This window comes from Mobula birostris, chromosome 29 (assembly GCF_030028105.1).
Source record: "Mobula birostris isolate sMobBir1 chromosome 29, sMobBir1.hap1, whole genome shotgun sequence".
Lineage (NCBI taxonomy): Eukaryota > Metazoa > Chordata > Chondrichthyes > Myliobatiformes > Myliobatidae > Mobula > Mobula birostris.
Window position 1 is genome coordinate 34,506,370 of NC_092398.1, and position 143,448 is coordinate 34,649,817.

At 48.5% G+C, this 143,448-nt stretch overlaps 2 protein-coding genes and 10 non-coding genes across 17 annotated transcripts; 5 read left to right on the plus strand and 7 right to left on the minus strand.

Annotated features, from left to right (window-relative positions):
- Window positions 1-21,929: 21,929 nt before the first annotated feature.
- On the minus strand, window positions 21,930-28,352 carry apex2 (APEX nuclease (apurinic/apyrimidinic endonuclease) 2). Of its 2 annotated transcripts, none has more exons than XM_072246533.1 (6): window positions 28,121-28,352; window positions 25,363-25,446; window positions 24,918-25,095; window positions 24,267-24,419; window positions 23,931-24,000; window positions 21,930-22,959 (listed from the first exon to the last, which is right to left on the minus strand). In XM_072246533.1, the coding sequence occupies exons 1-6, from the start codon at window positions 28,260-28,262 to the stop codon at window positions 22,075-22,077; spliced, it is 1,512 nt and encodes a 503-aa protein (XP_072102634.1). In that variant the 5' UTR covers window positions 28,263-28,352; the 3' UTR covers window positions 21,930-22,074. The 2 variants fall into 2 exon arrangements, with proteins under 2 accessions (XP_072102634.1, XP_072102635.1); XM_072246534.1 differs by having other exon boundaries at window positions 28,014-28,209.
- A 10,493-nt stretch (window positions 28,353-38,845) lies between these two features.
- On the minus strand, window positions 38,846-71,997 carry ccdc22 (coiled-coil domain containing 22). Of its 5 annotated transcripts, none has more exons than XM_072246294.1 (17): window positions 71,889-71,997; window positions 69,720-69,897; window positions 69,166-69,298; window positions 68,281-68,387; window positions 67,413-67,494; window positions 63,837-64,003; window positions 63,306-63,506; window positions 59,988-60,050; window positions 58,895-59,014; window positions 53,298-53,417; window positions 52,606-52,722; window positions 47,313-47,414; window positions 46,925-47,032; window positions 43,504-43,599; window positions 41,266-41,325; window positions 40,935-41,009; window positions 38,846-39,306 (listed from the first exon to the last, which is right to left on the minus strand). In XM_072246294.1, exons 1-17 carry the CDS (start codon window positions 71,936-71,938, stop codon window positions 39,193-39,195), a joined length of 1,893 nt encoding a protein of 630 aa, XP_072102395.1. In that variant the 5' UTR covers window positions 71,939-71,997; the 3' UTR covers window positions 38,846-39,192. The 5 variants fall into 5 exon arrangements, with proteins under 5 accessions (XP_072102395.1, XP_072102394.1, XP_072102398.1 ...); XM_072246293.1 differs by having other exon boundaries at window positions 68,281-68,390; XM_072246297.1 differs by lacking the exons at window positions 63,837-64,003; window positions 69,166-69,298.
- A 17,544-nt stretch (window positions 71,998-89,541) lies between these two features.
- trnag-gcc (transfer RNA glycine (anticodon GCC)) lies at window positions 89,542-89,612 on the plus strand. The gene has a single exon. It is a non-coding gene; the product is annotated as a tRNA-Gly (tRNA).
- Window positions 89,613-91,997: 2,385 nt separating this feature from the next.
- trnag-gcc (transfer RNA glycine (anticodon GCC)) lies at window positions 91,998-92,068 on the plus strand. Its single transcript has one exon. It is a non-coding gene; the product is annotated as a tRNA-Gly (tRNA).
- A 10,237-nt stretch (window positions 92,069-102,305) lies between these two features.
- Window positions 102,306-102,376, plus strand: trnag-gcc (transfer RNA glycine (anticodon GCC)). Its single transcript has one exon. It is a non-coding gene; the product is annotated as a tRNA-Gly (tRNA).
- A 3,854-nt stretch (window positions 102,377-106,230) lies between these two features.
- trnag-gcc (transfer RNA glycine (anticodon GCC)) lies at window positions 106,231-106,301 on the plus strand. The gene has a single exon. It is a non-coding gene; the product is annotated as a tRNA-Gly (tRNA).
- A 3,458-nt stretch (window positions 106,302-109,759) lies between these two features.
- Window positions 109,760-109,830, minus strand: trnag-gcc (transfer RNA glycine (anticodon GCC)). Its single transcript has one exon. It is a non-coding gene; the product is annotated as a tRNA-Gly (tRNA).
- Window positions 109,831-111,285: 1,455 nt separating this feature from the next.
- On the minus strand, window positions 111,286-111,356 carry trnag-gcc (transfer RNA glycine (anticodon GCC)). The gene has a single exon. It is a non-coding gene; the product is annotated as a tRNA-Gly (tRNA).
- Window positions 111,357-115,517: 4,161 nt separating this feature from the next.
- Window positions 115,518-115,588, minus strand: trnag-gcc (transfer RNA glycine (anticodon GCC)). Its single transcript has one exon. It is a non-coding gene; the product is annotated as a tRNA-Gly (tRNA).
- A 4,839-nt stretch (window positions 115,589-120,427) lies between these two features.
- trnag-gcc (transfer RNA glycine (anticodon GCC)) lies at window positions 120,428-120,498 on the minus strand. The gene has a single exon. It is a non-coding gene; the product is annotated as a tRNA-Gly (tRNA).
- A 9,027-nt stretch (window positions 120,499-129,525) lies between these two features.
- Window positions 129,526-129,596, minus strand: trnag-gcc (transfer RNA glycine (anticodon GCC)). The gene has a single exon. It is a non-coding gene; the product is annotated as a tRNA-Gly (tRNA).
- A 6,419-nt stretch (window positions 129,597-136,015) lies between these two features.
- On the plus strand, window positions 136,016-136,086 carry trnag-gcc (transfer RNA glycine (anticodon GCC)). Its single transcript has one exon. It is a non-coding gene; the product is annotated as a tRNA-Gly (tRNA).
- Window positions 136,087-143,448: the final 7,362 nt, after the last annotated feature.

The window sequence follows — 143,448 nt, forward strand, 5'->3', positions numbered from 1 at the left end:
CCCTCACAGCTCCACTTCCTCCGTGACTCCCTCCCTCCCTCTCCCACCCCCTCCCTCCCCTACCCCCTCTGTGACCTCTCCCTCCCCGTGCGTGACCCCCTCACAGCTCCACTTCCTCCCTGTGACTCCCTCCCTCCCTCTCCCACCCCCTCCCTCCCCTACCCCCTCTGTGACCTCTCCCTCCCCGTGCATGACCCCCTCACAGCTCCACATCCTCCCTGTGACTCCCTCCCTCCCTTTCCTACCCCCCTCCCTCCCCTACCCCCTCTGTGACCTCTCCCTCCCCGTGCGTGACTCCCTCCCTCCCTTTCCTACCCCCCTCCCTCCCCTACCCCCTCTGTGACCTCTCCCTCCCCGTGCGTGACTCCCTCACAGCTCCACATCCTCCCTGTGACTTCCTCCCTCCCCTACACTCGTCCCTGTCTCTGTGACCCCCTCCGTCCCCTACCCGCTCTGTGACCTCTCCCTCCCTGTGTGTGACTCCCTCACACCTCCACATCCTCCCTGTGACTCCCTCCCTCCCCTACCCCCTCTGTGACCTCTCCCTCCCTGTGCGTGACTCCCTCACAGCTCCACATCCTCCCTGTGACTCCCCACCTCCCTCTCCTACCCCCCTCCCTCCCCGTGCGTGACTCCCTCACAGCTCCACATCCTCCCTATGACCCCCTCCCTCCCCTACCCCTCTGCATCTGTGATCCCTCTCCCTCCTCTACACCTCTCTGTGACTTCTCCCTCCTCGTCTGTGACACCCTCCCTCCCCTACACTCCTCCCTGTCTCTATGACCCCCTCTGTCTCTGTTACCCATCCCTCCCCTACCTGCCCTCTCTGTGACCCCCTCCCTCCCCTACCCCCCTCTGTCTCTGTGGCCTGTCCCTTCCCTACCCTCTGCCTTCCCTACCCCCCTCTTTGTCTGTGATCCCCTCCCTCCCCGTGTCTCCATTCCCCTTCTTTATCTCTGTAACCTCCACCAATCTGTACGTAATTCCGGCCTCTGGGTGCTTACCCATTTGCCAGAGACAGGCATTCCTAACAGCTGGTGGTCGAGTGCATAGGAGGCTGGGAAGTGGCCACGAGACAGCTGCCGGCTGAGTCAGAGCCCAGTTTGGACCATGAGCTCGTTGTGATCTGACTGACAGAGAGGAGAGATGCCCACGTGCCCCCCTACAATCCCAACCCCCACCCTGCTTCCACAGGTCTCTCTGCTTGCTCTAAAACCAGATGACAGATTTCGAGCCTGTGGGTTGGGACACCTCCCCTGTTTCGCCTCTCACTCCTCTCCTCTCTCTCTGACCTTCCCTCTCCCCCTCCTATGTAGAGGTGCTGCCGTGCTGTCTTCGTAATCGCACTTACGTGCCGGACGGGTCCTCTGAAGTGATAACACTGAGGAAAGATTGAATAAGTTAGGACTTTATTCCTTGGGACGTAAAAGATTGAGGGGTGGTCTGATAGAGGTATACAAAATTATGAGGGGTGTAAAAATAGGGTATAAGCAAGCAGGTTTTTCCCACTGAGGTTGGCTGGGATTACAACTACAGGTCTTGAGCGGAAAGCCCTGCAGAAAGTCGTGGATTTGACGCAGTCCATCACGGGTAAAGCCCTCCCCACCACTGGGCGGGAAAGCAGCATCCATCAGCAGGGACGCACACCATCCAGGCCTCGCTGCTGCCGCCATCGGGAAGGTGATACAGGAGGCTCAGGACTCACAGCACCAGGTTCAGCAACAGTTACCCATCACTCAACTTCACTTGCCCCATCATTGAAATGCTCCCACAACCAATGGACTCACTTTCAAGGTCTCTTCAGCTTGTGTTCTTGGTACTTATTGCTTATTTATTGTTGTCTTTTGCACACTGGCCGGACGCCCAACTTGGTGCGGCCTTTCATCGATTCTGTTAGGGTTATTGGATTTACAAACGTTTGTACTAAGCATGCGCACAAGAAAACGAATCTCGGGGTTGTACATGGTGACATGTACATACTTCATAATAATTTATTTTGAACTTTGAAACCCTCTCAACTATCAAGGACGTGTGGCGCTTGAAGAAGACGGCATCCATCGTGAAGGACCCCCATCACCCAGGACGTGCCCTCGTCTCATTGCTACCATCAGGGAGGTGGTACAGGAACCTGAAGACACACACTCATCGTTTTAGAAATAACTTCTTCCCTTCTTCCATCAGAATTCTGAATGGTCCATGAAAACAACCTCACTTTCTTTGCACTACTTGTTTCTCTTTGTTATAACTTGCAGTGTACACTGCCATGAAACAGTAAACTTCACAACAATACCGTGATAGTAAACCTGATTCGCACCTCACAATCTACCTCACTGTGATCTTGCTCCACATTGTCTGCCCGCACTGCACCGTCTCCATAGCTGTAACTTTATTGCACCCCGTGACATTACCTCACCTTGTTCTAACCCACACAGTACGCAAGCCAAGCTTTTCACTGCATCTCAGTACCTGGGACAATAACAAACCCAATTTCAATACCTTCGGCCCAACTCATCCCATCCTGCTAGTCTTGCCTATCTTCATCTCACAGTCCCTCTCGAAGTGCCAGCCCTCATAACTGCATGTGACAGTAAGCTCTACTTGACTATTTATGCTGATACTTTCAAGAATCTTTGGACACACACCAAAATCCCCTCTATTCTCCTATATTTCCCCAGGACCAATCATGGCGATGCCTCAAAGTTCAAAGTAAATTTATTATCAAAGTATATTATGTCACCATAGAAACCCTGAGATTCATTTTCTTGTGGGCATACTCAATACATCGACAGAATAATAACAGAATCAATGAAAAACCACACTCTTGTGCAAAGGACAATAAACTGCGCAAATACAAAAATAAATAAATAGAAATAAATAAATAAACAAGCAAGCAAGCAATAAATATTGAGGACATGAGCTGAATAGCCCTTGAAAGTGAGTCCATTGGTTGTGGGAACATTTCAATGACGGAGCAAGTGAAGGTACCCCCCTTTGGTTCAACAGCCTGATGGTTGAAAGGGAGTATCTGTTCCTGAACCTGGTGGTGTAGGTCCTGAGGCTCCCGTAATAAATTTCTCAACACAAGCTGGTGATAATAAACCTGATTCTGACTCTGTACCTTCTTCCTGATGGCAGCACTGGGAAGAAAGCATGATGGGGTTCCCCAATGATGGATGCTGCCAAAGTACATCTCCTCAAACCTACCAAAACTGTTAGCATTTCACAAAGACAATCGCAATCAGCCTGTAGCCACAAACTGCTCCCCACTGTCAGCAATCCCACTAATGTCTATGTAGCCTGTGAACACAATGATCTACATTTGCCTCCATTTGGGTGGCATGGTAGCATATCAGCATTACAAGGCCAGTGACCAGGGTTCAATTCCCACCGTTGTCTGTAAGGAGATTGTATGTTCTCCCCTTGACACCTCATTAATAAGCAAATGCTTTGAGAGGCTGGTCAAGGACTACATCTGCAGCCACCCACACTGGACCCCTACAATTCGCCTACCGACACAACCCATTGACAGATGATGCAGTAGTCACAGCTCTACACACTGTCCTTACACATCTGGAGAAGAGAGATGCTTATGTGAGAATGCTGTTCTTGGACTACAATACAGCATTCAACATCATCATTTCCTCCAGGCTCGACAAGAAGATCAGAGACCTTGGCCTTCATCCTGCCTTGTGTAGCTGGACCCTGGATTTCCTGTCAGATCGCCAGCAGGTGGTAACAGTGGGCTCCCTCACCTCCACCCCTCTGACTCTCAATACAGGAGCCCCTCAGGGCTGTGTACTAAGTCCCCTCCTTTACTCCCTGTATACCCATGACTGTGTCGCCACCCACAGCTCTAATCTGCTAATTAAATTTGCTGACAATACTAGATTGATTGGCCTAATCTCAAATAATAATGAGGCAGCCTACAGAGAAGTCACCTCTCTGACACAGTGGTGTCAAGAGAACAATCTCTCCCTCAATGTCAGAAAAACAAAGGAGCTGGTTGTGCATTACAGGAGGAATGGAGACAGGCTAACCCCTATTGACATCAATGGACCTGGGGTTGAGGGGGGTAAACAGCTTTAAGTTCCTCGGCATACACATCACCCAAGATCTCACATGGTCTGTACATACTGGCTGTGTGGTGAGAAAGCACAATAGTGCCTCTTTCACCTCAGACGGTTGAAGAAGTTTGGTATGGGCCCCCAAATCCCAAGAACTTTCTATAGATGCACGATTGAGAGCATCCTGACTGGCTGCATCACTGCCTGGTATGGGAAATGTACCTCCCTTAATCACAGGACTCTGCAGAGTGATGCAGACAGCCCAGCACATCTGTAGATGTGAACTTCCCACTATTCAGGACATTTACAAAGACAGGTGAGAGAAAAGGGCCTGAAGGATCTTTGGGGACCCAAGTCACTAATGGTGTCGCAGTGGAACACCGCTAATCACCAAACTCCAGGCAGAGTACACCCCATCTACAACCACCCTCTGTCTTCTGTGGGAAATTCAATTCCAAATCCACCCAGACAAGATTCCCTGGATCTCATGAATCCCAAGTACTGTGTGTAATTCTGTTTGTCGTATTATAGGAAAAAGGTAGAGGCTTAGTGAGAGCATTGTTGAAGAGATTTACCAGGAGTGTACAGGCCATGAGGAGTGGTTCAACTAACTTGGACTGCTTTCTCTGGAACATCGGAGACCAAGGAGACCATCTGATATAAATATCTGACGTTATCAGAGGCTTAGACAATCAGTCTCCTCTCCCAGGATAGAAATAAATACAGCGGATTCCAGTTAATTGGGCCATCAGTAAATCAGGGTAGCTGCTCATTTGGGACAACTCTTAAAAGATCAAAAATTAATTGAGACACTCTGCTGCTTCATTAAGGCAGGAGACTGTTGCCGAACAGTTTCTAAGCAGGATCACACTTGCCTTAGACACTGCACTGTGCTTAGAGCGAATAGTTTTCAAATAGCGTCAGTTGCGTGTATTTGTGTTCAAAAAACACTGACAGTTGGCAAGAAATAAGCAGTTTTGCTCACTGCGGTTTCAAGCATTCAGGCTTAGAGATGTTCAAATGACTGTAAGTGAAAATGAAACCCTTTCAATACCAGCAAGTTAGGAAATGTGCAGGTATTGGCAATCATCTTGATCATTACAATGAAAATGAAGATTTGATAGTTTTCTCTTTTTGCTTGTTCTTTCTTTCTTCTCTTTTCTATAAGTGTATACTTCAGATAAATATTAAGTGGAGATTTGTGGCAAATATGACTATATGATATATACAATATCTGAAATACATCTTATGGAAATGCTTGTTTGATGAACTTCAATAAAAAATAAATTACAAAGAAAAGATTTCATTACTGGAGGATTGGAGGGAGGCAAATGTTATCTCCTTGTTCAAAAAAGATAGTAGGGATAGTCCGGGTAATTATAGACCAGTGAGCCTTACGTCTGTGATGGGAAAGCTGTTGGAAAAGATTCTTAGAGATAGGATCTATAGGCATTTAGAGAATCATGGTCTGATCAGGGACAGTCAGCATGGCTTTGTGAACTGCAGATTGTGTCTAACAAGCCTGATAGAGTTCTTTGAGGAGGTGACCAGGCATATAGATGAGGGTAGTGTTGTGGATGTGACCTATATAAATTTTAGTAAGGCATTTGACAAGGTTCCACATGGTAGGGTTATTCAGAAAGTCAGAAGGCATGGGATCCTGGGAAGTTTGGCCAGGTGGATTCAGAATTGGCTTGCCTGCAGAAAGCAGAGGGTCGTGGTGGAGGGAGTACATTCGGATTGGAGGGTTGTGACTAGTGGTGTCCCACAAGGATTGGTTCTGGGACCTCCGCTTTTCGTGATGTTTATTAACAACCTGGATGTGGGGGTAGAAGGGTGGGTTGGCAAGTTTGTAGACACAAAAGTTGGTGGTGTTGTGGATAGTGTAGAAGATTGTCAAAGATTGCAGAGACATTGATAGGATGCAGAAGTGGGCTGAGAAGTGGCAGATGGAGTTCAACCCGGAGCAGTGTGAGGTGGTACACTTTGGAAGGACAAACTCCAAGGCAGAGTACAAAATAAATGGCAGGATACTTGGTAGTGTGGAGGAGCACAGGGATCTGGGAGAACAGGTCCATAGATCTCCGAAAGTTGCCTCACAGGTAGATAGGATAGTTAAGAAAGCTTATGGGGTGTTAGCTTTCATAAGTCGAGGGATAGAGTTTAAGAGTCGCAGGGTAATGATGCAGCTCTATAAAACTCTGGTTAGGCCACACTTGGAGTACTGTGTCCAGTTCTGGTCACCTCACTATAGGAAGGATGTGGAAGCATTGGAAAGGGTACAGAGGAGATTTACCGGGATGCTGCCTGGTTTAGAAAGTATGCATTATGATCAGAGATTAAGGGAGCTAGGGCTTTACTCTTTGGAGAGAAGGAGGATGAGAGGAGACATGATAAAGGTATACAAGATATTAAGAGGAATAGATAGAGTGGATAGCCAGCGCCTCTTCCCCAGGGCACCACTGCTCAATACAAGAGGACGTGGCTTTAAGTTAAGGGGTGGGAAGTTCAAGGGGGATATTAGAGGAAGGTTTTTTACTCAGAGAGTGGTTGGTGCATGGAATGCACTGCCTGAGTCAGTGGTGGAGGCAGATACACCAGTGAAATTTAAGAGACTACTAGACAGGTATATGGAGGAATTTAAGGTGGGGGGTTATATAGGAGGCAGGGTTTAAGGGTCGGCACAACATTGTGGGCTGAAGGGCCTGTGCTGTACTATTCTATAAGATTTGAAGGGTGCAATGTTGAAAGCACTGTATGAAGGTAGTCCATTATCTGCAGTTAGATATCTGCACTAATTTTGTTCACTCACAGTCAATCAAGAGAACACGGCAGCATACACGGGATTAATTTCTGTCAATAACTACGAGGAACAAGTAGTTTCATAGTACTGTAGTAGCATTGGCAGTCATTAATTTCTTCTGCGTTTTATTTGAATACATAATGTGTTACTCAATAGTTTTTTTTAAATACCTTTTTAACTACTTCCAAGAAACCAGCAAATTGGGGCAGCCTCTTAAGTAGACCAAATGTACTGGTCCCGAGATATCCCAATTAACCAGAATCCACGGTATTAGACAGCAGATTTGAAGTGCGGGGGGAGGTGTGAGACAAGTATTGTTTTAGACAGAGAAAGTGCAGGTGTCTGAACTACACCGCCAGCCGACAGGCAGATATGGAAGCAGATACAATAGCTAAAGAGGCTGCCACAGAGCACGGAGAGATACAGACCACATATGCAGGCAGATTGGATCAGTTAGGATGGCATTATGGTTGAGGTAGACACAGTGGGTTGAAGACCATAACCCACAGGACATAATTAGGCTATGCTCCGCCAATCCATCACAGCTGATTTATTATCCCTCTCGACCCTATCCTCCAGCTTTCTCCCCATAACCTTTGACACACTTACCAACCAAGAATCTATCAATCTCCGCTTTAAGTATACTCAACAACTTGGCCTCCACAGCCGTCTGTGGCAGCGAATTTTACCGATTTACCACCCTCTGACTAAAAAAATTCCCCCTCACCTCTATTCTGAAGCTGAGTCCTCTGGTCCAAGACTTCTCCACTAAAGGAAACATCCTCTCTACATCCACTCTTATCTAGGTTTCAGATACGGTGCTGATCAGAATCAGGTGGAATATCACTGGCATATGTTGTGAAATTCGTTGTTTCGTAGCAATGGTACATTGCAATTTAAACAAGTAGTGCAACAAGAGAGGAAAAATAGGGAGGTAGTGTTCACTGTCCATTCAGAAATCAGATGGTGGACGGGAAGAATCTGGTCCTAACACATTGAGTGTAGTTCTTCTTGCGACGAGATGAGATCTTTCAATGAGATCCGCGCCCCCCCCCCCGCATCATTTTTTCTAAACTTCAGTGAATACAGGCCCAGAGCTATCAAACACTCCTCATATGTTAACTCTCTCATTCTCTTGAAAATTCTCTGAACATCTCCAACACCAGCACATCCTTTCTTAGATAAGGGGCCCAAAGCTGCTCACCATACTCCAACTGTGATCTGTGAGGCCTTATAAAGCCTCAGCATTACATCCTCACCTTTTTATTCAGATTCTCTTGAAACAAATGCTAACATTGCATTTGCCCTTCTTCACCACCAACTCAAGCTGGAAGTTAACCAGTGGGGAATCCTGCATGAAATTTCTCTGCACCTCTGATTTCCGAATTTTGCATTCCATTACCACTTCTTTTGCCCATTCTCCAAATCTGTCCGAGTCCTTCTGCAGACTCTGTTTCCTCAACACTACCTATCATCATATTGTCCGCAAACATGGCCACAAAGACATCCAAATTACTGACAGATTATGTGAAAGGATTCAGGCCCAACACCAACCCTTACAAACCACCACTTGTCACCGGCTGCCAACCAGAAGCTCCCTTTGCCTCCTGCCAGTCAGTCAATGCTCTAACCATGCCAGTATCTTTCCTGTAATACCACGGGTTCTTTACTTGTTTAGCAGTCTTGTGCTGCACCTTGTCAAAGGCCTTCTGAAAATCCAAATATACAACATCCACTGGCTGTCCTTTGTCTATTCTGCCTGTTATTTCCTCAAAGAACTCCAACATATTTATCTGGAAAGTTTTTCCTTAAGGAAACCATGTGGACTTTGCCTTATTTCATCATGTGCCTCCAAGTACCTCGAAACATCATCCTTAATGGACTCCAAACACTGAAGTCAAGCTAACTAGCCTGTAATTTCCTTTCTCACCTAGGCCCATTTCCTGTATTCTTCTGCGTTCTAACTACATGCCACATAGCACCTTGTCAAAAGCCTCACTCAAACCACATAGAACAGCACAACAGAGAACAGGCCATTCGGCCCACAATGTTGTGCCGAACCAGCTAAAAAGCAAATCAAAAACACTAAAACACTAATCTCTCCTATGTATACCATGTTGATATCCCTCCATCTTATTCACACCCTCTTACCTTCAATGCACACCCTCTGGCATTAGACATTTCAACTCTGGGAAAGAGTTACTCTGTGCCCACTCTACCTATGCCCCTCATAATCCTGTAAACCTCTGTCAGATTTCCTCTCAGTCTCTGCTGCTCCAGAGAAAATAACACAGGTTTATTCAGCCGCTCGTGACAGCATGCGCCCTCTAAACCAGGCACCATCCTGGTGAACTTCTTCTGCACCCTCTCCAAAGCCTCAACATTCTTCCTCTCGTGGGGCAACCAGAATTGCATGCAATACTCCAGATGTGGCCTAAGCAGAGGTTCATAAAGTTGCAACATAATGTTTGAAATCAATGCCTCAACTAATAAAAGCAAGTATTCCATAAGCCTCCTCAACCACCTTATTGACATGCGTAGCCACTTTCAAGGAGCTATGAGCTTGGATCCCAAAATTGCTCTGCTTAAAAACACTGTTAAGGATCTTGCCCATGCGTTTGCCCTATCATGGTGCAACACCTCACATTTATCCGGGATTAAACTCCATCCGCCATTTCTCCGCCCGTACCGGCAACTGATCTATATCGTGCTGAATATCTACAGCTCCGTGCTTGTCAATGCACGCTACTACCTCAAGTATTCAGTCAGACTGATCAAGCAGGAACTACCCTGGACAAAGACACACAGTGGATGCCTCCGAGTTCCAAGCAATCATTCATTCTCTACCTTAGAAATCTTTCCCTACCGCTGACATTCGGCTCACAGGTGTTCTGTCGTTGAGCCTACCAGAGTTCTCCTTGGGAACTAGTTGACTCGATCAGCATTTCTGATCTGGCTATTGTTCACGATTGCATTTAATAAAAAAAAGGTCTCTGGTTATCAGTCTGTGGCCTACTGGGGATCACACTTCCTGTCCCTCCTGAGATACTCAGTGTCTCCATCTTTATTTATGAAGAAAGAAAGAAAGTCCCTTCACTCAACCCTCCAAACTCAAGTCTATTTCTTCTGTGCATACCAGAGTACAGTATTTCAACTCCACACAACCAATGCCAATGATTCTTTTGCTCTTAACTTACTTACAGAAGCTCTTCAGATTTACCTCAATCCTGCTTACCGTGTTACATTGAGACCCTGCCTCACCTTTCTAAGCACCTCCCTATACCTCTGATACTCCACCCACCATCATTTACCCTGCCTGACCCCAATCTCCCTCATAGATAGAGCAGATGTCAGTGGGGGAGTCCAGGACCAGAGGACACCAGCCTCAGAATAAAGGGACGTCCATTGAGGAGAGAGATGAGAAGGAATTTCTTTAGCCAGAGAGTGGTGAATCTGTGGAACTCACTGTCACAGACAGCCGCGGGGGCCAAGTCAGTGGGTGTATTGAGATCTTGATTAGAAAAGGCATCAACAAGGCAGGAGAATTGGGTTGAGAGGGATAATAAATCAGCCGTGATGGCATGGTTGAGCAGACTCGAAGGGCCAATTGGCCTAATTCTGCTCCTATGTCTGATGGCCTTTTGTTCCTCTCTCTGTCATCAGTACACCCACCTCCTTTAGCAACCCTTTATCATCTTAACTCGCGCCTCGATACAGGGTCCTTGGACAGGTTACCACCTCCCCCACCACTATTCACCCCTAACAGGTCACAGCAGCAGCAACACTTGAAGTCTGCACCCCCCCCCCCCCCCGCCACACTTCATTAGTTGTGTCATTTGCGTCAACGGCCAACACATTTCACAGTATGCTTTGATGTACGATAATTAAATCCGAAACGGAATCTTCTCCCTTTCCCTTATTCCCCCCCCCATCCCTCCCTACCTTAGCTATCCTCTCCTTCATCCTCCTCCCCTGATGTTTCCCAACTGAACACACAGGAAAATCAAGGTTAAGTCCCGACACTGTCTGGGAAACCCGGCTTCAAAGAGGCTGAATGGCACCCGCCCCTAGAGTAACTGTTTCCACAGGGGCTGACGGCACACAATCAAATTTCTCCCTCCATTCCCTTGGATCCCCCCTCAACCCTTCCCTCTAGTCTCCTCTCCTCCCCTCCCACCTCTCTCTCTCTCAGCCATTATCTCCCTCATTCCCCCTTCCTCACCCCACTCCTTCAATCCCATTTCCTCATGCCTCCTTCCTTCCCCAGAGGGGCAGGTGTAGGGAAGAATGGGCTGGAACAGGCGAGCAGATGAGGGAGATGGTTGATTGGAAGTTGATCGTTTCCTGTTCAGTCATGGCATCAATGGATACGGTGAGAAGGCAGGTGTACAGGGTTGAGTGGAATCTGGGATCGGCCATGATGGAGCAAGCTCGATGGGCTGAATGACCTAATGCTGCTCCTATGTCTTATGGTCTTTAAGGTCCAGGCATGGCCAGGCTGCCCGGAAATCAGACGGTGGTGCTGGGTTCAAAAGGGAGGGGGAGGATGATGAGGCCGGGGGAGAGGGAGGGGCTGGATTCAGCCAAGCTGCCTAAGACCCAGGCAGGGGTGCCAGGTCCGAGAGAAAGGACGTGTCAGGGGTGGGAGAAAGGAGCTAGACTTGTCCAGGCCGTCCGAGTCCGAGAAGAGGAGGGGGAGGGGAGGCCACTCTATTTATAACAACAGTTGCTCATCGCCAGTGAGGCCTGTCTGACAGGTGGCTCCAGCCCACAGTGTAGACCCTTCCCAGGGGGTCAGGTCGCTGTACACCAGGACTCCCGGCTAGACTCAACTCCCCTCACCCAGACCCCGGAGCAGGGAGGTGGAGACAGTGTGTTCCCTCAATCCCCTCATTCACTCCCTGACCTCAATACCTACCCCTCTTTGCCACCCCCACTCCTCAATTGCCCTCAATCCCTCCCCAGCCTCATTACCCCCCTCAATCCCTCCCCAGCTCATAAGCTCATTTCCCCTCCCACCCTTACTCTTCAACCCCCTCCAGTCCAACCACATCACCTCCCCATCCCCTCTGTCCTGAATCCCCTCTCAATCCCTTCCCAAACTAATTTACCTCACCTTCCCACTCCCTCCTTAATGTCAATACATCATCCTCCTCATGCCCTCCCTCCTCAGTCTCCCTCCCCAAACCCATTACCTCCTACTTCCTCCACCCCTCAACTCCCAGTCCTCTTGCTCCCACTTCAACCTCATTACCCCTCACTCCCTCGCCTCCCCAAACTAATTTACCTCCTCCTGACCTCACTTATCTCTCTCTCACACCATCCCCATCTCATTACCTCTCCCCGACTGAAATACCTCATCTCCTCATCCCCTTCCTCCCTAGCTCCACCCATTTCCCCTCCTCCCTCGCTCTTCAATCCCCTTACTCCCCATCCCCTCCCTCCGCAAACTAATTTACCTCCTCCTCCCCTCCCCTCACTTCCTCCTTAATGTCAAGACATCCTCCTCCTCCTCACCTCCCCCACGACATCCCCACCTCACTACCTCCCCCCTCCCAACATGACCTCCTTCTCTTCCCCTCGCTCCCTCCTCAACCTCATTACCCCTCACTCCCGCTCCCTCCTCGATCTCCCCCTCCACTCCTCTCACCCGGCGACTCCGCTCTCCCGGCCTTTCCGCCGCCCCTTCTTGCGATTCTTCTTGCTCCGAGTGGTCTCGGCCGGGGTCGGGACCGGCACCGCCGCCGCCGCCTCCGCCCTCTCGCCGCCGGCGCTCATCCCGCGCGCGCCCCGTCTGCCGCGCGCCGCCGCGCTCCGCGTCTGGGGAGGGGGGGGGAGGGGTCTGCCGGCCGGTACCGCGCAGGCGCGCCCCTGAACCCGGGGAGTGGGGTGGCGGGGCCCCCCCCCTTCCACCCGAGGTGCTGGAGACCCAGCAGCGCGCAGGCGCGCCTCAGAGCCACGCCCCTTAAAGCGAGACCGACCCCCCTGCTCCTCTTGAGAGACGCTCAACCCGAAAACATCATCGTTAAGGTGGCGCCCGAGGGGCCGAAGGACCTCAACAAACCCACTCTCCCCCTAGAACGTCAAGACCGGGCGAGCAACCCGAATCCAAGTTGTAATCAAACAAATCCAACTTCTCCCCTCATGGAGGGAATCCAGGCCGTTCAGCCCTCTTGTCGGCTGCGACACAGGGATAGGATCAGGCCATTCTGCCCAAAGCGCAAATTACAAACAAATAATTCAGTGTATCTGTGGAAGAAGACGGACAGTTGGCTTTTTAGGTTAGACCCTGAATTGGGTCTGAGAGTGTCAAGGAGAGAATGTGTGCAGTATTTGGAGTATTGTGTGCAGTTTTGGTCACCAACTTACAGGAAGGATATTAATAAGGTTGAAAGAATGCAGAGGAGGTTTACAAGGATGTTGCCGGGACTTGAGAAACTGAATTACAGAGAAAGGTTGAATAGGAACTTTATTCCCTGGAGCGTAGAAGAATGAGGGGAGGTATATAAAATTATGATGGGTATAGATAGAGTGAATGCAAGCAGGCTTTTTCCACTGAAGCAAGGGGAGATAAAAACCAGAAGACTTGGGTTAAGGGTGAAGGGGGAAAAGTTTAAAGGGAACATTAGGAGGGGCTTCTTCACACAGAGAGTGGTGGGAGTGTGGAATGAGCTGCCAGATGAAGTGGTACATGTGGGCTCACTTGTAACATTTAAGAAAAACTTGGTCAGGTACATGGATGAGAGGTGTATGGAGGGATATGGTCCAGGTGCAGGTCAATGGGATGAGGCAGAAAAATTGTTTGGCACGCCAAGAAGGGCCAAAAGGCCTGTTTCTGTGCTGTAATGTTCTATGGTTCTGTGGAATGGCGTGGTTAAAGGCAACCCCCGTTACTATGGGAAACGAGGGAAGAGATTGCTGCATCTTTGGCCATAGTCTTTGCATCCTCACTGGCCACAGGAGTAGTACTAGAAGATTGGAGTTCCTGTTATTCCTGTGTTCAAAGGAGCAGGGATTACCTTGGCAATTGTAGACCAGTACTTCAGTGCTGGGCAAAATACTGGAGAGAATTTTTAGAGACAGCATTTGGAAAAGCATAGCCTGATTAGGCTGTGTTAGTATGGCTTTGTGAGGGGTAGGTCATGAATCTCGAGGACGTGACAAGGCACATTGATGAAGGTAGGGCAGTGGATCTGGTGTATAGGGATTTTAGTAAGGTGTTAGATAAGATTCCCCATGGTAGTCTGGTCAGGAGGCATGGGAAACTTGTCTGGGCGGATTCAGAATGGCCTTGCCCATAGAAGACCGAGACTGGTTGTAGATGGTTCGTATTCTGCCTGGAGGTTGGAGACCAGTGATGTCCTGCAGGGATCTCTTCTGGGATCCCTGCTCTTTGTCATTTGCATGTTCTTGGAGCATGTCCCACAGCGGTTTTGGTTTGCTTTAGAGTAACCATTACACCCCTTAACCATCAGACTCCTGAACCAAGGGGGATAACTTCACTCAACTCAACTCTGATCTGAGTCCACAATCTATGGACTCACTTTCAAGGATTCTACAAGTCATGTTCTCAAATTTATTTGGCACAATTTGTCTTCTTTTGCAGATTGTCTTTTTTAGTCGGTCTTTGTCAATGCATCGTTTTTAATAAATTCTATTGTATTTCTTTATTTTTCTGTAAATGCCTGCAAGAAAATGAATCTCAAGGAGTTATATGGGGTCCTGATAATTCTTTGACTTTGCCTCTGCCACCACATCACATTCCACAGAAGCACTCACCCATCATTCTGTATAAAAACAAACTACCTCTGACAGACCCCTAAATCACCTTAAACACATGACCTCTTCCACCCTGGGGGGAAAAGTCTCTGGCTGTCCACTTGATCTCCGCCTTTTGTACACGTCTATCGAGAGAAAAGCCCCAGCTCGCTCAACCTCTTCCCATTAGACATGCTCTCTAATCCAGGCAGCACCCTGGTAAATCTCTGCACCCTCTCTAAAGCTTCCACACCCTTCCTGTAATGAAGCAACCAGAACCGAACACAATCCTCCTGGTGTGGTCGAACCAGGGTTTTATAGAGCTGCAACATTCCCTCGTGGCCTCTGGAACTAAAATCGAAGAAAGGGTGCTCGATCTTTTAGTAAGAAACCAGCAAAACTGAACTTTGTTGTAACAGTGAAAAAAAACACTAATGAAACTAAAAGTAGCAATATAATGAAATAAGCAGTCCAACCTTATTCAAACACACTTAAGTGTAAATATATACATATAAATAATTCTAGCTGCCTCTGGTCTTAGAAACATAGAAAATAAGTGCAGGAGTAGGCCATTCGGCCCTTCGAGCCTGCACCGCCATTTATTATGATCATGGCTGATCATCCAACTCAGAACCCCGCCTCAGCCTTCCCTCCATACCCCCTGACCCCCGAAGCCACAAGGGCCATATCTAACTCCCTCTTAAATATAGCCAATGAACTGGCCTCAACTGCTTCCTGTGGCAGAGAATTCCACAGATTCACCACTTGCTGTGTGAAGAAGTTTTTCCTAGTCTCGGTCCTAAAAGGCTTCCCCTCTATCCTCAAACTGTGACCCCTCGTTCTGGACTTCCCCAACATCGGGAACAATCTTCCTGCATCTAGCCTGTCCAATCCCTTTAGGATCTTATAAGTTTCAATCAGATCCCCCCTCAATCTTCTAAATTCCAACAAGTACAAGCCCAGTTCATCCAGTCTTTCTTCATATGAAAGTCCTGCCATCCCAGGAATCAATCTGGTGAACCTTCTCTGTACTCCCTCTATGGCAAGGATATCTTTCCTCAGATTAGGGGACCAAAACTGCACACAATACTCCAGGTGTGGTCTCACCAAGGCCTTGTACAACTGCAGTAGTACCTCCCTGCTCCTGTACTCAAATCCTCTCACTATAAATGCCAGCATACCATTCGCCTTTTTCACCGCCTGCTGTACCTGCATGCCCACTTTCAATGACTGGTGTATAATAACACCCAGGTCTGGTTGCACCTCCCCTTTTCCTAATCGGCCACCATTCAGATAATAATCTGTTTTCCTATTTTTGCCACCAAAGTGGATAACTTCACATTTATCCACATTAAATTGCATCTGCCATGAATTTGCCCACTCACCCAACCTATCCAAGTCACCCTGCATCCTCTTAGCATCCTCCTCACAGCTAACACTGCCGCCCAGCTTCATATCATCCGCAAACTTGGAGATGCTGCATTTAATTCCCTCATCCAAGTCATTAATATATATTGTAAACAACTGGGGTCCCAGCACTGAGCCTTGCGGTACCCCACTAGTCACTGCCTGCCATTCTGAAAATCTTAACCCAGACTAAACTGAACTAAAGAGAAAGCACAAATAAGTAACTAAACTTCTTGGTTGGTGCAACTGTAACGAAAACCAATTTCCCTCGGGATCAATAAAGTATGGCTATGACTATGACTACCCTCTTCACCTCTACCAGGCCCCCAAACCGCATGTCAAATCACCCATAATAACTGCGCAACACAGACAGAACATAGACAGGAACACAACTGTTCCTGAACCTGCCATACCCAAGGCTCCTGTACCTTCTGCCCAAAGGCAGCAGTGAGAAGCGAGCAGGGCCTGGATGGTGGGGATCCCTGAAGATGGGTTCTGCTTTCCTGTGGCAGTGCTCCTTGTCGATGTGCTCACTGGAGGGGAGGGCTTTACCTGCGATGGCCTGGGCTGCAAACACCACTTTTTTTGCGGCCTTTTCCGTTCCTGGGCGTTGGGGTTTCCACACCAGGGTGCGATGCTCTCCACCGTGCACCCATGGAAGTTTGTCAGAGTTGCGTTCGGGACGTTTAAGTGATTGGAATTCGAATGAAAGGAAGTAGAGGGCCCCGTGCAATGCAAGGCTTCGGTTTATCCTGTAGTAGGTTAAAGGGTCGGCACAACATTGTGGGCCGAAGGGCCGTAACAGCTTACTCACCTCTACAGTGACCATGATCTACCCTCTTGGGCAGCCTGTCCACACCGAGGATGAGCTGCTATCCCTCCGGCTCTGGGTCCGACGCGGGGGGCCGCTGTGGCCAGTGGGGGATTGGTGGGGCAGCTTCTGAGATGGTGGTTTCAGCGTGCCCCGGGGTCCACAAACTCATGGCTCCGGACCCAACCCTGAACAATTCCCGCGCCGGAGACTCCCGGGAGTCGTGGAGGACGGCGCACATCCTCGGCGTTGGCCCCTTTGATCTGATTCCAGTAACTTCTCCCTGGGGCAAGGTTCAAACCTTGGTGTCCGTTCTGTACTGGCACGGCCGGCCTGGTGTAGGGAAGACCTCACCGCCGCGGGCATAACGCTGGGACCGGGCATTGCTTCACTTTGCCCGCAGATTCAGAGGGTATCTCTCACTCTGTTTGAGGTACCCGCTCTTGGTGGCCCCACTCTCTGAAGCATACAGGGGGGCAGGAACCATAAGACACAGGAGCAGAATTATGCCATTCGGCCCATTGAGTCTACTCTGTCATTCTATCAGGGCTGATTTGTTTTCCCTCTCAATCCCATTCTCCTGTCCATAACATTTGAGACCCTTACTAATCTATCAACCTGCATTTTAAATATGCCCAACGACTTGGCTTTCACAGCTGCCTGTGGGAATAAATATGACTGATTCACCACCCTCTGGCTAAAGAAACTCTTCATCTTCGTTCTAAGTGGACATCCCTCAATTCTGAGGCTGTGTCCTCTGGTCCTAGACACCTCCACCATAGGAAACATCCTCTCCACGTCCACTCTATTTGTGCCCCCTGGTCCTAGACTCCCCCACCATAGGAAACGTCCTCTCCACATCTACTCTGTGCCCTCCGGTCCTAAGCACCCCCACCATGTCCTCTGCTTAGGTCTTTCAGTCGGTCTCAATGAGTTTTTCCCCCTCGTTCTAAACTCCGGTGAGTTCAGGCCCAGAGTCAATCAAATGCTCCTCATCCCTGCAATTACTCCAAGCACTTCTGCAATCTTGGTTCTCTACAACGTTCTCCTCACGCAGGAGACAGAGGTGATCTTCAACACCCATCACTGCGCGGTGGACCCTGAGATGGCGGGTCTGTTGGAGAAGGGGTTGGGTGGTGTTCGGCATGGACAGGTTGTTTCAGGACCCTGGCATCTGCTGAAGCTGCCAGCAAGGTCTCGAGGGCTTTGGTGGACCATAGCTAAGAGCTTGGCCTCTGAGTGTGGGCACCAGAACTTAAGGACAGTGGGAGACAGAGCTGAAATCATCGGGTGGTGGAGAGAAACCAATGCATAGCCTCCAGTCAGATTTACAGTGTCCATCAGTTTCCTGTCCTGGCTTCGAGAGAAGGTCATGTTGGATTAGAGTGTAATTTTGTTATTTTTCTCACAGATTATTCTTTCTCATGAGGCCCCCCCCCCCATTGGTTAGGGTCAACCGTAGAAGTGTCTACGTGATACACAAGCCAGGGCTGTACAATACGGAGAGCAAGCTGTTGTCCATGTAACAAGCTCCCCCACTCCACCCAGGAACAACAGAGACCAACACAGTTTGGCAGTAGCAGCGTCACAAGAATTGTCAGTCAGCATTGAGCTCAGCGTAGGACTGCATTAGGGTTCCCAGCTCTGGATTTTTCCTCGGGGTTTACTCCCAAAGCCTCTCCCATGCGTGGGTATAGCCACAAGGCAGCGGAGGTTTGAGATCAGAATTTTCCTTCTCCTAGATGAGCTCCATCTTCCTGGAATGACTGGTTTTAAGGCACTTTTGCCTCTTTTCCTGTCTGTAGAAACTATGCACACAGTACTTTGATAGTAAATGTACTTTGAACTTCAAGGTTTGACGTGCAGTCAGAGATGCACACCATTGGAATAACGGTTATTTGAGCCACTCTGGCCCTTCTCCTCTGACTTCTCTCATTAACAAGGCACTTTTCCCCCCACAGAACTGCCAGTCATTGGATTTTTTTTTGATTCTCGCACCATTCTCTGTGAAGTTTAGAGAATGCCCTGCGTGAATTGTGTCGACACACATTCTGGCACCAATGTAGCTCGTCCACGATATTCCCAGCATTGTATCAAGATGGCACCAGCAACTAATAGTAACATCCTGCAGACAGTTCACAAAACTATTTCTCCTTTGAAATAAATATTTTTAAATCTTTCTTTTAAATATACTTCTACTAATCTGTGTGTGACTGGAGCCCCTGTATTGTACATATTGATAATGTGTTTTTGGGCTGATTGAGTGATTTGGCTCTTTGGGTGCCTCGGACGGAACTCAGTGTGGTTGACTACAGAGCATTCAACCTAATGGCGGAGCCCAAACTCACAATCGGCTCCTGATTAAGGGGTCAAGCAAGAATGAAATCAATGAGGGACTGGAAGGCGAGCATGTGTCCAGTACCGTCTCCCTCTCACACGCTGCTGCCGGGGTCTTGGGTCTTGGGCAAGGTTTGATCGGTGTGGTTTGTGGTTTGGACTCGTCTTTAGAGGTACCTGCAGTTCCTGCTATATGTGTTTCTGGTTTCTAGTTGCCCCTTTTTGTTGCTATTTTGATCGGGGTGGACTGGCTCTGCGGCCGGCAGCCAACGAATAACACAGCGCTAAATTGAATTGAACTGAACTGCACATCCCAGGCTGTTTTGAAGTCTTTGCGGTTTGATGTTTAATGTTCTGTGTGTTGTTCGCTCATTTTTTTGCCATTTGCATGATTTGTGGTCTTTTTGCGTATTGGGTGTTTGTTCTGAGGATGCCCGCGGGAAGATGAATCTCGGGGTTGCATCCTACTTTGACAATAAATGTGCTTTGAATCACTGAACGCAAACAATAGGAAAACAAGTCCCTTTCTTCCCTCCCACCCACTCAGACCGTCCTCCAAACCCGGGACAGGCTGCCTCAGGGCCTCCTGAACGTGTGACTGTTTATAGTGAATCTTCCAGAAATTGTAGTAGGGATGCTTCTGTATTTTTCTGGAAGCTTCTCAGTCTTTCTGCAACAGGTGTCACTTGAACCTAACTTAATTGCCACTGGAACGTTGTTTCTTTTTACTCACGGCTGGACCGCGGTTTCTTTGTCCCTTCTCTCTCCTGATCGTTCTTTGGACTGTGTCGATCATTGACGCAAACGACGTATTTCACTGTATGTTTCGATGTACGTGTGACAAAGACTTTAATCCATAAACGGCCGTTAATCATGAAGCTGTTTATCGCCTCACTCTTCACACGTACAGTACTGTGCAAAAGTCTTAGATATTATACATCTGTGCCCAAGATCTTTGCACGGTTCTGTATGTAGCGTGGGAGCCGTAGACCTTCGCTCAGTACTGTAGCTACAGTGTCTAGGACCTTAGCACTGTTCTCTAATTTTATGTACTGCTGCTGTGAAACACGTTTGATGACCTGTGTGAGTGATGATAAACCTGATTCTGATACGGGTCTCTGTTGTGGACTGAGAGTGGGAAAGGGGAATCATGGTTGGGGGAAGGGGAAGGAGGAGGGAAGCATCAGGGAGAGACATGCTATAACGATCAATAAACCAGTTGTTTGGAATCAAATGACCTTGCCTGGTGTCTCAGGGCTGGGTGTGTCTGCACCCCTCCCGCCCCGGCATTCCTTCCCGCACCCCTCCACCCTCGTCATTCCCAACGTCCTCGGCTCCCGCCAGATTCACAAACTTGCTCTCCGCTCCCCGTTGACAAATAGAGGGCAGCACAGTAGTGCAGTGGTTCACAGCGCCAGCGACCCGGATAATTCCCCAAGCCGTCTGTAAGGAGTTTCTACGCTCTCCCCGTGACCGCATGGGTTTCCTTGGGGTGCCATGATTTCCTCCCACAGTCCAAACATTTATAAGTTGATTGGTCGTTGTAAGTTGGCCAATGATAAGGCGAGGGTTAAATCGAGGGGCTGATTCCACACAGTATCTCAATAAGTAAATGAAGTGCAAGAGTTTTAGGTGCCCTGGATATATACGTGTGTGCACGTGCACAAGACTTTCGCACAGTACTGTACATTGAAACATACATCATTTGTGTCAGTGGACAACAAAGTCTGCGGACGTGCTGGGGCAGCCCACAAGTGTTGCCATAACTCCAGCACCAACGTAGCAGGCCCAGAACTCACTAACCCAAGCCTGAGCCCAGAACTCACTAACCCGAGCCCGAGCCCAGAACTTACTAACCCGAGCCCGAACCCAGAACTTACTAACCCGAGCCCAGAACTTACTAACCCGAGCCCAGAACTTACTAACTCGAGCCCAGAACTTACTAACCCAAGCCTGAGCCCAAAACTTACTAACCCGAGCCCGAGCCCAGAACTTACTAACCCAAGCCGAGAGCTTACTAACCCGAGCCCGAACCCAGAACTTACTAACCCGAGCCGAGAGCTTACTAACCCGAGCCTGAGCCCAGAACTTACTAACCCGAGCCCAGAACTTACTAACTCGAGCCCAGAACTTACTAACCCGAGCCTGAGCCCAGAACTTACTAACCCGAGCCCGAGCCCAGAACTTACTAACCCGAGCCCAGGACTTACGAACCCGAGCCCGAGCCCAGAACTTACTAACCCGAGCCCAGGACTCACTAACCCGAGCCCAGGACTCACTAACCCGAGCCCAGGACTCACTAACCCAAGCCCAGAACTTACTAACCCAAGCCTGAGCCCAGAACTTACTAACCCGAGCCGAGAGCTTACTAACTCGAGCCCAGAACTTACTAACCCGAGCCTGAGCCCAGAACTTACTAACCCGAGCCCGAGCCCAGAACTTACTAACCCGAGCCCAGGACTCACTAACCCGAGCCCAGAACTTACTAACCCAAGCCCAGAACTTACTAACCCGAGCCCGAACGCCCTCAGACCGTGGGGGGAAACGGGAGCGCTGGGAAGAAACACGCGGTCACACAAACTCCTTCCAGACTGCAGCGGGAAGTGAATCCAGATCAATAAGGGCGTTACGCTGACCGCTAAGTTACTGTGACGCCCTCCAGCTAACCCTTCAGTGGAAGGTCCTACAACACGTCTCAGTCACCCCTCTTCCATTCCATTCGAGTATTCACTCCCCTCAACTCCATCAGTGTTTGCTCCCACCGAGATTTATTTCAAACTTTTATACAAAATTTAAATAAACAAAAGTCAAGTACAAAATCTGTGCCTGTGTGTGTGGGGGGGTGTTCTGTCTCTGCGGAGGTCTCTCCTCCGTCCCAGACCGCCCCTGTCCACTCACCCGGTGGAGTCTGCCCAGCGGAAGAACCCGCAGCGGGAGGCGGGGTTGTGCACCGGTCCCGGGGGGCGGCGGCAGGAGTAGAAGCCCCTCCCGCGGTTGGGGCCAGCCTTCCTGACGGTGCGCAGGACGCAGGGCTCGCCGTGACCGGGGCAGGCTGGGGGCGGGGGCCGTCCCCTCAGCAGCCCCTTCCAGAAGACGGCGGGGGGCGGCGCAACTTCCTCTCCCTCCGAGGCCCCCGCAGTCGGGGGGCTCGGAGAACGGGAACCGGAGCCGGCACCCCCAGCATCTGCGGGCTTGAAGTAGGCCAGAAGGTTCCCATTCAGGGTGGGACGTCCACTGACCTTCCTCCCCCTCCTGCCACCCATCGCTGGCCTGGGCTTGGCCCCTACTCCTGCCCCTTGGCGAGACTTGGCCCCAACCCCCGGCCGAAACTCTGCCCCCTCTTCCCCAGAAGCCCGAGGGGAGGGTGGACCACGGTCGGGGCGGGAGAGGGCCACCAGGAAGCGGGAGAGGGTCTGCTGGACCCCGGCAAACTCTGGCAGGTTCTTGGTGCAGAGCGGGGGCAGGCGGGCGGTGGGCAGGCAGCGGGCCCTGAGCCATGCCCGTACGGGGCAGTGGTCCGAGCCCCGCACCTCCGTCAGCAGATCGCAGCCCCCCAACCAGCGCCGGGCCTGGGGGCCGCCAGCCAGGACGTAGTCAATGCGCGTGCCGTAGTTGGTCTCCCGGGCGCCCGTGCTGGTCTGCCAGCAGCTGTAGGCCTCCAGCCGGCCTGGGTTGAAGAGCCGGAAAGTGTCGACGAACAGCCCGCCTCCTGTCCCCTCCTCGTCCTGGCACACGAACCCATCCAACCACCTCCGCCCGGGCTGGGCTGCGAACTCGTCCTGCGGGAGGGAGGGAGAAAAGGACACAATGGGTTACAAATCTGGGATGGGGACACCGCGTGGATCGCCCCAGTGCACTAACCTCCGTATTAGAGCCAGGAGAAGGGGCCAGCGCGGGGACAAACCCTTTGCGTACGGCTGGGCAGGAAAACAGATCCGTGATGCAAATGTAGATCCATAATTCCTTTCAAGGCGGCAGCACGGGGAGATGAAGATCTGTAGACGTGTGGGGGAGAGGATACTGACTGGCTGCATCACAGCCTGGTACGGAAACACAGATGTCCTTGAATGGAAAGGCCTACAAAAAGTAGTGGATGCGGCCCATTTCGCCACGGGAAACAGAAATACATTCTGTAATGGGCACGTGGCCAAGTGGTTAAGGCATTCGACTAGCGACCTGAAGGTCGTGAGTTCGAGCCCCAGCCGAGGGAACGTGTTGTGTCCTTGAGCAAGGCACTTAATCACACATTGCTCTGTGTCGACACTGGTGCCAAGCTGAATGGGTCCTAATGCCCTTCTCTTGGACAACATCGGTGGTGTGGAGAGGGGAGACTTGCAGCATGGGCAACTGCTGGTCTTCCATACAACCTTGCCCAGGCCTGCGCCCTGGAGAGTGAAGTGAAGACTTTCCAGGCGCAGATCCATGGTCTCACAAGACTAACGGATGCCTTTATTAATGATCAATAAACTAATCGTTTGGAATCAAATGACCTTGCCTGGTGTTTAAGGGCTGGGTGTGTTTTTACTGTGCCAAACCACCCCGCCCCCCCCCCCCCCCAACCCGGGACTCTTTCTCTGCCATCTGTCCCTCATCCACCCGCGCTCCCCAGACTTTTGCACAGTTCTGTAGCTGGGAAGATGACGAGGGAAGGGAGCAGGGGTGGTGGTGGGGGGGGCGTCACGGCCGCAATTTGCTGCCTGTCCCCAGCCCCAGTGCAGTGTGCCCAGGACAGGAAGGCGTGTGTCCTTACCAGGTCTCCGGGCTGGCAGTGGTCAATGGGCCGATGAGATATGTTCAGGTCTCCAAGTACAAGCACTATCCTGCAGAAGGAAGGGAGGAGTGAGGCAGGAAACACATTGCCCCCCTCCACCTCGTCTCGAGCTCAGGTCTGCCCGGGCAGGGGAGTCAGGGACATGGTCACGGTCACCTCTGTCAGGGGGTCATGGTTCACAGTAGCGGCTACGGGTCACAGGTCGGTGGAGAGGTTCGAGGGTTAGGCCAGAAGAGGGTTGGGTCAGGGGTCAGCAGGAGTTGGACGAAGGGGTTAGGAGGTCAGACTTTATCTAGGGGGTCGGGGAAGCCTTACTCTCCGTCCCGAAGCAGGGCCTCAGCCCTGGCCTGCAGCAGTTGGCAGAAACGCAGTTTGAACTCGAGGCGCTGCTGGTTGTCGGGGTCGGCCCGGGGGACGTAAACGTTGATCACAGCCAGTGTCCTCTCCCCCTCCTCCTCCTCCGGCAGCCTGTGTGCGGGGTGGTGGGGGGGGGGAGTGGGAGAGAGGGAGATGGGGAGGGCAGAGGGGAGAGAGGATAGGGTAGGGGAGGGGGAGGGAGAGAGGAGAGGAGAAGGGGAGGAGAGGGGGAGGGGGAGGAGGGGCGAGGGGGAAGGAGAGGGGGAGAATGGGAGGGGGGTAAGGGGAGGGGAGGAGGGTAGGGGGAAGAGGGGAGGGATTGGGGATGGGGTAGGGAGGGAAGGGTGAGGAAGGGGAAGGGGGCAAGGGGAGGGTGAAGGGTAGGAGAGGGAGAGAGGGAGGGTGGGTGAGAGATTCTGTCAACCGATGCCCTTTCCCCAGCCACCGCTCCCATCTCACTATCTCCTCCTCATTGCACAGATCCTCTTCCTCCTGGTGACGCCCACGCTCCCTGCCGGCTCCTCACAGCCCACCAGTCCCTCCCTCCTCACCACCACCCCCCCCCGCCTCCCCCAGCAGTGACCCTCCCTCCCCCCGGCGCAGGGTTACCGTAGGCGGTGCTTCGTGATGAGGGCCCGGCCCTCGCTGTCCAGCTGACGGAGCTCCTGTTCAGAGAACTGGTCGGTCAGCCCCAGGGGGAGAGCGGCCCCAATCCCGGACAGCAGCCCCGAAAGACCCTCCTCTGCCGCAAACGGGGCGACGTCGTCCGTGCAGTAGGTGGCCACACCTGGACAGGGTTGGAACACATCACAGCACACCTGAGAATGCACCCTGGGGGCGGGGGAGAGAGGAGCAACAGCAAGGAAAGCCGGGGGGGGACAGGGTGCTGGGGGTAGAGATGAGGACGTGGAAAGGGGAGAGGGGGCAGGAAGTAGGGAAGTGTTAGGGAAGGGGAAGGAGAGAGGGGGAATGGAGAAAGGATAGGGAGGGGGTAGCGTTGAGCGATGGGAAGTAGGGGTGAAGTACACAGGGAGAATTCCTCTCTTTCTCTCACCTGAGTAGCCAGTGCGTGTGCGGCTGTGGCTGAAGTAGGAGTTAAAGCCCTCAAGGATGGCCACGTCCTCCTCCAGCAGGTCTCCTGGGCACAGGGGAGAGGCAGCCGTTAGTGGGCACACAGCTGCTGAGAGCGGGGTGGGGGTCGGGGCCGAACGGGAGCCCGGTGTGGTGGGAGAGACCCGGACAGCAGACATGACCGACGGGCGGTTCGCCCTCGAGCCGAGGAGCGGAAGTAGGGTGTTGGCGACCCAGCTCTCCCACAGACAGACAACACCGACGCAGACAGGGCGTGCCTTCGGACAGGAATGGGACCATCAGGTTAATGTCTTTGAGAGACAGCGAGGAATGGCCAGCTTCAGCCAGATCCTCCATCGAAGGGAAAGTTGTACAGTAACAGAAACAGGCTCCCTTCGGCCCGTCTCAACCATACTAAACAAGATGACCACCTTGTGTTTGGTCCATATCCTCTGAACCCTGGTAAATTGGTTTACGATTATCACAGTTTCAGTAAAAAACCTTGTTGTCAACACAGATTATTTCATTTCACAGTGCATGGAGGTACAGAACTGTGCACATATATGTAGCAAGGGTGCCTAAGACTTTTGCACAGTACTGTAGTAATTTTATGTATTGCACTGTACTGCTGCCACAATAAAAGCCACATTTCATGGCATATGTGAGTGATGACAAACTTGATTCTGATATGGGACTGAGAGCGGGAAGGGGCAGGAAGAGAGGAATCATGGTTGGGAAAAGGGGAAAGCAGAGGGAAGCACCAGAGAGACATTCCGTGATGATCAATAAACCAGTTGTTTGGAATCAAATGATCTTGCCGGGTGTTCCAGGACTGGGTGTGTCTGCACCTGTGCCACCCGCTAACCCAACACTCATTCTCTGCCACCTGTACCACACTTCTCCCACAGCACTCTACCCTCATCATTCCCAACACATACATACATGGAAACATTGACACATAGAAAACCTACAGCACAATACAGGCCCTTCGGCCCACACAGCTGTGTCCAACACGTCCTTACCTTAGAAATGACCTAGGGTTACCCATAGCCCTCTATTTTTCAGAGCTCTATGTACCCATCCAGGAGTCTCTTAAAAGACCCTATCGTATCCACCTCCACCACAGTCGCCGGCAGCCCATTCCACGCACTCACCACTCTCTGTGTAAAACAACTTATCCCTGACATCTCCTCTGTACCTACTTCCAAGCTCTTTAAAACTGTGCCTTCTTATGCTAGCCATTTGAGCCCTGGGAAAAAAGCCTTTGACTATCCACACGATCAATACCTCTCATCATCTTGTACCTCTCATCATCAGGTCACCTCTCATCCTCCGTCGCACCAGGGAGAAAAAGCCAAATTCACTCAAACTATTCTCATAAGGCATGCTCCCCAATCCAGGCAACATCCTTGTAAATCCCCTCTGCACTCTTTCTATGGTTTCCACATCCTTCCCGTAGTGAGGCGACCAGAACTGAGCACAGTCCTCCAAGCGGGGTCTGATCAGGGTCCTATATAGCTGCAACATTACCTCTCGGCTCTTAAACTGAATCCCACGGTTGATGAAGGCCAGTGCAACATATGCCTTCTTAACCACAGAGTCAACCTGCTCAGCAGCTTTGAGTGTCCTATGGACTCAAACCCCAAGCTCCCTCTGATCCTCCACACTGCCAAGAGTCTTACCATTAATACTATATTCTGCCATCATACTTGACCTACCAAAATGAACCACCTCACACCTCTCAGCCCTGTTTTGCATCCTATCAATGTCCCGTTGTAACCTCTGACAACCCGCCACACTACCCACAACACCCCCAACCTTTGTCTCATCAGCAGATTTAGTAACCCTTGGACTTCAGTGCTGTAGGACAAAGGTAAAACTACAACGGAATTCAGATTAAAGAGTTACAGTTAGACAGACAATAAGGTGCAAGGGCTACGGTGAAGGAGAGTCTGAGGTCGAGGGTCCATCTTATCAGCACTTGGGAACTGTTCAACAGTCGAAGGCGTACTGGACCCTGATGGACATGCTTCCCGGCTTTTGTATCTTCTGCCCGTTGGGGGGGGGGTCATTGATTATGCTAGCTGGTCAATTAGTCCAACTACCTCCCTCACCCTGCCCCTTCATCCCCTCTCTCCCTGCACCCCTCCTTCACTCACGGAACACACATCAAAGTTGCTGGTGAACGCAGCAGGCCAGGCAGCATCTCTAGGAAGAGGTACAGTCAACGTTTCGGGCCGAGACCCTTCATCAGGACTAACTGAAGGAAGAGTTAGTAAGAGATTTGAAAGTGGGAGGGGGAGGGGGAGATCCAAAATGATAGGAGAAGACAGGAGGGGGAGGGATGGAGCCAAGAGCTGGACAGGTGATAGGCAAAGGGGATACGAGTTGATCATGGGACAGGAGGCCTGGGGAGAAAGAAAAGGGGGCAGGGGAACCAGAGAATGGACAAGGGGTATAGTCAGAGGGGCAGAGGGAGAAAAAGGAGAGAGAGAGAAAGAATGTGTGTATAAAAATAAGTAACAGATGGGGTACGAGGAGGAGGTGGGGCATCAGCGGAAGTTAGAGAAGTCGATGTTCATGCCATCATGTTGGAGGCTACCCAGACGGAATATAAGGTGTTGTTCCTCCAACCTGAGTGTGGCTTCATCTTTACAGTAGAGGAGGCCGTGGATAGACATGTCAGAATGGGAATGGGATGTGTGGCCACCGGGAGATCCTGCGGACCATCTCTCACTCACGGCTCACTCGGGTCTCCTGCAGGCAGATAATGTGGGCGCCCAGACTCAGCAGCGTGGGCCGCAGTTGCTTCCCGCGGGCCCGGATCCCGTTCACGTTCCAGCTCACCAGCCGGAGGCCGGACTCCGGGCCCGCGGTCTCCATGTGGGAGGGCGGCGGGGACCAGCCTCCGAGGAGTCGGCGCCGGCGCCGCTGGCGGGCTTCAGCATCCGGACACAGCGCCGCTGGCGGGCTGGAGGATCCGGCCACAGCGCCACCATCCTCCTGGAGGAGTTGACCACAGCGCCACTCGCGGGCTGGAGGATCCGGCCACAGCGCCACTCGCGGGCTGGAGGATCTGGCCACAGCGCCGCTGGCGGGCTGGAGGATCCGGCCACAGCGCCGCTGGCGGGCTGGAGGATCCGGCCACAGCGCCACCATCCTCCTGGAGGAGTTGACCACAGCGCCACTCGCGGGCTGGAGGATCCGGCCACAGCGCCACTCGCGGGCTGGAGGATCTGGCCACAGCGCCACCAGTCGCCTGGAGCAGGGGCTCCCAACCCTTTTTTGCGCTGCGTACCGGTTTTTTATTGACAATATTCTTGCGGACCGGCCGACCCGGTGGCGGGGGGGGGGGGGGGGGGGGGAGGTGCCAACACACAAGAGTAACAGTAAATGCGCTGCGTTTATTCCGAAAAAGACTACAATGACCACTAAGCCTTGCGCGGGTACCTGTGTGTGTATGCGTGAAGTGCACATGCATGTACGTGCCGATTTTTTTGACAAATCGTTTTCAGCGATTCTGTTCAGTGAAACTACACTGTACATACATTATTTCTACTTTACATAGGCTGTGTATTTATCATATCATTCCTGCTTTTACTATATGTTAGTGTTATTTTAGGTTTTATGTGTTGTTTGGTATGATTTGGTAGGTTATTTTTCGGGTCTGCGAACGTTCAAAAATGTTCCCATATAAATTAATGGTAATCATAAGTCACTTATAAAGTCAATAGCATCATAATATTTTAAGTAACGTTTGGATATTAAACACACAGCACATATTTTCCCCGTATGAACATATAAAATCATTGCAACACACCAATTTCGCTGAATCAGTGGGAGCCCTGGGCTTGTTTCCCTGCAACGAGACGGTGCCATCGAGGGGTGATGGGAGACAGCGATACTCGAAGGGGGTTCCTTATGTCCAGTCTATTCCGCAATTTAGTTTTCGCTGCATTCATTGCAGAAAATCCTGCTTCGCAAAGGTATGATGTTGGAAATGGAAGCAACGTTTTCAGTGCTTTCGTGGCTATCTCAGGATATTTAGCCTTGACTTTGATCCAGAATGCCGGCAGAGATGTTATGTCAAACATACTTTTCAGCCCCCCATCATTTGCAAGCTCGAGGAGTTGATCTTCTTCCCGCGCTGACATGGATGATTCACCGGGAACATTCACAAATGGGTCACGGACCCATTCCTTTGCACGTCTTGGGTCATTTGTGGTTGGGAAGTAATGCTCGAATTCTGTCGACAGCGAAGTTAGGTGATCGCTCACCAGCTGTAAGAAAGACGGTGCAGCCTCAGTATCTCCCAAAATCCCAGCTAATGTTGGGAACATGTCAAATATACCCCTGTCCGCTCGCCATCCCCACAGTTCCAGTTTGGCTGTGAAAGCAGACACTTTATCTGCCAACTTGAAGACAGTTGTCATTCTCCCCTGAAGTGACAAATTGATTTCATTGAGCAGGTTGAAGACGTCACACAGATAAACGAGTTTTGCTATCCACTCCTCGTCACTGAAGTGTGCTGCCAGTGGTGACTTTTTTCCTGAAAGAAATCTCTGTAGCGGCTCTCTTAACTCAAAAACCCTGGCCAGGGGTCTCCCCCTTGATAGCCACCTGACTTCAGTGTGAAAGAGAAGGCGTTTGTGCTCTGCATCCATTTCCTCGCAAAGCTGCTCAAACAGACGTGAGTTCAGGGCTTTTGCTTTGACGTGATTGATAACTTCAACACCGTCACTCAATACGCTGTTAAGATCTGGTGACATTTTTCGGCTAGCCAGCATTTCCCTGTGTGTGACACAGTGTGTAGACTGGCATTCAGGAGCATCCTCTTTGACTCGGGTCATGAAACCAGACAGATGTCCAGTCATAGCTGCAGCCCCGTCTGTGCATATTCCAACACAGAATGACCAGTCCAGTTTGCCTGACATGTAGTCATTCAAAGACTTGAATAGTTCTGCCCCAGTTGTGTTAGTTGGCAGTGGCAGTGCACACAACATATCCTCCTGAACATCGTCTTGAAGTATATATCGCACATAAACCAGCAGCATTGCCTTATTGTCCACATCGGTAGACTTGTCGCCCTCGATAGCTTACCATGGTGAGTCGTTAAGCCGTTCCAACAGCTGTGCTTCGATGTCCTCCACTATGTCATCGATTCTCCTTGAAACTGTGGTAGCTGAAAGAGAAACCTGTGCCATCTTGTTAGCTGCAGCTTCTCCCAACAGTTCATGACACATGCCCTTGGCAGCAGGCAGAATTAATTCTTCACCAACGGTGAAAGGTTTCTTAACCTTAAGGCTAGCCACTAAGTACGACGCTCTCAGAGCAGCAGCATTTGTGGAGGTGGTGGCTCTCAGCACTTCCTTCTGTCCTGCTTGCTCAAGTTTTTTCCGCTCAAAAAACTCAGCGGGTTTGTCTTTAAGTGCAGGGTGCTTGGACTCAAGGTGCCGAAGCAGTTTTGAGGGCTTCATTGCCTCATTAGGCAGCTTGTCTCCACATATCACACACAGGGGGCTTGGAGTGTACGAGTCACCAGTCGCAATAAAGCCATATTTTATGTACGACTCTCGTATTTTCCGTTGAAGGAAGCTTTCTTTTTTTTTGCAGTCTCAGCCTCAGCTGTCTCTGCGTTATCATCATCGTTAGGCCTTTTATGTCCCCTACCACCTCTTCCAAAGAAACTCTCAAGCGACGTTTGTTTTTTACTCATACCTGCTGATGATCTCCGGCGTGGCCGTAATGACCACGCGTGCATTCAATCTCAACAATGGGCGTGACTGGGAATGAGGAAAGGTGCAGCTGATCCATATCGCTTCATACCGCCAAATCATATCATTTCCTCGCGGCCCGGCAGCACATGCTTTGCGGCCCGGTGGTTGGGGACCGCTGGCCTGGAGGATCCGGCCGCAGCGCCACCAGCCTCCTGGAGGATGCGGCCACAGGACCAGCCTCCTGGAGGAGTTGGAACCAGGAACAGCGACACCATCCGACTGGAAGACCCCAGTATAGCGCCACCAGCCTCTCGGAGGACCCGGGCACCGTTCCACCAGCCTCCTGTAGGAGTTGGACGCAGCACCGCTCACGGGCACAGCGACACCATCCTACTGGAAGACCCCGGCACAGCGCAACCAGCCTCCTGGAGAAGCTGGCAAAGCTCCACCACACGCCTGGAGGATCCGGACACAGCGCCACTCGCGGCTGAAGGACTCGGGCAAAGGTTCGCCAGCCTCCGGGAGGAGTTGGACACAGCGCCACCAGCCTCTTGGAGGATCCGGACAGTACCACTCTCGGGCTGGAAGATCCGATACAGCGCCAATCGGAGGCTGGAGGGCCCAGGCATAACACCACTCGCGGGCTGCATTACCTGGACACACCGCCACCAACCGGCTGGAGGACACAGCGCCGCAATGACGCCGCCGAGGGGAAAATACAGCCACAGCGCCACCCGCAGGTTCGAGGATCACGGCACAGCGCCAGTGGCAGGCTGGAGGACCCGGACGCTGGAATTCAGAAGAATGAGGTGGGATCTAATTGAGACCTTTCGAATGTTGAAAGGCTCAGACAGAGTAGATTTGAACATATTATTTCCTAAAACCAGAGGGCACAACCTCAGAATAGAGGGACGCCCTTTTAGAACCGGAATTTCTTCAGCCAGAGAGTAGTGAATCGGTGGAACCCAAGCCATTGGGTGCATTTAACACGGAGGTTGATAGGTGTAAGGAAAGAGTTAATTGTGACTCTTCCTTGGTACATGCCAGAATAAAATGGAAATCCGAAGAAGAAATGATGTCAGTCTGGAATGTTATAAAGAACTGGAGATGTTTTCCTCCTCACAGATCTATTATCCCCGTCTTCCAAAATTATCGTGACCTTCCTGAAGATCATAAGTGCTGGTACCGCTGAGAGACGGGAAAAGTGGCGAGGTGATAATTATATTGTGCTTTGGAAGAATCTTAAAGGGAATAAAAAGGGGCACTTTCTTGGTGCAAGTGGGGGAAGAGAGTTTTGTTCTAGGTTAGTTCGCGGCCGGTGATTGCTGCCGTGACGGGGAACCGCGCACTGCCCAGATACGGAACAGAACGGAGAGGGAGAGAGAGGGAGGATAAATACTTTATTGATCCCAAAGGAAATTACAGTGTCACAGCAGCATTACAAGTGCACAGATATACAAATATTAGAAGAGAAGTAAGAAAGAATTAAAAAAATAAGTTACTTCAAACAGTCTAACAGGAGGGGGTCATCACTTGCCCGGCTGTAGGTTGAATCATTATAGACCCTAACGGCCGAGGATAAGATCTTTGGAGCAGCGCAATTGTCCTCGTCTATTACTGAAAGTGCTCCTCTGTTCTGCGGCAGTGGCATGCAGAGTGAGGAAAAAGTGTCCAGAATTCCCAGGATTTTCCGTAGGGGAAAACAGACTGCGCGAGATTGTTGGATCTGAGCCGACCCCCGACAGAGCAGAGATCGGCTTCTTTACTGTCATTCCGGTTTCTGGGGACACTGGTTTCCCTCGTCTGCTCGTTCTGATAAAGTGTTTTATTATGGTTGTCTGTGTGTGAAGTGTTTCCTTTTGTTTGCGAATACAGATGATGAGAGGCATTGATCATGTGGATAGTCAGAGGCTTTTTCCCAGCTCTGAAATGGCTAACACGAGGGAGGCACAGTTTTAAGGTGCTTCGAAGTAGGTACAGAGGAGATGTCAGGGGTAAGTTTTTTACGCGGAGTGGTGAGTGCGTGGAATGGGCTGCCAGCGGCGGTGGTGGAGGCGGACTTGTATCTTTTACGAGACTCCTGGATAGGCACATGGAGCTTAGAGAAATCTGGGTAACTCTAGCTGAATGGTTACGGGGAGTAGGTTGAGAGGGGAAATGGCGGGGCAGACAACCGGCCAAATGGCCCGATCCTGCTTCTGGGTCTTACGATATGGCGAGCAAGCTGTTGCCCGTACAGGCTTCCCCCCTCCACGCACCTGATGGACCCCAGGACTAGTCCAGCTTATCACCAGCGGCCTCGCAGGGGTCGAGAGGCAGCATTGACCCGACGTCGGACCGCCTGAGGGGCTCCAGCTCCGGAATTTTCGCTCGGGGTTTACTCCCGAAGCCTTCCCCATGAGTGGGTATAGCCGCAGGGTTTGTGGTCAGAGTTTTCCTCCCAGCCGAGCTGCCAAACCACGGCTGACGAGCCGCATCTGCCCGAAGCCCTAATCACTGCCTCAGCAACACTGTGATAACACAGGACACTATATATATATATATATATACACACACACTCACACTCTTTAGCGTAAAGTGATCTTTCTTATAAAGATTGGGTTCAATTCGTTTTCCACGTGAACGCTGCTTCTCTGATGCTGTGTGCGGCTGCAAGTAAGTGATCGCATGAGATATCGGAGCAGAATTAGGCCATTTGGCCCATCAAGTCTGCTCTGCCATTTCATCATGACTGATCCATTTTCCCTCTCAGCCCCAATCTCCCGCCTTCTCACCGTATCACTTCATGCCCTGACCAATGAAGAATCTATCAACCTCTACCATAAATACACAAATTCGACAGATTCACCACTCTCTGGCTAAAGAAATTCCTCGGCTCCATTCGAAATGGACGCCCCTCCGTTCTGAGGCTGTACCCTCTGGTCTTAGACTGCCCCACCAAAGGAAACACCCTCTCCTCATCCACTCTATCGACGCCCTTCACCATTCGACAGGTTTCAATGAGGTCACCCCTCGTTCTTCTGGATTCTAGTGAATTCCAGAGCCATCAAACGCTCTTCACATGACAAGCCATTCAATCCTGGAATCATTTTCACTCACCTCCTTTGAACCCTCTCCAGTTTCAGCACATCCTTTCTACAACAAGGGGCCCAAAACTACTCACAATACTTCAAGAAGGGCTCACCAGAGCTTTAAAAAGTTTCAACATGACATTCTTGTTTCATATTCTAGTCCTCTTGAAGTGAATCCTAACATCACATTTGCCTTCCTGAAAATTAACCTTGGAGAATCCTGCACAAGGACTCCCAAGAACCTTTGCGTCTCATGTTTGTGTTTTCTCGCCATTTAGAAAACAGTCAACCCTTTCATTTCTACCAAAGTGCATGACCATACACTTGCCAAAACAGTATTCCACCTGCCATTTCTTTGCCTGTACTGTAACCTCTCTACTTCCTCAAAACCTGCCCTTCCATCTATCTTTGCATCGTCTACAAACTTTGCAACAAAGCCATCAAATCCATCATCCAAGTCATTAACATATAAAGTAAAAAGAATCGTCCCAACACAGACCCCTGTGGAACACCACTAGTCACCGGCAGCCAGCCAGACAAGGCTTGAACCTGTGCAGGTATGGACTTGTGCATTTGACAATAAACTGCACATGTGCTCTGTGTGCTGTCTACATCTCCGTGCTTGTCACGTTGTTCTACCATACCCAAACCTCACTCCGCGTGAACGGGACTGGCCCATCGCTCAGCTGACGGCAGTGAGAACAGTGATGGGGGCAGGAATCACCAGATTATTCTGCCCTGTTCACCACAGTCTCCAGGCAGTATTGTACAGTATCTACCCTGGGGAGACTCAATCCTAGGAAGTAAAAACGTCTCCTAGAAATATAATGATAGATCATTGTACAATATCTACCCTGGGAAGACAACCTGAGGAAATAGAAACTTCTCCTGGGAATATGACCATAGATCATTGTACAATACCCACCCTGGGGAGACAACTGTAGGAAATAGAAATGTCTCCTAGGAATGTGACCACAGACCATTGTACAATATCTACCCTGGGGAGACAACTCTAGGAAATAGAAACCACTCCTGGGAATAAATATCTACCCTGGAGAGACAACTGTGGGAACTCCTGGGAATTTGTCCATAGGTTATTGTGCAATATTTACCCTGGGGAGACAACTCGAAGTAGCAACCATTCCTGGAAATCAATATCTACCCTGGGGAGACAACTCTCGGAATTAGAGACCTCTCCTGGGAATGTGACCGTAGGCTATTGTACTATATCTACCCTGGGGAGACAAAACCCTAGGAAGTGAAACCACTCCTGGGAATATGACCACAGTTCATAATGCAACACCTACACTGGGGAGACAACTGTAGGAAGTAGAAACCACTCGTGGGAATAAATATCGACCCTGGGGAGACAAGTGTAGGAAGAAGAAACACTCCTGGGAATGTGATCACTGATCACTGCACAGTATCTACCCTGGGAACAGCAAACACCAGAGGGCATATGTACACAGTTAAGGGAGGGAAGTTTAGGGAAGACATCAGGGGTAAGTTTTTTTACACAGAGGGTTGTGGGTGCCTGGAATGACTTGCCAGGGATGGTGGTGGAGGCTAAAACATTAGGGATATTTAAGACAGGCACATGAATGAAAGAAAAATAGAGGGTTACAGGGTAGTGTGGGTTTAGTACTTTTTTTTAAGGAATATATGGGTTGGCACAACATCGAGGGCCGAAGGGCCTGTACTGTGCTGTAGTATTCTAGTGTCTAGTGGAGAGAGAACTGTAGGAAGTATAAAGCTCTCCTGGGAATATGACCTTTGACCAGTGTAGAATATCTACCCTGGGTAGACATAACCCTAGGAAGTAGAAACCACTCCTGGGAATAACAGTATAGACCATTGTACAATATCTATGATGGGGAGACAACTCCAGGAAGTGTAAACCTCTCCCGGGAATAAATTTCTATCCTGAGGAGACAACTAAAGGAGGTAGAAATCACCTCTGGGAATATGACCGTAGATCACTGTACAACACATACCCTGGGAAGGCAACTCTAGTTAGTAGGAAGCACTCCTGGGAACAACTATTTACTCTGGGGAGGCAACTCGTGGAAGCAGAAACCACTCCTGGGATAACAAGCGTAGATCATTATACTCAATAGATTTCAATGGGATTCTCCCTCATTCCTCTCAACTCCAGTGAGTACAGGCCCAGAGACATCAATATAATAGATATTGACCATAAACATGCCCATGTCTCAAAGGAGGAGGTGCAATCTCACAGAAACTGATAAATCTCGAGGGAACACGACAAGGTAGGTGACGAGATGATCCCAACAGGGAAGCATTGCAAAAGGGGGAGCGCAAACTCAAGACAATCTGCGGATGCTGGAAATCCATTTTGAAATCTCCAGAGCTCATTTTATTTTCCAGCCCTGATGAGGCCTCAGCCCGAACTGCTGCCTGATCTACTGAGTTTCCCTGGGATTTTGTGTGTGTTGTCACTGTTACAGTGGGAACGCCAGAGAGTGCAGTGTTGGAATCTGCAGCAACAATTGACTGAATGATCAGCATCTCGAACACCGAATGGTACAGGAACCGGCCCTGCTAAACTAATTAAATTATTGTGCCCAATTACACGAGTCCCGTCTCCATGTCCTTTCAGTTCTCCCACATCCCTGAGCCTCAAAAACACTGTTGGACCAGGGTGTAGAATTGTTATTTTCCTTCTAGTTTTAACTTTTGTATCCTTGTGTATCACTTTTACATAATCACCTTTGTGTGTGTTCCGGGTGACAGGGTGGAGATATGTCTCTACCAAAGGAGGTGTAAGGTGCTCCTTCCCTCCACTAACCTGCAGGTCACCCTGGGACAGGGTGTAGCACCTGCTTAGCCCCCGATCAGGGTCATGTGAAGCCATGGGGGCAGGTGGTGGATGGCCATATGAGCAGCCGGTGCAGATCACAAGTCCTGGTTATGCGACCACTGATGTCAGGCAGACAATCTCTAAGGAGTATTGATAATCGCTGGGGTTGCCCATCTTGTAAAGGCACTGCCCAGAAGGAATGGCAAAGCACTTGTGTAGAAACATTTGCCAAGAACAATCATTGTCATGAGACCTTGATTGCCCACGTCATACAACAAGATGATGTCATATGTTACTATCAAATGCAATTTCCTGTAACGGTAGGTTAGCTGATTCCATGTTTTTCTGAAGTGTCTTGGGTTTTCTGCAGTCACTTGAATCTTGATATTTTATAGGTTAGTCGTCATAATTGGTATGTTGCTTACCTTTTTACTTGGAGCCAGTGTTTTCTTTGTGCAAGAACCACGTTGTTGTAAGACCACAGCGGCTTTGTTTTCTGCTGTTCGTTTTTTGCTTGTTCTCCTAACACTTACTAAAGCATCAGTAAGCAACAAGCTTTATGCCTCTCTCTTGACTTCCGAACCTCTGAATCGCAGAAACACCAGAATCAACACAGTTGCTACCACCTCTGGCAGCACAATCTAGGCACCTATCACTCTGTGTTTAAAAAACACTTGCCCCTCATATCTCCTTTCAATTTACCCCCTCTGACCTTAAATGCACGCCCTCTAATATTAAATGCTTCAACCATGAGCAAGAGATAGTGCCTATTCTACTCTACTGGTGCCCCTCAACCGTATAAAGATCTTTCAGGTCTCCGCCACTCCAGAGAAAACAACCCAAGTTTGTCCAACATCTCCATATAGCTCAAACCCTCTAACGCAGGCAACGTTTATTGAGACACGACACGGAGTCGGCCCTTCGAACCACGCCGCCCAGCAATCATCCAATTTAATGAGCCTAATCACGGGATAATTTACAACGACCAGTTAACCTACTGTGGGAGCAAACCAGAGCACCCAGAGGAAGCCCACGGGTTCACAAAACACTTTACAGGCAGTGGTGGGAATTGAACCCGGGTCGCCTGCACTGTAAACTGCTGTGCTAACCAAGCATCCTGGTGATGCGTCTTCTGCGCCCTCTCCAAAGCCTCGACATCCTCACAGTGTCAGGGCAACCAGGACTGGAGGCAATCCTCCAGTTATAAACCTGCAACTTCACTTGAACTCGACCATGGAAGGCACGCCTTCGACATTACCCGTCAATCTGCGGAACCCCTCTCAGGAAGCTGCAGACGATGAGCAAAATCCCTCTGCTCCTCACACTGTTGAGGGTCGTGCCCCGACATCTGATCCTCCAAGGTGTAACACTTTGCATTCGGCCAGGTTAAACTCCACCCGCCATTTCCCCACCCAAATCTGCAACCGATCTATATCCCACTATATTCTTCGGCGATCTTCTACACCGCCCACTAAACCTCCAATCCACAAGTCCGTCAAGGGGAAAGGAGTTGTTTAAGTTCTGATGCAGGGCCGACCCTCCCTGACAGAATTCCCCCCACAGATTGTTTTAAAATGTGTCAAAGGCTAATATTACAACATGGCGGACAATGTCACCAGTAGAGGACAATGTCACCAGTGACCCGGGTTCGATTCCCACCGTTGTCTGTAAGTTTGTCCATCCGCTCAGCTTTCCTCTGGGTGCTCGAGTTTCCTCCCACATTCCAAAGACAGAGGGGTTCGGGTAACCCAGTTCTGGTCATTTACGTCAGCAAAACTTGAAGGCTGACCCCAGCACATCCCAGGACCACAATGGTTAACGCAACCAACAATTTTCACGGTGTGTTTCGATGTACGTAGGACAAATAAAGATAATCTCGCTCATCTTTCTTTATTACTCGGGTCAAGTCTGTCCCATGGTTGTTGGGAGGTGGCAGAGGGACCTGTGAAATCCTGGAAAGAACATTTTACAGAGTGAAGCCACCGCCCACAGCCTCCCCCCGCCAGATCAGAGAGCAGCAGAGAGGCGGACAGTTCAGGGCAGGTTATTCACATTGGTCCAGAGCACCTTCCTGACCCAGGGAGGCAGGACGACACCAGGAAAGCCTCAGGGGGTGCGGGTTTGTGCCGTCACTCTGGAGGGTGTGGGTGAGGAGGGGGGACCGGTCTGTGCAGGATCCCACGGAGGGGTGCTGGGTGGCAGCTTCAGGCTTGCTGCAGTTTGAGGGTCAGAGCAGTGTTATCCTGACGCACGGCCTTGTAATCAGCCAGGATCTTCTCCAAGCTGCCGAGCGCCATCTTCCCCGTCTCCGACTCGATCTGTGGGGGAGGCAGAGACTGGGATCAGTGTTGGGGAGGGGAGGGCACGCAGACTGCAACACGTGCACACACACACACACACACACACACACACACACACAGAGTGGCGTTTGATAGGGTGCCACATACGAAGCTGTTTAACAAGATAAAATCCTACAGTGCTGCAGGAAATATACTGGTGTGTATAGAGGAATGGCTGACTGGCAGGAGGCAGCAGGTGGGAATAAAAGGGGCCATTTCTGGTTGGCTGCCGGTGACTAGTGGTGTTCCTCAGGGGTCAGTATTGGAACCGCTACTTTTCACATTGTTTGTCAATGATTTGGATAATGGAATTGATGGCTCTGTGGCAAAGTTTGCAGATGATACGAAGATAGGTAGAGGGGTAGGCAGTGCTGAGGAAGCAATGTGTTTGCAGCAGGACTTCGACAAATTGGAAGAATGGGCAAAAAAGTGGAATACTGTGTTGGGAAATGTATGGTCATGCATTTTGGTAAAAGGAATAATAGTGCAGATTATTATCTAAATGAGGAGAAGTTCAAACAAAGACTTAGGAGTACTTGTGCACGACTCACAGAAGTTTAATTTACAGGTTGAGTCTGTGGTAAAGGAGGCAAATGCAATGTTGGCATTTATTTCAAGGGGAATTGATTGTATAAGCAAGGAAATAATGCTGACGCTTTATAAGACACTAGTCAGGCTGCACTTGGAGTACTGTCAACCGTTTTGGGCCCCTTAACTCAGAAAGAATGTGTTGTCATTGGAGAGAGTCCAGAGGATGATTCTGGTAATGAAGGGGTTAACATATGTGGTGCGTTTGGCAGCTTTGGGCCTGCACTCACTGGAATTTAGAATAATGCGTGGCAATCTCATTGAAACCTACTGAATATTCGGGTGATGTGGAGAGGATGTTTCCTTTGGTGGGGGTATCCAGAACTAGAGGGCACAGGTCTCCCTTTCAGAACAGAAGAAAGAGGAATTTTTTAGCCAGAGAGTAGTGAATCTGTGGGATGCTCTACCACCGACTGCGGTGGAGGCCAAGTCCGTGGGGATATTTAAGGCAGAAGTTGATGGTTTCCTCATGAATCAGGGCATCAAAGGATATGGTGAGAGGGCAGGTGTATGGGGTTGAGTGGGATCCAGGATCAGCCATGATGGAATGATGGCACAAGCTCAATGGGCTGAATGGCCTAATTCTGCTTGGGTCTATGGTCTTGTGGACATACGCACACTCACACACACAGTGACATGTACACTGTCACACACACACACACACAGAGTGACACGTACACTGTCTCACACACAGAGTGACATGTACACTGTCTCTCTCTCTCACACACACACAAAGTGACATGTACACTGTCTCTCTCTCACACACACACAGTGACATGTACACTATCTCTCACACACACACACACACACACACACACAGTGACATGTACACTATCTCTCACACACAGTGACATGTACACTGTCTCACACACACACACAGTGACATGTACACTGTCTCACACACACACAGTGACATGTACACTGTCTCTCTCACGCACAGTGACATGTATATACACACACACACACACAGTGACACAGTCCCGCTCTCCCCTCTCTCCCCGTGCCTCTCCTTCTCTCACCTGCTCCTCCAGGTCCCTCACTTCCCTCAGAATGGTTCCGCTCTCCTCGATGGTCCGGATCAGGTGGCTGCAGTTCTGGAGGGGACGGGATGGCAGTGGTTGGGTCAGACAGGGCCGTACACTACCTCCCCTGATCCCCAGAGCCCCCTCGGGCTCCCAGCTCCATCCCTGACCCGTCCCAGACTGGACCGCGCTCCCCGTACCCTACGCGGTTCTGGAAGGGGATGGTACAGCAGTTGTGGGCCAAATCAGGGCCAGAACTGCCCCCCCCCAAACAGCTGTCCCCTCCACCCCCTTCCCCCTGTCACGGACCGGAACGCGCTTCCTGTACCTCGTGCAGCGCTGCCAGGTACTTGTACGCCTTACGCACAACTTCATCCTTCTTGGCATCCTGGAGAGAGAGAGACGGCGTAAGTCAGCGGCCACAGTGCCTGTACCTAACATCTCATCACTCAAAATTAAACTCGATTCACAATCCTATAACTAGAGCTCAGTAATATAGATCTGGGGGACATGGTAACATAGTGGTTAGTGCGGTGCCATTACAGAACCAGTGACCCGGGTTCAATTCCCGCCATTGGAGTGTGTACGTGTGTGAGATTCCTCTGGGTGCTCCGGCCTCCTTCCACAGGCCAGACACTTACGGGTTAGTAGGTTTGCGAGTCGTGGGCAGTCCATTTTGGCGCCCCACATTCGAGAGCTGCCCCCAGCACGACCTTGGACTGATAACTACAACACATTTCATCGACTGTTTCGACGTACGCATGATAATCTTTTGAAACTCTGCAGTCAGCTGACGGAACGAGCTGCCAGAGGAAGAAGCTGAGGCAGGTACATGAACGACTTTTAGAAGTCAGTTTGAGGGGCACATCCTCCAAGCGGACCGCAACCTCGTCGCCGGGTCTGGAGGCTAGCGTGCTTCAGTGACCCAGACAGCTAAGATGGCCAGAGTCAGGGCCATTGGTAGGGTCACCCATGCCAAACTATAGGCCAGACTAAGAGTGGTCTGTCAGGTTCAGCAGTTCAGCTGAGGGCTAACAAACCCGACTGGTAAAACAAATCTGTTACAGACACAGCAATGAAGATTCCTTCTACATCTGAGTGGCCATGGACAGAGGAGGAGGACCTTCATTGCTGCCCCAAACGCCAGCGGCCATGCACATGAATATAGCCAAACCTCCAGAGCCAAGGTGCAAATCACAGTACCAACAGCACACCGTTACGAAAGCAGGAAACAAAAACATAGTTACAAATAAAAATATAGCCAGAGTCCCTGAGAAACCCTTGCCCTCTCACCGAGCCTCGCATTTTTCCTTTCCTCTGTGTGCCATGCTGATCTGCTGGCAGCTCTTCAGCCCAACTGATCAAGATTCCTGTTTATGCCAATCCCCATTTGCCCACATTTGGCCTGTAACCCTCTGAACACAGCAGAACAACACAGTGTGGCCCTTCTGCCCACAGTGCTGTGCCACGATCAATCTAACCCCTTTCTCCAACGTAGCTCATGGCCCCCTATTTTCCTATCATCTACGTGCTTATCTACATAAGAGTCGCTTAAATGCCTCTAATGTATCAGCATCTACCATCACCCCTGGCAGCACGTTCGACACAGCCACCACTCTGTAAAAAAAAAACCTACCTCGGAAATGTCCCTCATGTGTCTGCCCGTCACCCACCCTGGCACCACATTCCATGCACCTACCACTTTGTGTGAAGAACTCTGACATTCCCTACATAATCACCTTAAAATTATACCCCCCCCCCCCCAAATTAGCCATTTTCACCCCGGAATAAAATCTCTGGCTGTCCTATCATCTTGTACACCTCTATCAAGTCACCTCTCATCCCCCTTCGCTCCAAAGAGAGAAGCCCTAGCTCCCTCAACCTCTCCCTACAAGACGTGCTCTCTAATCCAGGCAGCACCCTACGAAACCTTTCCTATCCTACCCACGTCCAAGTACCATCCAAATGACTCTTAAAGGGGCAGCACATTAGCGTAGTGGTTAGCACAATGCTTTGCAGAGCCAGTGACCCAAGTTCAATTCCCACTGCCGTCTGTCAGGAGTTTGCACGTTGTCCTGTGACCGCGTGGGTTTCCGCCCACATTCCAGAGACGTATGGGTTTGCGGAAGTTGTGGGCATGCCACGCTAGCGCTGGAAGCGTGGTGACACTTGTGGGCTGCCCCCAGTACGTCCTTGGACTGTGTTGGCTGTTGGCACAAATGATGCATTTCACTGTAAGTTTCAGTGTACATCTGACAAATAAAACTAATCTTAAAATAATTTAATCTTTTACCACTTAAATCATCTGATCTTCTATTTTCCTTTCGAAGTGGATGCCCTGGCATTTACCAACATTGCATTTCACCCACCCATTCCCTTAACCTATCTATATCTCCCTGCAGAACCCACACATCCTTTTCCATTCAACTTAGCAAACTTCAATATGCTACACTCAGTCCCCTTACCCGGTGCTGGAGACGTGTAGTGCACACCACAGTGAGAGGTAGCTACTCCTCCCTCCCACTCTCACGCTACAGGAGGCACAGCACGATCCCACACTCCGTACCTTGAAGACCAGCTCATCCGTCACGGCAAAGGTGCGCTCCAGCTTTCCCGATAAACTGTTGACCTCCTTCTGCGAGTCCTTGGTGTCGGAGAGGATCTGGACAATGCACAGTTGGGAATCAGAACCAGGTTTATCATGTCGTGAAATCTGTTGCTTTGCGGAGCAGTACAGCGCAAAAAAAATAAGTTACAATAACAAGATAAAAAATAAGCAGTGCAAAAAGAGGGCAAAGCAGTGAGATGGTGTTCACGGACAGATCAGAAGAAGCCATTCCTAAAACACTGCTACCCTTGGGCAGGAGGTACAGGAGCCTCAGGTCCCACACCACCAGGTTCAGGAACAGTTGTTACCCCTCAACCATCAGGCTCCTGAACCGATGTGGATAACTTTACTCACCCCAACACTGAACTGATTCCACAACCTACAGACTCACCGTCAAAGACTCTACAACTCATGTTCTCAATGTTATTTATCTTTTATTAGTTGTGCTTTGCACACTCGTCCCTTGCAGGTCTTTGTTTACGTAGAGTTTTTCACGTCTGTAGAACCGGGGGTGTAGAGGGAATAAGCTCCCACTACCTATTAAATGCTCCCAATGGCGTGCGCCTCAAACAGCCTCTGACAACCAAGTCCAGCTCCCGGCCTTCACGTGTGGCTTAGTGACTCAGCCCAGCGGAACCATTTCAGGGGAGTCGGGGGCTACTGGCAGCTTAAGACCAGTCACTTCGTGCAGATGGGCCCGTCAGCATGGTTGGCAGCTCATCCATGTCAATGATCAGGATGATAACCTGGTTAACTGGATCAGCAAAACTTGCGGATGACACCAAGATTGGGGGTGTAGTGGACAGCGAGGAAGGTCATCGTGGCTTGCAACAGGATCTGGACTAGCTGGAAAACTGGCAGCTGGAATTTGATGCAGACAAGTGCGAGGTGTTGCATTTTGGGAGGACCAACCAGGTCCTGGTAGGTCTGACACAGTGAGGAACTGAGGAGTGTGGGAGGACAACAGGATCTGGGTATACAGGTCTATAAGCTGTAGACGGGGTCGTAAAGAAAGCTTTTGGCACATGGGCGTTCATAAATGCATCAACAAAATCAACAACAGAATCAACAAACTCATTCGTAAGGCCAGTGACGTTGTGGGGATGGAACTGGACTCTCTGACGGTGGTGTCTGAAAAGAGGATGCTGTCCAGGTTGCATGCCATCTTGGACAATGTCTCCCATCCACTACATAATGTACTGGGTGGGCACAGGAGTACATTCAGCCAGAGACTCATTCCACTGAGATGTAACACAGAGCGTCATAGGAAGTCATTCCTGCCCGTGGCCATCAAACTTTACAACTCCTCCCTTGGAGGGTCAGACACCCTGAGCCAATAGGCTGGTCCTGGACTTATTTCCTGGCATAATTTACATATTACTATTTAATTATTTATGGTGCAACTGTAACGAAAACCAATTTCCCCCGGGATCAATAAAGTATGACTATGACTATAAATCAGAGAACTGAGCACAGGAGATGGGATGTTATGTTGAATTTGTGTAAGACATTGGTGAGTCCTAATTTGTGCGCAGTTTTGGTCACCTACCTACAGGAAAGATGTAAATAAGACTGGAAGAGTGCAGAGAAAGTTTACAAGGATGTTGCTGGGTCTGCAGGACCTGAGTTATAAGGAAAGATTGAATAGGTTAGGACTTTATTCCTTAGAATGTAGGAGATTTGATAGAGGTATACAAAATTATGAGGGGTATAGAGATGGTAAATGCAAGCAGGCTTTTTCCACTGAGGTTGGGTGGGACTACAACCAGAGGTCATGGGTTAAGGGTGAAAGGTGAGACTTTTAAGGGGAGCGTGGGGGTAACCTCTTTACTCAGGGTTGTGAGTGTGGAACGAGTTGCCAGCACGTGCTAGATGTCAGCTCCATTTCGGCATTTAGAAGCTTGGATCGGTACATGGATGGCAGAGGTACGGAGGGAAATGGTCCCGGTGCAGGTCATTGGACGTAGGCAGATTAAGTGGTTTTGGCATGGTCTGGATGGGCCAAGGAAACTGCTTTGGTGTTGTACTTCTCCATGACTCTATGAAAACTCTGATCTAAGTTAGCAAATTTCACATCACATGCCAGTGATAATAAACCTGATTCTGACCTCAAACCTCAGCTGCCTCGAAGGCAGACCCAGTCGTGGAGAAGGCTTCAGGAGTAAACCCTGAGAGAAAATTCCGGAGATGGAGTCCTACGTTGAGTTCAACGCTGACTGGCAACTGCTGCTACACTGCTGGTACCAAGCAGTACCGGTCTCTGCCGTTTGCTTTCCGCTGCGAGGAGAGGGGGATCCTGCTACACGGGCAACAGCTAACTCTCCGTATCGTACAGCCCAGGCTTGCCTATCTAGGCAGATAGAACGCAACATCCATGGTTGACTCTGACCAACGGAAGCCTCGGTTTTTTCATAAATTCTGTTGGATTTCTTTACTCTTTTGTACCTCCTTCCTGAAGCAATAAGACATCATCATTATGTGTTGTGTCATGACATCATCATCATGGGTCATGTCATGTGACATCATCATTATGTGCCGTGTCATATTGCCATGGGTGATCACAGTCTTTCCATCGCTATGATTATTCTTAGCAAATTTTTCTACGGAAGGGTTTTGCCATTGCCTTCTTCTGGACTGTGTGACGCCAGTGTTACAAGACGGGTGACCCCAGCCGTTATCAATACTCTTCAGAGATTGTCCGCCTGACATCAGTGGTCGCGTAACCAGGACTTGTGATCTGCTGCAGCTGCTCAGACAACCATCCACCACCTGCTCCCATGGCTGATCAAGTGCTACACCATGCCCCAGGGTGACCTGCTGGCTAGCGGAGGGAAAGGGCGCCTTACACCTCCTTGGTAGAGACGTATCTCCGCCCCACCACTCGAATGAGAAAACAGCGTGTCCCAAATGGCAAGAATCCCTCACGTTGGATGCTGTTTTCCTGAGGAACTATTTAGAAGATACTCCCAACGGCTGGGAGTGTTGTCAGCTGTCAGACACGTCCCGAGGCAGGGCCACAACCCCTCATAAACTACGCCTGGTGGCAATGAAATGCTTAACCAGAGAGTGCTGGGCTCTCTGGTAGGTCAGGGAGGGAGGCTGATAGCCAAGGGAGAGCTTGGTCTGAGAGCGTGGGAGCGGCACCCAGAGGAACTGGGGTGGGGGGAGTGAAGCCCATCACCTCTTTGAACGGGAGAGGGGAACAGAGACACAGCGGGAAGTGCAGCCGAAGCCCCCATCGCCACTCTGAGGGCTGGAGGACAGCGTGAAGCGAGAGAGTCTAATGCTCAGAGGCTGCACCGGACGCAGTGGTGACTCCGAGCTGCCCTCCTCCTCCACAACTCCAGGCTGACCCCTCCCTCACACCCCGTGCCCCCACCTTGCAGATTTCCTCCTTCTGTTTCTTGATGTTGGTGACGATCTCCAGGATGCGCTGGGTGTAGGCAGAGCGGCCCACCTCCTTGGGCAGGGTCCCCAACTCCGTCACCTGGGGAGGGAAAACAGTCACTGGAGCCTCAGTACTTGCCTTTACTCCTCACCAGTGCCCCCACGCCCCACTGTCCCTCCCCCCACTCCCTGCTGGAGCCCCAAGACCAATCCTTCGTCCCACTCCTCCCTCCTAGCCGCCCCTCTCACAGTGGGGCACTTCTCCCCTTGCTGCCCCTCTCATGGCACCCCCTCCCTCCTCAGCATCCCTCGCCCCCCCCAAAGAGCTCCCTCCCCCACTGCCGCCCCTCGCCCCTCATTGCCCCTCCCACAGGTCTCACCAGTTGCCTGTACAACACCTCCTTCCTCTTGGCCTCCTCTGCTGAAGTCTTTATCTTCTCCCGGAGAGCCTTGATCTCCTCGAGCTTCCGCGTAGATTCGTGCTGTCCGGGAGGGAGGAGAGAGACAGGAGTGAGGAGGAGCGAGAACCCCCAGCCCCCTAACTCAGGAGATTTGTGGGGAGGTGTCACGGAGGGCCGAGGAGGGGGGTGTATTTGATGCAATCTACCTGCATTTTATCAAAGTCGTCGTGAGCTTATTCCCCATCGCCCCCCCAGCGTGTGGTCCACGTCCCAAATGCAGACACATCATATTCTCCAACTCCTGGTGTTCCACCCTCTGCCATCAAGCAGAAGATACAGAAGTCCGAAGGCTCATACAATCGGGCTCAAGGACAATTTCTAGCCCACTTCTACAGGACTATTGACCAGTCCCTATGATAAGATGGACCCTTGACCTCACAGTCTCCCTCACCGTGACCCTTGCAGCTTATTGTCTGCGTGCACTGCACTTTCACTGCAACTGCTACACTTCACTCTGCACTCTGCTGCTGCTCTCTCTTCTACCTCAATGCAGACAAGTTTTCAGCTGCACCCCAGTGACGACATGTGCCAACAACAATCCAATTTAAGTTCAAATTAAACTCTATTCTCAAACTACATACATGACACTGTATACAACCCTGAGATTCATTTTCTTCTGGGCATACCTAGCAAATCTACAGAATAATTACCATAACAGAATCAATCAGTACCATAAAGGGGTTCTGCAGGTGAAGTTGGCTGTCGTCCTGACAGTGACCTGGGACGTAGGCAGACACAGAGTGGAGAGCTCGGCTGATGGATGGAATTTAATCCCGAGACACACAGGAACAAAGATGGGGAGGTGCCCGAGCAGTGTAAAGGGTCGGGGGTGGAGGGTGGAAGGGGGCAGCACATGGGAAGCTTTGAGTACACAGCCACAGATCCTCAAATGCCGATGAAGAGTGATCGAGGCAGATGGAATACTTCCTCAGTACTCCAAAGCTGAGGGGAGATTGTGCCAGAACCTTACCCAAGCGGAGGCATTTGAAATGGCCTTAGCCATAGGTGAGTGCCAGAGGATTGGAGAATTCTTCCATTGTTCAAGAAAGGCTCTGAGAATAACCCAGGGAATTATAGGTTGGTGAGCCTGACATCAGTAGAGTAAGCTAATGCAAGGTATTCTGAGGGATTGGATCTATGAGTATTTATATAGACACGGACACGATGAGGGATTACCAACATGGCTTTGTGCTTGGTAGGTCCAATCTTACAGAGCTTTTCGATAAGTTACCAGGAAAGTCGATGGAGGCAAGGCAGTGGATGTTGTCTACATGGACTTTAGCGAGGCAATTGACAAGGTCCCACATGGGAGGTCGGTCAAGAGTTGCTTGGCACTAAAGTTTTGGTAGTAAATTGGATTACACATTGGCTTTGCAGAAGCCAGAGAGTGGTAGCAGATGGTTGCCTCTCTTACTGGAGGCCTGCGACTAGTGGTGTGTCACAGAGGTTGGTGGTGGTGACACCAAGACTGTAGGGGACAGCGAGGAAAACCAGAGCTGACGGCTGAAAAACGGCAAATTGAGTTTAATGGAGACAAGTGCGAGGTGGTGCACCTTTGGAGGACAAACCAGGATAGGTCTTACACAGTGAACGGTAGGGCACTGAGGAGTGTGGTAGAGCAAAGGGATCTGGAAATACAGGCCCATAGTTTCTTGGAAGACGCATCACAGGTAGATAGGGTCATAAAGAAAGCTTTTGGCACATTGGTGTTCATAAATCATTATGTTGAGTATAGGAGTTGGGATGTTTGTTGAAGTTGTATAAGACGTTGGTGAGGTCTAATTTGGAGTATTGTGTGCAGTTTTAGTCACCGACCTACAGGAAAGGTATCAATAAAGTTGAAAGAGCCCAGAGAAAATTTACAAGGATGTTGCTGGGACTGGAGGACTAGAGTTAGAAGGAATGGTTGAACAGATTCGGACTTTACTCCCTGGAACGTAGAAGATTGAGATGAGATTTGACTGAGGGGTACAAAATTATGAAGGTATAGATAGGGTAAATGCAAGCAGGCTTTTTCCACTGAGGTGGGTGGGACTAGAACTAGAGGTCATGGGTTCAGGGTGAAAGGTGAAATGTTTGAGGGGAACGTGAGGGGAAAATCCTTCACTCAGAGGGTGGTGAGAGTGTGGAAGTGACCAATGCAGGTTTGATTTCAACATTTAGGAAAGTTTTGGTCAAGTACATGGATGGGAGGGGTGGAGGTCGATGGGAGAAGACCACACTAGCACGGACTAGATGAGCTGAAGTGCTCAACCACTCTGGGAGGTACAGGTAGTCGGACTCTTTCACCCTAGATGAAGGGAATCAAAGCCAAGGGTGCAGAGGTTTAAGGAGGGAGGTGAGAGTCTTAGAGGATCTGAAGGGGGAAGCTTATTCAGAGGATATTTGGAACATGCCACCCGGGCTGATAATGTACACATCTACACATTTCATTTAAGATGCAGTTAAACCGACTCTTAAATAGGCAACACCTAGAAAGGAACTGTTAGAGACTTTTCTTTCAGCTCGTAGGGATGGTTTTAGGAATAGAGTATTGTTAGAGGTCAGATTAGGGATGAGGGACAGGGATTTGGGGAGTAAGAGGTCAGGTTAAGGTTTAGGGACAGGGACGTGGGGGAGTTAGAGGACAGATTAGGGTTTAGGGACAGGGATGTGGGGAGTAAAAGGTCAGATTAGGGTTTAGGGACAGGGATGTGGGGAGTTAGAGGACAGATTAGGGTTTAGGGACAGGGATTTAGGGAGTAAAAGGTCAGATTAGGCTTTAGGGACAGGGATTTAGGGAGTAAAGTCAAATTAGGCTTTAGGGACAGGGACGTGGGGGAGTTAGAGGTCAGATTAGGCTTTAGGGATGGGGACGTAGGGGAGTTAGAGGTCAGGCCTCTGCTCCATGTTCAAAAGGCCAGCAATGTGGCCATCCCCAGGTTGGCGGACGTCTTTGCGAACTGGAGGCACAAGGGCCGGTCAGCTGACACGACCGGAGTTCATCCTGCGAGATCCGGACACTGGCTAAGTCCGGGGGTCAATACCAAAGATGAAAGCCTGTAAATGGGAGGCTGTTGGCCAAAGCCTGGATGCTGAAGAGCTGCTCTGGAGTTGGAGGATCGCTCGTGCAGGTGGGTGAGTGGGAGGGCTGGAACAGGGCCCGCTATGCTGCTGGGAACATTGTGGGCGTGTTATGTTGGTGCTGGAACGTGTGACAACCTTGGCTGCAGCACATCCACTCACTGGGTCACAAGTGTGGAATAAACCCATCCAACAACCTGTGACTTAACCCTCGCCTAATCACAGGACAATTAACCCACCAGCTTGGACTGTGGGAGCAAACCGGAGCTTCAGAATGAAACCCACAAGAACACACAAACTTCTTCCAGACAGTACCCCAGTTGCTGATTCTGTAAAACGCTGTGAGAACACACAAACTCTTTCCATTGTAAAATGTTGTGAGAATGCACAAACTCTTTCCAGTCAGGACCCAGGCCGCTGGTTCTGTAAAACGTTGTGCTAACCACTATGCTACCATGTCACCTGTAACGTAGGCTGCGTTGGCTGCTAATGCGAAACACACATTTCACTGAATGTGTTGATAAATCTGAATGTGAAAAAAATAGGAGCCAGGGGACTGAGTTCAAGAGCTATGAGGTAATGCGGCAGCTCTATAAAACCCTGGTTACAGCACACTGGGAGTATTATGTTCAATTCTGGTCGCCTCATCATAGGAAGGATGTTGAAGCTTTAGAATTGGAGCAGAGGAGATTTACCAGGATGCTGGATTGGCGGGCACATCTTGTGTAGACACAGTACTCTGCAAAAGTATATACAGCTAGGGAGCCCAAGATTTTTGCACAGTACTGTGGTAATTTTATGTATTGCACTGTACTGCTGCCACAGCAAAAACAAGAACAATTTCATGACCTGTGTGAGTGGTGATAAACCTGATTCTGATATGGGTCTCTATTGTGGACTGAGAGTGGGAAGGGGGCAGGGAGAGGGGAATCATGGTGGGGAAAAGGGTAAGGGAGAGGAGAGGAGAGGGAAGCACGAGAGAGATGTTCTGTAATTGATCAATAAACCAATTGTTTGGAATCAAACGACCTTGGCTGGTGTGTCAGGGCTGGGTGTGTCTGTACCCTCTGCAGCCCAGCACTCCTCCCCTGCCACCTGCCCCACACCCCTCCCGCAGCGCTCCACCCTCGACAGCCCCAACATCGTTGGCTCCCACCAGATTTACAAGCTCGCTCTCCGCTCCAGGTGACAAGTGCAGACTTTGCAAGGGTCTTAGGCAGCCCAGCTAAATACCGTATACGTGCCCAAGACCCTCGCACAGTACTGCGGGTTGAGCGAGCAAGGGCTTCTCTCTTTGGAGTGGAGGAGGGTGAGAGGTGACTCGATCGAGGTTTGCAAAGTAAGAGGACAGCCAGAGACTTTCTTCAGGGTGGTAACAGCTAATATGAGGGGGCTTGATTTTAAGGTGATTGGAGGAAAGTATGAGGAGGGATGTCAGAGGTAGATTTTTTTTTAAATCAGAGGGTGGTGACTGGCCTGCCAGGGGTAGAGGCAGATACATTAGGAACATTTAAGCAACTCTTAGGTGGGCAAATGGATGGTAGAAACATGGAGAGAGCTGTCAAAGGGAGGGGTTAGATTGGCCTGAGAGTTAAAGAACTGGCACAACATGGTGGGCTGAAGGGTCTGTAATATTCTGTTTTATGGGTGGGGGTGGGGAAGAGGGGGTGTCAGTGGGAAGGAAACATTTCCCTCAGCAGAGGGACGGAAGAACACGGGGGCTGAGGTTTAGTGGTTGCTGGAGAGGGTTAGAGGGTTGTGTGTTGGGGGGGAGGAGGAGGGGGAATGTTTCCCCTCCCACCCTAGAAGGGAGCGGGGTCTGGAGCTGCGGACCAGAAGGGGCGGGAGAGGCAGGAACCTATCCACATCGAACCAGGCTGTGGACCTGGATGTGCGAGCCACATTGGGGAATCAGGGGAGGGGGCACTTTCCCCATCAGCACGAATTTGAGGGGCTGAAGGGCCTCCCGGGAAGCACCGGCCCCAGCCGATGGTTGCCCCACCCCACACGACCTCACCTCCTGGCTGGTAGCGGCTTCCCTCCGCCGTGTCCCGTCCGGGAGAGGGGAGCTGCTGGGTCCCATTGCCCCACACTCCTTTCAGGGGGGAACCACTGAGTCCTTGTGCCCCTTTCCCTCACCCAGCCTCACCTCACGGTTGGAATGGACCTCCTTCAGCTCTCGGAGTTGGGACACCAGCGGTGCCCGATGCTTCTCCCACTGGTGGGCCAGCTTGACGATTCGCTGAGCGCTGCCCTCAATCACAGCCTGGGGAGGCAAACAGCGGGTGGGTTCAGAGCGGGCGGGCAAACCCCCTGGTGGGCCCACCCCAGCCCTCACCGTGAAGGATACCGCCGGGTCCCACTGTCCCCCACACAGCGATTGATGGGGAAATCACTGCCTCAGACCCTCAGGGAAGGGAGCCACTGGGTCCAGCAACTCCCTCACACCCTCCCAGTTGAGGGGAAACGCCTGCCCCTCAGAGTGCGAGAGCTGCTGGTCCCATCGGCCAGCCCCCCAGAGGGAAAAGGAGGAGCTGCTGGGCTGACCGTTGGCTGGCCCTTCCGGGGGTGGGGTGGGAGTGGTTAGGCCCCACTGGTTGGCCCCCAAGGGACAGGAGTGGGTGGCTGTGTCCCGTCAGCCAGCCCTCGGGAAACAAGGGGGAGAGGCTGGTTCCCATCACCCGGGCCCTTCAGAAGGCAGGAGAAGGATGGGGCCGCTGGTTCCCATTACCCAGCCCCCAGTTCCCATCACCCGGCCCTTGGCTGAGGGGAAACCTTTGGGTCCCGTTGCCCGCCACCTCACGGAGAGGGATTCCACTGGGTCCCGTCGCCCCTCCTCACCTGCAGTTTGCACAGGTTGGTCTCAGCATCGGGCAGCAGCTCGAGCGTCCTGCGCTTCACGCCCATCAGCTCCTCCTTCTGGGCCGCCGCCTGCTCCGCCTGATGGACCTCCTCCCGTACCTGGTGAGTGGGAGGGAGGGGGACGGCATTACACAGCAACCTTCTCGTCCCAGCAAACCAACCACTACCCCTCCCCCGACCCGACCCCAGAACACCCATCCCTTCCCACACCCAGTGAATGGGAGAGAGGGGGCTGGAGTTACACAGCAATCTTCTCGCCCCACCAAACCAACCACTCCCCCCCCCCCAACCTGTTCCCCCCCCCCACCAGAAACCCCCCTGACCCCAGAAACACCCATCCCTTCCCACACCCGGTGAATGGGCTGGAGTTACACAGTAATCTTCTCATCCCACCACACCAACCTCTCTGTTCCCTCCCATCAGCCCCCCACCCCCCCAGAACACCCATCCCTTCCCACACCCGATGAGTGGGAGGGAGGGGGCCAGCATTACACAGTAACCTTCTCATCCCACCAAACCAACCTCTCTTTCCCCCCCACCCAACCTGTTCCCCCCCCACCACACCCATCCCTTACCGCACCTCGCGAGTGGGAGGGAGGGGACTAGCATTGCACAGTAACCTTCTCCTCCCACCAAACCAACCTCTCTCTTCCCCCCCATCCCCTCAAGCCCATCCTGCTCCCCTCCACAAGCCCAACCTGCTCCCACCCACCGCAGCACTTCCCCCGACTCTAGAACACTCATCCCCCCACCCCCCGGCACCGGGTGAGTTGAGGGGGGCTGTATTGGAGGGGTCGTGACTGTCACGTGACAGCACTGCCCATTTACCTGGTCGAAAGACACGCCACCTGCCAATCAAGGTTTGACCCCTCCTCGCCCATCAATGCACACCTAACCACTGGCCCCTTTAATTGGCCTTGTACCTGACCTCGGGCGACTGGCCCTTGTAATCAGCTTAACCCTGCTGGCACCAAGCCACTGGCCTCCCTGTGAATCACCTGGGCTGGGCTCATCAGCCCTGCTCACTGTAAAGGAAGCCACGTGCACTTGACCCTCTCTCTTTTTTTGCTACCTCCGAGGGACCACCCTGCTGTTGGTGAGTTGTGCATTGAATAGGGTTAGGGGTGTGGGTATCGTCCCTAATATCTTATCTTACAGCCGTGCCCGCACAGAGTCAAGGGGTGTCGGGTATCGTATTGACTGTGTGTGTGTGTGTGTGTGTGTGTGTACTTTGTTCCCACACAATTTTATTAATTGTCTGTGTGTTTTATTGCTGATCCCACTACTGTGAATTGTATGCGTGTTGCCATCTTCCCACGTTTGCCTTCTGTAAATAAAACCTTCTACCAAGACTGTGTCCAGAGTCCTTTGAGACCTACCGAATCTGTTTCCTCACTTACAACAGGGGTGAAGTTTCACAGCAACCTTCCCGTCCCACCAAACCAACCTCTCCCTCCCCCATCCCCGTAAGCCCAACCTGTTCCCCCCCCAACCCACCCCCCCGACCCCAGATCACCCACCTCCTCTAGTATCTGGTGGGCGGGAGGCAGCTGGCATACGCAGAGCTGTCCCTGGACCGCCCTGTCAAACCACAGAACGCGCTCACCCCCTCCCGCATCTGATGGGTGATGGGGGGGAGAGGGGGCCAGCGTCACACAGGGACGCAACACAGACCCGCAAACCCCACGCCCACCCCCTCACTGCCTCCCACCCCCACCTGGCGGGGGGGGGTCGGCCTTGCACAGCAACCTTCACCACCACACCCCATCAAACCAAGCCCTTCCCCCACGGCTGGGGGGGTGGGGAACGTCCCGGAGAGGTGATCCCTGAACCTTCCACACCAGGACCGGCAAATGTCGACCATTCTGACTGGTCGCATCACTGTCTGGTGTGGAGGGGCCACCGCGCAGGGCTGGAGAAAGAGGGGTTCAAACCCAGCCAGCCCCATCACGGACACGAGCCTTCCCAGCAGAGGACAGCTTCTAAAGAGGCGCTTAGGAGGCTCGTGGTTGAGCAGGGACTGTCATCATGGCAGCTTGTCACACCAGACAGCCAGCCACCCTCGTGGTGTTTGGTTGGGGTTGAGCGGGTCAGTGTCAGCTAAATCAGGTGAGAGTGGGCAGTTGCGTAGAACGTGTTCAATGTTCTGCACCCTTTCGCCACACTCACAGGATTCGCTGGTCTTTAAACCCCACTTCACCATATTGTCTCCCGTCCTACAAACTCCCGCTCTCACTCTGTTGAGAGTGCACCACTTCCGTCTGTCAAGCAGTGCCCCATCTGGTGACATTCCTGTGGGGTCTTGCACTGTATTGTTTGGTGGGGTTCTGGCTTCTGTTTGTTGCCAGAGGTCAATCCTGTATGTTTGGGGGGATGTTCCGTGCAGTAGTTCCTCCAATGTAGCAAAGCTTTTCCTCGATTCTAGGCGGTTGGAAACTGGCACATGGTGATGCAGTGGGTGCCGTGGATCCGAGTTCTGCTTATCCTTTTCAATTTTTGTTGTAGTGTGTCTTCGGATCTCTGGAGGAGCAATGCCTGGGGGCCATGGATTATGCAGAGGATGGTGAGGTTCGGTTTAACGTGGTATCGAATTGATTGTGGAAGTCAGGAAGGGGGAAGTCGTGGGACCAGTCCTCATCGAGGGTCCAGCAGTGGAAAGGGTGAGCAGTTTAAAGTTCCTGCCGGGGGGGGGGGGGGGGTCAACATCTCTGAAGATCTATCCTGGGCCCAACACGTCGATGCAATTATGAGAGCGGCTACATTTCATCAGGAGTTCTGGCCTGCCACCAAAGCCGAGCAAATTTCTACAGCTGTACCGCGGAGAGCATTCTGACTGGCTGCATCACCGTCTGGTACGGAGGGGCCGCTGCACAGGATGGAAATAAGCCACAGAAAGGTGTAAACTCAGCCTGCTCCACCACGGGCACGAGCTTCCCCACCATCCTCAGGATGCGACGCCTCGAGGCGGCGGCATCCACCGTTAAGAACCCCCACCACCCGGGTCACGCCCTCTTCTCATCAGGGAGGAGGTAGTAATGAAGACCCAAAGACCCACCCTCAACATTTTAGGACCACCCTCTTCCCCTCTGCCATCGGGTCCCTGAACACTGCCTCACTATTCTGCTCTTTTTTCGCACTGATTATTTAATCTTTGTATTTATTTTTATCATAATCTTTAGCAGATTTTATATATCGCACAGCAGTGTTGCTGCAAAACAACAAATTTCACGACACGCCGGTGATAACAAACCTCACTTAGATTCAACGAGGAGAGGGTGGGGGGCAAGCTGGATGGGCAAAGGAAACAAGGGTACATTTCCGTGACCGTGGAGGGGGCTGCGTGCATCCTGCCCGGCTGTTTGCAGTCACCCACGGAGCTGGGTCCGGGTCTGGGGTCACATACCATGGGGAGCGGCGTCTGGGGCCCAAGCCAGTCTCCGTGACGCGGAGCAGTACGGCACAGGAAAAGGCTCCTCAGCTCTTCAACTCAATGTGGCGTTCAATCAAATCTCATCTGCCTTCACGTGATCCATCACTCAAATGAATCTCATCCGTCTGTACATGATCCGTCTGCGCCTGTTCATCAGCGAAGAGACTCTGAAATGTCTCCATCGCACCTGCCTTTACCCTGCCAGCAAATTCCAGGCACCCACTGCTCTTTGTGTCTAAAAAACATCTGCCTCACACATCATTGTTGAATTTACCCCCATCACCATAATATTACGTACTTGACATTTATAACCTTGGGGGAAGGAGGAAGAGAAGATGACAGCGCGCGCGGCCACTTCGGTGGTGATGTCTGTTATCTGTCACGTAGGGGACCGTGCACAATCCTGATTTGATGGAGACGGACGTGAGAGTACGGAGGAACATCTGGAAAACGTCTGAAATGCCCGCTTCGCTGCCGCTGCTACTGTCTGGTCCAGAATCTCCGGAGCAGAAGGCCCCGAAATCCTCGGCTTTGCTTGTTTCGGCGGCCGGGGTGAGGTCGAAGGCGCTCGGCAGAGGATGGCGCCCGGGAGGCTGTATCGGAGAAGCTGGTAGGAAGCTTGAAGTTTTCGGACGGACGCACTCAGTGTCGGCTGTGGTCGGCTGCTTCCAAGGTATCGGCAAGTTGACGGTGCCTGGAGGTTTATGGCAGGGAGTTTCTCCCTTTTGTCACCTGCTATCGAGGACTCGGGAGTCGATCGACTCGGGGACTTTTGAGACTTTTTTTTACTGTGCCCATGGCCTGTTCTTCATCAAATTACGGTATTGCTTTGCACTGCTGTAACTATATGTTATAATTATGTGGTTTTGTCAGTGTTAGTCTTTGGTTTGTCCTGTTTTCTGTGATATCACTCTGGAGAAACATTGTAACATTTCTTAATGCATGTATGCATTTCTAAATGACAAGAGGACTGAGTGTTCTCATAATCTAAAAAAAAAGAATTACGCAGATCGCGAGAGCACAGATACAGGCCCATGAGCCTAGTGAATGATTGGGGATGTAGTGGACGGTGAGGAAGATGGTCAGAGCTTGTAGCGGGATCTGGACCAGCTGGAAAAAAATGGGCTGCAAAATGGCAGATGGAGTTTAAGACCAGAAGATATAGGAGCAGAATTAGGCCATTTGGCCCATCGAGTCTGTTCCGCTATTTCTTCACAGCTGATCCAATTCCCCCTGGGCCCCAATCTCCGCGTTCTCCCCCTATCCCTTCATGCCCTGACTAATCAAGAATCTATCAGTCCCTGCCTTAAATAAACCCAATGACGGCCTCCACAGTCATCTGTGGCAATGATTTCTATGCATTCACCACCCTCTGGCTAAAGAAATTCCTCCTCATCTCCATTCTAAATGGATGTCCCTCTATTCTGAGGCTGAGCCCTCCGATCCCAGACTCCCCCACGATCGGAGACATCCTCTCCATATCCATTCTATCTCGACCCTTCAATATTCGAGAGCTTAATTAGGTTACGGATAGGTTAATGCAGGCAACTGTGAGGGGTACACTTTGGGAGGACAGAACAGGGTAGATATTACACTGTGAATGGCAGGGCACTGAGGAGCGCAGTAGAACAGAGGGATCTGGGAATACAGGTCTGTAGTTCCTTGGAAGTGGTGTCACAGGTAGACAGGGTCATAAAGAAAGCTTTCGGCACATTGGCCTTCATAAATCAAAGTAAGACTTCATGGCAAGGCCTAATTTGGAGTATTGTGCGCGATTTTGGTCTCCAACCTACAGGAAAGATGTCAATAAGTTTGAAAGAGTACAGAGACAAATTTGCCAGGACTTGAGGATCTGAGTTATAGGGAGAGGTTGAATAGGTGATGACTTTTTTCCATAGAGAGTAGGAGAATGAAGGGAGATTTGATAGAGGTGTACAAAATAATGGGACAAATGTTGGCAACGAGGACGAGCAGGGAGGGTGGATCAGCTGGGCTGAAGGGCCGAGCTCTGTGCTGTATCACTGACTGTAAATACCGGGATCCCCTCCCCCACAGACACAGCGGCTCGCCCCCTCCCTCCTGCAGCCTCACGGGTGGTGGAAGTGCGGGGATGGGAGGCAGCCCTCGGATTGTCCTGTACCCCTACCTGAGTGACGGTGACCAGCAGATGCTTCACGTCCCCCGACACTTCCTCCAGACGTAGTGACACCTCCTCCAGCTGCTGCTCGCAGGCCTTCACCTCCTCCTCCTGCTGAGCACGCACACCCTGGGGGGGGGGGGCAAACACAGGGACAGTGACTGACCGGGCATCTGACGCCGACCGTCCGCTCCACAGAGAGACTGAGACTCACTGTCTGTCCAACACTGGACCGTCCATCCCCAGGGGGTCAAGACCGAGACTAACTGTCCGTTCAGCACTGCACTGTCCATCCCAAGGGGCCGAGACTAACTGTCCATTCAACACTGGACCGTCCATCCCGAGGGGCCGAGACTGAGACTAACTGTCCGTTCAACACTAGACTGTCCATCCCGAGAGACTGAGACCGACTGTCTGTCCAACACTGGACCGTCCATCCCGAGGGGCCGAGACTGAGACTAACTGTCCGTTCAACACTAGACTGTCCATTCCGAGAGACTGAGACTGACTGTCTGTCCAACACTGGACCGTCCATCCCGAGGGGCCGAGACTGACGGTCTGCCAACACTGGACCGTCCATCCCGAGGGGCCGAGACTGACGGTCTGCCAACATGATCAAAACACTTCACCGTCCCAGATATTCTCTCATCTCCACCTGTGCTTGGTACAGCAACTGCGACCGCAAGAAATGGCAGGGAGTTGTGGACGAGCTCAGCACATCACGGAAACCAGCTCCCCCCTCCACGGGCTCTGTCCACACTTCCCACTAAAGCAGCCAGCACAATCAAAGACCCACCCACCCACCCCAGACATTCTCTCTTCTCCCCTCTCCCACTGGGCAGAAGGTACAAAAACCTGAAAGCTCGTCCCACCAGGCTCGAGGACAGCCTCTGACAAGATGGACTCTGTCTCACAATCTACCGTGGCTCTTGCCTTTCTTCACTGTCTGCCTGCACTGTGCTTCCTCTGTAACTGTTACACTTCATTCTGCATTCTGTCACCGCTTTGCCTTGTTCTTCCTCAAACGGTCTGATCTGTCTGAATGGCATGCAAGAACAGAGTTTAAACTGACCAGGAGAGGTTCCGCCAGACGCACACTCACCTCTTCTGACTCCTTTGAGGACGGGCGGACTGCATCCATCGAACGGAACGCGGTTTCGGCCTCCTGTTGTGGGGAGGAAGTGAGAAGAGGTGACATATCTGTTCCCCAAGAAGCGACTGGCCAGCCACCGTGCCAGCCTGGGTGAGCGCTGCCTGGCACTGCCAGAACTGCCTTGGAACCAGCGGGTGTCTTTCTGGTTGGTGAGCGGAATGCTGCAGGGTTCAGTCCTGCGCCCACAACTGCTCGCGATATATGCTAACATTTTGTAGTGTAGGATGTTGAATATGACACTAAATCGGGTGGAAAAGCAAATTTTGCAAAGGATCTACCAAGTCTGACCCTGCAGCAGAAGTGGTCCTGCCTGTGGCACGTTGAATTGTCGGGAGAACAATCAGCTTTTCTGTACTACACGATCTCCCTTGGGGGCTTTGCTATTGATTGTGTGGTGGGTGGTGGGTGCTGATGCTTTTCGCTGAAATAAGTGGGGGAGAGTTCATGCTTTGCTGCTGATTGTGCAGGGGAGGAACGAGGGGGGCTTTGGGTTTCTAACATTTTTACTGTCCCTCATGCTTTGGGGCGCTCTTCTGTTTCCCTGGATGTCTGTGAAGAACAAGAATTTCAAGTTGTATATTGCGTACGTTCTCTGATATTAAATGGAACTATTGAAACTACATACGTGTAATTGTTCAGTGAATTTTCCAGTAATTGTATAGTATAGCTGCTTCTGAATTTTTCTGGAAGCTTCTTAGTCCTCCTCTGCAACTCTGGAGTCTGGCTATTTTAGAGGTTAATTATTACCATTGTTTACCCATTTAGTCTGAGCTGCTTTCTTCAGAAGATGACCACTTCTTTATCGTTTTAGTCATAGAAAAGTACAGCACAGTAGGCTCTTCAGCCCATCTATTCCCTGCCAAATCATTTAAACTGCCTCATCCTATCGATGTGCACCTGGAACATAGCCCTCCATACTCCTCCCGCGTGTACAACCCAAACTTCGCTTAACCAATAAAATCAGAATCACATCCACCAATTGTGCTGGCAGCTCATTCCACACTCTCAGCAGCCTCTGAGTGAAACTTCCCCTCATGCTCCCCTTAAACACCTCACCGTTTCCCTTTGTTCATTTTCTATTCTTGTAAACATCAGCAAGCAACAGGTTTTATGCTTCATTCTTGATGACAGAGGAACTTCTGGATCTCCAAGATCATCTTTGCTGTTCTATATCTGCTTGCACGTCCCCCTTCAGGAGGTGTGGACCTGGAGCCCAAGTCCTCCCAGGACATCAGCACTCCCATGGGCCCAGCCATTAACTGTTTACCTTTCCCTCACATGGTTCCTTAAGGTTAGTGTAGCCGGGAGTGGTATTGGGGATAAGATCCCGCTACCTATTAAATGCTCCCAATGGCGTGCATCTCAAGCAGCCTCTGACAACCAAGTCCTGCTCCCAGTCTTCACATGTGGTTTAGCTACTAAGCCCGGCGGAAACGTTTCTACTGACGGGGGAAGGGGCAAAGGCGGGTTACTGGCGCCTTAAAACCAGTCACTTCGGGCAGATGGGGCTCGTCAGCCTGGGTTGGCAGCTCGTCTAGGAGGAAAAATTCGGATCTCAAACCTCCACTGCCTTGTGGCTATACCGACTCACGGGGAAGCCTTCGGGAGTAAACATCAAGGGAAAAACCAGAGCTGCAGTCCCCAAGGCAGTCCGACGTTGAGCTCAGTCCCCAAGGCAGTCCGACGTTGAGCTCAATCCCCAAGGCAGCTCCCGCGACACCGCTGGTGCCAATGTGTATCGGCCTCTGCCGTTCCTTTGGGTTCATCAGATGTGTGGAGAGGGGGAGCTTGCTTTCCATATCGTACTGCCCTGGCTTGCTAATCACGTAGACCCTTGGAATACAACATCCATGGTTGACCCTGACCACGGGGGGCCTCAATTACCTTAGATTTACAAAGTGCAATGCCATTCACTTGTCCTAATTAAACCCCCCCCTCACCACCACCATTTTCCCACCCACATCTGCTGCGAGCCCAGCAGCTTGGTGGATGTCCACTCCACAGGCAGACGGATCTATTACTGGCGGCAGCCACCTATTCCTGGCTCTAACCAAGGAGACCTTTAAAGGAGGGGCAATTGACTCCCGTCGACATCGATGGCGCTGAGGTCGAGAGGGTCCAGACCTTCAATTTGCCAGGAGTGAACATCAGCAACAGCCCATCCTGGTCCAGACGTCACGGCTAAGAAATCTCACCAAAGCCTCTCACGTCCTCGGGAGGCTGAAGAAGTTTTGCATGTCCCTGTTAACCTTTACCAATCTCTATCGATGCACCATTGCAAGTATCCTATCACGGCCCCGTACCGAAACTGCTCCGCCCATGACCGCACGAAAATGCAGAGAGTCGTGGACACACCTCAGCACATCACAGGAAGCAGTCACCCCTCCATAGACGCTGTCTACGCTTCTCACTCCCTCGGTGAACAGCCAGTATCAAAGACCACACCCCCCCACCCCAGACATTCCCTCTTTTCCTCTCCCGCAGCTGACTATCCTCCCGGCGGACCAGCCGATGAGGGGGTTATCACAGCTTAATAAGGGGCACCCAAGAACCATAGGAGCTTGAGGAGAGGAAATTAAATTGAATTGTACCTGATCTCGATGGTTCCCGGAGAGGAGGAGAGACAAGGGTGGTGTGCAGTGTGTGACTCGGGCCAGTAGTCTATCGTCCAGTGCCCGGGCTTCCAGGGGGGCACTCAACGGCTCATGAGGAATTCCGGCCCGGAAAGCTAAGTCTTTATCCAAAAGCGCTGGGGTCTACTCGTGCTGACAGAGGCAGGGACTGTCGGTTGTAACGTCAAGTAGCTGGAAGCTGCATCCGGGTTTGGGGAACGGAAGGGAATGTTATCTGGCTCACCAGCTTCCGTTATCAGACTATTGAACGGCCCCCAGTACGATTAGATGGGCTCTTGACCTCACAATCTACCTCGTCGTGACCCTTGCAGCTTATTGTCTGCCTGCACTGCCCTTTCTCTGTAACTGTGACACTTTATTCTGCACTCTGTTATTGTTTTCCCTTGGTCTACCTCAATCCACTGTGTAATGATCTGATCTGTATGCCAGACCAGCTTTGCACTTGGTACCCACAACAATAATAAACCAACTCCCATTCCCATTACCCACCCGAGCCACACACAACGGCAGGGAAAATCCCATTATCTTCAACGTTACAGCGGAAGCTCAGGTCTGTCAGAGGAGTGAGTGTGGATCAGCTGGGGGTTCCCAGGAATTTTTCCCCCGGGGAATTCTGGCGGCGTTGCTTTCCTACCTGGGTGAAGGTGAACCTCTCAGTGTGGGTGAAGCGGGAGCCCTTCATCTCTGTGCCGGCCAGGCCGGTGCCGAAGGACTGCAGGAGCTGGGCCAGGTCGGAGGTCGAGTGGCTCGCTGCCCCGGGTCCGTGCTGGACGCAGCGCTGAAACTGTTCCTGGACCCGTCTCTGTAGCCGCTGGCACTTGCGGGCTCTGTAGTCCTGAGGTCACGGGACCCAGGGGAATTACAAAAAAAAAAAAACAGCTTTAGGAATCAAAGGAAACAGTCCCCAGAAAAAGGGGAAACTGCTGAGATCCAGAGCCCCACGCCCTTACGGAGAGGTGGGTGAATAGCTGGGTCCCATTGCCACACATCTCTCTTACCAGGGGGACCGCTGGGTCCTGTTGCCCCACCTGCCTATTGGGAGGTGGTGGAAGAGCTGGGTCCCGGTACCCCAAATCCCTCTGACATGGGGGGAAAAAAAAATCGATGGCTCCCATCGCCCCGCACCCCTACAGAGAGGATGTGCCACAATCAGATTTGGACCCACCTCCGGTGACAGGCGGGACGCCAAGCCCTGGCCGTTCCACTCCACGTCCCACTCCTGGACGGCACTGAGCTCAACGGCGGCACGCTCCAGGACTGAGGCAGCAACACAGGGGTGGTTGACCTGCGCAGTGACCGGAGGGCAGTACCGATCGAAGTACTCCTTGGACTCTGCGGACACAGGGAGAAGACAGAAGAGTTGGTGCTGGGGAGAGGGGGCACAGCCGGCTCTGGGGAGAGCGCGGTCGGTGTGCTGCTGGACAGAGAGCAACAAACCTTGGTGGGAGTTCAGTGCACCAGAGTCTCACTCCCGTCCCACAGCACAGGGGGAGCCCCTTCACCAACGGCTCATTGGGCCTCACGCTGTCCTCTCCGGGAGCAATTAAACCCACAAGACATGGTGTACCCGACACCCTGAGCACTCAGGCAGTCTACAGAGTCCACTAAAATAACACACACACACAAAAACACTGGAGGCAGCATCTATACTGGGAAGTAAACAGCCAATGTTTTGGGCTGAGACCCTTAATCAGGACTGGACAAGCAGGGGGCCAGAAGCCAGCACAAGAAGCTGGAGGCAGGAGGGGAAGGAGGGGAGAGTGGACCACGGGAGAAAGGGAAGGAGGTGGTGAACCGGGAGGGGTGATGGGCAGGTGAGGAGAAGGGGCAAGCAGCAAACTAGAATGGGGAATGGAAAGGGAGAGGGTGCGGGGTGGGTGGGGGAGAAATTACCAGAAGCCGGAGAAAACAACATTCATGCCTACAGTTTGGAGGCTACCCAGACGGAACACGAGGCGTTGCTCCTCCAACCTGAGAGGCCAGGGACTGACACGTTGGAATGGGAGTGGGAAGTCGAATTGAAATGGGAGGCCACCGGGAAATATCACCTTAGGAACCTACTCCTGGTCCACAGCCCAACCTGAGGGAATGCTCTCCCTATAATTGCACCGTCCTGGATCGTAAGACCCTGCAGCGGATAGTGAGGTCAGCTGTGAAGATCATCGGGGTCTCTCTTCCCGCCAGTAGAGACATTTACACCACACGCTGCATCCGCAAAGCAAACAGCATTATGAAGGACCCCACGCACCCCTCATATAAACTCTTCTCCCTCCTGCCATCTGGCAAAAGGCACCGAAGCATTCGGGCTCTCATGACCAGACTATGTAAACAGTTTCTTCCCCCAAGCCATCAGACTCCTCAATACCCACAGCCTGGCTTCACACCAACCTACTATACCCTCTACTGTGCTTACTGTCTTATTATTCATTGTAGTGCCTGCACTGTTTTGTGCACTTTATGCAGTCCTGGATAGGTCTGTAGTCTAGGGTAGCTTCTGTGTTTTTTCTTGTGTAATTCAATGTAGTTTTCATACTGTTTCATGTAGCACCATGGTCCTGAAAAACGTTGTCTATGTTCTGTACCAGTAGTTATGGTTGAAGGTGACTTGACTTGATAAGGCACTGGTGAGGGCGAGTGACAGAACCCAAAGCAGCCCCCCCCCCAAACCAGAGGAATATCGATCCCTGTCCCTCTTGGCACTGCGCTCCATGGCCGGGACAAATCAGCCCATTCCCCCTTGCCCCACCAGGGCTGGGAACAGTGGGATCGCCCTTTGCAGAAGGGCAGCTTATGCCCACAGTTACTCCACCATTGGCAGGGGAGCCGGTGGGGGGGGGGGGGGCTCCAGCCAACCTCAGTGACAGGTGGAGGGGCAGGTAGTGTTAAGGAAGTACAGACTGGGAGAATGGGGAAAAAGGTGGCAGATGGAATACAGTGTCGGGAAATGTCGGGTCATGCACTTTGGTAGAAGGAATAAAGACGTAGACTATTTTTCTGAACGGGAGGAAATTCAGAACTCTGAGGGGCAAAGGGACTTGGGAGTCAGTAATGAGGAAGGCAAATGTAACGTTAGCATTCTCTCTAGAGGACTAGAATATGAAAGCAAGGATGTAATGCGAAGGCTTTACACTAGTGAAGCCTCACTAGGAGTATTGGGCGTGGTTTTGTATCCTTTAACTAAGAATAGATGTTCTGGCATTGGACAGGATCCAGAGGAGGCTCATGAGAATGATACTGGGAATGAAAGGGTTAACATATCGTAAACACAAAATACTCTGCAGATGCTGGGGTCAAAGCAACACTCACAACACGCTGGAGGTTTCATTTTAAGGGTTAACATATGATGGCTCTGGGCCTGTACTCACTGGAGTTTAGAAGAATGAGGAGGATCTCATTGAAACCTATCCAATACTGAAAGGCCGAGATAGAGTAGACGGGGAGAGGATGCTTCCTATGGCAAGGGAGTCTTGGACCAGAGGAAACAGTGTCAGAATAGAAGAACATCCATTTAGAACAGAAATGAGGAGGAATTTCTTTAGCCAGAGGGTGGTGAATCTGTGGAATTGCTTGCTGCATATGGCTGTGGAGGCCTAGTCATTGATATACTTAAGGTGGAGGTTGATAGGTTCTTGATTAGTCAGGGTGTCAAAGGTTAAGGGGAGAAGGCAGGAGAATTGTGTTGAAAGGGAAAATAAATCAGCCATGACAGAATGGTAGAGCAGACTTGATGGGCCGAGTGTGATATGGAAGCACCAATGCCCCTGAATGGAAAATCCTACGAAAAGTTGCGGATTTAGTACAGTCCATTACGGGTAAAGTCCTCCTCACTACTGAGCACATCTACACGAAACGTCGCAGGAAAAGACATCGTCAAGGTTCTCTTCTCGCTGCTGCCATCAGGAAGGTACAGGAGCCTCTGGACTCACACCAGGTTCAGGAGCAGTTATTACCCCTCAACCATCAGGCTCAGGAACAGTTATTACCCGTCAACCATCAGGCTCTTGAACCAAAGGAGATAACTTCTCTCAACTTCACTCGCCCCATCACTGAAATGTCCCCACAACCAATAGCAACACACATAAAAGTTGCTGGTGAACGCAGCAGACCAGGCAGCATCTCTAGGAAGAGGTACAGTCGACGTTTCAGGCCGAGACCCTTCGTCAGGACTAACTGAAAGAAGAGCTAGTAAGAGATTTGAAAGTGGGGGGGGGAGATCTGAAATGACAGGAGAAGACAGGAGAGGGAGGGATGGAGCCAAGAGCTGGACAGGTGATAGGCAACTTTTATGTGTGTTGCTTGAATTTCCAGCATCTGCAGAATTCCTGTTGTTTGCCCACACCAATAGACTCACTTTCAAGGGCTCTTCATCTCATGATCTTGAAATTTATTGTTTATTATAATTATTCCTTTTTGTACTTGCAGAGTTTGCTCACTAGCTGCAGGTCCAAGCTGGTGTGGTCTTTCATTGATTCGGTTATGGTTACTATTCTATTATCACTTATTGAGTATGCCCTCAAGAAAATGAATCTCGGGGTTGTACATGGCGACATATCTACTTCGATAATAAATTTACTGTGAACTCCCCAACACTCGAACACCACGTACACACCACCCAACCCTTCCCCCACATACACACAAAGATCTGTTTAACTGCCCCCATTAACACCCCCGGGCACTGTCAACGGCGCAAGGACGGGAGGGAGCGGGGACAACCACACTCCCTGCACCAACTGTTCACCACCTGTCGGGATATTCTTCCCAGCCGGCCAGATTCCGGGGAGGCTGAGCGGCTGACTGCAGAATTCCTGGATCGCTCGGGAGCCCTGCGAACAGAGAAGGCGTGTGCATCAGAGGTGGGGAAGGCACCTTTTCCAAGACACCCCCCCCCTTACCTCCCGGCATTCTGCTTCCCTCCACCTCCCAATGACGCATGGGGAGTGGGGTGGGTGTCACTGGGTTGTCGCCTCCCCAACCTAAGGGTTGGGGGGGCAGGGGGAGCTCCTGGGATGGAACAGAACAAGCTCCAACCCCCAGGGGTTCTGACACTGCATGAGTGATAGGGACAACGGTGGGGTCCGACACTGGACGAGTGATGGGGATCACGGTGGGGTGAGAAGGGTGGTGCAGGGGGCTTTGTCTTGGACTTGTGGTGACTGGCCAAGGATTTAACGGGATGCTCTAGGGCAGGGGATTGATTCCTCACTTGCTCTGAGATTTGGGGTCCCTCTATCTGTTGGAATTGGAATAGGGCACAGAAGCGTTTCTAGATTATGTTTTGTGTGCTTGGCTGAGGAGCTCCAGGTCATCAAAACTTGGCAGAATCTCAGGTGGTGACAAGGAGCTGTATCAGACCGTAAGAAACTCACACTCGCTGTCAGTAAGACCAAGGAGTTGATTCCGGGCTTCAGGAAGGGGAAGTGGAGGGAAGATACCCCAGTCCTCATCGAGGGACCAGCAGTGGAAAGGGGGAGCAGTTTCAAGATCCTGGGGGGGGGGGGGGGGTCGCCGCCTCTGAAGATCCATCCTGGGCAGACTCCCGAGGATCCGTGAGCACACGCCTCCGTCCACACCGACCCTCCCTCCCCAGTGGGGATAGAAGAGGCACCCACCTGAGTGGCCAGCAGTCCGGGGGTCCTGAGGGAGGGTGGGAGCCAAGGGGTGGCCAGCTCCTGCCTGATCCGCGCTGCCATGGCTCGTTGGAGCACGGCGGGTTTCCCTGCTGGGAGAGGGGTGTTAGCGAGTTAGGCAGCAGGTCCTTCACACTCTCCCCCCCTCATACACCCTCACCAACTCACCCTCCCTCCCTCCGGCCGGTTTCCCTGCTGGGGGGGAGGAATCAGTGAGGGTCTTTCGCACCCTCCATTACACTCTCCCCACATGGAGAGCAGGTTTCCCTGTCTCGGGGGCAGGGGGGCAGCAGGTCAAACTCATCTCACCCATTTCCTCTGTAGACCAACCTAGCTAAACAATCCACCCCTATCACATCCCTCTTGAACCCACCTCCTCTCACCTTCAATGCTTGCCCTCTGGTGTTAGACATTTCAACCCTGGGAGACAGATACTCCCTGTCCACTCTCGCTATGCCTCTCATAATCTTGTAAATCTCTATCAGCTCTCCCCTCAGCCTCCAGCGCCCCAGAGACAACAACCCAAGTTTATCCGGCCTCTCCTGACAGCCCACGCTCTCCAAAGTAGGCAGCATCCTGGCGAACCTCTTCCGTACCCTCTCCAAAGCCTCCACATCTTTCCTGTAGTCCGGTGTCCGGATTTGACCTCCCAAAGTGCAGCACCTCACACTCCCTTACACCGCTCTCCATCTCTCTAAAAATGAATCTGTGAACCTCCCTGCCTCCAGAGAGGTGAGTGGGGAACCTTTCCCCTTGACAGAGGGGCTGTAGGTTTTGGGGAAGGGGTTGAGAGGATTCTGGAAGGTTCTGAAGTTGGAGCTGGATTCAGTGCCCGCGGTGGAGGGGAGGGGGTCGGGGAGACCAGACCTGTCGGCTGGTGGGCAGACTCGGCTCCATCCCGGGGCAACCTCTCCACCAGGAACATGAGCAGCCGGCGAAGCTCTTGTTCGTTGCTGTACAGGAAGGTCTGGTAGCCGATCTCGCCCTCGTATCCCAGGTCCTGCGGGGGGTGGGGAGGAACACGAGCAGGGTTGAGAACCAGCGGTGAACAGCGATTTGACGGCCATTCCAGCACCGTTCCGTCCTTCCCCACCCAACCGGTGAACTGTGGATCCCCACCCACACCCCAGCCATTAATACCACCCCAAAGCTCCCACCCATCGCCACCGATCTCGAGTACAACCCACCCTTCCCCGCGGAACCAGCCTCACTCCACTGAGCCATATGATGGTGAACTTACCCTATCCATCCCCACAGGTCCGGCACAGGATTATGGCTCCCCAACCACACACTCCCACCCAATGGCACTGAACCAACAGAGAACTGTGGTGTGCCCACCTCCCCTCACTGGGGTGGAGGGGTGGGGCAAGGTGGTACACAGGAACGGAGACCGCGGGCAGGAGAAGACGCGGACCTCTCACCTGACAGGCTTGGGCCAGGGACATGCCAAGGCGGAAGCGTGCCGACATTCCGGGTGGAAGGAGGTGGCTGAGGCCGTTCACCGAGGGGGGGTCGATCCTCTGTAAACAGCGGACCACGCCCTCCACGATCATCTCCGTGCTGAACTGGCCCAGACTGCACGCATCATCAGGGATCTCGCTGTGGGGGAGAGAGAGAGAGAGAGAGAGAGAGGAGGTGTTCAGTGAGGCCGGAACCCCTCTCCTTCCCCCAGCCCCCACAACGTTACTCTCTCTATCCTGGGGAGGGACCACCCCAGACATCCAACCTCTCCCGGGAGTTCCAGGAGTCTCCCGCATATTGATAGCAGCTCCCTGACGCTCGCAAATTATATACAATATCCTGGAAATCGATTTTTTGAGGGGAGGAGAGAGGGGGGGAAGGGGGGAGGAAGGGGAGAGGAAGGGGGGAAGAGGGGGGAGGAAGGGGGGAGGAAGGTGGGGAAGGGGGAGGAAAGGGGGAAGGGGGAGGAAGGGGGAAGAGGGGGGAGGAAGGGGGAGGGGGAGAAAGGGGGGAGAAAGGGGGGAGGGGGAGGGGGGGAGAAAGGGGGAGGGGGGAGAAAGGGGGGGAGAAAGGGGGGAGGGGGGAAGAGCTGATTGATCTCTCTTTGTGCTAAGTAGACCTATCAGTTTTCTCTGTAGGCCGGCTTTACAGCCGACCTCTCTCTCTCTTTCATTGTCCATCAGTTCATTTTAGTGTCCTGCAGCACCATTGCAGAGTGTTCCAAAAAAAGAAAGTATAAAACGTACGTCACCCCAGACTACACTGAAGTGTACCCCTGCCTAATAGGGGTCAAAAAGAACGACAGTGTTGCTCGCTGCACTGTTTGCAACAGTGACTTTTCTATTGCCCATGGTGGGTTAAGACTGTAACAGACATGTTGAGGTGAGTTTAACAGGTGTCATTCATTCATTAGCATAGCTAACGTTATTTAAACTAGCTGGCTAGCTGCTAAGGAGCTACTCTATTGATGTCCTACGTGATGAGGCCAAACTCCCTGTAGACTTGCTTAAAGTTGTAATAGAATAAAAAGTCTCCGTGATAATATAAGTACATATTTTATGAGGTTGAGACTTCCAGCAAAATGCTCGTCTGCCAAGCAGGCCACATTGCAGTAGAAGAAAAGTTTGCAAAAGAAATAGAAAAGCTATTTGCATTAGCATTTAGCTATTAGTATTGAGACTGCCAACAAAATACTCAACAAGGTGTGAATGTGTGTATATAAATAGTTTCAATATGTGATTAAATAAGTGGTTGTGTTCTTTCATAATCAAATGTCCTGTATACCTGCACCCTTGGAGGTCGACCAGGGGGTGGAGGGTATATGGGGCTGGGATGCTACCTCCCTGAAATGAGTTTTTGCAGGGTGGGATGTCTGCCACCCCCTCCCAGGCCACACATACTGTCTGGGATCTCACTGTGGTAGGGAGGGAGAGGGGTTCACTGTGGCCTGAAATTACCCCCGTCACCATAACATTCTACCCCGGGGGAGAGTGGGAGGGTCAGAATGGAGACCGTCTGGGGGTACAGACGGTCTCCATTCTGTCTGCAGTGCCTTCGGGGCACCGCCTGGAGGGAGTAGACAATCTGGAAAGTGGGAGGGGGGGAGAAGTGGGTAGACTGCCTGGAAAGGTGGTCCGTCCGTTCTGGGGTGGGGGGCGGTGGGCTGTCTCCATCCTGTCACCTCTCTCCACACTGTCTGCACCCTCTCTGGAAAGTAAGCCAGTTTAGGGTCTCCATGAATCCTATCTGGGGGTCCGTCTGCACCCTGTCTGGGGGACAGTCTGGGAGGGAAGTCTGTCTGCACCCTGTCTGGGGGACAGTCTGGGAGGGAAGTCCGTCTGCACTCTGTCTGGGGGACAGTCTGGGAGCGAAGTCCGTCTGCACCCTGTCTGGGGGACAGTCTGGGAGGGAAGTCCGTCTGCACCCTGTCTGGGGGACAGTCTGGGAGGGAAGTCCGTCTGCACCCTGTCTGGGGGCCAGTCTGGGAGGGAAGTTATCTGGGGCTGTCCAGTGGGAGAGGGCTGTCATGTGACCAGTCGGGGGGGTACGGTCTCCGGCCAGTCTGGTCAGTGAAAGGGGTGCACGGCCTCCCACCACCCCTCAACCCCGTCCTGTCCCGGGTCACTCACGTGCCGACATCGGCCAGCGCCCGGACCAGGATCCGATCCACCTCCTCCATTGGAGCCGCCACTGTTGATTTCCGGAAACCCCGCCTCCCGGGCAGGAAGTTACGTGATGCGTCAGCTCGACGCTCGCCGGGAGTTGTAGTCAATCTCCAATACGCCTCCAGTCTTAAAGCGACAGCGTCTCTCCAGCAAGCCTAGCATTTGTAAACACAAAATACTCTGCAGATGCTGGGGTCAAGGCAACACTCACAACACGCTGGAGGAACTCAGCAGGTCGGGCAGCATCCGTGGGAAAGATCGGTCGACGTTTTGGGCCGGAACCCTTCATCAGGACTGTAGAGGGAAGGGGCAGAGGCCCTATAAGGAAGGTGGGGGGAGGGTAAATTTTGGTAAATTATCACCAAAGCCTCAACTATAACTTCTGCCATTTCTTTCAGTACCCTGGGGTGCATTCCATCAGGACCAGGGGACTTATCTATCTTCAGGCCTACAAGTTTTCTCGGCACTACCTCTTTAGTGATAACTATTGTATCGAGGTCCTCACCTCCCATCGTATCCATAGCATCTCTCTTTGGCATGATAGAGGTGTCCTCCACCATGAAGACTAACACAAAGTAGTCATTCAAAGCCTCCGCCATTTCTTCATTACCCAATATCAATTCCCTCTTCTCATCCTCCAAGAAAGAAGCGAGTGCTGGACCATTTCTCCAGCAATGGAAAAGAGACTAGAAGCAGCTGAGTTATGGTTCTACAGGAGAATGTTAAAAATATCATGGACCACACACACATCAAATGAAGAAGTTCTCAGAAGAGCCCAAGCAGTTCGATCACTCATACCAACAACAAGAGAAAGACAACTCAGATTCCTAGGACACATCATGCGGAAAGATGAACTAGAAAAACTCGTACTCTCTGGAAAGATTGCGGGGAGCAAACCTAGAGGAAGATCTCGGCTTATGTACATCAAAAGCCTAGCCAGGTGGCTACACATCGAGGAAATGGAAGTCATCCGAAATACAAAGAATAGATCTATATGGAAAACCAGGGTCACCAACATCCACATCGGATATGGTACCTAGACAGACAGGCAGACATCCTCCAAGGACCCTACATTCACTTTAGCCACCCTTTTCCGCTTTATATAATTGTAAAAACTTTTACTATCCAGTTTTATGTTTTGTGCTAGTTTATTTTCATAATCTAGCTTCCCTTTCATTATTGCTCACTTGGTGGTTCTTTGTTGCTTTCTAAAGTTGTCAATTTTCCAGTTTCCCACTTCTCTTGATGACTTTGTATGCACAAGTTTTTAGTCTGATGCCTCCTTTTGTTTCCTCAGTTATCCAAGGCTGGCTCTTCCCCCCCCCCCCCCCTTACTGTCCTTGCTGATAACTGGAATATACTTTTGTTGAGCACCGTGAAAAATCTCTTTAAAAGTCTTCCACTGTTCCTCAACTGTCCCACCATATAGCCTGTGTTCTCAGTCTACCCTATCCAACTCCTCCCTCATCCCATTGTAGTCTCCATTGTTTGGGCATAATACACTGGTTTTAGGTCGAACTATTGCACCCTCCATTTGTATGATCACTGTTTCCAAGAGGATCCCTAGCTACAAGATCGCGAATTTTACCTTTCTCATTGCACAGGACCAGATCTGGAGATAGCACGTTCCCTTGTAGGTTCAGTAATGTGCTGTTCAAGAAAGCCAGCACAGATACATTCTATGAAGTCCTCCTCAAGGCTGCCTCAACCAACTTGATTCACCCAATATATGTGCAAGTTAAAGTTCCCCCATGACAACTGCTGTTCCATTCTTACATACCTCAGATATTTCTCGGTTTATTGCCTGTGCCACTGTAATGTTATTATTCGGTGGCCGATAAACAACTCCCACCGGTGATTTTTTTTCTCTTTACTATCTCTAACCTCTCCCCAGATGGATTCACCATTCTGCTCCTTAGATCTTATATCATCTCTCACTATTGCCCTGATCTCGTCTTTAATTAAGAGCGCTACCCCACCTCCCTTACCTTCCTGCCTACCCTTCTGTATTACCTGATATCCTTGGATATTTAATTTTCAGTCCTCTCCTCCCTGCAAGCATGTCTCTGTAATGGCCACTAAATCATACCCCTTTGTACTGATTTGTGCCACAAGTTCACTGACCTTGTTTCAAATACTAGGGCATTTAAATAAAGTGCCCTTACACTCATAGTGGTTTTAAAATTTTGTCACCTTTTACTCATATGCACTTGACTTTTCTTCACTCCATTTTTACTTTTCTCTTTTTTACACCTTTATCCACACTTTTCTTTTTTGCTTTATCCATACTTCTCCAATCTGTTGAAGCCACCCCCCTGCTATTTAGTTTAAAGCCTTATCCACAGCCCCAGTTGTGTGATTCACCAGGATCCAGGTCCCATCAGGGTTCAGTGGAGCCCGTCCCATTGGTACAGCTCCCTCCCTCCCCAATACTGGTGTCAATTTCCCATGAATTCAAACCCACTTCTCCCACACCAATCCTTGAGTCACACATTTAACTCCCTAATCTTCTTGACCCTATGCCAGTTTGCACACTGCTCAGGTAGTAATCCAGAAATTACTACCTTTTTGGTTTTGCTTTTTAATTTAGTCCCTAGCTGCTCAAACCTCTTTCCTCATTCTACCTATGTTGTTGGTGCCCACATGGGCCATGACAGTTGGATCTTTCCCCTCCCACTGAAAACTCCTTTGCAGGTCAGATAAGATGTTCAGAACCCAGACACCAGGCAGGCAACACAGCCTTCGGGGTGCTCCATCCTCACGACAGAGAACTCTGTCTATTCCCCTGACTATAGTATCCCCAATTACCACTACATTTCTCTTCTCTCCCCCCTCCTGAATGTCCCCCTGAACTACAGTGCCACCGTTAGGTTGCCCATCCTTCCTACAGCCCCCACTCTCACCCACACAAGGAACGAAAATCTCAGACCTGCTGGACAGGCTCAAGGGCTGAGGCTCCTCCAGCAATGTCTCCTGGATCCCACTCACAGTCACACCCTCTTGTCCCTGACCACAGACCGAATTTGAGGCAGCTAATCTAATGGGTGACGTCCTGAAGCAGAGAATCCGGGTAACTCTCCCCCTCCCCGATGTGCCGCAGTGTTTGAAGCTCAGATTCCAGGTCATCAACTTTGAGCCTGAGTTCCTCGAGCAGCCAACGCTTGCTGCAGATGTGGTCACCAGGGACCACAATGGGGCCCACCAGCTCCCACATCGTGCAGCTACGGCACATTACCTGCTCCTGCATCATCCCGACCTTATTCAATTAGCTGTAATTTAGTGACGTTTTATTCAACCACCACAAAAGCCTTTCCTGCTACTTACATGTGCCTCTTCGCCAAAGCCTCAAATTCCCACTCCTACACTGGTCCGCTCACACAACGGCCGCTCTGCTTTGACCCTGCTTTACATTTTTTTTCTTTTTTTCTTTTCTCTCTCACTCAATAAGTAGATTTATTGAATATGCCCACAAGAAAATGAATGTCAGAGTTGTATAAGGTGTCATATGTGTACTTTGATAAATATTTACTTTTAACTTTGAACAATATCTTCCCAAGCCTCAGCATTGCATCCTTCATTTTGTACTTTAGTCCTCTAAAAATGAATGCAAATGAATTGCCTTCCTCACACCAATTCAACCTGCAAATTAACCTTCAGGGATTCCTGCACAAAAACTACCTGAGTCCCTTTGTGTATCTGTGTTTTTAAAAAATTTTCTCACAGTTTAGAAAATACGTTTGTAGTTGATGCCTGTATTCCTTCTACCAAAGTGCATGACCATGCATTTCCCGACACTGTATTCCTTCTGCCACTTCTTTGCCTATTCTCCTCATCTGTGACTGCAGACTCCCTGCTTCCCCAACATTACTTGTTCCTCCACCTAGCTCTGTATTGTTTGCAAACTTGGCCACAAAGCCATCAGTTCCGTCATCCGAATCATTGACATATAACTCCATCAGTTCCATCATCCGAATCATTGACATATAACTCCATCAGTTCCATCATCCGAATCATTGACATATAACTCCATCAGTTCCGTCATCCGAATCACTGACATATAACTCATCAGTTCTGTCATCCGAATCATTGACATATAACTAAAACCTCCTTGGTTTCCTCGGCTAGGGAAGACACACTCTGGTCCCGCCGAACCCGTGAGATTGAGATGGTTCTCCTACTCCAAATCCTGGTGTGTGTGGATGCTGTGTAATTTGCTACCCTGTTACAAATCAATGCCAAGAAATGACAGATTAAAGGAATTATATGTATGAATCTTAACTTAACTAAATGGTTAGTAAAGAAAAGAAAGAAAAATAACCAAAAAGGGCCCATTTGTAATTAAACAGTCAAACGTGAACAAGTTGGAGCTCAACTCTTCCCAAAATTCATATTCACTGATCCACAGTCGATCTCAGCAACCTGCTCCATCAAATCCACCCCCTCCCCGGTCAAATCCTATGACCGTTCTCTCCAGGATCTTCCCTCTTCAACTCCTATCAAATAAAGGACCCAGCTCACATTCCAAAGCACCCGTTATCTGTAACCATAACCCAAACACTGCTTCTACAGAAAGACCATCACGTTAGCGGTGAAACCTTTCCCAGGGTGTTGCATAACGTAACAGAAAGCAGTCCCAATACCGACCGCCCCGGCCTGGTCCAACCATGTTGAAGTCACAGCCAAGAAAGCTCTCCAACGCCTCTACCTCCTCAGGAGGGTAAAGAAATTCCGTGTGTCACCAATTACAAATTATTATTGATGCACCACAAAAAGCATCTTATCCAGATGGATCAAGGCTCGGGATGGCAACTGCTGTGCCTGTGACCACATGAAACTGCAGGGAGTTGAAGACACAGTTCAGCCTGAATGCACATGCCACCAGGTTCAAGGACAGCTTCCGTCCTGCTGTTCTTGGACTCCAATGCAATAAGATGGACTCTGGGCCTCGCAGTGTGTGGGCACGTGGCCAAGTGGTTAAGGCATTGGACTAGCAATCTGAAGGTCGTGAGTTCGATCCCCAGCTGAGGCAGCATGTTGTGGCCTTGAGCAAGGCACTTAACCACACAGTGCTCTGCGATGACACTGGTGCCAAGCTGTATCGGCCCTTGCCCTTCCCTTGGACAACATCGGTATTGTGGAGAGGGGAGACTTGCAGCATGGACAACTGCTGGTCTTCCATACAACCGTGCCTAGGCCTGCGCCCTGGAGAGTGAAGACTTTCCAGGCACAGATCCATGGTCTCGCAAGACTAACGGGCCTCGCAGTTTACCTCGTTATGATCTTGCGCCGTATTGTTCACCTGGACTGCACCTCCTCTGTAGCTGTTACACTTCATTCTACGTTGTTATCGTTTCACTTTGTTCTATCTCAGTGCACTGTGTAACGATCTGATCTGTCTGAAGATTATCTTAGACAAGCTGTTCACCGTATCTTAGTACAAATGACAACAATAAACCAATTCCAATTCCAATCACAGCTTGGCACAGCAACTGCTCTACTCTTGACCACAAGGAATGGCAGGGAGTTGTGGACACAGCTCAGCTCATCATGGAAACCAGCCTCCCCTCCATGGACTCTATCTACACTTCCCACTGACTCAGTAAACCAGCCAGCACAATCAAAGACCCCACGCTCTCTCAAAGACATTCTCTCTTCTCCCCTCTCCCATCGAGTAGAAAATAGCAAAGCCTGAAAGCACGTCCCACCAGGCTCGAGGACAGCTTCTACCCCGCTGGTTCCAGACCATTGAACAGTTCCTTAGTCTGATAAGATGGATTCTTGACCTCACAATCTACCTCACATTGGCCCTTGCACATTATTGTCTGCCTGCACTGCACAGGCAATGTTTGATATGTTTCATCACCAGCCCCTCAGAACACTTTACCACTGTGGATGTAACTGCTACTGTCCGATAGTCATTGAGGAAGGTCACCACGTTCTTCTTCGGCACTGGTACAAGTGGGTACCTCAGACTGCCAAAGCGAGAGGTTAAGGATCTCAGTGAGCACGCCAGCCAGTTAGTCAGAGCACGTGCCTAGTACTTGGCCAGGTACCTTATTGGGGCCAGATGCTTTTCGTGGATTCACCCTGCTGAAGGCTGCTCGCACGTCTGCGTCAGAAACTTAAATCGGGGACAGTTTGAGTTCAGGATGGTTCCTCCACGGTCAAAGCAAGCATAGAAGGCATTGAGTTTATCTGGAAGTGAAGTCCTGCTGTCACCAGTGTCACTTGATTTCACTTTATGAGAGCTGAAAGCCCTGCCACACCCGTCAAGCATCCTTCGTAGATTCAAGTTTAGTCCAGACTTGCCACTTTGCCTCTGAGATGGCTTTCCAGAGATTGTAGCTGGACCTCGAAATTGTCTTGGTTATCAGACTTCAATGCCTTTGATTTGGCCCTCAGCAGACTGTGGATCTGATGGTTCATCAGGGCTTCTGGTTGGGGAATGACTTTGTGGGGACGCACTCACCTACAGCTGTTTTAATATAGTCTGTACGACCGTAGTGTGGTCATTCAGATCCACAGATGAGTCCTTGAACAAGGCCCAGTCCACTGACTGGAAGCAATTCTTTAGCCACTCCCCTGCCTCCCGTGACCTCCTGGTGGTTGTCCACATCTCTGGAGCTTTGCTCTGTGGCCTCTGCCTGTATGCAGTAGGAGAGGGGCAGCCGAGCAATCCGATTTACCAAAGTGCTGTCAGACTGAACTTTCGGTCATACGAGCGGATTGGGGCCCTTCATCGAAGAAACAATGTGCTGACAGCAGGGGACGTTCACAAGAATGATTCCAGAAATGAAAGTGTTAATATGTGAGGGGTTTGATGATGCCGGGTGTGGACTTGCTGGAGTTTAGAAGTATGGGAGGGTGGGCAAGGGATTTCATTGAAACCTATCGAGTATTGAAAGGCCTAGGCAGACTGGCTGTGGAGAGGAGTTTCCTATAGAGGACCAAAGGGCACAGCCTCAGTATAGAGGGATGTCCATTTCGAATGGAGTGGGGAAGAATTTCTTTATCCAGAGGGTGATGAATCGGAGGACTTTGTTGCCATGAGTGGCCGTGGAGGCCAAATCGTTGAGTACATTGTGCTTTTGGCTTCATCTTGATCTTGATCTTGATTAGTCAGGGAGTCCAAGGATACAGGGAGAAGGCAGGAGAATGGGGTTGAGAGGGATAATAAATAAATCAGCCATGATGGATTGGCAGAATGGACTCGATGGGCCGAGTGGCCTGATTCAGTTCCTGTATCTTATGGTATTGGTGATGTTCACATCCCTCAACTCTCTCAATATCAACACCATTGATATAGGTAGGAGGATGTGGAGACTTTGGAGAGGCTAAGAAGATGTTCACCAGGATGCCGCCGGGATTAGAGGGCATGTGCTAATCAGGAGAGGCTGGACAAACTTGGGCTGTTTTCTCTGGAGCAGCAGAGTTGAAGGGAGATCCAATACAGCTTTACAAGATTATGAGAGGCATGGAGTAGACAGCCAGTACCTTCAAAGTTCAAAGTAAATTTATTATCAAAGTATATTTATGTACCATGGCGTGCGCTGACTGACAACTGAACCCAGGTGTGGAGCAATGACAGACTCCCACATAGAGACAGAAACAAGAGATTACTCACAGGGATTTCAACTGAATATCGGTAGTTTGACTGAGCAACACCACAATATGTATCATTCTCAAAACAAAAGGACCCTGCAATAAGTGCTAATCAGGAGTCCACTATAAATAATCACAGTACATGGAAAACCCGTGCCAGTAAAAACAAACTCGGTAAGATGAAATAGAAAGTACAAGGGTTTAGCAAGTCTAGACAAGACAACAATTAACAAATATGGATGCACTGGGCCACAGGGCTTTTGACATCATGCCATCGTATACAACCCTGAGATTCATTTTCTTGTGGGCAACCGTAATAAATACAAGAAACACAACAGAGTCGACAAAAGACCAATCCCATCAATACCAGCACTTCAGGTGGAAGGGAAAAATTTCAAAGGAATGTGTGGGGCAAGTATTCTGTTACACAGAGAGTGGTGGGTACCTGGAATGCGATGCCAGGGTTGGGGGTGGTAAATACGTATGATAGAGATGTTTAAAAGCCCTTTGCAATCAGATGTCTGAGTGGACATTGAACCCATGAACACTACACCACGCTACTTTCTCTCTCTCTTTTTGCACTGCTTACCTAATTTAACTTTTTAAGTAAATAGAATAATGGTGAGGTGTTTGTGAAATGTCAAATCAAGCAAGCTGATTAGACAAGCACAAACAAGAGGAAATCTGCAGATGCTGGAAATTCAGGTAACACATACACTCCCTGGAGTGCAGGAGAATGAGGGGGTGACCTCATAGGCATTTATAAAAGCACAAGGGGTACGGATAAAGCGGATGGTAATAGTCTTTTCCTCAGAGTCAGGAAGTCCAAAATTAGAGAGCTCAAGTACATAAGAACTAGGAGCAGGAATCGGCCAACGGAATTCTCAAGTCTCCCAAATCAGGTCTGTCATGTACATCAATTGTTATATGGTGATGGTGATAACATTCCTGTTTCTCCCCCACCAATTTCAGCTGGTTGATATGGTACCACCGACTTTTATCTGGAGAAGTCAGCCCTTTGTACGCTGCAGGGCTTGCTTTGTCTATGACTCCATAGGGCCCTGCAAACCTGGGATTGAAAAATGAGGTGGGTTGGTGTATTCTGGTCATCACCCTTTGTCCTGGGCTTAACTCCATGGGACTGACTTTTGAGTCAAAGTAGGCTTTACTCTGTTGCTTTTTCTTTCCTACTTGGTGGGCTGCCACACAATTGGCCTCTTTCACTGTCTCTACCAATTGTTGCACCCACTTTTCTGACACGATCCCATCGATTTTGGGTTCTGACAAATCTAATCCTAGCAACTCCTCCAATCCTCTCATGTCCCTTCCGGCCATGAGTTTATACGGGGTATAACCGGCTGAAGATGTCACTGTGTTCCTCATTATCATCAAGGCACAGGGCAAAACTGCTTGCCGTGTTGTTCCATGCTGTTGCACCATTTTTGCAATCATATTTTTTAGTGTTCGCATCATCCTTTCCACCATTCCACTAGACAGAGGTCTATAAGGTATATGAAATCTCTGCTTAAAAGTGCCATGACATCTTGCATTATCTGGGCCGTGAAATGTGTGCCTTGATCCGATTCGATACTCCGGGGTAGTCCCCAGCCAGTGAGTATCCTTTCCAGCAGGATTTTTGCAGTGGCCTTTACTGTGTTTGTCTTAGTTGGGAAAGCTTCCACCCATTTCGTAAAGTTATCTATTACTACCAGAATATGTTTGTACCCTCCAGCGGTGGGTGGTAAGGGACCAACGTAATCTATCTGCAAATTTGTCCAAGGCCCTTCCACTGTTCTGGTGTGTCGAAGGGCTCCTTTCTTTACATTTTGATCAGGATTATATTGTGCACAAATCAAGCAATCTCTGACATAATTCTCCACATCATCCTTCATCTTCAGCCACCAGCCCACTTCCTTGATCTCTTCCAGAGTGCTTTCGCACCCCTGGCGTCCCCATAGATCATGATTTCTTCCTCCCTCTGGAACCACGATCTTTCCTTCATGAAAGACAACTTCATCTTTGACAAACACTCCCTTGTGCTCTTTATATATTTCAGACCCTGCTCCCTCTATTAATTTTTAAAATTCTTTATCTATCTTCTGCTCTATTAAATCCATAACCTTAATCTGCTGTTCTTTCTGCCTCCCAATCTCCCTAATCTGTGGCTGCCATTCCTGCCCAAACAATTGCTTCGCCAATTTGTCAGCCTTTCGATTTCCCTCTGGAGATAATTTAGAGCGTGCTTTCACCTTTACGATGCCATATTCCTTTCCCTTTGCCTCCTGAAATATATATTGTAATAAAGCAGCAGATGGGAGGGGCTTCCCATCAGCTGAAACAAACCCTCTGGCTTCCCACAGAGGCCAATGTTCCGTAAGGCTGTTACAAACATACATACTATCAGAGTGCATGACTGACTCTGGCGGGAAATGTTCTGGGTGGATAACCACATATGCTACGGCTGCCAAGTCTGCTGTCTGTGCACTCGTGGTTTTGGGGAACTTTGAAGCTGTACTATACCTTTCCTGGCCATGTTCATCCTCTACATACACGCCACACCCAGTTCTCCTCTCACCATCCTATACTGATGAGGAGCCGTCTACAAACATTTTAAAGTAGGTTTTTTCATTTGTGCCTTTGTTCTCAGTCATCACTTTATCTGATCTCCTTCCACCCCCTCCTTTTTGTTTTGATACAAATGGGCCCTTGGGATCATTTGCTCTCATAACCTGACACTCGTGTTCTCTTCCTTGGTACACCAGGTTACCGGCTAACATTGAGGTAGTGTTTACTCGCTTCACACTGATATTTCTTCCTTGCAACAGCAATGTCCATCTGGCGATTCTGTTTTGGCTTACTGACCCATCTTTAGTCCTTCCATCTAACAGTAATTGTATGGGGGTGTGTTCTCTCAGTATTGTCAGTGGATTAAGTCCCACTATGTCGGCGGAATATTGTACCATCCAGAAAACCGCTAACAGGTGTTTTTCACATACAGTATACCCCTGTTCTACTGGTGAGAGAATGCGCGATGCGTACGCTACGGGTCTTAACTTCCCATGCGCCTCCTGTAACAGCACTGCCCATAGGGTGGTATCAGTTGTCACCACCTTCAATGAAAATGGCTCAGTCTGGTTGGGTTTTCAGAGCAGACGCAGCGGCCGACGCTTGCTTCAGGTCTGTGAAGATCTGGGAATGTTCTCATTTCCATCCCCACGCCACATTCTTTCTCAGTAACTCTGTTAAAGGAGCTGCAGTGGAAAATCCATCAAAGTGATCCCTACCGGCCCCAGAAAAGACCACGGCCCTTTCGGGTCTTGGCAGTTTCATATCTTTGCTTGTCAATTTCTCTTTTTCCTGGTGTCAAGATCATTCTCAAATAACTAACTTCTTGTTTCATCACTTGTGCTTTTTAAGGGTTTGCCTTTAGTCCCAATGCTTGTAATAATTGCAACAGTTCCAGCATTAACTGATAATGTTTCAGCCTGGTTTCAGACTGCAGGAGTAGATTATCTACATATTGTACCAAGCACATGGACTTTGAAAAACATTTTAAACCTTCCCCGAAGTGCTGGTGAAATATAGACAGGGAATTATTGAACCCCTGTGGTAGGGCAGTCCATGTCCCTGAAAGGTAAATGTATTGACACTCTCTTTCTAGTGGGATAGACCAAAATCGATTATTTATGTCTAAAACTGAACCATTGCGCTCTTTCATTCTGTTTGACCAGTGTCTCTGGGTGAGTTGCTACATTTGGGGCTGTTAACGGAATTGCTTTATTCAGCTGTCGATAGTCTATCGTCAACCTCCAACTACCACCTGGTTTCCTCACTGGCCATGTGGGTGAGTTATTAGTGGAGGCTACTGGCCTCACTCAGTACCCCTTGTACCTAACTCTGTGTTCCCTGCCTACATCTTCCTCTGCTTTTTGCTTCTGTGGTTTGGGGTCTGGACCTTGTACGCACACACTGCCAGCCATCCTTCCACAGTCATGCTTGTGCCTTGCAAATGCCCCCGAGTTCTGTGCGGTAATTTGCTGCACCTTCTGACCGTTGCTCATCTCCTCCGGTTTTATTCACATTTCACCCATGGGGCAAATTTTATCCTGACAGTCTCCTGCTAGATCTGCATGTGGTTATGTTATTCATGCCAGTTGGCATCTGCCAAGTCATACAGTTAACTGGCTCTAAACTTTGGCCATATAATCACTCCCGAGTATATGTTCCTGCTCCACTCCCTGGCTAATTCCACCAACACTGTTGAATGTTCCAAAGTTATGTCTCCTATCCTTACTTCCAATGGGAAACTCATACGTCCCACCTGTGAATGCCCTGTGAGGATAATTTTACCCGATATCTTCCAATTTGTGCTATTCACATTAGCGGTGTTGAAGGTGTTGACGGTGGTTTGGGATCCTCCAGTGTCCCATAAAAAGGTAACAGGGCGGCCTCCAACCCTACCACTCACTAGAGTCTTCCGGTGTCGTCCCATCTTGTGTCACCCACCCACGTTGGTGAGGCCTGCCACTGTCACTGAGGCTCGGGGTACAATTCCCTGGATGGTGATGTCTCCACCATGTTATTTTTGTGGGCTCCGTCTTTCTGGCCCCTCCAAGGGCAAACCACATTGCTCTGCTCTTTCTTGTCTCAGGTTTTGACGCTCTCTCTTAATGTGTCCCTCTTGACCACAGTTACAGCATTTAATTACTCTGCTTTCAGTTCATTCCATTTCCTCTGCCCTTCCCTGCCCCTTGATAGTGTGGCAGGGACACCCCCGGGGTGGGTCCCCAACCCTCAATTCTCCAGGCAGTTGTGTCACTTTTCATAGGCATCACCTTCCCATTAGAGGGTTTAGTTGGTCTTTGTATCTGCTTTCCCCACGCTCTACTCATTTTCCCCAGTACCCATGCCTCAATGTGTGTGAATTCAAACATTTCCAATGCCTTTTTAGATTCATTGGTACAGTGAGACACCGGTATCCTCAACTGTCTATTTGAGGCCTCTGATTCAAAATCGTCCTGCTCTAATGCTGTTCCATACACCCCTTGGAACACACAGCGCCTTTATTTCCTGCAGAGCATCAAGAAAGCTCACCTCTGTCCCAGGATACTGACGGACTTTTACCGCTGTACCATTGAGAGCATATTCACCAACGACATCTCAGTGTGGTATGGCAATTGTCCCGTATCGGACTGCAAAGCATTCCAGCGTGTGGTGAAAACTGCCCAGCGGATTATCGGCACCTAGTTGCCGACCATTGAGAACATCTACCATAAACGCTGCCTGGGCAGGGTGAAAAGCATTATCAGGGATGCATCTCACCCTAACCATGGACTTTTTACTCTCCTCCCATCCAGTAGGTGCTACAGGAGCCTCCGCTCCCGCACCAGCAGGCACAGGAAGAGATTCTTCCCTGAGGCTGTGACCCTGCTGAAACTCACATCACAGCGCTAAGCAGTATTGCATCCATATTGGACTGTCTCAGTACTTTTATATTTGTGTGCTGTAGCACTTACAAAATAACTGCAAATAAAAAGTAAATAACACTATTCTTTGCATTTCTGGTTAGATGCAAACTGCATTTCATTGGCTTTGTATCTGTACTTGGCACAATAAAGTTGAATGTAATCTAATAAACGGGATGCAAATGCAGTGGGATGTTCATCTCCTCTCCGGTGACGTTTGGCTAGCGCCTCTACTGGGTCCCCTCTGGTGCATCATAATTATTGTAACCGTATCTAGTAGCTTCATCTGCTACTACATAATCACCTTCCTCCCCGTTGCCAGATCCAAAAGCACATACTATTCCTCATTGTGCAGCAAGTTGATCCTGCAGCTTTTGAATGTGCTTCAAACACTTTACATGACTGCCTGTGTTACTCTTCCTTACCTGTGCTGATTTCTGAATCACAGTCATAGCCGTCTTTAAATCCCTGCACTGTTTCCTTAATCCCTCCACTTCATCCTTCACTAGTTCAGCTGCTTCCTCTAGTTTACTTTCCCCTTTAAGTAATTTCTCACACTTCGACTGAAACTGGCTCATCAGCATCAAGTGCATACCTCTCTGACCCTGTAAATCAGTAACCCTTTCTCTAAAGGTTTCTACCTCCTGTTGGAGCCTTTTGTGTTCTCCTAACCTCTCGCTCGGCGTCTGCGTTATGCTGATATTCTAGAGGTTCCTGTTGTAACCTCACTCCTTCGGCTTCTGCTTTATGCAGACATTCATTTTCTGTTTCTAACCTGTGCTGTTCTGCCTTGGCATTCTGTCGAAATTCTCTCAAATCCTCAAGTAAACCCAACCGGAACCGGTTTCTGTAATTGTTTAAACTTCCTGCCCGACAGTTTCCACTGGGCGATTTTTCACAGAGCGTCCCCACCAGTTTCCCCTCCACAGCCAGAGTGACCAGCAAGCTCCCCATATCGCGGCCGCTCCACCAACACCTATTTCTGGAGGTATCCCCTCCAATCACAACAATCCAAGTCCTTCCGACTTGCAAATTTCCTGAATTCTTCAGCCTGGGTTAGTAAACGCTAAGTACCCAGCCCTAGATCTCTCAGTACCTCACCCATGTGCTCCGACTGGAGTCTCCGGCTGAACAAAGAGATTTTACCTCGAGCCCCCACCAGGAACACCAATTCTGTTACAAGAATCACCCCTTGTAGTAATGATCGGTGAGGCACAGAGAATCTGTATTTACCGACAAGCAACTTATTGTCTCAACTAAAAAGCACGTGGGTTCACAAACTAACTACCTGTGAGCACCCCACTAGAAACCCTGACCCTCCATCAACAGTCAATGAAGAGAAAAGGTATTACCCAGGAAAAAGTCCACGCTGCCCAGGCGTTCCCTGTGGTCCCAATCTCCACGTGCCCAGGGGTCCTCCTTATAGGCGACGGTTGGTCTCTGGTTGCTGGAGAGATGTTGCCATTAGGTACTTGGAGCTCCTGGCTCTTATAGATCCATCGATTGAACTGGTTGTTCTCCATCCCAAAGGCTCAAGGTCACCTGAGCTACCTTGGTCACTGTCTTACTGGTTCTAGTCCAGGGTTACAACCACCATTGTCTCATCGTTCTGCCCATCCCAGCCTTGTGTATTTGTGTCTTTCAACTCTGACTGGTCCAAACCAGTTAAACTAGGTGACCCACTGGGTCTAACAAGATTACTGATTGCTTCTTTGGTAGGTCTGTCTCTTTACATAATAAATAGCTGAGAATGGTCTCAGGCTTGGCAGGTCATTACCTGAAGCTCCTTGTGTCCACATTCAATTGCTCTGATTAGATGATCCCACAGCAAGGATCAGTTCAGGGTCCACAAAATGGTGGGGGGTGGGAGGAGAAATAAAGACAATTGGGTTGTCTGCTTCCCCTGTCCTTGATTCATCCGAATCCATTCTGTAGGCTGTAGTTCCTTCCAGCCAACACTTTGAACTAGTTTAATGTTCTGAAGTTCCAAAACAGAACATTTCTGTACTTGGACATTGGTGTTTCCATACCGGGCTGTGCTACAGCTGGTCAGGGTAGTCGCCGCTCTGCATCTGTAGAAGTATAATGCATAGTAATTTAAAGTTACAGACCCTCCCCAACTCCTATCCCTTAATGAGGACCTCCAGCTTCCAATTCCTGCAGTCAAAAATCCAAAAGTCAGCTCTTTGCTTGTGCTGACGTTGAGTGAGAGGTGGTGTTGCACCATTCAGCCAGACCTTCAATCTCCCTCCTGAGTGCCGGTTCGTCACTGTGGGAAAAGGAGTCGACTTTTGCCAAATAAAAGTCTGGACTGGCATCTCATTATTCCAGGATACGGATGCTACTGGTGTGATAGATATTTGCCATCTGTAGAAATTGTGTGCGTTATGTGCAGACACTCCTGTACCTAGTGTCACTTTATGGACATACGATCAATGTATATAAGATATCTTATGTATTCACAGTACCAATAAAATGTATTCACCCCCCCCCGGATGTTTTCATGTTTTATTGTTTTACAGGATAGAATCACTGTGGGTTTAATTTGGCTTTTTTTGACACTGATCAACAGAAAAAGACTCTTTTGTGTCAAAGTGAAAACAGATTTCTACAAAGTCATCTAAATTAATTACAGACATAAAACACAAAATAATTGATTGTATAAGTGTTCCCTCCCTTGAATATGACACACCAAAGAACTCACATGTATCTGTATCTCAGTGGAATAAAGGGAATTACGGAGGCATGAGAGAGGAGCTTGCCCAGGTGGATTGGAGGGGGACACTGGTGGGGATGACGGCAGAGCAGAGATGGCTGATGTTTCTGAGAATAGTTCACAAGGGCGCAGGATAGAATTGCCCCACAAAAGAAGACATTCTCAAGTGGCAGGGACAGGCAACTGTGGCTGACAAGGGAAGTTAAGGACAGCATAAAAGCCAAGGAAAGGGCATATAAGGCAGCAAAAGTGAGTGGGAAGTTGGATGATTGGAAAGCATATAAAATCCAACAAGAATTAGAATGAGCAAACACGAGGAAATCTGCAGATGCTGAAATTTCAGGCAAAGCACATAAAAATAGTTTATTATCAGCCATGTGTCGTGACATTTATTAACTAAGCAGCAGCAGTTCAATGCAATAAATAATCTAGAAGAAGAAGAAACTGCAATTGAGCTCTTTGGCCATCAGACTAAATGCTATGTTTGGCATAAACCAAACACTGCACATCATCAAAACCACGCCATCCCTACCGTGAAGCATGGGTGTGGCTGCATCGTGCTGTGGGGATGCTTCACCGCAGCAGGCCCTGGAAGACTTGTGAAGGTAGAGGGTGAAATGAATGCAGCAAAATACAGGGAAATCCTGGAGGAAAACCTGATGCAGTCTGCAAGAGAACTGTGACTTGTGAGAATATTTTTTCCCCAGCAAGACAATGAGCCCAAGCATAAATCCAAAGCTAAACAGGAATAGCTTAAAAACAACCAAGTTAATGTCCTTGAGGAGCCAAGTCAGATTCCAGCCCTCAATCTAATTGAGAACTTGTGGCTGGACTTGAAAAGGGCTGTTCACTCACGATCCCCATGCAATCTGACAGAGCTTGAGCAGTTTTATAAAGAAGAACGGGGAAAAATTGCAGTGTCCAGATATCCAAAGCTGATAGAGACCCATCGACACAGACTCAAGGCTGTATTTGCTGCCAAAGGTGCATCTACTGAATACTGACTTGAAAAGGGTGAGTAATCATGTAATCAATTATGTTGTATTTAATAACTGTAATAAATTTTGACCAATTTGTATAAATTTGTTTTCACTTTGACATGAAAGACTTTTTGTTGATCAGTGTCAAAGAGCCAAATTAATTCCACTGTGATTCAATGTTGTATTTCTGTTAATCAGCGTCAAGGAGCGAAAATAAATCCACTGTGATTCAATGTTGTAAAACAACAAAACATGAAAACGTCCAAGGGGGTGAATACTTTTTATAGATTCTGCATATTTATTACTCTTAATTATTGTGTTGTCAAAATTCAAAGTACATTGATCATCAAAGTTCATCGTCTTGCGGGCAGCCACAGAACAAAAAACACAAGAAAATCTGCAGATGCTGGGAATCCAAGCAACACACTAATTTCTCCGTAATTTTTGCCATCTCCAATGGGATCCCACCACCAAATACATCTCCATCTCCCCCCCCCCCCCCAGACTGTCCATTTGCAGGCGGAACAAGTGCCACACCTGCCCCTACACCTCCTCCCTCACGACCACTCATGGATGAGCGATGAGCGACGAGCAAGTGCGACAGGTCTGTGACCCGGAGAGGATCTCGCCATGTTGAGGTTGATCCAGAGTGGGGAATATCTGAGCAGACCTAGTGAGTTTGGAAGTTGTGAAACTGCTGAAAGAGTTGTGTAACCAAAGAGTTAATTATGTTTGTTATGGGACAAGGCAGTGAACCTTGGGGTTTGAACGAACAAGGACACTGGAATGGGCAAAGTTGTTTCTGGTGTGGTCTGTCCTCTGATGTACAGAATTTGGTTGATCTGTTAACAGTTGCATTGGTGGTTCAGTGGTAGAATTCTCGCCTGCCACGCGGGAGACCTGGGTTCGATTCCCAGCCAATGCAGTTCAATGCTTAGGGTGTGGTAGTGCGAGGTGCATCTCTTTACAGTACCAGTGACCAGGGTCTGGCTGTTGTCTTTGTACGTTTTCCCTGTGAAATATAATACCTTCTCTTTACTCTGACTTTGTATGTTATACTTTCACACGTTCCTTTTACGGTTAGTGAGGGTGACATGTTTGTCACAACTTTATGGGCCGAAGTGCCTGTATTGTGCTGTAGGTTTTCTATGTTTCGATGTTAATCTTTAACTTTTGATTCTGAGATACAGCATGGTAACATGGAAAGATTAAGGGAAGGACTGGACAACTGTCCTACACAGTGGAGATTGCGTCTGATATCATCTGGAGATGACACATTGACCAGTTGAGGAGAGCAGAGTCGAAGTTGGAGAGGAAAGGTGGCTGTTCCTGTCAGAACCACTTCCTGCAGCCTCAGAGTCAACTTCTGCCACCACCACGGAGGAGTCACCAGAACCTGACATCGTTTCACAAAACTCACCTGCCGAGCAGAACAGGTGTTAACCCACATGAGTAAGAAATCCTGCATAGCAATGAAATCTTTACACCTGAATGGAGAATTTAAAGTTGGCAATGCTGTGGGTGTCTGTACATAGCAGTTGTATTGTATACTGGGTCTATAGTTGATGCGTTCGTTCTCTATTGAGTTGGGGTTTATAACTAAACAGGGAGGAGTGTTGTGTGTTTGCAGTTTCATAGAAACATAGAAAATCTATATAACAATACAGGCCTTTCGGCCCACAATGCTGTGCTGAACATGTACTTACATTAGATATTACCCAGGGTTACCCATAGCCCTCTACTTTTCTAAACTCCATGTAACTATCCAGGAGCCTCTAAAAAGACCCTATCCTATCCTCCACCACCATTGCCGGCAGCCCATTCCACACGCTCACCACGCTCTGCGTAAAAAACTTACCCCTGACATCTCCTCTGTACCTGCTTCCAAGCACCTTAAAACTGTGCCCTCTCATGTTAACCATTTCTGCCCTGGGAAAAAGCCTCTGACTATCCACACGATTAATGCCTCTCATCATCTTATACACCTCTATCAGGTCACCTCTCATCCTACACCGCTCCACGGAGAAAAGGCCGAGTTCACTCAACCTATTCTCATAAGGCAACATCCTTGTAAATCTCCTCTGCACCCTTTCTATAGTTTCTACGTCCCTCCTGTAGTGAGGTGACCAGAACTGAGCCCAGTACTACAAGTGGGATCTGACCAGGGTCCTATATAGCTGCAACATTACCTCTCAGCTCTTGAATTCAATCCCACAGTTGATGAAAACCAATGCACCGTATGTCTTCTTAACCACAGAGTCAACCTGCGCAGCAGCTTTGAGTGTCCTATGGACTCGGACCCCAAGATCCCTCTGATCCTCCACACTGCCAAGAGTCTTACCACTAATACTATATTCTGCCACCATACTTCACCTACCAAAATGAACCACCTCACACTTATCTGGGTTGAACTCCATCTGCCACTTCTCAGCACAGTTTTGCATCTTATCGATGTCTTGCTGTAACCTCTGACAGCCCCCCACACTATCCACAACACCCCCAACATTTGTGTCATCAGCAAATTTACTAACCCATCCATTACTTATTCATTAAGTACCTCTGCTATCTCCTCTAGTTCCGTACACACTTTTCCACTGTCACACTTGAGTGGTCCTATTCTCTCACGTCTTATCCTCTTGCTCTTCACATACTTGTAGAATGCCTTGGGGTTTTCCTTAATCCTGTCCACCAAGGCCTTTTCATGGCCCTTTCTGGCTCTCCTAATTTCATTCTTGAACTCCTTCCTGCTAGCCTATTAATCGTATGGACCACGATCATTACCTAGTTTTTTGAATCTTTTGTAACAGCCCTTGTACACCACAGTTCCTGTACCCTACCATCCTTTCCCTGTCTCATTGGAATGTACCTATGCTGAATTCCCAAATATCCCCTAAATATTTGCCGCATTTCTTCCGTACATTTCCCTGAGAACATCTGTTCCAATTTTATGCTTCCAAGGTCCCGCCTGATAGCCTCATATTTCCCTTTACTTCAAATAAACATTTTCCTAACTTGTCTGTTCCTATCCCTCTCCAATGCTATGGTAACGGAGATAGAATTGTGATTACTATCTGTAAAATGCTCTCCCACTGAGAGACCTGACACGTGACCAGGTTCATTTCCCAATGCCAGATCAAATACAGCCTCTCCTCTTGTAGGCTTATGTACATATTGTGTCAATGATGTTTAATGCTGTTTGTTATGGGAGAACGCAGCGACCCTTGGAGTTGTTTGATTGAACAGGAACACTGGACTGGGCAAAGTTGCATCTGGTGTGGTCTGTCCTCTGATGGTTGATCTGTTAACAGTTGCATTGGTGGTTCAGTGGTAGAATTCTTGCCTGCCACGCGGGAGACCTGGGTTCGATTCCCAGCCAATGCAATTCAGTGCTTAGGGTGTGGTAGTGTAATGTGCATCTCTTTAGTGTTCAGTGTGCATCTCTTTACTGTGCCAGTGACCTTGGTCCCATTCCTGCTGCTGTCTTTACACGTTCTCCCTGTGAAATATAATACCTTCTCTTTACAACTATTATATACTCTGACTTTCAATGTTATACTTATACACGTTCCTTTCAGGGTCAGTGAGGGTGACATGCTATTCTGGCAGTGGAAGTGTTTCAACTCTTGCGGCCTGTCCCCAGCACATCCCCAGACTGTGTTGCTCGTTGCTGCCAACGATGATTTTCACTGTATGTTTGGACGTATGTGTGACAAATAAAGCCCATATTTAACACAGGTGGTGTTAAATTACTCACGGGTCATATTACTCACAGGTAGTAATCTCAGGATTATTGTCTGTGTCATGCGACAGTGAGAATAGGAATAGAATGCGGTGGAGAATAAATGTGTGGCTGAGGGATTGGAGCAGGGGTCTGGGATTCAGATTTCTGGATCATTGGGACCTCTTTTGGGCCAGGTGTGACTTGTACAAAAAGGACGGGTTGCACTTGAACCCCAGGGAGACCAATATCCTGGCAGGGAGGTTTGCTAAGGCTATTGGGGAGAGTTTAAATGAGGATTGTTTGGGGATGGGAACCAAACTGAGGAGACTGGGTGTGACAGGGTCCTGAATTACCTCTATGAACTGTGCTCGATTACTCCTATGAACTGTGCTTTTAAAAAGAGAGAGAGAGAGAGATATTTAACACAGACATCTTGTTTTAAGAGAGAGAGAGACAAAGACTGCTCCCAGTTTGTTTATACTTTCCCAAGGACATCGCCTGCTAGTACGTTCTGTGATGCCAAACCAAGCTATCGGACGATTGATGCTAATGAGAGAGATAAGAAAGACAATGGAGAAACATTCAAAATGCTAATAAGAGAGGAGAGAGGGATTAACGGAAAAGAAACACAATTCAGAATATTGACAGACAGGTTGCTTTGAAATGTTTGAAGTTTGATGGACAGGTGATATCCCAGCAGGGGGATAAAAAGAGCGGGTTCGCTAAGGCATGACACATCACGACGCCACGACACCACGAGACAACGAGACCCTGGAAAGAGTGGTGTGCCCCCACAACTGGTGGGAGTTTGCAGGTCCGGTTCGCGGGAACCGACCATAGGCTCACAGGGTGTAAAGGTACAATCGGTGGGAACCTGGTGTGTGTGTCCGCTCTTGCCTGGGTTCACCGCGGAAGAACGATCGTATTCAGAACGGAGGGGTCACAGTCGGTGACCACAGCGGGATAGAAGACATCAAAGGTCTGCCTGAACCAAATTGCATCCCTCCCTCTCTCTCCAACAGCACAACAGCGATTACTGCAAACTGTACTAAGCTGAACTGAACTCTGTGTCACTTGAGACTGATCATTTTACCCCTAGACTGCGACAGAGCTTGGTTGATCCCTATTACACTAGTTCTGTGTACATGTGTGTATTATCATTGCTAACCTTTTGCATTTATATCCTTACGATTAGAGTACTGTGTTACTTATTTCTTTAATATAACTTTATTAGTTCCTAGTAATCCAGACTCCAACAAGTGGTCCATTTCTGCTGGTTTGGCAACCCAGTTACGGAGTACGTAACAGTTCTTACAGACAGAAGGGAGGAACTGTTATTTGAGAGACAGTTGGTACTCAGTACGAGGAGATGAAATAGAAGGTCAGATGATAGACCTGAAACAGATGATTTTGTATACTGAATGAGCTTTGTTGTGCCCACAGATAGAGTGGGTTTTGGAGGATCGATCAGGCGGATTGATCAGTGGCTCTTGCAGTGTGGAGAAGGTGAGACCGGTGGGGAGTTATTTGTGTGTAAACCCTCGCCTGGGTTGATAGCTCCACCACAGAAGAATGGTCTCCTTTGTTGTGGTCACGGTCAGTGACTTTTAAAGGATTTTGGAGGATAACGGGAAGATCGACGGCGTAGCTCAGCTGAAGACTCAAATCTCTCCCTCTCTCTCTCTCCATCACTACTCAACTCAATACCATGAACTGAAATGAACTTTACTCCTCCTCGTAAGACTGTATCTATTTACCCCTAGACTTGAAGAAGCTTGGTTTTCATATATTTCCACACTTACTTATATATAATCATTGCTAACCTGTTTGATATATCTGCATTTATATTACTGTATTGCGTAGTTACTCAAAAATACCATTAGTTAATAGCAATACTGGACTCCAAAGTGTTTCCCATTTCTGCTGGTTCTTTAACCTGTCCTGGGTCCCTATTAAAAATGGGGCCTGCGTCTGGGATATGCACAAATTGTAGGAGGCTTGTTTGAACTGATTGGGGAAAATCCCTTTTGATTTGCTTGTGTGGAAATACAGCAGAAATGGACGTTAGTCTTGAGAAGTTTCTGTTGGAACCAACCCCTGAAGTGTTGGATGATGCTATGAGGAATATGCTGTTGGCTATCGCTCAATAGTTAAGACTAAAGGTGACCACTAAAATGAGGATAGCTCAGATGCAGACGGCAATAGCCCAGCATTATAGAAACATAGAAAATAGGCGCAGGAGTAGGCCATTCGGCCCTTCGAGCCTGCACTGCCATTTATTATGGTCATGGCTGATCATCCAACTCAGAACACCGCCCCAGCCTTCCCTCCATACCCCCTGATCCCCGTAGCCACAAGGGCCATATCTAACTCCCTCTTAAATATAGCCAATGAACTGGCGTCAACTGCTTCCTGTGGCAGAGAATTCCACAGATTCACCACTCTCTGTGTGAAGAAGTTTTTCCTAATCTCGGTCCTAAAATGCTTCCCCTTTATCCTCAAACTGTGACCCCTCGTTCTGGACTTCCCCAACATCGGGAACAATCTTCCTGCATCTAGCCTGTCCAATCCCTTTAGGATTTTATACATTTCAATCAGATCCTCCCTCAATCTTCTAAATTCCGATGAGTACAAGCCCAGTTCATCCAGTCTTTCTTCATATGAAAGTCCTGCCATCCCAGGAATCAATCTGGTGAACCTTCTTTGTACTCCCTCTATGGCAAGGATGTCCTTCCTCAGATTAGGGGACCAAAACTGCACACAATACTCCAGGTGTGGTCTCACCAAGGCCTTGTACAACTGCAGTGGTACCTCCCTGCTCCTGTACTCAAATCCTCTTGCTATAAATGCCAGCATACCATTCGCCTTTTTCACCGCCTGCTGTACCTGCATGCCCACTTTCAATGACTGGTGTATAATGACACCCAGGTCTCGTTGCACCTCCCCTTATCCTAATCGGCCACCATTCAGATAATAATCTGTTTTCCTGTTTTTGCCACCAAAGTGGATAACTTCATTATGTCGTGAAGGGAAAGTTTGACGAGGAGGTGTTAGGGTTATTCGGTGGAGGTAAACTTACTGAGGCTGAGACTCAACTTCAGGTGGAGCAATGCAGGCTGGAGGCTGAGGAGAGGAAAAGATAGCATGGGTCACAACTGAAACATCTCCAGCGTAGAGAGGCAGACAAACAGACAGAAGAGACAGACAAACGGAGAGAAGAGGCAGAAAGACAGAGACTGTTTGAAAGGGAGATGTGGCAGCTGAGAGGTTTAGTGTTAGACCCTGCTGATTTTTACAGCTCGGAAGAGCTTGTTTTGTTTGATGAATTTAAAAGTTGTGTCCCCTATGATGTAAGGGCATGCCTAGATGAAGAGAATGCCGTCACCCTGAGGGGGTCTGCTAAGAAAGCAAAGTTGTTTTAACCCACGAGGTTGAGTTTACTCCAGATGACAGTTACTCAGAGAGTAGCTGGGAGGTTCTGGGTGACCTTGAATTTGAAACTGGGACAAGTGATGAAAGCCCAGAAGAGGCAGCTGTCCCGATTGCCTGTTTCAGGTTGGTGAAGTACCTGTGGATTCACAGGGTACTGAACCTTGTGTTGAAACTCAGTAAAGGTCTGAGGTGTCTGACTTGGTTGGAAAAGAATGCAGTTCTTTTGTGTCACATGGTTTTGGTTCAGTGAATAAGGGGTTCACCTTGGTACCAGTGGAAATAGAGAATTCTCTGTCACTTGTATTAGACAGTGTTTTAAAAGTTAGTGATGAGATAAAAATTGGCGAGGTAAGTGTAACTGAAAATAATGGGGAAAGTGTTGTCCCTGGACTTTTGAATAAAGTACTGGGAAAGGTTGGATTGGTTGCACGACCTTTGACCCTGCTTGCAGGACAGAGGCCTGCTGAGGAAGAATGTGCCCCTCTGTTGAACTGTGTTTGGACATTTGGAGGTAGCCACCTGCAAGGTTATGATGTTATTCATGATGATGTTGTTCAAGTTTGGGGTGTGGAGAGACAAAACTTGAAGTGTTGTTGTGACCAGGGTTGATCAGTGGTGGAAGATATTATGGAAACAAGTCGAAGTGAAGGTTGTAGAAATAGGATAAATGGATTATTTGGTCTCTTCCACAATGTACACATGGTAGTTATAAGTCTGGTGATGGTGCTAAGTTTAGTAAACAATATGGGGAGGTTGATATCTCTCCAAGATAAGGGTGATTTAACAATTCAACTGATGAGCAAAGCTGTTGGTAATGAAAGACTGATATGTTTATCCCACATGCACAATTACTCGAAGCATGGTTAGGAAGTCTGCTGAGGCCTATGATAGCAAAACCAGAGGTTTATAGTCTGATGAAGTGTCACAGACTTCTCTACCTTCCATGTTACAACAGGATTTGGAGAGTAAGGTGTATGAGGAAGGTTTGTTCTTATGGAGGAAGGAATTTACAGAGGAACAGAATAAAGATTCTGAAATGGTGGCTTTACAGGAGACAGCTTTCACAGAAGAGGAGGTTCAGAGAGAGTCAGTGGGATATTATCTTAAAGACGGGCTGTTAATGAGGAAGTGGAGACCAGCCACTGTGTCTGCAAGTCAGGTAGTGGTTCTGAAAGTTTACAGGGCTGAAGTTTAAACGTGGCTTACAGTATGCCTTTAGGTAGACATTTTGGAGTGAGAAAGTGCACAGGATTATGAAGGAATTCTACTGGCCTAATTTAAGAGAGGATGTTGTGAATTTTTGCAGGACTTGCCATAGCTGCCAGGTTGTGGGGAAACTTAATCAGGTTATTCAAGTAACACCACTTAAACTGATACCAGCTTTTGGTGAACCTTTGTCTGGGGTCATAGTGGATTGTGTAGACCCATTGCTAAAGACTGCAGCTGGTCATCAGTATCTGTTAACAATGATGTGTGCTGTGTCTAGGTTCCCTGAAGCCTTGCCTTTTGGAAACATCAAGGCCAAGACTGTGGTAAAAGCACTCAGTAAGTTTTTCACACTTATAGGTCTGCCCAAAGAAATTCAATTTGACCAGGGTAGTAACTTTACTTCGAGAACATTCCAGGGGATAGTTGGAGAATTGGGAGCCAGGTACATTGTGTCATCTGCATATTACACAGAGTCCAAGGGGCCCTTGGAACGGTTCAACTCCACTCTCGGTGCTGGCTTGAAGGGCCGAATGGCCTACTCCTGCACCTATTGTCTATTGTCTATTAAGACCATGATTAAAACATCTTGGGTGAAAAATGGGAAAAACTGAGATGAGGGTCTCCCTTACTCTTATTTACTGTTGGAGATACCATTCAAAAATCATTGAAGGGTAGTCTATTGGAACCTGTGTTCGGTCACAGGCCAAAAGGACCTTTGATCTTACTCAGAGAACTATGGTCTGATTTGGAAACATGTGTCAGTGTGCTTTAACTATGTTTTAAAATTCTGGGAGAGACTTAATAAGGCTTGGGACCTTGCAAAGGAAAGTTTGCAGAATGTTCAAATTAAACTGAAACATTTGTTTGATAGGATGGCACCTGGGAGAACTGTTATAAAACAAATGGAGTTGTAAAGGCTGTGGAATCTGTTAATGGGGTGAAGAATCGTTTTTACCCACTGAATCTAGTATCAACAAGATTTAAGAATTCCATTGTTTTGAAAAATGTTACTGATAATGTCCATCATTTGGAACCTACACTGCAAAAACAATTGAAGGAATTAATTAGCAAGCATTTATTCCCTGACATTCTAAAATGGTGTACAGCTGAAGGACATGACACCATTGTAAATTCAGCCCAGCCCATCAGAGAGCTTGTTTACAGAATAAACTTAGAGACAAGTAGAATGGTTGAACAAGAAATTGGAAACAAGAAGAAACAAGGAAAGAGAGTGGATGACTGTATTTATAGAGTAGGAAAGGCTAAATACCTTATAAAGAGTGACCTGTTAAAAGGATATTGGGGTGTTCCTCTGACAGAGAGGGCTAAAGAGAGATCAGCATTTGTGACACCATCTGGACTATATGAATAGAACATAGAATAGTACAGCACAGTACAGGCCCTTCGGCCCACAATGTTGTGCCGACCCTCAAACCCTGCCTCCCATATAAGCCCCCACCTTAGATTCCTCCATATACCTGTCTAGTAGTCTCTTAAACTTCACTAGTGTATCTGCCTCCACCACTGACTCAGGTAGTGCATTCCACGCACCAACCACTCTCTGAGTAAAAAACCTTCCTCTAATATCCCCTTTGAACTTCCCACCCTTAACCTTAAAGCCATGTCCTCTTGTATTGAGCAGTGGTGCCCTGGGGAAGAGACGCTGGCTATCCACTCTATCTATTCCTCTTATTATCTTGTACACCTCTATCATGTCTCCTCTCATCCTCCTTCTCTCCAAAGAGTAAAGCCCTAGCTCCCTTAATCTCTGATCATAATCCATACTCTCTAAATCAGACAGCATCCTGGTAAATCTCCTCTGAACCCTTTCCAATGCTTCCATATCCTTCCTATAGTGAGGTGACCAGAACTGAACACAATACTCCAAGTGTGGCCTAACCAGAGTTTTATAGAGCTGCATCATTTCATCGCGACTCTTAAACTCTATCCCTCGACTTATGAAAGCTAACACCCCATAAGCTTTCTTAGCTACCCTATCCATCTGTGAGGCAACTTTCAGGGATCTGTGGACATGTACCCCCAGATCCCTCTGCTACTCCACACTACCAAGTATCCTGCCACTTACTTTGTACTCTGCCTTGGAGTTTGTCCTTCCAAAGTGTACCACCTCACACTTCTCCGGGTTGAACTCCATCTGCCACTTCTCAGCCCACTTCTGCATCCTATCGATGTCTCTCTGCAATCTTTGACAATCCTCTACACTATCTACAACACCACCAACCTTTGTGTCGTCTGCAAACTTGCCAACCCACCCTTCTACCCCCACATCCAGGTCGTTAATAAAAATCACGAAAAGTAGAGGTCCCAGAACAGATCCTTGTGGGACACCACTAGTCACAATCCTCCAATCTGAATGTACTCCCTCCACCACTACCCTCTGCCTTCTGCAGGCAAGCCAATTCTGAATCCACCTGGCCAAACTCCCCTGGATACCATGCCTTCTAACTTTCTGAATAAGCCTACCGTGTGAAACCTTGTCAAATGCCTTACTAAAATCCATATAGATCACATCCACTGCACTACCCTCATCTATATGCCTGGTCACCTCCTCAAAGAACTCTATCAGGCTTGTTAGACGTGATCTGCCCTTCACAAAGCCATGCTGACTGTCCCTGATCAGACCATGATTCTCTAAATGCTTATAGATCCTATCTCTAAGAATCTTTTCCAACAGTTTTCCCACCACAGACGTAAGGCTCACTGGTCTATAATTACCCGGACTATCCCTACTACCTTTTTTGAACAAGGGGACAACATTAGCCTCCCTCCAATCCTCCGGTACCATTCCCATGGACAACGAGGACATAAAGATCCCAGCCAGAGGCTCAGCAATCTCTTCTCTCGCCTCGTGGAGCAGCCTGGGGAATATTCCGTCAGGTCCTGGGGACTTATCTGTCCTAATGTATTTTAACAACTCCAACACCTCCTCTCCCTTAATATCAGCATGCTCCAGAACATCAACCTCACTCATATTGTCCTCACCATCATCAAGTTCCCTCACATTGGTGAATACCGAAGAGAAGTATTCATTGAGGACCTCGCTCACTTCCACAGTCTCCAGGCACATCTTCCCACCTTTATCTCTAATCGGTCCTACCTTCACCCCTGTCATCCTTTTTTTCTTCACATAATTGAAGAATGCCTTGGGGTTTTCCTTTACCCTACTTGCCAAGGCCTTCTCATGCCCCCTTCTTGCTCTTCTCAGCCCCTTCTTAAGCTCCTTTCTTGCTTCCCTATATTCCTCAATAGACCCATCTGATCCTTGCTTCCTAAACCTCATGTATGCTGCCTTCTTCCTCCTGACTAGATTTTCCACCTCACTTGTCACCCATGGTTCCTTCACCCTACCATTCTTTATCTTCCTCACCGGGACAAATTTATCCCTTACATCCCGCAAGAGATCTCTAAACCTCGACCACATGTCCAGAGTACATTTCCCTGCAAAAACATCATCCCAATTCACATCCGCAAGTTCTAGCCTTAAAGCCTCATAATTTGCCTTTCCCCAATTAAAAATTTTCCTGTCCTCTTTGATTCTATCTTTTTCCATGATAATTATAAAGGCCAGGGAGCGGTGGTCACTGTCCCCCAGATGCTCACCCACTGAGAGATCTGTGACCTGACCCGGTTCATTACCTAGTACTACATCTAGTATGGCATTCCCCCTGGTCGGCCTGTCCACATACTGTGACAGGAATCCATCCTGGACACACACAACAAATTCTGCCCCATCTAAACCCTTGGAACTAATCAGGTGCCAATCAATATTAGGGAAGTTAAAGTCACTCATGATAACAAACCCTGTTATTTTTGCACCTTTCCAAAATCTGCCTCCCAATCTGCTCCTCTGTATCTCTGCTGCTACCAGGGGGCCTATAGAATACCCCCAATAGAGTAACTGCTCCCTTCCTGTTCCTGACTTCCACCCATATGGACTCAAAAGAGGATCCTGCTACATGACCCACCCTTTCTGTAGCTGTAATAGTATCCCTGACCAGTAATGCCACCCCTCCTCCCCTTTTTCCGCCCTCTCTGTCCCTTTTAAAGCACTGAAATCCAGGAATATTGAGAATCCATTCCTGCCCTGGTGCCAGCCAAGTCTCTGTAATGGCCACTACATCATAATTCCATGTATGTATCCAAGCTCTCAGTTCATCACCTTTGTTCCTGATGCTTCTTGCATTGAGGTACACACATTTCAGCCCTTCTACCTTCCTGTCTTTACACCATTTATTCTGCTTCTCTTTCCTCAAAGCCTCTCTGTATGTTAGATCTGGCTTTACTCCATGCACTTCTTTCACTGCTCTATCGCTCTGGGTCCCATCCCCCTCGCAAATTAGTTTAAACCCTCCCGAACCATGCTAGCAAACCTACCTGCAAGGATATTGCTCCCCCTTGAGTTCAGGTGCAACCCATCCAATCTGTACAGGTCCCACCTTCCCCAGAAGAGATCCCAATGATCTAAAAATCTAAAACCCTGCTCCCTGCACCAACTTCTCAGCCACGCATTCAACTGCCAACTCCTCCAATTCTTACCATCACTGTCACGTAGCACTGGCAGCAATCCTGAGAACGCCACCCTTGAGGTCCTGTTCTTCAGCCTTCTGCCTAGTTCCCGAAACTCACACTTCAGGACCTCATCCCTCTTCCTGCCTATGTCGTTGGTACCAACATGTATCACGACTTCTGGTTGCTTTCCCTCTCGTACCAGGATGTCGTGCACCCGGTCAGAGACAACCCGGACCCTGGCACCCGGGAGGCAACAAACCATGCGGGTGTCCTTCTCACGTCCACAAAATCTCCTGTCTGCTCCCCTGACTATGGAGTCTCCAATGATGACAGCTCTCCTCTTCTCCATCCCACCCTTCTGCACCACAGGGTCAGACTGAGTGCCAGAGGCCCTGCCACCGTGGCTCACACCTGGTCGGTCGTCCCCGCCAACAGTATCCAGGATGGTAAACTTATTATTCAGGGGAATGGCTACAGGGGTGCACTGCACTACCTGTCTGCTCACCTTCGCTTCCCCCCTCTGACTGTCACCCAACGACCTGCTTCCGACAGCCTAGGTGTGACTACCTCCCTGTAGCTCTCATCTATGACTGCCTCATTCTCCCTTATGAGTCGAAAGTCATCCAGCTGCTGCTCCTTGGGGTTGTTTGAATGAACAGGAACACTGGAATGGGCAAAGTTGTGCCTGGTGTGGTCTGTCCTCTGATGGTTGATCTGTTAACAGCTGCATTGGTGGTTCAGTGGTAGAATTCTCGCCTGCCACGCGGGAGACCTGGGTTCGATTCCCAGCCAATGCAGTTCAATGCTTAGGGTGTGGTAGTGTAATGTGCATCTCTTTACAGTACCAGTGACCAGGGTCTGGCTGTTGTCTTTGTATGTTTTCCCTGTGAAATATAATACCTTCTCTTTACTCTGACTTTGTATGTTATACTTTCACACGTTCCTTTTACGGTTAGTGAGGGTGACATGTTTGTCACAACTTTATGGGCCGAAGTGCCTGTATTGTGCTGTAGGTTTTCTATGTTTCTATGTTAACCTTTAACCTTTGATTCTGAGATACAGCATGGTAACATGGAGAGATTAAGGACAGAACTAGACCACTGTCCTACACAGTGGAGATTGTGTCTGATATCATCTGGAGATGACACATTGACCAGTTGAGGAGAGCAGAGTCGAAGTTGGAGAGGAAAGGTGGCTGTTCCTGTCAGAACCACTTCCTGCAGCCTCAGAGTCAACTTCTGCCACCACCACGGAGGAGTCACCAGAACCTGACATCGTTTCACAAAACTCACCTGCCGAGCAGGACAGGTGTTAACCCACAAGTAGGAAATCCTGCATAGCAATGAAATCTTTACACCTGAATGGAGAATTTAAAGTTTGCAATGCTGTGAGTGTCTGTATATAGCAGTTGTATTGTATTGTATACTGGGTCTATAGTTGATGCGTTCTCTATTGAGTTGGAGTTTACAGCTAAACAGGGAGGAGTGTTGTGTGTTTGCAATTTCATAGAAACATAGAAAACGTACAGCACAATACAGGCCTTTCGGCCCACAATGTTGTGCTGAACATGTACTTACTTTAGATATTACCTGCGGTTACCCATAGCCCTCTATGTTTCTAACCTCCATGTAACTATCCAGGAGCCTCTAAAAAGACCCTATCCTATCCTCCACCAGCACCGTAGCCGGCAGCACATTCCACACGCTCACCACGCTCTGCGTAAAAAACTTACCCCTGACATCTCCTCTGTACCTGCTTCCAAGCACCTTAAAACTGTGCCCTCTCGTGCTAGCCATTTCAGCCCTGGGAAGAAGCCTCTGACTATCCACATGATCAAGCCTCTCATCTTATCAGGTCTCCTCTCATCTGCCACAGCTCCACGGAGAAAAGGCCGAGTTCACTCAACCTATTCTCATAAGGCATGCTCCCCAATCCAGGCAACATCCTTGAAAATCTTCTCTGCACCATTTCTATAGTTTCCACATCCTTCCTGCAGTGAGGTGACCAGAATTGAGCACAGTACTCCAAGTGGGATCTGACCTGGGTCCTATATAGCTGCAACATTACCTCTCAGCTCTTAAACTCAATCCCACGATTGATGAAGGCCAATGCACCGTATGCCTTCTTAACCACAGAGTCAACCTGCGCAGCAGCTTTGATGTCCTATGGATTTTGATCACAAGATCCCTCTGATCCTCCACACTGCCAAGAGCCTTACCATTAATACTATATTCTGCCATCATATTTGACCTACCAAAATGAACCACCTGCAAACACACATCAAAGTTGCTGGTAAACGCAGCAGGCCAGGCAGCATCTCTAGGAAGAGGTACAGTCGATGTTTCGGGCCAAGACCCTTCGTCAGGACTAACTGAAGGAAGAGCTAGTAAGAGATTTGAAAGTGGGAGGGGGAGGGGGAGATCCAAAATGATAGGAGAAGACAGGAGGGGAAGGGATGGAGCCAAGAACTGGACAGGTGATTGGCAAAGGGGATATGAGAGGATCATGGGACAGGAGGCCCAGGGAGAAGGAAAGGGGGGTGGGGGGAAAAACCGAGAGGATGGGCAAGGGGTATAGTCAGAGGGACAGAGGGAGAAAAAGGAGAGAGAGAGAAAGAATGTGTGTATATAAATAAATAATGGATGGGGTACGAGGGGGAGGTGGGGCATTAGCAGAAGTTAGAGAAGTCAATGTTCATGCCATCAGGTTGGAGGCTACCCAGATGGAATATAAAGTGTTGTTCCTCCAACCTGAGTGTGGCTTCATCTTGACAGTGGAGGAGGCCGTGGACATTCGTCTTTACAGTAGAAATGAACCACCTATCCATCTGCCACTTCTCAGCCCAGTTTTGCATCCTATCAATTTCCTGCTGTAACCTCTGGCACCCCTCCACACTATCCACAACACCCCCAACCTCTGTGTCATCAGCAAATTTACTAACCCTTCCCTCCACTTCCTCATCCAGGTTATTTATAAAAATCATGAGAGAAGAGGTCCCAGAACAGATCCCTGAGGCACACCACAGGTCACCGATCTCCATGCAGAATATGACCCATCTACAGCCACTCTTTGCCTTCTGTGAGCAAGCCAATTCGGGATTCACAAAGCAATGTCCCCTTGGGTCCCATGCCTCCTTACTTTCTCAATAAATCTTGCAAGGGGTATCTTATCAAATGCCTTGCTGAAATCCATATACACTACATCTACTGCTCTACCTTCATCAATGCGTTTGGTCACATCCTCAAAAAATTCAATCAGGCTCATGAGGCACGACCTGCCTTTGACAAAGCCATGCTGACTATTCCTAATCTTATTTTGCCTCACCAAATGTTCATAAATCCTGCCTCTCAGGATCTTTTCCATCAAATTACCAACCACTGAAGTAAGACCTACTGGCCTATAATTTCCTGGGCTATCTCTACTCCCTTTCTTGAATAAGGGAACAACATCTGCAACCCTCCAATCCTCCAGAACCTCTCCCATCCCCATTGATGATGCAAAGGTCATTGCCAGAGGCTCAGCAATCTCCTCCCTCACCTCCCACAGTAGCCTGGGGTACATCTTGTCCAGTCCCGCTGACTTATCCAACTTGATGCTTTCCAAAAGCTCCAGCACATCCTCTTCCTTAATATCTACATGCTCAAGCTTTTCAGTCCACTACAAGTCATCCCTACAATCGCCAATATCTTTTTCCGTAGTGAATACTTCAGCAAAGTATTCATTAAGTACCTCTGCTACCTCCTCCAGTTCCAGACACACTTTTCCACTGCACACTCGATTGGTCTTATTCTCTCACGTCTTATAGAAACATAGAAACATAGAAAATAGGTGCAGGAGTAGGCCATTTGGCCCTTCGAGCCTGCACCGCCATTTATTATGATCATGGCTGATCATCCAACTCAGAACACCGCCCCAGCCTTCCCTCCATACCCCCTGACCCCCGTAGCCACAAGGGCCATATCTAACTCCCTTGCTCTTGCTCTTCACATACTTGTAGAATGCCTTGAGGTTTTCCTTAATCCTGTCTGCCAAGGCCTTCTCATGGCCCCTACTGGCTCTCCTAATTTCATTCTTGAACTCCTTCCTGCTAGCCTATTAATCGTATGGACCACAATCATTACCTAGTTTTTTGAACCTTTTGTAAGTTCTTCTTTTCTTCTTGACTAGATTTACAACAGCTATTGTACACCATGGTCCCTGTAACCTACCATCCTCTCCCTGTCTCATTGGAATGTACCTATGCAGAACTCCATGTAAATATCCTTTGAACATTTGTCACATTCTTCCGTACATTTCCCTAAGAACATCTGTTCCCAATTTATGCTTCCAAGGTCCTGCCCAATAGCCTCATATTTCCCCTTACTACAATTAAACATTTTCCTAACCTGTCTGTTCCTATGGTAAAGGAGATAGAATTGTGATCACTATCTGCAAGATGCTCTCCCACTGAGAGACCTGACACCTGACCAGGTTCATTTCCCAATACCAGATCAAGTACAGCCTCTTCTCTTGTACATATTGTGTCAATGATGTTTAATGATGTTTGTTGGGGGACAAGGCAGTGAAACAACAGGAATACTGGAATGGGCAAAGTTGTGTGTGGTGTGGTCTGTCCTCTGATGTACTTAGTTTGGTTGATCTGGTAACAGTTGCATTGGTGGTTCAGTGGTAGAATTCTTGCCTGCCACGCGGGAGACCTGGGTTCGATTCCCAGCCAATGCAGTTCAGTGCTCAGGGTGTGGTAGTGTAATATGCATCTCTTTAGTGTTCAGTGTGCATCTCTTTACTTTGTAGAATGACTTTACCGCTTTTATGGGTTAGGGTGAGTGAGAGTGGGCATGTTATAAGCACTGTGTCTGTAGGTGAATTGTAGGGGTCCAGTGTGGGTGACAGCAAGCTGTAGATGGTGTCCTTGACCAGCCTCTCAAAGCATTTGCTTATTATTGAGGTAAGTGAAACAGGATGCCAGTCGTTCAGAAATGTTACCTTGGTCTTTTGAGGTACAGGGACAATGGTGGATGTTTTGAAGGAGGAGGGCCCTCTGCTCGGGGAGAGGGAGAGATTAAAAATGTCTGCAAACACACCAGCCAGTTGTGCCACACACTCTCTGAGTACCCGCCCTGGGATGCCGTCCAGTCCCGCAGCCCTGCGGCTGTCCACTCGTTGGAAACACTTGCACACTGCAGCCTCAGAGACGACCGGGATGCAGGTCACATTGGCGGCTCTCCTCGGGGGCTCAGTGTTGGCGACATTGAACCGAGTGTAAAAAAGATTTAGCTCCTCTGGGAGAGAGACAGTGATGTTAGCAGCACCACTGTGTTTAGCTTTGAAGTCTGCGATGGTGCGCAGACCCTGCCATAAGCTGTGTGTGTTGTTGGTGGAGAGTTGTGACTGGATCTTGTCCCTGTATTGTCGTTTTGCTGCCTTGATGACTATGCGTAGACGGTAGCTGCATTTCTTGAGTTCCTGGTGGTTACTGGCAACACAAGCTCTGTCTCGTGCAGTAAGTGCTGCTCCTGTTGATCCAGGATTTCTGGTTTGGATAGACCCTGACCGATTTTTGGGGGACAATATCCTCAATGCACTTCCAGATGAAGTTTCTGACCATTGCATGAACTCGGAGACATCCTCATTCTGAAAGACATTTTGGCTAATGTGATCAAGGCAGCCCTGTAGCATGGAGACTGAATGGTCGGACCAACAGTGGGCAGTTTTAACTACGTTTCAGCTTATGCCTGTACACGGGCAGAAGCAGGATGGGGGAGTGATCAGACTTGCTGAGCGATGGACGGAGGAAGCTTTGAAAGCATTGTGGAAGGGAGAGTAGCAGTGTGTGAGTATGCTACCCTGCCATGCTCCCCTGGGTGTGTTGACAAAACTTCAGAGAGATTTTAGTCAGCGACGTTCGATTGAAGTCTCTGGCAACGATGAAAGTAGCCTCCGGGTGTACAGTCTCCAGGGTGCCGATGGTCTCCTACAATTCCTTGGGAGCCAGGTCAGTATCAGCCTGCTGCAGAATATACAGCTGTGATAATAACAGCCGTGAACTCCCTAGGCAGCCAGGAAGGTCTACACAGCAGCAGTCCCGGTGACTTATCCAACTTGATGCTTTCCAAAACATCCAGCACACTCTCTTTCTTAATATCTACATGCTCAAGCTTTTCAGTCTGCTGCAAGTCATCACTACAATCACCAAGATCCTTTTCCATAGTGAATACTAAAGTAAAGTATTCATTAGGTACCTCTGCCATTTCCTCCAGTTCCATATACTCCATACACACTTTCCCCCTGTCACACTTGATAGGTCCTATTCTTTCACATCTTATCATCTTGCTCTTCACATATTCATAGAATGCCTTGGGGCTTTCCTTAATCTTGCCCACCAAGGCCTTCTCATGGCCCCTTCTGGCTCTCCTAATTTCCTTCTTAAGCTCCTTCCTGTTAGCCTTATAGTCTTCTAGATCTCTAACATTACCTAACTCTCTGAACCTTTTGTAAGCTTTTCTTTTCTTCTTGACAAGATTTATTACAGCCTTTGTACACCACAGTTCCTGTACCCTACCATAACTTCCCTGTCTCATTGGAACGTACCTATGCAGAACTCCACACAAATATCCCCTGAACATTTGCCACATTTCTTCCGTACTTTTCCCTGAAAACATCTGTTTCCAATTTAAGCACTCAATTTCCTGCCTGATAGCCTCGTAATTCCCCTTACTCCAATTAAATGTTTTTCTAACTTTTCTGTTCCTATCTCTCTCCAATGCTATTGTAAAGGCAATAGAATTATGATCACTGTCTCCAAAATGCACTCCCACTGAGAGACCTGACATCTGACCAGATTCATTTCCCAATACGAAAACAAGTCCAGCCTCTCCTCTGGTAGGCGTATCCACATGTTGTGTCAAGAAACCTTCCTTAACACACCTAACAAAATCCATCCCACCTAAACCTCTTGTTCTAGGGAGATGCCAATTGATATTCGGGAAATCAAAATCTCCCATCACAACGACTCTGTTCTTATTACACCTTTCCAGGATCTGTTTCCCCATCTGCTCCTCGATATCCCTGTTACTATTGGGCGGCCTATAAAAAACACCTAGTAAAGTTATTGTTCCTTTCCTGTTCCTAAGCTCCACCAACAGAGACTCAGTAGACAATCCCTCCATGACGTCCACCTTTTCTACGGCCGTGACACCATCTCTGATCAACAGTGCCACGCCCCACCTCTTCTGCCTCCCTCCCTGTCCTTTCTGAAACATCTGAAACTCGGCACTTGAAGTAACCATTCCTGTCCCTGAGCCATCCAAGTCTCTGTAATGGCTACCACATCATATCTCCAAGTACTGATCCACACTCTAAGCTCATCCGCTTTGTTCACAACACTCCTTGTATTAAAGTAGATGCATCTCAAACCTTCGGTCTGAGCACGTCCTTACTCTATCACCTGCCTATCCTCCCTCTTGCACTGTCTACAAGCTTCCTCTATTTATGAGCCAACCTCCTCTTCCCCAGTCTCTTCAGTTCGGTTCCCACCCCCCAACAATTCTAGTTTAAACTCTCCCCAGTAGCCTTAGCAAACCTCTCCGCCAGGATATTGGTTCCACACCACCCCCACCAACCAGATTCAAGTGCAACCCGTCCTTTTTATACAGGTGACACTTGCCCCAAAAGAGGTCCCAATGATCCAGAAATCTAAATCCCTGCCCCCTGCTCCAATCCCTCAGCCACGCATTTATCCAACAGCTCACTCTATTCCGATACTCACTGTCGCGTGGCACAGGCAGTAATCCCAAGATTACTACCTGTGAGTAATTTAACACTATCTGTGTTAAATATGAGCTTTATTTGTCACACATACGTCAAAACATACAGTGAAAATCATCGTTGGCAGCAACGAGCAACACAGTCTGGGGATGTGCTGGGGACAGACCGTAAGGGGTGAAACACTTTCTCTGCCAGAATAGCATGTCACCCTCACTAACCCTGAAAGGAACGTGTGAAGGTATAACATATGAAGTCAGAGTATGAAATAGTTGTAAAGAGAAGGTATTATATTTCACAGGGAGAATGTACAAAGACAGCAGCAGGAATAGGACCAAGGTCACTGGCACAGTAAAGAGATGCACACTGAACACTAAAGAGATGCACATTACACTACCACACCCTGAGCACTGAACTGCATTGGCTGGGAATCGAACCCAGGTCTCCCGCGTGGCAGGCGAGAATTCTACCACTGAACCACCAATGCAACTGTTAACAAATCAACCAAATTATGTACATCAGAGGACAGACCACACCACACACAACTTTGCCCATTCCAGTGTTCCTGTTCAATCAAACGACCCAAGGTTCACTGCCTTGTCCCATAACAAACATCATTAACTCTTTGGTGACACAACTCTTTCAGCAGGTTCACAACTTCCAAAACTCACTAGGTCTGTTCAGACATCCCCCACTCTGGATCAACCTCGACCTGGCGAGATCCTCTCCGGGTCACAGACCTGTCGTTCTCGATCGTCGCTCATCCATGAGGCACCTTTTTACACATTTCTCTGGAAAATTTTCAGTCGTCACTTTCAGTTCATAGCCCATTATCAACGTCAACTTTATTGTCATATCCACAAATACAATGAAAGAATTTCTTGCAGGCGCAAAACATCAGCGAGGTAGGATTCACAAGAGAAACATATATATTTCACATCAATTACAGGTTCAAGATAGTTTAAGGTCATTTCCAGTACACAAGTGGAATAATCGTTATTCAGGATCTGATGCACAAAAAAACAAAATATGATAAAGGATTTATTATCTACAAAAACAACAGGAATTCTGCAGATGCTGGAAATTCAAGCAACACACATCAAAGTTGCTGGTGAACGCAGCAGGCCAGGCAGCATCTGTAGGAAGAGGTGCAGTCGATGTTTCAGGCCGAGACCCTTCGTCAGGACTAACTGACCTCTTCCTACAGATGCTGCCTGGCCTGCTGCGTTCACCAGCAACTTTGATGATTATCTACAAAACATCTTTATTAGAAATTCAGTGCTATATATACAAAACAGGGACTAACATGATTACTACATGACAAATAGACAATACACAGTAAACTGAGATGTTTCCATCTCTGTCAATGATGGAAATAACTCCCCGTGGAGCCCAATGGTCACAGAACCCCTCTATGGTCGCCGTGGATAACGCGTGTTCCTTCACAATATTTACCCGGGCACGAACATACCCCCTAAACATTGCTAGGCAATCTACCCGGGCAGATCCACTCACCACCCCTTTCCAAGACCCTCGGGTGGCTGATTTGGCCAGCCCCAGGAGCAAGTTGACAAGGACATCCTCATCCCTCTGTGCCCCCCTCCTTACTGGATGACCATTTACAAATAGGGTGGGGCTAAAATGCAACATAAATCAAAACTTACAGTGAAAAGCATCGCTGGCAGCAACGAGCAACACAGTCTGGGGATGTGCTGGGGACAGGTCGCAAAAGTTGAAAAAGTTGTTAGCATGTCACCCTCACTGACCCTGAAAGGAACGTGTGAAGGTATAACATACAAAGTCAGAGTATGGAATAGTTGTAAAGAGAAGGTATTATATTTCACAGTGAGAACAGAAGCAGGAATGGGACCAAGGACACTGGTCACTGTAAAGAGATGTACACTGAACACTACATTACACTACCACACCCTGAGCACTGAACTGCATTGGCTGGGAATCGAACCCAGGTCTCCCGCGTGGCAGGCGAGAATTCTACCACTGAACCACCAATGCAACTGTTAACAAATCAACCAAATTAAGTACATCAGAGGACAGACCACACCACACACAACTTTGCCCATTCCAGTGATCCTATTTGTTTAAAAAACTCCAAGGTTCACCACCTTGTCCCACAACAAACATCATTAAACATCATTGACACAATATGTACATAAGCCTGCAAGAGGAGAGGCCTGTGGCGACGCCAGAGATTTTCTCTTGCTGGTGCTGCAGTGGGGCTGAATTACGCAGTGATGGTGCTTTGGTCCTCTGGCTGTTTATGGCCAACAGGGCCAAGTTGCTGTTCCGAGCATCGCCGCTGCTGTTCTTTAGGTAGTTCATGAGGCTTCTGAGGCAAGAGAAACTCCGTTTGCATGAGGTAGATGTCAGAGGTAGAGTCAGTGACATGCAGATTAGTTTGCATAAATCTATCAATGCATCGCGGTCGGGTCTCATTGGAGATAGAAATTCCACTGTGTCATTCACTGCCTGTCCTTGCTTTTGTTTTGTTTCCAGCAGACTCCGAACCTGATGTAGCTCTGCAGTCAGGTTCACTTCAGTCACTCCATAGTATTGGGCCATTGGCCAAAGACAATTCTTCTCTGGGAAGAACTTGTGTTTGGGACTCAATGCTGAGACTCCAGTCAGAACACCCCCAGTCTCAATTAAGAACCATCTTTTCATTTCAGTCAAAAGTCTGTCGATTACTGAATACAAACAGTGGTTGAGAAGGTCATCAGAGGATGTGACAGGTGTGCGTTCAGTTTGGGCCTCAACAACAAAATCATGTAGGCAGCAGAGTGGCTGGACCTGTCCCTTTCATGTGGTCTGCTCTGTACACCGGCCTTGATGCACAGGTCCCTAGCTCTTGCCTGAATTTCACTCCATGATCCTCTCATATCCCCTTTGCCAATCACCTGTCCAGCTCTTGGCTCCATCCCTCCCCCTCCTGTCTTCTCCTATCATTATGGATCTCCCCCTCCCCCTCCCACTTTCAAATCTCTTACTCACTCTTCCTTCAGTTGGTCCTGACGAAGGGTCTCGGCCCGAAACGTCGACTGTACCTCTTCCTAGAGATGCTGCCTGGCCTGCTGCGTTCACCAGCAACTTTGATGTGTGTTGCTTGAATTTCCAGCATCTGCAGAATTCCTGTTGTTTCCATGATTCCTCTCCCCGTTTTGCTGAGAGTGCATCGATAGCAGACTGAGCCAAGTCCACAGCGGATGAAAGCTCCAAACTGGGAGATTGGAGCTGGTCTGACATGAACTTGGTGATTCGGAATAAATCCTCAAACAGAGTGAGAGGTAAAGCAAACTGCTCGTCAATCAATCCACTTAGAGCTCTGGCCTCCGTTTTCCTCCGTGCATTTGGTTAATCCATAATATCCTGTAGTGTAGCTAGAATGGCAGGGAGTGATTTCCTTATAGCCCACAAAACTGTTTACTGCCATGCCCAGCGTGTTTCTGACAATTTCTTCAACTCCACGGGCTGTGCAGTTGATTCCAGTTCTCTCTGTTTCCTCATGAAAAGATCGTGGGTAACAGAGTTTGAAAAGAAGTTGTAAAGCAGCTGCACAGTGTCAAAATACTCACCCACCTGCGTGTTGTACATTGCTCACAACATCCACTAAAACAGGATTAAGTCTGTGAGCATGGCAGTGTATATATAATGCCTGCGGGACCTCTTTCCTGAACCTCTCTTGTACCCCGTCATTGCATCCGGGCATCACTGCCACCCGGTCATAACACTGACCTATACACGTGTTCTGATCAATAACACGCTGGGCGAGCGTCTGTTCAATGCGTTTAAGAAGTGACTCTGCATCCAACCCTTCTGCTGGAGTGAAGTGCAAGAATTCTTCAAGCACTGTTTTGTTATTCAAATACCGCACCACCACTGATATTTGCTCCTTTTTACTCAAGTCTTTACTTTCATCCGCCATGATGGCAAAACGTCCAGCCTCCTCAACTTCTGCACTGATTTGACGTCTGACCATATCTGCCATAATACCCATAATTTCATTTTGGATATCGTGATGGGTGTTTTTTTTGCATTTCCAGGATTGTCCTCTATTTTTTTTAGCTACAGTCTTATCAAAATGTCCAATTACACTGAGCAACTCAACAAAGATTCCCCTATTGCCAGATCCATTATCCTCCCGGTGTCCTCGCTGGGCAATGCCTTGGTAGAGACTCAACCAGTGCTCTCATAGATTCACGATTTTCTTGGACGTCCTTTGTCAAGCATATTTCCCAATCTTGAACTGTCTTGTTTCTCAATCTGAATTCAGCCCATGTCTCCATCGCAAACTTATGAGCTGCACTTACATGGTGGGTTTTGAAAGCTGTTGTAGCTTTCCGCCAGTTGTGGTAACCGGTGACAGTGAAGGTAGACTCAGAATGGAACCCATGTCCTCCACACGGGAAATGCCTGCATGCGAAGCAGAACGCAGTATCTTTGTGATCGAATATCCCAGCCAGTCAAACCAGCCACGAATAAAACTCCTTTGCTGATTGCCAAACTGTTGTGAGCAGTGAAGGGTACGTTTTCAATGCTGGCCGACGGGATCCTTCCTCAGGCTGCTGGCTAACATCGCTAACAGTATTCCCACTAGAACTTAGAGCAGCTTCATCCACGTTCTCTTCCGAATCCCGTTCCATTTCATGTTCCTCTACTTCGCCCTCACACTCCCTCGATGAACTGTTGTCGTCCTCATCCCCACTTATTTCTTTCTGCACGTCACTTTCAATTAAGACAGGCTCAGGCTGAGACACCACTGATTCCTCTGGACAAGGTCGTTTTCTCACTAAAACTCGAAACCATTTTTCACGCCAGCCAAAATAATACACGTGCCAGGCCCATGCTAGCTTGTAAAAGCACAATGTGTGTGTGTGTGTGTGTGTGTGTGTGTGTGTGTGTGTGTGTGGCATCCGTTAGACTCGCGAGTTCACGTATCTGCGCCTGGATGTATACTAACAATCTCTCGCGTGAGTGAGAGTGAGTGACATCACCACCTTAAGTGACCTTAGATCAGCTTAACTGATCTGAAGGCAGCAACGGCAAGACATTGACAACGAACGAATAAGGAGAAGTGTAGAGTGGACAAATTTCAGTTAATTTCTTGGTGGTGCTATGGTGGTGCTATTGTAATTTCTGCTGGTGTTATAGCACCAGTTAGTACCACCTTAGCACCACCCCTGGGAGAGGCTGTATTTGATCTGGTATTGGGAAATGAACCTGGTCAGGTGTCAGGTCTCTCAGTGGGAGAGCATTTTGCAGATAGTGATCACAATTCTATCTCCTATACCATAACATTGGAGAAGGATGGGAACAGACAAGTTAGGAAAACATTTAATTGGAGTAAGGGGAAATATGAGGCTATTGGGCAGGACCTTGGGAGCATAAATTGGGAACAGATGTTCTCAGGGAAATGTACGGAACAATGTTTTGGATATTCAGAGGATATTTACATGGAGTTCTGAATAGGTACATTCCAATGATACAGGGAAAGGATGGTAGGCTGCAGGAACTGTGGTATACAAAGGCTGTTGTAAATCTCGTCAAGAAGAAAAGAAAAGTTTACGAAAGGTTCAAAAAACTAGGTAATGATAGAGATCTAGAAGATTATAATGCTAGCAGGAAGGAGCTTAAGAATGAAATTAGGAGAGGACGAAGGGGCCACAAAAAGGCCTGGGCGGACAAGATTAAGGAAAACCCCAAGGCATTCTACAAGTATGTGAACAGCAAGAGGATAAGATGTGAGATAATAGGACCAATCAAGAGTGACAGTGGAAAAGTGTGTATGGAACTGGAGGAGATAGCAGAGAAACTTAATGAGTACTTTGCTTCAGTATTCACTACGGAAAAGGATATTGGTGATTGTAGGGATGACTTGCAGTGGACTGAAAAGCTTGAGCATGTAGATATTAAGGAAGAGGATGTGCTGGAGCTTTTGGAAAGCATCAAGTTGGATAAGTCACCAGGACCGTACAGGACACTGCCAGAATAGCATGTCACCCTCACTAACCGTAAAAGGAACGTGTGAAAGTATAACATACAAAGTCAGAGTCTGAAATAGTTGTAAAGAGAAGGTATTATATTTCACAGGGAGAACGTACAAAGACTGTAAAGAGATGAAGACTGAACACTGAGTATTGAACACCCAAAGCATTGAACTGCATTGGCTGGGAATCGAACCCAGGTCTCCCGCGTGGCAGGCGAGAATTCTACCACTGAACCACCAATGCAACTGTTAACAGATCAACCATCAGAGGACAGACCACACCACACACAACTTTGCCCATTCCAGTGTTCCTTCTTACACATTTCTCTGGAAAATTTTCAGTTGTCACTTTCAGTTCATAGCCCATTATCAACGTCGAGTTTATTGTCATATTCACAAACAATCTTGCAGGCACATAGAATTGGCAAGGTAGGATTCACCAGAGAAACATATATATTTCACATCAATTACAAGTTCAAGATAGTTTAAGGTCATTTCCAGTACACAAGTGGAAGAATTGTTATTCTGGATCTGATGCACAAAAAAACAAAATATGATAAAGGCTTTATTATCCACAAAACATCTTTATTACAAACTCAGTGATTTATATGCAAAAGAGGGACTAACATGATTACTATATAACAAATAGACAATACAAAGTAAACTGAGATGTTTCCATCTCTGTCAATGATGGCAATAAGCCCACGTGGAGCCCAATGGTCACGGAACCCCTCTATGGTCGCCGTGGATAACGCCTGTTCCTTCACAATATTTACCCAGGCACGAACATACCCCCTAAAGATTGCTATGCAATCTACCCGGGCAGATCCACCCACCACCCCTTTCCAAGACCCTCGGGTGGCTGATTTCACCAGCCCCAGGAGCAAGTTGACAAGGACATCCTCATCCCTCAGTGCCCCCCTCCTTACTGAATGACCATTTATAAATAGGGTGGGGCTAAAATGTAACCAGAAGGTGAGAAGCAGCCCACACAGATACGCAAAAGGGGCTGCAGCCTCACACACTCCATGTACATATAGTACACAGTCACCTCCAGCCCACAGAAGTGACGTGCAGGTGGGATATCCGTGTACAAACTGAAGAACATGTTGCAGGGCACCACTCTATGCAGCAGCCTCCACCCCAGACCCCCCAGGTGCATGGAAAGAACCCCCTCGTAAAGGGACGTCCATTGGAGACCTCCCTCACCACCAGGTGGAACGACAGGCCGCCGTGGCGTGTCGGGACGAATATGATAAAGGCTGAGGGGGAAGGAGGACGAGCCAGTGTTTAGCTCAATACCCCGTGGGGTTAGCACTGAACTGCCCACAGCTGTGGTCTGCACGAATCAGCACTTGCCTCAGTGCTGAACTGGCAAGTGACACTCGGTACAGGAGTGTCTGCACATAACCGACACAATTTTCACAGATGGTGACTATCTATCACACCAGTGGCATCTGCATCCTGGAATAATGAGATGCCAGTCCAGATTTTTATTTGGGAAAACGTCAACTCCTTTTCCCACAGTGACAAACCGGCACTCAGGAGGGAGATTGAAAATCTGGCTGAATGGTGCAACAACAACAATCTCTCACTCAACGTCAGCAAAATCAAAGAGCTGATGATTGATTACACGAGATGGAAGCTGGGGGTCGTCATTGGGAGATCAGAGCTGGGGAGGGTCAGTAACTTTAAATCTTTTTGCGTTATCACATCAGAGGATCTGCCCTGGGACCAGTACGTAAGACCGAGCACTAAGAAGACACAATGGCATCTCAGCTTTCTTAGAAGTTTGTGCAGCTTTGTCATGTCACCAAAAAACTTTGACAAAATGCACAGTGGAGAGAATCCTGGCTCGTTGTATCACAGCCTGGTAAGTGAACACCAATATTCAGAACCGGAAATGGTATGCTTTGTAACTTCAAAACATTAAACTAGTTCAAAGGAAGACTGGGAAATACGAAAATGTGGGTCTAACTTGGTGTTTACTTTAAGCGAGGTTCACCTGTATCACATGATAGTGTGATGACATATGAAACTCACGTAATTTTACATATAATCCGTAACGAATTACTTAAATAAACAAGAATGCTTCATCAAACAATATGACAAGATTACTAAAACATTATTGAAATTAAGGTTCAAAAAACTAGATAATGATAGAGATCTAAAAGATTATAAGGCGAGCAGGAAGGAGTTTAAGAATGAAATTAGGAGAGCCAGAAGGGGCGGACTGGATTAAGGAAAACCCCAAGGCATTCTACAAGTATGTGAAGAGCAAGAGGTTAAGATTTCAGAGAATAACGTGACAGTGGAAAATTGTGTATGGAATGGGAGGAGGTAGCAGAGACTCTTAATGAATACTTTGCTTCAGTATTCACTACGGAAAAGGATCTTGGCGATTGTAAGGATGACTTACAGTGGATTAAAAAGCTTGAGCATATAGACATTAAGAAAGAGGATGTGCTGGAGCTTTTGGAAAGCATCAAGTTGAGTAATTCTCTGGGACCAGATGAGATGTACCCCGACTACTGTGGGAGGTGAGGGAGGAGGGGAGGAGATTGCTGAGCCTCTGACTTTGCATCATCAATGGAGACGGGAGAGGTTCCAGAGGTTTGGAGGGTTGCAGATGTTGTTCCCTTATTCAAGAAAGGGAGTAGAGATAGCCCAAGAAATCATAGACCAGTGAGTCTTACTTCAGTGGTTGGAAAGTTGATGGAAAAGCTCCTGAGAGGCAGGATTTATGAACATTTGGAGAGGCGTAATTTGACTAGGAATAGTCAGCATGGATTTGTCAAAGGTAGGTCATGCCTTGTGAGCCTGAGTGAATTTTTTGAGGATGTGACTAAACACATTGATGAAGGTAGAGCTGTAGATGTAATGTACATGGATTTCAGCAAGGCATTTGATAAGGTACCCAATGCAAGGCTTATTGAGAAAGTAAAGAGGCATGGGATCCAAGGGGACATTGTGGATCCAGAACTGGCTTGCCTACAGAAGGCAAAGAGTAGTTGTAGGAGGATCATATTCTGCACGGAAGTTGGTGACCGGTAGTGTACCTCCGGGATATGTTCTGGGACCCTTACTCTTTGTGATTTTTATAAATGACCTGGATGAGGAAGTGGAGGGATGGGTTGGTAAATATGCTGATGACACAAAGGTTGGAGGAGTCGTGGATAGTGTGGAGGGCTGTCAGATGTTACAGCTGGACATTGACAGGATGCAAAACTGGGCTGAGAAGTTGCAGATGGAGTTCAAGGCAGATAAATGTGAGGTGGATTATTTTGGTAGGTCAAATATTATGGCAGAATATAGTATTAATGTTAAGACTTTTGGCAGTGTGGAGGATCGGAGGCATCTTGGGTTCCAAGTCCATAGGACATTCAAAGCTGCTATGTAGGTTGACTCTGTGTTTAAAAAGACATACAGTGTATTGGCCTTCATCAGTCATGGGATTGAGTTTAGGAGCCGAGAGGTAATGTTACAGATATATATGACCCTGGTCAGACCCCACTTGGAGTACTGTGCTCAGTTTTGGTCACCTCACTACAGGAAGGATGTGGAAACTGTAGAAAGGGGTGCAGAGGAGATTTACAAGGATGTTGCCTGGATTGGGGAGCATGCCTTATGAGAATAGGTTGAGTGAACTCGGCCTTTTCTCCTTGGAGCGACAGAGGATGAGGGGTGACCTGATAGAGATGTATAAGATGAGAGGCATTGATCGTGTGGATAGTCAGAGGTTTTTCCCCAGGGCTGAAGTGGTTTACACAAGAGGGCACAGTTTTAAGGTGCTTGGAAGCAGGTACAGAGGAGATATCCAGGTATGTTTTTTACGCAGAGAGTTGTGAGTGTGTGGAATGGGCTGCTGGCAACGGTGGTGGAGGCGGATACAATAGGGTCTTTTTAGAGGCTCCTGGATAGGTACATGGAGGTTAGAAACATAGAGGGCTATGGGTAACCACAGGTAATATCTGAAGTAAGTACATGTTCAGCACAGTATTGTGGGCCGAAGGGCCTGTATTGTACTGTAGATTTTCTATGTTTCTATGTTTCCATGAAATTGCAAACACACAACACTCCTCCCTGTTTAGTTACAAACTCCAACTCAATGGAGAACGAACACATCAACTAGAGACCCAGTATCCAATACAACTGCTATGTACAGACTCCCACAGCATTGCAAACTTTCAATTCTCCATTCAGGTGTAAAGATTTCATTGCTATGCAGGATTTCCTACTTGTGGGTTAACACCTGTCCTGCTCGGCAGGTGAGTTTTGTGAAACGATGTCAGGTTCTGGTGACTCCTCCGTGGTGGTGGCAGAAGTTGACTCTGAGGCTGCAGGAAGTGGTTCTGACAGGAACAGCCACCTTTCCTCTCCAACTTCGACTCTGCTCTCCACAACTGATCAATGTGTCATCTCCAGATGATATCAGACACAATCTCCACTGTGTAGGACAGTGGTCTAGTTCTGTCCTTAATCTCTCCATGTTCCCATGCTGTATCTCTAAATTAAACGTTAAAGATTAAATATGAGTTTTATTTATTTGTCACACATACGTCGAAATTTACAGTGAAAAGCATCACACATAAAGGTTGCTGGTGAACGCAGCAGGTCAGGCAGCATCTCTAGGAAGAGGTACAGTCGACGTTTCAGGCCGAGACCCTTCGTCAGGACTAACTGAAGGAAGAGTGAGTAAGAGATTTGTAAGTGCAAGGGGGAGGGGGAGATCCAAAATGATAGGAGAAGACAGGAGGGGGAGGGATGGAAAGCATCGTTGTCAGCAACGAGCAACACAGTCTGGGGATGTGCTGGGGACAGGCCGCAAGAGGTGAAACACTTCCAGTGCCAGATTAGCATGTCACCCTCACTGACCCTGAAAGGAACATGTGAAAGTATAACATATAAAGTCAGAGTAGGTATTATGTATTTAGGGAAGGTATTATATATTTAGAGAAGGTATTATATATTTCACATGGAGAACGTACAAAGACGGCAGCAGGAATTGAACCCAGGTCACTGACCACTGTAAGGAGATGCACAAAACACCAAACATGAAAGAGATACAGATTGCACATTGAACTGCATTGGCTGGGAATCGAACCCAGGTCTCCCGCGTGGCAGGCGAGAATTCTACCACTGAACCACCAATGCAACTGTTAACAGATCAACCAAATTAAGTACATCAGAGGACAGACCACACCAGAAACAACTTTGCTCATTCCAGTGTTCCTGTTCCTTCAAAAAACTCCAAGGTTCACCACCTTGTCCCATAACAAACATCATTAAACATCATCGACACAATATGTAGATAAGTCTACAAGAGGAGAGGCTGTCCTTGATCTGGTATTGGGAAATGAACCTGGTCAGGTGTCAGGTCTCTCAGTGGGAGAGCATTTTGCAGTTAGTAATCACAATTCTATCTCCGTTACCTTAGCATTGGAGAGGGATAGGAAGAGACAAGTTAGCAATGTCTTTAATTGGAGTAAGGGGAAATATGAGATCATCGGGCAGGAACTTGGAAGCTTAAAATGGGAACAGATGTTCTCAGGGAAATGTACAGAAGAAATGTAGCAAATGTTCAGGGGATATTTGTGTGGGGTTCTTCATAGGTACGTTCCAATGAGACAGGGAAAGGATGGTAGGGTACAGGAACAGCGGCGTACAAAGTTAGTTGTAAATCTAGTCAAGAAGAAAAGAAAAGCCTCCAAAAGGTTGGAAAATACTAGGTAATGACAGAGATCTAGAAGATTATAAGGCTAACAACAGGAATACTGCAGATGCTGGAAATTCAAGCAACACACATCAAAGTTGCTGGTGAACGCTGCAGGCCAGGCAGCATCTCCAGGAGTCCTGACGAAGGGTCTCGGCCTGAAATGTCGACTATAAGGCTAACAGGAAGGAGCTTAAGAAGGAAATTCAGAGAGCCAGAAGGGGCCACAAAAAGGCCTTGGCGGACAGGATTAAGGAAAACCCCAAGGCGTTCTACAAGTAAGTGAAGAGCAAGAGGATAAGACGTGAGAGAATAGGACCACTCAAGTGTGACAGTGGAAAAGTGTGTATGGAACCGGAGGAAATGGCAGAGGTAATTAATGAATTACTTTACTCCTGTATTCACTACAGAAAAGGATCTTAGTGATTGTAGGGATGACTTACAGTGGACTGAAAAGCTTGAGCATGTAGATGTTAAGAAAGAGGATGTGCTGGAGCTTTTGGAAAGCATCAAATTAGATAAGTCACTGGGACCAGATGACTGTGGGAGGCAAGGGAGGAGATTGTTGAGTCTCTGGACATGATCTTTGTGTCATCAATGGGGACGGGAGAGGTTCCGAAGGATTGGAGAGTTGCGGATGTTGTTCCCTTATTCAAGAAAGGGAGTAGAGATAGCCCAGGAAATTAGAGAACAGTGAGTAATTTGGTAAGTTGATGGAAAAGATCCTGAGAGGCAGGATTTATGAACATTTGGAGAGGTATAATATGATCAGGAATAGTCAGCATGGCTTTGTCAAAGGCAGGTCGTGCCTTACGAGCTTGATTGAATTTTTTGAGGATTGGCTAAACCCATTGGTGAAGGTAGAGTCGTAGATGTAGTGTATATGGATTTCAGCAAGGCATTTGATAAGGTACCCCGTGCAAAGCTTATTGAGAAAGTAAGGAGGCATAGGATCCAAGAGGACATTGCTTTGTGGATCCAGAACAGGCTTGCACACAGAAGGCAAAGAGTGGTTGTAGATGGGTCATATTCTGCATGGAGGTCAGTGACCAGTGGTGTGGCTCAGGGATCTGTTCCGGGACCCCTGCTCTTCGTCATTTTTATAAGTGACCTGGATGAGGAAGTGGAGGGATGGGTTAGTAAATTTGTTGATGACATAAAGATTGGAGGTGTTGTGGATAGTGTGGAGGGCTGTCAGAGGTTACAGCGGGACATCGATAGGATGCAAAACTGGGCTGAGAAATGGCAGATGGAGTTCGACCAAGATAAGTGTGAGGTGGTTCATTTTTGTAGGTCAAATATGATGGCATTTTGGTAAGACTTTATTAATGTTAATAGTAATTTTAATGGTAAAACTTTTGGCAGTGTGGAGGATCAGAGGGATCTTGGGGTCCGAGTCCGTAGGACACTCAAAGCTGCTGCGCAGGTTGACTCTGTGGTTAAGAAGGCATACGGTGCATTGGCCTTCATCAATCATGGGATTGAGTTTAAGAGCTGAGAGGTAATGTTGCAGCTGCATAGGACCCTGGTCAGACCCCACTTGGAGTACTGTGCTCAATTCTGGTCACCTCACTACAGGAAGGACGTGGAAACCATAGAAAGGGTGCAGAGGAGATTTACAAGGATGTTGCCTGGATTGGGGAGCATGCCTTACGAGAATAGGTTGAGTGAAATCGGCCTTTTCTCCTTGGAGCGACAGAGGATGAGTGGTGACCTGATAGAGGTGTACAAGATGATGTGAGGCATTGATCGTGTGGATAGTCAGTGGCTTTTTCCCCGGGTCTGAAATGGCTAACACAAGAGGGCACAGTTTTAAGGTGCTTGGAAGCAGGTACAGAGGAGATGTCAGGGGTAGGTTTTTTACACAGAGAGTGGTGAGTGCGTGGAATGGGCTGCCGACGGCAGTGGTGGAGGCAGATACGATAGGGTCTTTTAAGAGGCTCCTGGATAGGTACATGGAGCTTAGAAAAATAGAGGGCTATGGGTAACCCTAGGTAATTTCTAAAGTAAGTACATGATCAGCACAGCATTGTGGGCTGAAGGGCCTGTATTGTGCTGTAGGTTTTCTATGTGTCAATGGTTCTATTAACTCATTGGTTCCACAACTCTTTCAGCAGTTTTACATCTTTCAAAACTCACGAGGTCTGTTCAGACATTCCCCACTCTGGATCAACCTCGACCTGGCGAGATCCTCTCCGGGTCACAGACCTGTCGTTCTCGATCGTCGCTCATCCATGAGGCACCTTTTTACACATTTCTCTGGAAAAGTTTCAGATGTCACTTTCAGTTCATAGCCCACTATCAACGTCAAGTTTATTGTCATATCCACAAATACAATGAAAGAATTTCTTGCAGGCGCAAAACATCAGCGAGGCCGGATTCACAAGAGAAACATATATATTTCACATCAATTACAAGTTCAAGATTATTTAAAGTAATTTCCAGTATACAAGTAGTTTTGTGAACAAAATAATTGTTACTCTGGATCTGATGCACAAAAAACAAAATATGATAAAGGCTTTTTTTATTTACAAAATATCTTTATTACAGATTCAGAGCTATACAAACCAGTGACTAATGCAATTACTACACGACAAATAGACAATACACATTAAACTAAAATGCTATGTTACATACTTCATGGATATCTTGTGACTGTCTTATGAGGACGATGTCATGGTCTTGCGGAGGTCACATGGTGTAATTTTCCTGCCAGTGAGGTCACATGATGACCTGTTCTCAACAGGAATATAAATGGGAGACCCCTGGTGACGCAGTTAGTTTTCAGTTTGGTTTTGTGTCAGATACTCCGTTTTGCTGCGTATTCGGTGTATTCAGCCCATTCAGCCCATTATCAACGTCAAGTTTATTGTCATATCCACAACTACAATGAAAGGTTTTCTTGTAGGCACATAACATCAGCGAGGTAGGATTCACAAGGGAAACATATATATTTCGCATCAATTACAAGTTGAAGATAGTTTAAGGTCATTTCCAGTATACAAGTGGAAAGGTGAACAAAATAATTGTTTCTCTGGATACGATACAGCACAAAAATGCGAAATATGATAAAGGCTGAGGGGGAAGGAGGACGAGCCAGTATTCAGCTCTCTACCCCGTGGGGTTTGCACTGAACTGACCACAGCTGTGGCCTGCAAGTATCAGCACTTGCCTCAGTGCTGAAGTAACTCTGTGGCTGTGGCCTGTAGTCGTCGGCTCCTGGACCGGCTTCACTCGTCCCAGCATTGAACTGGTACCGTGGCCGTGGCCTGTAGTCGTCGGCTCCTGGACCGGCTTCACTCGTCTCAGTGCTGAAACAGTTCTGTGACTGTGCACTCATTTTCGGGGACTCTGCGGTTAATATTCTGTCGGTTATTTGTTCATTTTTTAGTGTTTGCCTGATTTGTTCTTTTTGTGTGTCCTTGTTGTCCAGAGTTTTTTAATGGGTTCCGTTGGGTTCCTTTGTTTTGTGGCCACCTGCAAGAAGACGAATCTCAGGGTCGTATACAGTTCACATACTTTGATAGTAAATGTACTTTGAACATTGACAATATGATAATTAAAATTAATAAATATCAATACATAAGCTAACTTATATACATAGATTGATCGTATGTCCATAAAGTGACACTCGGTACAGGAGTGTCTGCACATAAGATACACAATTTCTACAGATGGTGACTATCTATCACACCAGTGGCATCCGTATCCTGGAATAATGAGAAGCCAGTCCAGATTTTTATTTGGCAAAACGTCAACTCCTTTTCCCACAGTGACGAATCAGCACTCAGGAGGGAGATTGAAAATCTGGCTGAATAGAAACATAGAAAATAGGTGCAGGAGTAGGTCATTCGGCCCTTCGAGCCTGCACCACTATTCAGTATGATCATGGCTGATTATCCAACTCAGAACCCTGTACCTGCCTTCTCTGCATACCCCCGATCCCTTTAGCCACAAGGGCCATATCTAACTCCCTCTTAAATATGGCCTCAACTGTTTCCTGTAGCAGAGAATTCCACAGATTCACCACTCTCTGTGTGAAGAAGTTTTTCCCCATCTCAGTCCTAAAAGGCTTCCCCTTTATCCTTAAACTGTGACCCCTCGTTCTGGACTTCCCCAACATCGGGAACAATTTTCCTGCATCGAGCCCGTCCAATCCCTTTAGAATTTTATACATTTCAATAAGATCCCCCCTCAATCTTCTAAATTCCAGCGAGTATAAGCCTAGTTGATCCAGTCTTTCTTCATATGAAAGTCCTGCCATCCCAGGAATCAATCTGGTGAACTTCTTTGTACTCCCTCTATGGCAAGGATGTCTTTCCTCAGATTAGGGGACCAAAACTGCACACAATACTCCGGAAACAACAGGAATTCTGCAGATGCTGGAAATTCAAGCAACACACCTCAAAGTTGCTGGTTAACGCAGCAGGCCAGGCAGCATCTATAGGAAGAGGTACAGTCGACGTTTCAGGCCGAGACCCTTCGTCAGGACTAACTGAAGGAAGAGTGAGTAAGGGATTTGAAAGTTGGAGGGGGAGGGGGAGATCCAAAATAACAGGAGAAGACAGGAGGGGGAGGGATGGAGCCAAGAGCTGGACAGGTGACAGGCAAAAGGGGATATGAGAGGATCATGGGACAGGAGGTCCGGGAAGAAAGACAAGGTGGGGGGGACCCAGAGGATGGGCAAGAGGTATATTCAGAGGGACAGAGGGAGAAAAAGGAGAGTGAGAGAAAGAATGTGTGCATAAAAATAAGTAACAGATCGGGTACGAGGGGGAGATGGGGCATTAGCAGAAGTTAGAGAAGTCGATGTTCATGCCATCAGGTTGGAGGCTACCCAGACGGAATATAAGGTGTTGTTCCTCCAACCTGAGTGTGGCTTCATCTTTACAGTAGAGGAGGCCGTGGATAGACATGTCAGAATGGGAATGGGATGTGGAATTAAAATGTGTGGCCACTGGGAGATCCTGCTTTCTCTGGCGGACAGAGCGTAGATGTTCAGCAAAGCGGTCTCCCAGTCTGCGTCGGGTCTTGCCAATATATAAAAGGCCACATCGGGAGCACCGGACGCAGTATATCACCCCAGTCGACTCACAGGTGAAGTGTTGCCTCACCTGGAAGGACTGTTTGGGGCCCTGAATGGTGGTAAGGGAGGAAGTGTAAGGGATACTCCGGGTGTGGTCTCACCAAGGCCTTGTACAACTGCAGTAGAACCTCCCTGCCCTGTACTCGAATCCTCTCGCTATAAATGCCAGCATACCATTCGCCTTTTTCACCACCTGCTGTACCTGCATGCCCACTTTCAATGACTGGTGTACAATGACACCCAAGTCTCGTTGCACCTCCCCTTTTCCTAATCGGCCACCATTCAGATAATAATCTGTTTTCCTTTTCTTACCACCAAAGTGGATAACCTCACATTTATCCACATTAAATTGCATCTGCCATGAATTTGCCCACTCACCCAACCTATCCAAGTCACCCTGCATCCTGTTAGCATCCTCCTCACAGCTAATACTGCCGCCCAGCTTCGTGCCATCCGCAAACTTGGAGATGCTGCATTTAATTCCCTCATCCAAGTCATTAATATAAATTGCAAACAACTGGGGTCCCAGCACTGAGCCTTGCGGTACCCCACTAGTCACTGCCTGCCATTCTGAAAAGGTCCCGTTTATTCCCACTCTTTGCTTCCTGCCTGCCAACCAATTCTCTATCCACATCAATACCTTACCCCCAATACCACGTGCTTTGAGTTTGCACACTAATCTCCTGTGTGGGACCTTGTCAAAAGCCTTCTGAAAATCCAAATATACCACATCCACTGGTTCTCCCCTATCCACTCTACTAGTTACATCCTCAAAAAATTCTGAGATTCATCAGACACGATTTTCCTTTCACAAATCCATGCTGACTTTGTCCGATGATTTCACCGCTTTCCAAATGTGCTGTTATCACATCTTTGATAACTGACTCCAGCAGTTTCCCAACACCGACGTTAGGCTAACCGGTCTTTAATTCCCCGGTTTCTCTCTCCCTCCTTTATTAAAAAGCGGGGTTACATTAGCCAACCTCCAATCCTCAGGAACTAGTCCAGAATCTAAAGAGTTTTGAAAAATTATCACTAATGCATCCACTATTTCTTGGGCTACTTCCTTAAGCACTCTGGTGCCACAACAACAACCTCTCACTCAACGTCAGCAAAATCAAAGAGCTGATGATTGATTACACGAGATGGAAGCTGGGGGTCGTCATTGGGAGATCAGAGCTGGGGAGGGTCAGTAACTTTAAATCTCTTTGCGTTATCACATCAGAGGATCTGCCCTGGGACCAGTACGTAAGACCAAGCACTAAGAAGACACAATGGCATCTCTGCTTTCTTAGAAGTTTGTGCAGATTTGACACATCACCAAAAAACTTTGACAAAATGCACAGTGGAGAGTCTCCAGCAGCCAAGATGGTGCCATGTATGGCAGCCATGTTGAGAGCTCTGTACCAACTCTACAGTGTGCTGTTGATTTCCGCAATTTCCTTTGCATTTCTTGTTCAAGAAGCTGATAGTCACATCAGACATGATCAACTGATTCTTCTGAACATCGGGAAGATGGAATTTGCCCACAAATGCCACCTTTTCTCCACTGGAAATCCCTATTTACACAATCGATGTGAGGCTAATTTCTTACACTGCCAAAGGGAGGGAGAAGGGTCCGTGTCCTGGTGAGGTTGAGACGGCGTGATAATCGGCCGCCGCTCCCTGGCCTACTCCGGGAATATGTTCAGTCCCTGGACAATAAGTTGCACGAACGGAGAGCCAGAATCTCCTGCCAGCGGGAAACAAAGGAATGTAACATTTTGTGCTTTGTGGAGACCTGGCTGACGGAGGAGATACCGGACCACGCTATCGAGCCTTCTGGGTCCTCCCTGTCGGGTGGACAGGTCGACAAATCTCTCTGGGAAGAGTAAAGGAGGTGGGGTGTGCTTCATGGTCCATAGTGCGTGGTGCGACCCCCGGAACGTGCATGCCCGCAAATCCTTTTGTTCCCCAGATCTGGAGTGTCTCGTGCTGCTGTGTAGACCTTCCTGGCTGCCTAGGGAGTTCACAGCTGTTATTATCACAGCTGTATATTCTACAGCAGGCTGATACTGACCTGGCTCCCAAGGAATTGTAGGAGACCATCGGCACCCTGGAGACTGTACACCCGGAGGCTGCTTTCATCATTGCCGGAGACTTCAATTGAACGTCGCTGACTGAAGTCTCTCTGAAGTTGTGTCAACACACCCAGGGGAGCATGGCAGGGTAGCATACTCACACACTGCTACTCTCCCTTCCACAATGCTTACAAAGCTTCCTCCGTCCACCACTCGGGAAGTCTGATCACTCCCCCATCCTGCTTCTGCCCGTGTACAGGCATAAGCTGAAAATTAGCTAAAACTGTCCACTGTTGGTCCGACCATTCAGTCTCCATGCTACAGGGCTGCTTTGATCACATTAGCCAAAATCCCTTTCAGGATAAGAATATCACCAAGTTCATAGAAGGAGTCACGAACTTCATCTGGAAGTGCATTGAGGATATTGTCCCCCAAAAATGGGTCAAGGTCTATCCAAACCAGAAATCCTGGATCAACAGGAGCAGCACTTACTGCACGAGACAGAGCTGGTGTTGCCAGTAACCACCAGGAACTCAAGGAATGCAGCTACGGTCTACGCATAGTCATCAAGGCAGCAAAACGACAATACAGGGACAAGATCCAGTCACAACTCTCCACCAACAACACACACAGCTTATGGCAGGGTCTGCGCACCATCGCAGACTTCAAAGCTAAACACAGTGGTGCTGCTAACATCACTGTCTCTCTCCCAGAGGAGCTAAATCTTTTTTACACTCGGTTCAATGTCGCCAGCACTGAGCCCCCGAGGAGAGCCGCCAATGTGACCTGCATCCCGGTCGTCTCTGAGGCTGCAGTGTGCAAGTGTTTCCAACGAGTGGACAGCCGCAGGGCTGCGGGACCGGCCGGCATCCCAGGGCGGGTACTCAGAGAGTGTGTGGCACAACTGGCTGGTGTGTTTGCAGACATTTTTAATCCCTCCCTCTCCCCGAGCAGAGGGCCCTCCTCCTTCAAAACATCCACCATTGTCCCTGTACCTCAAAAGACCAAGGTAACATTTCTGAACGACTGGCATCCTGTTTCACTTACCTCAATAATAAGCAAATGCTTTGAGAGGCTGGTCAAGGACACCATCTTCAGTTTGCTACCACCCGCACTGGACCCCTACAATTCACCTACGGACACAATGTTGGCAGCCTGCAATGCTCACACCACCAGAATAGCAAGCTCACTCTCACTCACCCTAACCCATAAAAGGTGCAAAGTCATTCTACGAAGTGAACCCAGGTCACTGGCACAGTAAAGAGATGCACACCAAACACTAAAGAGATGCACCTCGCACTACCACACCCTAAGCATTGAACTGCATTGGCTGGGAATCGAACCCAGGTCTCCCGCGTGGCAGGCGAGAATTCTACCACTGAACCACCAACGCAACTGTTAACAGATCAACCAAGCTAAGTACATCAGAGGACAGACCACACCAGAAACAACTTTGCCCATTCCAGTGTTCCTGTTCAATCAAACAACCCAAGGTTCACTGCCTTGTCCCATAAGAAACATCATTAACTCAATACGTAGATAAGCCTACAAGAGGAGAGGCTGTACTTGATCTGGTATTGGGAAATGAACCTGGTCAGATGTCAGGTCTCTCAGTGGGAGAGCATTTTGCAGATAGTGATCACAATTCTATATCTTTTACGGTAGCATTGGAGTGGGATAGGAATAGACAAATTGGGAAAACGTTTAATTGGAGTAAGGGGAAATATGAGGCTATCAGGCAGGAATTTGAAAGCATGCATTGGGAACAGATGTTCTCAGGGAAATTTACGGAACAGTATGTCAGATGTTCAGAGGATACTTGCATGGAGTTCTGCATAGGTACGTTCCAATGAAACAGGGAAAGGATGGTAGGGTACAGGAACCATGGTGTACAAAGGCTGTTGTAAATCTAGTCAAGAAGTAAAGAAAAGTTTATGGAAGGTTCAAAAAACTAGGTAATCATAGAGGTCTAGACGATTATCAGGCTAGCAGGAAGGAGCTTAAGAATGAAATTAGAGAGCCAGAAGGGGCCAATTTCTAAAGTAAGGTCATGTTCAGCACAGCTTTGTGGGCCGAAGGGCCTGTATTGAGCTGTTGGTTTTCTATGTTTCTATTAACTCTTTCAGCAGTTTCACAACTTCCAAAACTCACTAAGTCTGTTCAGACATCCCCTACTCTGGGTCAACCTCGACCTGGCGAGATCCTCTCCGGGTCACAGACCTGTCGTTCTCGATCGTCGCTCATCCATGAGGCACCTTTTTACACATTTCTCTGGAAAAGTTTCAGATGTCACTTTCAGTTCATAGCCCATTATCAACATCAAGTTTATTATCATATCCACAAATACAATGAAAGAATTTCTTGGAGGCACAAAACATCAGCGAGGTAGGACTCACAAGAGAAACATATCTCAAGATTGTTTAAGGTCATTTCCAGTATACAAGTGGAAAGGTGAACAAAATAATTGTTTCTCCGGATACGATACAGCACAAAAATGCGAAATATGATAAAGACTGAGGGGGAAGGAGGACGAGCCAGTATTCAGCTCTCTACCCCGTGGGGTTTGCACTGAACTGACCACAGCTGTGGCCTGCAAGTATCAGCACTTGCCTCAGTGCTGAAGTAACTCTGTGGCTGTGGCCTGTAGTCGTCGGCTCCTGGACCGGCTTCACTCGTCCCAGCATTGAACTGGTACCGTGGCTGTGGCCTGTAGTCGTCGGCTCCTGGACCGGCTTCACTCGTCTCAGTGCTGAAACAGTTCTGTGACTGTGCACTCATTTTCGGAGGCTCTGCGGTTAATATTCTGTCTGCTATCTGTTTATTTTTTAGTGTTTGCCTGATTTGTTCTTTTTGTGTGTCCTCGTTGTCCAGAGTTTTTTAATGGGTTCCGTTGGGTTCCTTTGTTTTGTGGCCACCTGCAAGAAGATGAATCTCAGGGTCGTATACAGTTCACATACTTTGATAATAAATGTACTTTGAACATTGAGAATATGATAATTAAAAATGATAAATATCAATACATAAGATAACTTATATACATAGATTGATCGTATGTCCATAAAGTGACACTCGGTACAGGAGTGTCTGCACATAAGATACACAATTTTCACAGATGGTGAATATCTATCACACCAGTGGCATCTGCATCCTGGAATAATGAGATGCCAGTCCAGATTTTTATCTGGCAAAAGTCGACTCCTTTTCCCACAGTGACAAACCGGCACTCAGGAGGGAGATTGAAAATCTGGCTGAATGGTGCAACAACAACAACCTCTCACTCAACGTCAGCAAAATCAAAGAGCTGATGATTGATTACACGAGATGGAAGCTGGGGGTCGTCATTGGGAGATCAGAGCTGGGGAGGGTCAGTAACTTTAAATCTCTTTGCGTTATCACATCAGAGGATCTGCCCTGGGACCAGTACGTAAGACCGAGCAGTAAGAAGGCACAATGGTATCTCAGCTTTGTTGGAAGTTTGTGCAGATTTGACACATCTGCTAAAAACTTTGACAAAATGCATAGTGGAGAGTCTCCAAGTGGCCAAGGTACCACCGTGTACGGCAGCCATGTTGTGAGCTCTCTACCAACTTTACAGTGTACTGCTCATTTCCGCAATTTCCTTTGCATTTCTTGTTCAAGAAGCTGATAGTCGCATCGGATATGATCGACTGACTCTTCTGAACATCGGGAAGATGGCATTTACCCACAAAGTGCCACCTTTTCTCCACTGGCAGCCCCTATTTACACGATTCATGTGAGGCTAATTTCTTACACCGCCGAGGGGAGGGAGAAGGGCCAGTGTCCTGGTGAGGTTGAGACGGCGTGATAATCAGCTGCCGCTCCCTGGCCTACTCCGGGCTAACACTCAGTCCCTGGACAATAAGTTGTCCCTACCTTAGAAATTAAAAATCTCCTCTGTACCTACTCCCCAGCATCTTAAACCTGTGTCTCTTGTGGCAACCATTTCAGCCCTGGGAAAAAAGCCTCTGACTATCCACACAATCAATGCCTCTCATCATCTTGTACACCTCTATCAGGTCACCTGTCATCCTCCGTCGCTCCAACGAGAAGAGGCTGAGTTCACTCAACCTATTCTCATCAGGCATGCTCCCCAATCCAGGCAACATCCTTGTAAGTCTCCCCTGCACCCTTTCTATGGTTTCCACATCCTTCCTGTAGTGAGGTGACCAGAACTGAGCACAGTACTTCGTGGGGTCAGACCAGGGTCCTATATAGCTGCAACATTACCTCTCAGCTCTTGAACTCAATCCCACAGTTGATGAAGGCCAATACACCGTATGCCTTCTTAACCACAGAGTCAACCTGCACAGCAGCTTTGAGTGTCCTGTGGACTCGGACCCCAAGATCCCTCTGATCCTCCACACTGCCAAGAGTCTTACCATTAATACTATATTCTGCCATCATATTTGACCTACCAAAATGAACCATCTATCCCTCTGCCACTTCTCAGACCAGTTTTGCATCCTATCGATGTCCTGTTGTAACCTCTGACAGCCCTCCACACTATCCACAACACCCCCAAGCAAATTTACTAACCCATCCTTCCACTTCCTCATCCAGGTCATTTATAAAAATCACGAGAGAAGGTGTCCCAGAACAGATCCCTGAGGCACACCACGGGTCACCGACCTCCATGCAGAATATGACCCGTCTACAACCACTCTTTGCCTTCTGTGTGCAAGCCAGTTCTGGATCCCATGCCTCCTTACTTTCTCAATAAGCCTGGCATGGGGTACCTTACCAATGCCTTGCTGAAATCCATATACACTACATCTACTGCTCTACCATCGTCGATGTGTTTAGTCATATCCTCAAAAAATTCAACCAGGCTCGTAAGGCACATCCTGCCTTTGACAAAGCTATGCTGACTATTCCGAATCATATTATGCCTCTCCAAATGTTCATAAATCCTGCCTCTCAGGATCTTTTCCATCAATTTACCAACCACTGAAGTAAGACTCACTGGTCTATGATTTCTTGGGCTATCCCTACTCCCTTTCTTGAAAAAGAGAATAACATCTGCAACCCTTCAATCCTCCGGAACCTCTCCCGTCCCCATTGATGATGCAAAGATCTTTTCCAGAGGCTCAGCAATCTCCTCCCTCGCCTCCTACAGAAGCCCGGGGTACATCTCATCTGTTCCTGGTGACTTACCCAACTTGATGCTTTCCAAAAGCTCCAGCACATCCTTTTTCTTAATATCTACATGCTCAAGCTTTTCAGTCCACCGTAAGTCATCCCTACAATCGCCAATATCCTTTTCCGTAGTGAATACTGAAGCAAAGTATTCATTAAGTACTTATAATACCTCCTCCAGTTCCATATACACTTTTCTACTGTCACACTTGATAGGTCCTCTTCTCTCACGTTTTATCCTCTTGCTCTTCACATACTTGTAGAATATTGAATTCACTAAGGAGAAGGATATTGAATTGTGTAAGGTAAAGGACACAAGAAGGGTAGTTATGGAAAGTATGACGATTAAAGATGAGGAAGTACTGGCGCTTTTAAGGAATATAAAAGTGGATAGGTCTTCGGGTCCGGACAAGATATTCCCTAGGACCTTGAGGGAAGTTAGTGTGGAAATAGCAGGGGCTCTGACAGAAATATTTCAAATGTCATTAGAAACGGGAATAGTGCTGGAGGATTGGCATATTGCTCATGTGGTTCCATTGTTTAAAAAGGGTTCTAAGAGTAAACCTAGCAATTATCGGCCTGTGAGTTTGACGTCAGTGGTGGGTAAATTGATGGAAAGTATTCTTAGAGATGGTATATATAATTATCTGGATAGACAAGGTCTGATTAGGAACAATCAACATGGATTTGTGCATGGAAGGTCATGTTTGACAAATCTTATTGAATTTTTTGATGAGGTTACTAAGAAAGTTGACGAGGGTAAAGGGGTGGATGTTGTCTATATGGACTTCAGTAAAGCCTTTGACAAGGTTGCTCACGGGAGGTTAGTTAGGAAGGTTCAATCGTTAGGCATTAATATTGAAGTAGTAAAATGGATTCAGCAGTATCTGGATGGGAGACGCCAGAGAGTAGTGGTGGATAACTGTGTCAGATTGGAGGAGGGTGTGTAGCAGTGTGCCTCAGGGATCTGTACTGGGTCCAATGTTGTTTGTTATATATATTAATGATCTGGATGATGGGGTGGTAAATTGCATGAGTAAGTATGCAGATGATACTAAGATAGATGGAGCTGTGGATAATGAAGTAGGTTTTCAAAGCTTGCAGAGAGATTTAGGCCAGTTAGAAGAGTGGGCTGAAAGATGGCAGAAAGAGTTTAATGCTGAAAAATGTGAGGTGCTACATTTTGGCAGGACTAATCAAAATAGGACATACATGGTAAATGGTAGGGTGTTGAAGAATGCAGTAGAACAGAGGGATCTAGGAATAATGGTGCATAGTTCCCTGAAGGTGGAATCTCATGTGGACAGGGTGGTGAAGAAAGCTTTTGGTATGCTGGCCTTTATAAATCAGAGCATTGAGTATAGGAGTTGGGATGTAATGTGGAAATTGTATAAGGCACTGGTAAGACCAAATTTGGAGTATTGTGTACAGTTCTGGTCACCGAATTATAGGAAAGATGTCAATAAAATTGAGAGAGTACAGAGGAGGTTTACTAAAATGATGCCTGGGTTTCATCTCCTAAGTTACAGAGAAAGGTTGAATAAGTTAGGTCTTTATTCTTTGGAGCGTAGAAGGTTGAGGGGAGACTTGATAGAGGTATTTAAAATTATGAGGGGGATTGATAGAATTGACGTGGATAGGCTTTTTCCATTGAGAAAGGGGGAGATTCAAACAAGAGGACATGAGTTGAGAGTTAAAGGGCAAAAGTTTAGGGGTAACATGAAGGGGAACTTCTTTACTCAGAGAGTGGTAGCTGTGTGGAACGAGCTCCCAGCAGAAGTGGTTGAGGCAGGTTCGATGTTGTCGTTTAAAGTTAAATTGGATAGATATATGGTCAGGAAAGGAATGCAGGGTTATGGGCTGAGTGCAGGTTGGTGGGACTAGGTAAGAGTAAGAGTTCGGCACGGACAAGAAGGGTTGAGATGGCCTGTTTCAGTGCTGTAATTGTTATATGGTTATATAATGCCTTGGGGGTTTCCTTAATCCTGCTCACCAAGGCCTTCTCATGGCTCCTTCGGCCTCTCCTAATTTCATTCTTAAACTCCTTGCTAGCCTTATAATCTTCTAGATCTCTATCATTACCTAGTTTTTTGAACCTTTTGTAAGCTTTTCTTTTCTTCTTGACTTGATTTACAACAGCCTTTGTACACCACAGTTCCTGTACCCTACCATCCTTTCCCTGTCTCATTGGAACGTACCTGTGCAGAACTCCATGTAAATATCCTCTGAACATCCGACACATTGTTCCGTACATTTCTCTGAGAACATCTGTTCCCAATTTATGCTTCCACAGTCCTGCCCGAAAGGCTCATATTTCCCCTTACTCCAATTAAACATTTTTCTAGCTTGTCTGTTCCTATCCCTCTCCAATGCGATGGCAAAGGAGATAGAATTGTGATCACTATCTGCAAAATGCTCTCCCACTGAGAGACCTGACACCTGACCAGGTTCATTTCCCAATACCAGATCAAGTACAGCCTCTCCTCTTGTAGGCTTATGTACATATTGTGTCAATGATGTTTAATGATGTTTGTTATGGGAGAACGCAGCGACCCTTGGAGTTGTTTGATTGAACAGGAACACTGGAATGGGCAAAGTTGTTTCTGGTGTGGTCTGACCTCTGATGTACTTAGCTTGGTTGATCTGTTAACAGTTGCATTGGTGGTTCAGTGGTAGAATTCTCGCCTGCCATGCGGGAGACCTGGGTTCGATTCCCAGCCAATGCAGTTCAGTGCTCAGGGTGTGGTAGTGTAATGTGCATCTCTTTACTTTGTAGAATGACTTTACCACTTTTACGGGTTAGGGTGAGTGAGAGTGGGCATGCTATAAGCACTGTGTCTGTAGGTGAATTGTAGGGGTCCAGTGCGGGTGGTAGCAAACTGAAGATGTTGTCCTTGACCAGCCTCTCAACGCATTTGCTTATTATTGAGGTGAATGGAACAGGATGCCAGTCGTTCAGAAATGTAACCTTGGTCTTTTGAGGTACAGGGACAATGGTGGATGTTTTGAAGGAGGAGGGCCCTCTGCTCGGGGAGAGGGAGGGATTAAAAATGTCTGCAAACACACCAGCCAGTTGTGCCACACACTCTCTGAGTACCCGCCCTGGGATGCCGTCCAGTCCCGCAGCCCTGCGGCTGTCCACTCGTTGGAAACACTTGCACACTGCAGCCTCAGAGACGACCGGGATGCAGGTCACATTGGCGGCTCTCCTCGGGGGCTCAGTGCTGGCGACATTGAACCGAGTGTAAAAAAGATTTAGCTCCTCTGGGAGAGAGACAGTGATGTTAGCAGCACCACTGTGTTTAGCTTTGAAGTCTGCGATGGTGCGCAGACCCTGCCATAAGCTGTGTGTGTTGTTGGTGGAGAGTTGTGACTGGATCTTGTCCCTGTATTGTCGTTTTGCTGCCTTGATGACTATGCGTAGACCGTAGCTGCATTTCTTGAGTTCCTGGTGGTTACTGGCAACACAAGCTCTGTCTCGTGCAGTAAGTGCTGCTCCTGTTGATCCAGGATTTCTGGTTTGGATAGACCCTGACCGATTTTTGTGGGACAATATCCTCAATGCACTTCCAGATGAAGTTCGTGACTCCTTCCGTGAACTGAGAGATACCTTCATCATGAAAGACATTTTGGCTAATGTGATCAAAGCAGCCCTGTAGCATGGAGACTGAATGGTCTGACCAACAGTGGACAGTTTTAGCTAATTTTCAGCTTATGCCTGTACACGGGCAGAAGCAGGATGGGGGAGTGATCAGACTTGCTGAGCGATGGACGGAGGAAGCTTTGTAAGCATTGTGGAAGGGAGAGTAGCAGTGTGTGAGTATGCTACCCTGCCATGCTCCCCTGGGTGTGTTGACAAAACTTCAGAGAGACTTTAGTCAGCGACGTTCAATTGAAGTCTCCAGCAATGATGAAAGCAGCCTCCGGGTGTACAGTCTCCAGGGTGCCGATGGTCTCCTACAATTCCTTGGGACCAGGTGAGTATCAGCCTGCTGCAGAATATACAGCTGTGATAATAACAGCCGTGAACTCCCTAGGCAGCCAGGAAGGTCTACACAACAGCACGAGACACTCCAGATCTGGGGAACAAAAGGATTTGCGGGCATGCACGTTCCGGGGGTCGCACCACACACTATCGACCGTGAAGCACACCCCACCTCCCTTACTCTCCAGAGAGATTTGTAGACCAGCCCACCCGACAGGGAGAACCCAGAAGGCTCGATAGCGTGGTCCGGTATCTCCTCCGTCAGCCAGGTCTCCACAAAGCACAAAACGTTACATTCCTTTGTTTCCCGCTGGCAGGAGATTCTGGCTCTCCGTTCATGCAACTTATTGTCCATGGACTGAGCATATTCCCGGAGTAGGCCAGGGAGCGGCGGCCGATTATCACGCCGTCTCAACCTCACCAGGACACGGACCCTTCTCCCTCCCTTCGGCAGTGTAAGAAATTAGCCTCACATCGATTGTGTAAATAGGGATTTCCAGTGGAGAAAAGGTGGCATTTGTGGGTAAATTCCATCTTCCCGATGTTCAGAAGAATCAGTTGATCATGTCTGATGTGACTATCAGCTTCTTGAACAAGAAATGCAAAGGAAATTGCGGAAATCAACAGCACACTGTAGAGTTGGTACAGAGCTCTCAACATGGCTGCCATACATGGCACCATCTTGGCTGCTGGAGACTCTCCACTGTGCATTTTGTCAAAGTTTTTTGGTGATGTGTCAAATCTGCACAAACTTCTAAGAAAGCAGAGATGCCATTGTGTCTTCTTAGTGCTTGGTCTTACGTACTGGTCCCAGGGCAGACCCTCTGATGTGATAACGGAAAGAGATTTAAAGTTACTGACCCTCCCCAGCTCTGATCTCCCAATGACGACCCCCAGCTTCCATCTCGTGTAATCAATCATCAGCTCTTTGATTTTGCTGACGTTGAGTGAGAGGTTGTTGTTGTGGCACCAGAGTGCTTAAGGAAGTAGCCCAAGAAATAGTGGATGCATTAGTGATAATTTTTCAAAACTCTTTAGATTCTGGACTAGTTCCTGAGGATTGGAGGGTGGCTAATGTAACTCCACTTTTTAAAAAAGGAGGGAGAGAGAAACCGGGGAATTAAAGACTGGCTAGCCTGACATCGGTGTTGGGAAACTGCTGGAGTCAGTTATCAAGGATGTGATAACAGCACATTTGGAAAGTGGTGAAATGATCGGACAAAGTCAGCATGGATTTGTGAAAGGAAAATAATGTCTGACGAATCTCATAGAATTTTTTGAGGATGTAACTAGTAGAGTGGATAGGGGAGAACCAATGGATGTGGTATATTTGGATTTTCAAAAGGCTTTTGACAAAGTCCCACACAGGAGATTAGCATACAAACTTAAAGCACACGGTATTGGGGGTAAGGTATTGATGTGGTTAGAGAATTGGTTGGCAGGCAGGAAGCAAAGAGTGGAAATAAACGGGACCTTTTCAGAATGGCAGGCAGTGACTAGTGGGGTACCGCAAGGCTCAGTGCTGGGACCCCAGTTGTTTATAATATATGTTAATGACTTAGACGAGGGAATTAAATGCAGCATCTCCAAGTTTGCGGATGGTACGAAGCTGGGCGGCAGTGTTAGCTGTGAGGAGGATGCTAAGAGGATGCAGGGTGACTTGGATAGGTTAGGTGAGTGGGCAAATTCATGGCAGATGCAATTTAATGTGGATATATGTGAGGTTATCCACTTTAGTGGTAAGAAAAGGAAAACAGATTATTATCTGAATGGTGGCCGATTAGGAAAAGGGGAGGTGCAACGAGACCTGGGTGTCATTATACACCAGTCATTGAAAGTGGGCATGCAGGTACAGCAGGTGGTGAAAAAGGCGAATGGTATGCTGGCATTTATAGCGAGAGGATTTGAGTACAGGAGCAGGGAGATACTACTGCAGTTGTACAAGACCTTGGTGAGACCACACCCGGAGTATTGTGTGCAGTTTTGGTCCCCTAATCTGAGGAAAGACATTCTTGCCATAGAGGGAGTACAAAGAAGGTTCACCAGATTGATTCCTGGGATGGCAGGACTTTCATACGAAGAAAGACTAGATCGACTAGGCTTATACTCGCTGGAATTTAGAAAATTGAGGGGGGATCTTATTGAAATGTGTAAAATTCTAAAGGGATTGGACTGGCTCGATGCAGGAAAATTGTTCCCGATGTTGGGGAAGTCCAGAACGAGGGGTCACAGTTTAAGGATAAAGGGGAAGCCTTTTAGGACCGAGATGAGGAAAAACTTCTTCACACAGAGAGTGGTGAATCTGTGGAATTCTCTGCCACGGGAAACAGTTGAGGCCAGTTCATTGGTTATATTTAAGAGGGAGTTAGATATGGCCCTTGTGGCTAAAGGGATCGGGGGTATGTAGAGAAGGCAGGTACAGGGTTCTGAGTTGGATAATCAGCCATGATCATACTGAATAGTAGTGCAGGCTCGAAGGGCCGAATGGCCTACTCCTGCACCTATTTTCTATGTTTCTATTCAGCCAGATTTTCAATCTCCCTCCTGAGTGCCGGTTTGTCACTGTGGGAAAAGGAGTTGACTTTTTGCCAAATAAAAATCAGGACTGGCTTCTCATTATTCCAGGATACGGATGCCACTGGTGTGATAGATAGTCACCATCTGTAGAAATTGTGTATCTTATGTGCAGACACTCCTGTACCGAGTGTCACTTTATGGACATACGATCAATCTATGTATATAAGTTAGCTTATGTATTGATATTTATTAATTTTAATTATCATATTGTCAATGTTCAAAGTACATTTACTATCAAAGTATGTGAACTGTATACGACCCTGAGATTTGTCTTCTTGCAGGTGGCCACAAAGCAAAGGAACCCAACGGAACCCATTAAAAAACTCTGGACAACGAGGACACACAAAAAGAACAAATCAGGCAAACACTAAAAAATAAACAAATAACCGACAGAACATTAACCGCAGAGCCTCCGAAAATGAGTGCACAGTCACAGAACTGTTTCAGCACTGAGACGAGTGAAGCCGGTCCAGGAGCCGACGACTACAGGCCACAGCCATGGTACCAGTTCAATGCTGGGACGAGTGAAGCCGGTCCAGGAGCCGACGACTACAGGCCACAGCCACAGAGTTACTTCAGCACTGAGGCAAGTGCTGATACTTGCAGGCCACAGCTGTGGTCAGTTCAGTGCAAACCCCACGGGGTAGAGAGCTGAATACTGGCTCGTCCTCCTTCCCCCTCAGTCTTTATCATATTTCGCATTTTTGTGCTGTATCGTATCCAGAGAAACAATTATTTTGTTCACCTTTCCACTTGGGCACTGGAAATGACCTTAAACTATCTTGAACTTGTAATTGATGTGAAATATATATGTTTCCCTTGTGAATCCTACCTCGCTGATGTTATGTGCCTACAAGAAAACCTTTCATTGTATTTGTGGATATGACAATAAACTTGACGTTGATAATGGGCTATGAACTGAAAGTGACATCTGAAACTTTTCCAGAGAAATGTGTAAAAAGGTGCCTCATGGATGAGCGACGATGGAGAACGACAGGTCTGTGACCCGGAGAGGATCTCGCCAGGTCGAGGTTGATCCAGAGTGGGGAATGTCTGAACAGACTTAGTGAGTTTTGAAAGATGTAAAACTGCTGAAAGAGTTGTGGAACCAATGAGTTAATAGAACCATTGACACATAGAAAACCTACAGCACAATACAGGCCCTTCAGCCCACAACGCTGTGCTGATCATGTACTTACTTTAGAAATGACCTAGGGTTACCCATAGCCCTCTATTTTTCTAAGCTCCATGTACCTATCCAGGAGTCTCTTAAAAGACCCTATCGTATCTGCCTCCACCACTGTCGCTGGCAGCCCATTCCACGCACTCACCACTCTCTGTGTAAAAAACCTACCCCTGACATCTCCTCTGTACCTGCTTCCAAGCACCTTAAAACTGTGCCCTTTCGTGTTAGCCACTTCAGCCCTGGGAAAAAGCCTCTCATGCGATCAATGCCTCTCATCATCTTGTACTCTCTATCAGGTCACCTCTCATCCTCTGTCGCTCCAAGGAGAAAAGGCCGATTTCACTCAACCTATTCTCGTAAGGCATGCTCCCCAATCCAGGCAACATCCTTGTAAATCTCCTCTGCACCCTTTCTATGGTTTCCACGTCCTTCCTGTAGTGAGGTGACCGGAAATGAGCACAGTACTCCAAGTGGGGTCTGACCAGGGTCCTATGCAGCTGCAACATTACCTCTCAGCTCTTAAACTCAATCCCATGATTGATGAAGGACAATGCACCGTATGCCTTCTTAACCACAGAGTCAACCTGCGCAGCAGCTTTGAGTGTCCTACGGACTCGGACCCCAAGATCCCTCTGATCCTCCACACTGCCAAAAGTTTTACCATTAAAATTACTATTAACATTAATAAAGTCTTACCAAAATGCCATCATATTTGACCTACAAAAATGAACCACCTCACACTTATCTCGGTCGAACGCCATCTGCCACTTCTCAGCCCAGTTTTGCATCCTATCGATGCCTGCTGTAACCTCTGACAGCCCTCCACACTATCCACAACACCTCCAACCTTTGTGTCATCAGCAAATTTACTAACTCATCTCTCTACTTCGTCTTCCAGGTCACTTATAAAAATGCCGAAGAGCAGGGGTCCCAGAACAGATCCCTGAGCCACACCACTGGTCACTGACCTCCATGCAGAATATGACCCGTCTACAAGCACTCTTTGCCTTCTGTGGGCAAGCCAATTCTGGATCACAAAGCAATGTCCCCTTGGATCCCATGCCTCCTTACTTTCTCAATAAGCCTGGCATGGAGAACCTTGTCAAATGCCTTGCTGAAATCCATATACACTACATCTACTGCTCTTCCTTCACCAACGGGTTTAGTCACATCTTCAAAAAATTCAATCAAGTTCGTAAGGCACGACCTGCCTTTGACAAAGCCGTGCTGACTATTCCTGATCATATTATACCTCTCCAAATGTTCATAAATCCTGCCTCTCAGGATCTTTTCCATCAACTTAACAAATTACTCACTGTTCTCTAATTTCCTGGGCTATCTCTACTCCCTTTCTTGAATAAGGGAACAACATCCGCAACCCTCCAATCCTTCGGAACCTCTCCCGTCCCCATTGATGACACAAAGATCATTGCCAGAGACTCAACAATCTCCTCCCTTGCCTCCCACAGTCATCTGGTCCCAGTGATTTATCTAACTCGATGCTTTCCAAAAGCTCCAGCACATCTTCTTTCTTAATGTCTATATACTAAAACTTTTCTGTCCACTGTAAGTCATCCCTACAATCACTAAGGTCCTTTTCTGTAGTGAAAACTGAAGTAAAGTAATTCATTAATTACCTCTGCCATTTCCTCCGGTTCCATACACACTTTTCCACTGTCACACTTGAGTGGTCCTATTCTCTTACGTCTTATCCTCTTGCTCTTCACATATTTGTAGAATGCCTTGGGGTTTTCCTTAATCCTGTCCGCCAAGGCCTTTTTGTGGCCCCTGCTGGCTCTCCTAATTAATCTCCTTCCTGCTAGCCTTATAATCTTCTAGATCTCTGTCATTACCTAGTATTTTCCAACCTTTTGGAGGCTTTTCTTTTCTTCTTGACTAGATTTACAACTAACTTTGTACGCCGCTGTTCCTGTACCCTACCATCCTTTCCCTGTCTCATTGGAACGTACCTATGAAGAACCCCACACAAATATCCCCTGAACATTTGCTACATTTCTTCTGTACATTTCCCTGAGAACATCTGTTCCCATTTTAAGCTTCCAAGTTCCTGCCCGATGATCTCATATTTCCCCTTACTCCAATTAAAGACATTGCTAACTTGTCTCTTCCTATCCCTCTCCAATGCTAAGGTAAAGGAGGTAGAATTGTGATCACTAACTGCAAAATGCTCTCCCACTGAGAGACCTGACACGTGACCAGGTTCATTTCCCAACACCAGGTCAAGGACAGCCTCTCCTCTTGTAGGCTTATCTACATATTGTGTCGATGATGTTTAATGATGTTTGTTATGGGACAGGGTGGTGAACCTTGGAGTTTTTT

Bases quoted from the DNA above. Each gene is read 5' to 3' on its own strand.
- apex2 (XM_072246533.1), bottom strand. From the start codon at position 28,262: ATGGAGACCGCGGGCCCGGAGTCCGGCCTCCGGCTGGTGAGCTGGAAC. The intron at 24,420-24,917 runs GTAACCCTGCGC...CCCCGCACACAG, and splicing joins ATCACGAAGCACCGCCTACG to GCTGCCGGAGGAGGAGGAGG. The intron at 24,001-24,266 runs GTAAGGCTTCCC...TTCCTTCTGCAG, and splicing joins GCCCTGCTTCGGGACGGAGA to GATAGTGCTTGTACTTGGAG.
- ccdc22 (XM_072246293.1), bottom strand. From the start codon at position 71,938: ATGGAGGAGGTGGATCGGATCCTGGTCCGGGCGCTGGCCGATGTCGGC. The intron at 69,299-69,719 runs GTGAGAGGTCCG...CACCCCCCGCAG, and splicing joins CCCTGGCCCAAGCCTGTCAG to GACCTGGGATACGAGGGCGA. The intron at 41,010-41,265 runs GTACAGGAAGCG...CGTCCCCTCCAG, and splicing joins ACCTGGCAGCGCTGCACGAG to AACTGCAGCCACCTGATCCG.